Genomic DNA, 144,179 nt, shown 5'->3' on the forward strand with positions numbered 1-144,179 from the left:
CAAAGTATATTTGAACGCATCTGCTTGAACTTTTTTAATTTGATGATATCGGCGTAAGTCATGATATCATGAATCATAAAGCCAAAATAACAATATCTGTCTTGTATGTCTTATTAAAACGGTATACAATTGTGATTGTTAAATGTTCCTGTTTTCCAACTTTTACCTATGGTATAAAACTTATAAATCAGGCAAACTTGTTAACTATTAATTAAACTACCCACATTTGTTTGTAGTACCTAAGTGTAATATAAGTACCTACATATCTATTTCTATCTTTTCCGTGAACTTCGTTTTGTGCACATATTCTGTAAAACACAGTCAAAATTTGACCCCCCAATGTGTCAGAAACCATCCCCGTTAAGGGGTATATTGAACAAAAATTAGGCAATCTGAGATGTACGGAACCCTTGGAACGCGAGTCCGACTCGCACTTGGCCGTTTTTTTTATATTCAAATATTTTACAGTGTCTAAACAAACTAAAATAATTGTTGTCATCAGTTTCCTGCTACCCAAAGGTTATTTGGAAGAAATCATTTCTTATTTTTAATCTAGTTATTTAATTTCAACAGCCTCTTGACCGCGGTGGCAGGGGCTCATGACAGCCCGATATTAGGCCACTGGGCGAAGTCTCATGCGCCACATGCGCACTATGACAAATGAGAATGTGGAGAATAATAATAAATATTTGATGATTGAATTTATAATTTAATTTAATTTATAATTTTTATTTAATTTGTAAAATTTAATGTAAGTTTGGGATAATGTGCATGTTGATTTATTGTTTGTGTGTTTTGTAAATTTATTTGTGTTGTCTAGTTTTTGTAATATGGATACGCTGTCCGAAATAAACGCATTTTATTTATTTATTTATTTATTTAATTTCCTTTGTTGTGTTTTTTAATGTATGATTCTCGATAAATACCTACTTACTATACTATACTTATTATTTTCCAACAGTGTAATTTTTCACTCACATTTAATATTCCAAGATCACTTATCAGTGCTCTTAGAATTCATTGTCAATAAACCTTATCAAAGAAACTGTCCGAATACTCATGTTATTTAGAAAATTTCCAAGAATAGTATCTACATCTACATACTATAAACATAAGATAGATATGGATGGTAGTATGATAATGAAAAAGTGAACATGGAATAACTTATGTTTTTATTTAAGAATCATACTAACCACTACTAACACCATATATTATCCATACAATTGAAGGTACACTTTCTTTTATAACAACGGTCTGAAATGACATGATTTTTGACAGGAACATTCAAGTAACATATATCTATGCCAGGGGGTCACCAAATGGCGGAACCTATTATTATCGGACGTCAGAAGAAACTAATTGGTGAGCCCTGATCTATGCTGCTATGCTGATGCTATGCTGGTGCTGGTACTAATTTTCTGTGCAAAAAATTGTAATACAAGGAAATTAGAGTGAGCATAAATGCTACTTACTCACTGTTTTTCATGTACTACCTTCTGCTTCTACTTGAAATATCACCTGGAAACTTTACAATCAAGTGAGAGAGTTAACACTTTCAGTGCCAAGAGATTTTCAATACAAAATGAACCCACCTAGCAGGTTCTTGGCAGTGAATGAATGTGTTAAGACCTACAGCTCGACTCTCCTACCAATTTAAGCCTTAAGCTCCAGAGGTACAAGCTCCGAATAATCAAAGAATAAATAATAGTAATAAGTGGTGAACGGTGTTGGTCACACATACAGTAAACTAGAGATGCCACGAATATTCGGCAACTATTCGGTATTCGGCCTATTTGGCCACTTTGCCGAATATTCGGTATTCGGCCGAATGTTGCCTACTATTCGGCCGAATACGGAATATCTGTTGCACCTACCTAAAAAGAAGAATTACGCAATAAAAATAACGAAAAACTAGGTTACATTTAATATTTAAAATGTATTCTTGGAAAGCATTGATATAGTATAAAGAACTGGATACCCAATCAGCCGCCAAAAATGGCCCCACAAAAGTGATGTCAAAACAGATCATGCATTACTTTTTCGTTTAGTCTTGTTTGAAACGCTCAAATGTGAAGTTGTCAACAATTACGAAATGTGCCGTTAAAATATGTAAAAATAACAATGATAAAACAAGGAAAAAGGATGGAATGTATTTCTTTCGGTTAGTTCTTTGGATAGCATTACATAATTTATGTAATCTGGTGGTAATTTTATGGTTTTGAATAAATTAATTTGTTAGTACCAAAGAAGGGATGTCAAGGAACAAAATTCTATTGAGTCGATGTGAGGTCAATATTTTTTTATATTTTTATATGGAATTCATAAGAAATAATATTATGTTTAAATTGAAGATTTCCAAGAAAACCTATGCGACGTGCAAAGTGGACTGCTATTTAATTATAGCAAGAGATAGGGGTGATGCAGTTTTAAACAAGGCAAAACGGCACTTGTGTGTTTGGCCCATTTCCCTGTTTCCGACATATACACCACCAATAAGGGCTTATATCGACTAACTGTAAATGCTAAACCTGTCGGAACACAGTGACAACCACAGGATTTTTTTTTATAAAGTATAGGTAGACTTTATAAAAAAAATCCAATCAGTATCTAAATGTCCCCGTGCACCCGGGCTATGAGTAAATGTAGATCTTAAATACACAGTTATTTAATAAGTAGAATTTATTTCAAGGAAATTAGTATTTAAAGACGTATACTTACGAATTAAAAATTTAATTTGTTTGAATTTGAACCACGAATTAATTTTATTTGAGCTCCCGATTAAATTAAAGTTGTTTTATTTATTACTTCAATTTTAATATTTTCCTGTACAGTAATACATATTAAAGTGTACCAAAGTGACTCCATTCGTTCATTATTCTCGTTTGACGTTGTTTGACGTAAATACGTTACGTTTAGTGCCATCGGACTAAATTTTTTAACAGTGTTGGTACTTATGTTTGCAAATTTGACACTTAATGCTTACGACATTAAGCTCTTTTCTGTACGAAACATTTATCTTGACTCAAAATTTACGTAAGCGTTTTTATCATCAATGCAAATGGTGCGAAACGTCATTGGGATCCACATTTCTTGACGTTTTTGTTCTGCTTTGTGTGTCTATTTCTTTTATATTAAGTCAGTGTTGGAAAGTTGTTAAATACGAAGACCTTTTTTTGAGCATTAGTTGATTACAAAATATTTTATTTTATCATGGGTCTGATTTGATTGACTCTAATCTAACAATATTCATTAATTCTGTTCAACAAAAAATAAGTATATCTTAGCAAACGTTATGCTTGTTGCCGAACAGTTTTCATAATATGTAATTGTGACTCAAAATGTTCGCATGTCATGCCGAATATTCGGTATTCGGCCAAAACCACTATTCGGGGCATCTCTACTGTAAACAGTGTTAAAAATACTTTACATTTAAGCCTTTCTTGTAGTGGCTGTTTACCTAAATAAATTAAATAACGGGGTTCGAAATTATCTAGATAATTATAGTCTTTGATAATTATCGCGATAATTACCCCTAGTATGGATAGTGCTATATTTATTTTCTTTGAATTCTTTGATAGTAAAAAAAAATATTGGGGCGTTTTTGTATTTTAGGTTTTAAATTTTAGATTATCATCGAATCGATAATTATCAGGCATAATAATCACGATAATTATGGCGATAATTTATCCTTTCGAACCCTGTTAAATAATGTAAAAAATGCGTGCCCATTGCTTAAACAAAATTCCCAGTTTCCTGAAAGATAATTAGTAATTACGCAGATAACGCTTCCTATTGCTTTGAATTAATTGCGTGCAAATTCACGATACACATCAAAGAACATAAACGTCTTACTTATTCTATCCTAGTACAGTCTACGTCAAAATATGTTTACATTTTTCGCCTTATTTCAAAGCTGGAAGGTGCAAAACTGTTGACATATTTTTGACGTCGTACCTTAGCCGATTTTGTTGAAGCCAAACGTTTGAACTACGCGTTTGAAACGTCTTCAATGCCAATTATACTAATGCCTAGTCCATACTAATCCATACTATCCATACTAATATTATAAATGCGAAAGTGTGTCTGTCTGTCTGTCTGTTACCTCATCACGCTTAAACCGCTGAACCGATTTAGTTGAAATTTGGTATAGATATGTTAGTTTTTATCCCAGAAGTCATCCTTTAGGGGGGTGGAAGTTTGTACGGGGAATCGATAAAAAGCAGATTGGATAAAAAATAAGCTACCAAAATTACTAACCCCACGCAGACGAGGTCGCGGGCAAAAGCTAGTATATCGGAGCAGTCAAGGCGCTCACAAATATTTGAACACGCCTTTATTGTTAAGGCGTTAGAGTGCGTTTTCATATGCTTTTGAGCACTTCGGCCGCTCCGATATGTACATAGTAAAGGCCATTTTCTATAAGCCATATATTATGCTCCTGCTTGCTCAAAAGGTCCTAACCGCCCATGATTTCCTTGTACCATATGACGTTTCGAGGCAATTGCGCAATCTATCTGTACAACTTTGTAAGGTGCAGGAACCGATCTGTTTAGGTATATGTTAATTAAACAGTTCCGTGGGTTATTTATTTATGGAAAAAACGCATAGGGAACCACTACTAAGTACTACTAATAGGTAACTAGGTAATTTAATCTTCCTCTGACTTGCGAATCTTGCGATGCGCTTGAGTTTTCACCCGACTACGGCAAAGCAAAAGGAGGGTTATGTTTTTGACCGGTATGTATTTTTCTGATAGGCAAAAGAGGCTAACGAGCAAGCGAATCGCCTGATGGTAAGCAATTACCGTTGCCCATGGACACCTGCAACACAATTAGTTTAAATTCTTCCATTCTAAAAATTCACTTGCATTTTAGGGCTGATTTAGACGGCGCGCGAACTCGCATGCGATTTTAGTTAGGTACATTGGTTACGTCCAATTCAACCGACCCATCAAAACCCGCAATGTAATGAAACTCGCATGCTAAATGAGCTCTTAGTGTAAGGCCTGAGTGGACGCTCGAGTTGGGCGTGCAGCGGGGCGGGGCGTGCGGCGTGCATGTTAAACAAATGCAAGCGTATAGGGGCGGCCTTAGTGCACGCTGCTCAAATCACTTGTGAGCCCGACGCCACGCTGCACGCCCCGCCGAACGCTCCGCTTCGAGCGTCCACTCAGGCCAAGGCCTTTTACATTAACGTGACGTTAACTTAAAATTTTAAACAAATGAATACCTAGCTTGTTCATGTTCATTCACCATAGTAGGTAAGTTAGTAGGTATCTTACTTTATTTCAAAATTTCTTTAAATCTGCCACCAACTGTCCGGTCCCTTAATTACAGCTGCATATATGGCATTGTGGCAATCGCAACCTTGACTTCACGTAGGTACATAAAGTGCATTATTCGGTTAAACACTAAATTAAAACCTCAAATAAAATCACTGACAATTTGAGCCTTATTCAGTTGAGTTAAGGTAGAGTTTTTCTTAACACGCTGTGGGTTTACAGCGAGATGCAGTCTGTCTATAATTAAATTGATTTATTTCCATCCTGTCCCAAATTAACATGTGCGAAGGAGAAGACAGGACACGTGATAATTTGTTACGTGAAAATTACCATGAATGAAATTGGCTGAGCGAAGCGAAGGTCTCCGATTCAGCTTGAGCAAAAAGCTTTCGCATATTTGGCCGGCTGTCCTCCTCTTTACAGGTCGCACTTCTCAAGCGATTCTCGTGAAATTTTCTTAGCAAGAATTCGATTCAGTTATTGTTTTATTTTAAATATTAGTCATTTTCGTCTGTGACAATCTCACAATATCCAAGTTTCGTAATTCGAATCCGATTTTACTAATGCCGTCAAACTAAACATCAATTTGACCAGCATGAGAAATATTTTTTTCCCAGATTCCCATTTTTACCCAAATCTCCGTTGCACAACCGCCAAACGCGCGTGAAGTCACGTTCCAAATTTCGAAATTCAAAAATTCGTCCATGGAATTGTTCGTCTGGGAAAACGGTGTTTCCATTCACAAAGTTCACCGATCGCTAAGCATCGAACCGGTGTTACGTTTACTAGATACTTGTTAGGATTGAGAGGTCTGATTATACTGGGTGTGTTTTTAAAGATGAGTAGATAGTGGTTTGTGAATGACAGTGTTGTGGTCGATTGGTTTCGGCCAGTGACAACCACAGACAATGCTACTATCTCCAACGCTTTATTTAGTAAAGAACCACTGTATTGTGCCCTCGAAATACGTATAAAATGTATGAGTAAAGGGATCAAGGTTATACTGGATGCTTGGGTTCGGTATGCGGTCGGAGTGTCGTGGAGCGAAAAACGGGAACTGTTTGCGTAATAAATACCTATTGTTTTTGACATTTTTATTGACGACTGAAAATGTCATGTTTTGTTGAACTTTGTTTCTGGTACTTTCTCAATACTTTGCATATGTTTTATACAACGGCGTGAAATACGGCTTGTTCAACGGATGCGGAAAATCTTGGCCAGTGAAAACAGATGCTTTGGTCATGCCATGTCCAGGGTTCGAAATTATCCAGATAATTGTTTGATTGTGTTAGTCTTTGATACTTGTAAAAAAATGATTGTGGCTTTTTTATATTTTAGGTTATTATCAAATCGATAATTATCAGGCATGTAAATCACGATAATTATCAAGATAACTATCAGTGATAATTATCCTTTCGAACCGTGGTCATTTCCATCTTCACCACTTAGAATTTAGATGGTTGGCAGTCCTGTGCGTTTCTCAAGAAATTTCCTGTCTTGCTAGACTAAGCTGTGCTCAGCTTAACTGTAGAATAAACTATCACTCAAGGTATTTCCGGACCGATACGACCTTCAAACCTTTAAAAAAAAGTACTCCCATCTTCAACCCTGGCAACGCACTTGCAACCTGGTGGTGTTGCAGGTGTTTATGGGCGGCGGTAATTACTTACCATCAGGTGATTGATCTGCTCGTTTGCCTGCTACGTCATAAAAAAAGTGGCTGTGACATACGGACGGACAGACAGACATGACGAATCCATAAGGGTTCCGTTTTTTGCCATTTAGCTACGGAACCCTAAAAACGACGACTACGACACACAATCGACGCGCTCTTATTGTCTTAACAATAAAGTCAAGATCATTTTGAACACCTGGCCCGCTTAGCAACTTCTGCTGCTGACTGTACCATAACTAAACCACAAGACAATATTGTACTGTGACAACTAGTATTGTTATATTGCTGTTGTTATCAGTAATATCAGTTAGAAATATGAACTGTCACAGAAATACAAGTTAATTCATGTACTTATTGTAACTGTAATCGAGAAACATGAGAAAGCTATTGTCTACGTCCAATGTATAAGAGTAAAGTTTTCACTTTTATTACGATGGCGTAAAGGTGCAAAATAAAAGATAAGATAAGATAAAGATAAAAGATAGTTTATTCAAGTAGGCATAATTACAATGCGCTTATGAACGTCAAATAAAGCTAGGTAGACCGGCTTCAACCCTACACCTCTGCCCCGAGAAGATTTAAGTCCCCCCTCAATTGGAGGAGGGTATCCCAATATGGGACCGGCAACAAACTCGGCGGGAAACATCTTTAAAAAAAAAAACATCTTATAATTAACATGCATTACGAGAAAATAAGTAAAAAAAATACAATTTAAATTACTATAGAATTCATGCAATTATACACATAAGGTGTAATATAATTTGTATGGAATCATACAAATACGTAGCTCTTTCAGAAAACAAAAAAAAAATGACATCCTGCTGATGCACTCTCAAAAGTTTAGAAACCACCATCATCTCACTTCTACGTATTGCTTCGTTCCTGTCGTCAGTTACTAAATTCGGGGAGTGTGTAAAGCTCTTTACCCTTACACGTGTATTGCATAAAAATAACTACATATACACATCTGCAACATTCTAAATTCTTACAGGTCAATTCGAGTTTTACTTATTAGATCTGTTTCCAATATGATACTGATCTGTCTGTGTCAAAAGTGACGTTTTTGGAATCTATTGAAAGTAATTTTTTTTGCATTAGGAATCCGTTGAAGAATCTATAGTTTTTTTTGCTTTAGAAAAATGTAAACAATCTTGTCGTGTCTTTTTATTGAAAATCACGTTTTAAAAATAAGTCACGGCAAATATATAACAATATGCTACATGAACTGTTTATACGACAACGGTTTCACTCACTTGAATTTTGAGCACTCGAGCCTGAAGATGGACCCCCGAAGGGCCCGAAACATGTCGCCAATAGCGACTAAAAATTCAAGTGAGTGAAACCGTTGTCGTATAAACAGTTTAAAATATGTCTCACGGAAGTTTAATATCGATGAATATGCTACATGACTAATTTTCATTTATGGTATTAATCGATCGCGTTTGTTTTTAGGATCAAATGTCTATATGGGACACATTGCATTAAAGCAACACAAAAGTCAGAAATTATAGTCAAAGTCCGACAGTCGCACTTCACTCGCGAAACGCCCCTCACAAAAGGATCAGTGAACGTGACGTCAAGGCCACTGAGATCCCATCTTGTAGTATGGACAAAACAAGAACATTGCGTTTTTGTCGGTGAAATACTGCGTTTATGTATATAGTTGCTATAAAATATTTTTTTGGATAAAATGTAAGGAATCGAATAGTACCCTTACTTTTATCGTTTTAAGAAATTAAAAAAAAAATTTGAAACTTACAGGTCCTGTATTTTTGTAAAATTTCCGTATTTTATTTTATTATCCACATTATTGTGATAAATTGCTCATTTGCTATCTATTTTACTAGATTTTGTTATAAAATTCAACATCTGTCATCATCCCTATTATGAATCATATACCTACGATTATGTACATTCTTATGTTTTAATTAAGTAATAGTTACTGATTCTTAAAAAGCGTTTTTCAATTAAAAGACTCGTCAAGATCGCGTAGTGTTTTTCTAATGATAAAAAAACGAACAATAATATTTAAGGATTTCGTTGCGTGTTCCATTTTCGAAAATTTTGGCTTTGGCGGCGATTCCAGAGCCCGTACCATAAGTCACTGACAGTGTCAAAACTGACATTTACGCTATCGAGAACGTAATTTACTTTCTTTACTTTATGTCAGTGCCAAACTGATGGTAGCCGTACAGTATTCGTTGCGGATGGCACGCCTATCGTGCCATCCGTATCGAAACGGTTAACTAAATCTCGAATTGGCCTTTTAGTTTAGACGTAGGTATGCAAAGTTGTTTTTCCTCTTATTTTATTACCCTGGTCAGGACATTACAAAGTCAGTGTGGTCAGTATATTACATTTGTCGACGCATAACAACTAAGAACAAAGTGCATACTGCACTCAGTCTGACCGCACTACGTAATAAAATAACATCCGTTTTGTCTTTGAAGTTGTCTTTTTTTTTGTTAGCCTTGTTTAGTGTCCCACTGCTGGGCAAAGGCCTCCCCTCCTTTCCTCCACTCAACCCTGTCGTTTGTATTTTCCCGCCAATCCGGATAAAATGCGTCCAAGTCGTCCCGCCATCTCCTCTTTGGTCTGCCTGAACTCCGGCCTGCACCATCGATGGTGTCCCGTGGGTCCCACTAGGTAACCATTTTGGCCCACCTTTCAGGGTGCATGCGGCAGACATGTCCCGCCCAGTCTCACATAAGCTTAGCGGTCTTGACACCTACATCAAAAAATGAAGTTGTCGTCTTTTAAAATATTATAATTTGGCATTGCTGTGTATCTTCAGTATCAGTCTTCAGTATCAATAGTAGCGTATCCTGGTGAGGTGACACACAGTAGTGGTAGTATTAGTAATAGGGTCCCGTAAACCTTAGAGTAGGTACGGAACCCTAAAAACAGGGACTACCTAATCAGATATTAAGAACGTGCTGTATGTATTAATGCTTTTGTACAGTCACCTGCAATAATATGTTATAATGTTACACAACGAAGGTCGCAAAAATATCTGATACTATCTTATTTGTAGAGCCATATAAGATCGTGTCACATATTTTTGCGGCCTTCGAAGAGTAACATATTATTGCAGGTGACTGTACGCGGTCAATAAGTTTCGGCTCTTTCCACAGCCCACAACAGATTGTGGGCTAAAATACAAAGACCCACTGCAGCTGTCCGGTCTACATATGATATTCAATCTTAAATCTATAATAATACGGTTGGAAATTAAAGGATTGTAGTTCTAACATAACAACTTACTTTGAGAAGATCTTATGCAAGCTGGAGCTTTAGTATACGAAGTCATACATGGCGGATATGATATTCAACTCTATTGACAACTATTAAAGTTCAAATTTCAACAAATATTTTTTTATACATGCAGTAGAGAGTTTCGACGTTTTGTGCGCGATCTTAGGATAACTGAATGCGGTACAGTGATGTCATCGACCAAAATGCCTGTTTGAGCTAACTGTTACTCGGGAATGCGTCCTTGGCAAGGACGGCCGTTTTTGAAGCGAGGCAGCTCAAAAGAAAAAAATCAAAATCATTACTTGTCTACTTGACTTTCAATGCGGAGGTCGCGGGTTCAAATCCCCGCTCGTACCAATGAGTTTTTCGGAACTTGTGTACGAAATATCATTTTATACTTGTCGTAGTCAGATTTTATAATCCGCCGTATTACATTACGGCTAGCCGTTATCAAAAACAGGGGCGTTTTGAAATGCGGCGGTTCGACGGTTAGCCGGATTGTCATTGCGATACGTTCTTCAATAAGGCGGCCTACGTTTAGCCGCATCGTATCTACTATTTAGATTGTAGAGTGACCGTTCTTTCGGTCGCCTACGTAACCGGAGTTTGACAATGTTTGCAATTTAATTTATTTTTACCATGATCCCACCGCACTACGACGAACTCCAGATTTGATGGACACCCCAGCGTTTTCATAGTTTGTTGTTGTTATGTCAGGCAGCGCCACGAGTGTTAAAAATGGGAACTAAAAACTGTCAAAGCGGCGGCTAATTACTCGCTGTATTACATTACGGCTAGCCGTGTTGAAGAACGTATGGCGCCGAATACATTCCGGCGGATTTTCATTCAGCCGCATTCAATCCGGCTAATCGTCGAACCGCCGCATTTCAAAACGCCCCTGTTTTTGATAACGGCTAGCCGTAATGTAATACGGCGGATTATACGATCCGACTGCGACATATTTAAGTACCAGTTGCTTTTCGGTGAAGGAAAAATCTTGAGGAAACCGGACTAATCCCAATTAAAGGCCTAGTTTCCCCTCTGGGTTGGAAGGTCAGATGGAAGTCGCTTTTGTAAAAAAAAGTGCCTACGTCAATTCTTGGGGATTCGTTGTCAAGCGGACCCCAGGCTCCCATAAGCCGACGAATGACACGAAAAACGCTTTCTAATAAAGTACCCATATGTAGGTAACACACTATGTTTTACGTTCTTTTAATCCAAACATTACTACGATTATAAAACCCATTCTACCATCCCATCCTACAACGCAATCGACAGAGCTCCGTAAACTAGAATAAACGACCCTATTACAAAGCTAATAGGAATTAATTTACTTCGTTATTATCTATGTAACCCAATCTGAATTATGCAGATAGTGATTGTTGTATTAAATTGGTTGAATTTGTAATTTTATGTATATTGAACGCATACATCGGCTGCCGTTGCTACCATTTGAATTCTAACCTTACTACGAGGGGCGTTCAAAATATTCTCGGTATTGATATCTTACAACCTCTTCTAAAATTTCTTTCGTTACTGGCCGCTAAGGTTTATTCATTGACATTAAAAAAAAATATAATTCGAAGCGAGATGTTCTTTTGTTTTTCTGCAATTGCTGAACAAACATGAACATCATGTAAAAATCAAAAAACCATAAAAGAGGAAATGGATTGTGTTTACCGTGAGTCTGCTCCTTCTTTATCTACCATTCAAAAGTGGTCAAGCGAGTTTAAACGTGGAAGGGAGAGTGTTGAAGACGACCCTAGACCTGGCCGGCCTGTAGTAGCTACTTCACAAGAAAATATTGATAAAGTGGAAAAACTTATATTGGAAGATGGTCGAGTGAAGGTAAAATCTATAGCACAAGTAACCAATCTCTCTATTGGTACCGTACATGATATTATCCATGACCATCTTAATATGTCAAAAGTAAGTGCAAGATGGGTTCCGCGAATGCTGACTCGGCTTCAAAAAGACATGCGTGTAGCTTGTTGTTCTGATTTTATTGACCTGTGCGGTGAAAATCCTGATGAGGTGCTGCAAAGAATAGTTACTGGAGATGAAACCTGGGTTCATCATTATGACCCAGAGAGTAAACAAGAGTCCATGCAGTGGCACATTAAGGGTTCAGCTCATCCCAAGAAGTTCAAGGTCATCCCTTCAGCTGGCAAGGTCATGGCCACGATATTTTGGGATTGTGAAGGAGTATTACTGATCGATTATAAAGAAAAAGGTGTAAATATCACAGGACAGTACTACGCTAACATTCTACGTCAATTAAAGGATGCAATCAAAGAAAAGAGGCGAGGAAAGTTAACCAAAGGTGTTATGCTTCTGCATGACAACGCCCCCGTCCATACTGCTCATATTGCCAAGGCAGCTATTGTTGAATGTGGGTTTGAAACTGTTACTCACCCACCGTATAGTCCGGACTTAGCCCCCAGCGACTTCTTTTTGTTCCCCAATCTTAAAAAGGATCTGCGTGGAAATAAATTTTCCGATGATGAAGCATTGAAGGCGGCAGTGGAGGAGCATTTTTACACCAAAGATAAAAAATATTTTTATGCAGGATTAAAAAAAATAATTGATCGATCTTTTAAGTGTATGAACATAGGGGGGGAGTATATTGAAAAATAAAAATATCAAACTTTTCGTACTTGTTTGTTTTCATTCTCATACCGAGAATATTTTGAACACCCCTCGTATATTGATACAAAGTCTGTTTTTGCATATTTGCTTGATGAAATTTGATTTTTGATGGTAAAGAACTTTACTAGACAAACTAACATAAGTTTTCAACTGTTTTTAAACTGATTATGAGCCTTGTAGCTTGAAATAAATGATTTTTTTTATATGTGTAACTAGCGACCCGCCCCGGCTTCGCACGCCTTACACAAAACCTTGACAAATTATACATCTAAACCTTCCTCAAGAATCACTCTATCTATTGAGAGGTGAGAACCCAATGGAAATACCTTTAGTCGTTTTTGAGCTTATCGCGAACATACAGACAGACAGACGCGACGGGGGACTTTGTCTTATAAGGTTTACTTAGTGATATAAAATCGCTTTTAGACTACGCTATTTCTTGGGCCCTATTTCTCGTATACCCTACCCTGCGCCTCTGCCCTGTACTCTCTGTGCCCTGACTCTTTTCATACCGCCCTATGCAAGAAATAGCCCGATAACTAGCGTTTTCTGAAAACAATTGATTTTTGACAGGTAGACATTGACCTTAAATAAGCTAAGGCTATCCGTTAAACGGTAGGACTTCAAATATACATATATTTAACGGTCATTTCAAACTGTCAAAAATCTATTCTTACATTACTCCGACTATAATGAACAGGGGTCGGACAAAAAGTGCGGATGACGTCAAACCACTTATAGGATGATTTCAAACAGTATTTTTGATTTTCATAAACAATTATCACTTATCATTTATCAAACTCTTTATTAAACGATATCGCCACTTGAAATGAGTAAGTACGTTTTTGACTGACACATTGTCAATCAGATGAACAATAAATTGACTTCGTTATTGTTTAGCTATTGTATCTTCACGATTATATTTAGCTAAAATGTATATTTACTAATGTATAAGAAAACGCTCTAAAATGTCATCTGTACTCGAATATTGTGGCAATTTTCCGTTTTTGGAGGTACGTGACAATCACGTATACTGCTCTTGCTGTAATCAAGATATACCCACGAAGAAATTTATTTTATTCACTACATCACCCTACCACCTGTATTATTAATTCCATGGATTTATTTACGATTATTTTGTTACTTCATTAATACTACTTTGTTACTACATGTCACACGGAAGTTTAAATACAAACTCAAACATCATCCTGTGTGCAACATTACGTCATTTTTACGTCATCGGCACTTTTTGTCCGACCCCTGATAATGAAAGACCGCGTTTACACTAGCTGGCTTCGACTCACACTTGGAAAGCAATTTTATTGTACAGTCGCCATCACCCATCAGATATATCGGAGCGGCAGAGGCGCTCAAAAATATCTGAACACGCACTCTAAAGCCTGGACATTAGAGGCGTGTTTAGATATTCGTGAGCACCTTGGCCGCTCCGATATATCTGATGGCGACTGTAATATCACCCAATCACCCCTGTGAAGCCGCATTCTTTAGACGTAACAAGTATTGGTAAGACAGCGCCGATACATACATTAACATTAAGTATACTTGTATCGTATACGCATCTTGTAATTAATGGGCTCGTAATCCAAAAGGGCTAATGGGTGTATCATTAGTGGGGTAATGATAACGCAATGTTCGGAAGAAGTTACACCGTTTTTAGGGTTCCGTAGCCAAATGGCAAAAAACGGAACCCTTATAGATTCGTCATGTCTGTCTGTCTGTCCGTCTGTCCGTCTGTCCGTCCGTATGTCACAGCCACTTTTCTCCGAAACTATAAGAACTATACTGTTGAAACTTGGTAAGTAGATGTATTCTGTGAACCGCATTAAGATTTTCACACAAAAATAGAAAAAAAACAATAAATTTTTGGGGTTCCCCATACTTCGAACTGAAACTCAAAAATTTTTTTTTCATCAAACCCATACGTGTGGGGTATCTATGGATAGGTCTTCAAAAATGATATTGAGGTTTCTAATATCATTTTTTTCTAAACTGAATAGTTTGCGCGAGAGACACTTCCAAAGTGGTAAAATGTGTGTCCCCCCCCCTGTAACTTCTAAAATAAGAGAATGATAAAACTAAAAAAAATATATGATGTACATTACCATGTAAACTTCCACCGAAAATTGGTTTGAACGAGATCTAGTAAGTAGTTTTTTTTTATACGTCATAAATCGCCTAAATACGGAACCCTTCATGGGCGAGTCCGACTCGCACTTGGCCGCTTTTTTATTTTATTAGATTACTAATTAATGTAAAATAAATAGTGAACGAGTCTTATGATTTTAAAAAGCTAGGCTAGGGAATTCGTTTTTGTTTTTATGTTATTTTTGTGAATTTATTACCAATGGAAATAGCTTCGGAATTGAGTAATTTTCGTACCTTTTAGGTTCAGCAAAAACCTAATCATTTCGTTTATCTTTCCTCTTGTCATCCAGACATCCATAGGTTCATACTTCATAGTCCAAAATTGAAATCCCAGCGTTTATTTTCGTATCCAAGTTTCCTGTTTACCTGAATAAATACCATGTTACATAAACAACGAAAAGAAAATCATTTGATACATTTTAAACACAATATCCTAAATGTAAAAAAGTAGACCAGTTCGCAGGTTTATGAGCAGTATTTAGCAGTAAATCCGACAGTACGTCCCGTTTCTAAAATAAACAGCGTTTGATCGCTTCGGCGAATCGGCAACGGTGTCTCGAATCGATACGGGGAATCGAGATGACCGGGAATTCTGTTGATGTGGCATTTGGTGACAGCCTAATAGAGTTGGTATGAAGCCAAGTATTGATTGCAATTGAAATAAATTAAGTAACATAATGTGTTTTCATGTCAAATTTCGTGTTATTTCAGAATTTCGTTTTAAAATGATAGCGTTACATTACATCGGTATAATGGCGGCTAGAACTTGATTTAGTGTTCGACTATACATTTAAAAAGACATCAGACTTTTATAGCTCCGTCCTTTAGCAATTCAGTTTATATGTCCTAAACAGAATCGTAATAAGGAAATCATGGTAAGGCCCTAGGCCCTTTTATATTAAGTCATATACCTATCGTCTTTTTGTGTCGTTGGGAGTTCTGGTTGTTGTATAGATGGTTTTAAAACATCGCATCGATTTCTGATAGTTCTGTAGGGCTAAGATGGCCGGCTCTTTATCATTTGTCACTATGGCTCAGGCTGTCACGTTCTAACAAATATGTAAGTGCGAAAGTGACGCACAGGTGATAAAAATGCGACCATGATAGCTGGTCTGATCAGCTTCAATGTATGAAATGAAACGGCCAGTATTTTGTGCATTGATTTTTTTACGTGTGTTTTTAGTGTTGGTTCCAGAATATAAATTGTTGTTAAATTTTAGGTAATAATAGGCAGCTGTGCCTTAATGCTACATGTTGAAAAACATCTTGTATGTACACACATGTTTACAAATAGCCCGTACAAGGTAACTAGGTATTACCCGATATTTCATTAAAAATTCATAGAAATGCGCCGTATCAACAGTACATATATGTCCTAATAGTAAATTTATTGTTTCAAGTTACTCCGTCAAATGTGCCCTGTAGCATGTCCAAGAACACGGTAACGAGATTACTTTACCCCGACATTAAAACTATTGGAAGTATAGGAGGGGTCACATACTGACTGTCAATGGGGGCCCGTATCGGTGTATCGCCCCAGCGTAGAACAATACCAAATTGTCGAGTCACTGCTTACAATAGTCATGAATGCGTTGGTGCAAGTGACAGAGGACATGTTTACATTTTTATTTTTTTATGTTTGCTCTAAGCAAACTAAACGTAAAAGATTACAGTAAAACTGGAGACGTTTACCACAATCTTGTATAATATATTATACCTAAGTTTTTTGTTGGTAAATTATGGTTACATTATGAGCAATGGCATATTAAGGGCATAAAAAACGTCATATAAGAATTTAGCGTAAATGCTGTCATGAATCCAAGTAGCAATACTGACATACTTTAGATGTAATGCACAAATATCGTGGTATCTTCTTTTACTATTTAAAAGCATATACATAAAAAAAGCATATGAACATAATGTAAGTAAACCATACCTAACTAGTATACTTAAATACACTTTTGTTTAAGAAAATAGAACGCGTAGAAAATTTGTATGTAAAACTATAGTTCAAAACTAATTTATTTGTATTCCATTTTCTAGCAACGAAAACTAGTAGGTATCAGTCAGTAGTGGTAGTAGTAGAGTAGTAGTAGTAGATATGTTACTTGAATGTTCATGTCAACTCTTAAGAATTGTACTATCGATGCAGACATTGCATAGCCTCTCGTAACTCATAACTTAAATCACAATACTCGTTGCATTAGAAAGTGACTGACATTAACAATATAGGTAATTTGGACAATTTAAACATTGCTCTACGCATAAGCATAATACTTGGTCATCGTAATAAAATGGAGAGATCGTGCAATCGCCTACAATACGTCTTCTGCCATTGTATTAAAATGTTTCGTTAGAGAAATGCTGTTATTATCTGATGAGAATTAAATTTTACTTTTTACTCGACTATTGCATAAATAATTAAGGAATATAATGTGTTTTCATGTCAAATGCTTGCTACTCGGTTCGGTTATGCTCTTGGTTTACAGTTACAGCTTTGGCATTCAGCTGTTGTTGATATTAATATTTCTTAACTAACACTTTACTTAAAAATCGTTACGAAATGTAAAATAAAGCAGATTATACAAATTTGCCGTGGCTTGTTTGTCGTCGCTTATCTGATACCAGTAGACGCTCCGTCTCAGTGATCTCAAATTGTTTAGATTACAAATTTAGTCGGTTATTTATTATGGACAACTTTAAGGCGAGGTATAATCAAGCAGATCGGTAATCTTACAGTTAGGTATTTGGCGGGCAGTTAATCTTTGTTTTCAAAAATGCTGTATAAACATTATAACTATAGTCGGATTATTCCTATTTGCATTATTTGACACATGTCACTCGCAACAGCATCATCATTAACTTAAGAGTTATTCTCTTGTCGGTGGAGTATCTTCCAGCATGCCCTATCTTGCGCCAGCTCTTTAACTTTCTGATACGACACGACCCCCACTTTTTCTTTCACTTGGTCTAAAAAGCTGCGTCTGGGTTTTCCTTTACCCCGCTTGCGTCCTATCCGCCCCTCCAGGATAGTTTTAGAGAAGTGGTCGTGTCGTATTAAGTGTCCAATCATTTTTCCGCGTCTATTTGCAATGGTGTTCAGGATAGCTCTCCTTTCATTCACTCTTCTTAGCACCTCCTCATTCGTTATCCTGTCTCTCCAGCTAATGCCTTCCATACGCCTCCAGCACCACATTTCAAATGCTTCCATTCTCTTAGGGTCATTGTCCACGTTTCACTTCCATAAAGGGCTATACTCCAGATGTACACCTTAATAAGTAGCTTCTTGCTTCTACATGACAAACAGGATTTCAGTAGTTGTTTCTTCTGGTTGAAAGCTCTTTTTGCCATTGCAATTCTTGCAACGATGCCTGGTGTGCACCTGGAGTCCCTAGTAATTAAGCTGCCTAAATATTTAAAACTTTCAACCTGCTGAATTGGGGTGCTGTTGAGAACTATTGGAGGATGACTAGTTTTGCGTTTTGAAGTTGTAAGAGTTTTGGTTTTGTATATGTTTATCTTTAAGCCTAATTCGTTAAACACTGTGTCCATTGTTAACATTAGATGTTCTAGTTGAGTTGAAGTTTCTGCAAACGCTGCTATGTCGTCTGCAAATCGTATAAAATGTATTTTCTCCCCATTGAATTTTACCCTTCCCTTGTCGGTTTCAGCAATTTTTCGTATAGCGTATTCTATGTATACAGGGTGGCCCATTTAGATCGGTCAGTATGGGAAAATCTGAAACTATAAGACATACGACGATCTCTTCTTAGGAACCATGTCATCGATTTTAGTAACAAGAAAAACTGCATTCATACATTAAAAAAAAATGTGTACTCAGCTCGGGAATCGAACCCAGACGTTTTGAAAAAAAAATATCTAAAATTATTTCTATTTAGATATCGATTGTGTAGGTCTTAAGCAGTAAATGTTACTATGAAACATGTCTGAAATGAATAAAATGCATTGTATTCATATCCTTTAATTTATTTTAGTATGTTTTCGAAATGGCCACCATTTTTTTCAATACATTTTACATAAAAAAAATTTAAATGTATGAATGCAGTTTTTCTTGTTACTAAAATCGATGACATGGTTCCTAAGAAGAGATCGTCGTATGTCTTATAGTTTCAGATTTTCCCATACTGACCGATCTAAATGGGCCACCCTGTATATTAAATATTAAAGGTGATAGTGGACACCCCTGTCGCACTCCTTGTCTAATCCTTGCATTCCCAATTTCCTCTCCCGCTTGCATTAAACGCCTCCTGTTTCTTGTAAAGTTAGATTAGATACAACGTAACAACAGCAATACAACGTAAAATGTCTTGCACATCGAAATCACAAAGGAAGACAATTGCACTGCGAACGTTTACGTTCTACGTCTTTTTTTTAAATTTAGGGTTGGCCGGACATCACCGTTATGAATCGGTAGTCTTCTAAGTAAATCGATAAAAAAAATTCATTTTAGGTCGCAACAAAGCATTCTTAAATTTATTATATTTTCTTATTATTGTTTATTAACCATATAATTCTAGCTTTATTTAAATCTCAAATAAAAATTCATTAAACGTCACAATTCGATACCTCAGTCTAGGTGCCAACCAATCGTAATCGCTTGCTGTGAGTGCCTGTGACAGTCGATTTGGTTTAGTTACATCTCTATAAACGTCAGTCATAATGTTTCAAATAATGCAAATAGGAATAATCCGACTATAGTGGCTGTGGGTTTGGAGACCTCGCTAAAGTATATCATAAATTGAAGGATCAAAAGGAATGTGGCGTTTTAAGTTCTTCTAATAACAATCATAATCTAGTTCTTTCATGAATTTGCTACCTTTATACGTACATCTAAACATACTGTGCAATATTAACGATCTGACAATTAATTCTAAAAAAGGACCGATATAGTTGCCCGCTTGATTTACGTTTCAAAATCAATTCAAGGTTCAGACTGCAAAAACTGGAATTCTTTATAAGGTACGGTGTAGTGACCTGTTAGCACTTAGTCACAGGGATATATTTAAAGTGCCCTGTGTATGCATTTGCATATAATACTTTCCAGAATCACATTTGAAGTCGTTTGTATTCATAAATGAAATTATATTGGTTGCGGTCACAAAATCTTTAATTTTATAGCTGGTCAAACCAAAGTTGTCAGTAAATAAGAACAAAAAAAACTATACTCATTCTTTTCTTTTGGGTGCTAGTACTAGTGTAAGACAAAGATAGTATGATTCTGTCTGTCTATGTTTGAAATGAGACAGTCCTTTGACAAACTATAGCTTGCTGTCTGGGTTTTTGGCCACAGAGCCCTTTATTATGAGTGACAAACTGATAACTCCTTTCTTGCTTGATTTGTGTTTTGACATTTTCGTTGTGTTTCAACCTGATAACAACAGGGCTGACTGACCGAATCAAACCAAGATTCTTTGTCATTTTATAACTGTTATGTGGAACTTACACTCTTTTACACTTGCGCTGCCCGAGACTTGTGCCCTTTTTCACTATAGGGCCACAGAAATACAGGGAAAAATCTAAGAACTATCAATTAAAAAAAAATAAAAAAGTTAAATTTGTACGGAACCCTCAGTGGGCGAGTCTGACGCGCACTTGGTCGGTTCTTTTATGTGATAGCAAGCAAACGAGCAGACGAGCCGCCGGATGGGAAGCGGTCACCGTTGCCCATGGCCCTAGTAGCCCGGGTAGTCCCTATTATTTTAGTGCCCCGTATGAGAAATCCGTCTGTCTGTTGCAGGGGTTTTTTTCACTCAGTTACAGTACTTTTTTACCAAGAGAAACTTCCAAAAGTGAAATTTCTAATAGACAATGAGAGAATTTTAAATGAGCATGTCAAAAAAATCATAAAACAATAGTAAGAAACCTACGCATGTACAATTCGAGCTAGCGATTAGTTCCAAACAGCCTGACCTCGATCTACCTCTACCTACGTAGCGCCTAAACGTAGGTGACGTAACATTGACCGACTGAGCCGAATAAGCTCTTTTCCACAGACTTATAGGCGCATAGATATCACATGTAACACACATTTATTAGAATAGAAATAAGTATGTGTCCCGATATATTTGGTTACTCTAGCAGTCGTCGCATATCAGTCGGTATTGACACCGACTGATATGCACCGACTTGAACAGAACAAAGTGAGGAGTGCCATTATAAACATCGTATTTTCATTGAAATATGTCCTTAATGATGACATTTCCACACTTTGTAATTGAAAATGCCATGTAGAGTTAGCTTGTTCCAACTCTATTTGGTGCTGACTGTATAGGGAATTCTAGGAAAAAAACCGGCCAAGTGCGAGTCGGACTCGCGGTCCATGGGTTCCGTACATTAAGTCCGACTCACGCTTGACTGCACATATCTAATAGGGTTCCTATCATCTATATTCTATAGGTAGAGCACTATTTTTTGTGTAATTTTTAACATATCTGCAGATGGATTTGAAAAAGTTAACCGATTTTCAATAGTTACAAATGTGTTTTTAGGGTTCCGTAGCCAAATGGCAAAAAACGGAACCCTTATAGATTCGTCATGTCTGTCTGTCTGTCCGTCTGTCCGTCTGTCTGTCCGTCCGTATGTCACAGCCACTTTTCTCCGAAACTATAAGAACTATACTGTTGAAACTTGGTAAGTAGATGTATTCTGTGAACCGCATTAAGATTTTCACACAAAAATAGAAAAAAAACAATAAATTTTTGGGGTTCCCCATACTTCGAACTGAAACTCAAAAATTTTTTTTTTCATCAAACCCATACGTGTGGGGCATCTATGGATAGGTCTTCAAAAATGATATTGAGGTTTCTAATATCATTTTTTTCTAAACTGAATAGTTTGCGCGAGAGACACTTCCAAAGTGGTAAAATGTGTATCCCCCCCCCTGTAACTTCTAAAATAAGAGAATGATAAAACTAAAAAAAATATATGATGTACATTACCATGTAAACTTCCACCGAAAATTGGTTTGAACGAGATCTAGTAAGTAGTTTTTTTATACGTCATAAATCGCCTAAATACGGAACCCTTCATGGGCGAGTCCGACTCGCACTTGGCCGCTTTTTTTATACATAAGTAATTAGAATTTGTATTGATTTTAACATATCTATGAAAAAAGTGTGTTCTATTTTCCATGAAGCGGTTTTTTCATTGGCTCAAGCTTTGAATTCTATTCATTTAAACGTGTTAAAGACCGCATAGAAATCTAGGATTAAAAATAATTCTATGGAACCACAAATCGAATGCATCGAGTGAACTAATGTGTCCTGTAGAAAATAATTCATGGTCCTAAGCGCGATGTGCGTTTGAGTGATCTAGGTACCTACTAAAATATGTCTGTGGAATTTCCATGCTCCAAATAATTAAACTATAAGAACAATGATGTAATTAATGTTTTATTATTCGGCTATACGGTGACCTTTTAACTACGTGAGTTCACATTACAATTAAAGGAGATTTAAGAATGATCGAGACGATAGAAGATAGATGATCGATAACGATGGACAGTCTATAGTAATTAAGGTTAAGTACCATACTTTCGATACTGTTAGAATGGGAAATCTATACTTAAGAGAGGGACAGAAAACGCAATGTAATTTTGGAGTATATGCGATTATACAACTAATTGCTGGAGGTATATGGTACAGAACAGAATGCCGTGAATATTTACTTACAACATAGGTTTGTTTTAAGTGATATGCGAAATGCAACCTTGTGTGCATTACGGTCGTGGGGTAATTACTAATAGTTTTGTTGCGTTTAGAATAGAATAGAAATAATTTTATTCGTGAGCACAAACACAAAATAGAAACAGATATAACAGAGATATAACAGAGAATATTAAAAGGATAAAGTGCCACGAAATGGTCTCACCTCAGCATGTTGCTGGCGACTTCCAGCGCTGATCTTCCGATGAGACCATCCGGTAAAACAATCACGACAGGTAACATGAATACAAAACAAAATTAATGTATAACATACAAAAGACAAAGACAGCAAAAATATAAAAATACATTACAATAAATTATAAATTACTATGTACAATGTTGGGTCGAACTCGTCTTGGCCGTAGGTACATTGCGCCTGACAGCTAGCGCCATGCGGCAACTATGCAAACTAAGCTAAAAAAAATGACCAGATGAAGAAGACAGGTCGATTTCATGAGCAACATCAATCTTTTATCGATCTCACAGGTTTAAGTAAGTATTATAGGTATATTGCATTATTTTCAGTGGAAATGAATTATTGACCGGGCAAATGGTTTCGTATGTCCGGCTGTTCTCTGTAGGTCGCATTTATAAATTATGAATGATAATTATTTTGATTTTTTCTGTCGATTCAGTTATAAGAAATGTTTCAAAATGGCGGAGCGGGCGTTCAAAGAGCAGCTAGACCCTGCTAATATTATAAATAACTCTATCTGTCTGTTTGTCACCTCTTCACGTCTAACTAAACCCCTAAATCCGCTCCCGACCCGTGGTCCAACCGCTATGTCCAACTGGTTGTGCCACGGGTAAGTAAAATCGATATAGGCGAAATTTAGTATGGAGATAGTTTGACATCTTAGGTTGTTTGTTAGGATAGCTTTAATCAATCATCATCAACATCATCCCACGCTCCAAGTCGCGGGCAAGAGCTAGTATAGTAATGAACGCGCTCTCAAAACCTCAAGAATCCTCAACACAGCTCATTTTAGAACTCAACTCAACTAGAAGTTAGAAGATGCTGATGTCAACTTTAGCCAGTCTTCTCCGAGACCACGGGGACAACGCCGTCCTCGAAACGTCGGAGGTAAATCTTTAGATACGCGATTAAGTCCCGTTGTACAATTTAATAATGTGTAAAAGTCGTGAAAGTTTAAACTTAAATCAGTTATTTAAATCAGTGTGGTGTACAGCTCATTTGTTTGACAAAGCAGAACTGCCGTAGTTGGTGTCAGCTAAATGGTAAAACCGCTAAACTACCTCGAGATTGGCGTTCGGATCACGTAACAGATCCACGAGATAGGCGGACAGCGAGTACAAATAATTAAACTTCCCGTGTATACATATTTTTGAATTTCGTTTTATCAGCGTGCGGCTAGTTTAGCCATACTCAGATTTTCTGTCGTTGAGAGTTTTGAGAGTTATTACTCTAAGAACAAATTAAATTACTTATTTCTGTTTTGAGAGGTATTCCATTTACCTATTTACTCTATTTGGACTGTATTTACACTATTTACCTACTCTCTCTCTCTCTCTCTCTCTCTCTTGAACTTAAAAGCAGGGATCGGAACCGGTTTTTTGCAAAAACATAGAAACAACCATATTTTTCGAATTATTTTATACTCGAAATGTAGCACTCAGTTGTGTTTTTAGGTTACGACTTCGTATTATTAGATTGCCCAATTAGAAATGAAGTAATTAGCAAAGAACGAAAAAATACCGTTTCCGTTCCCATACAAAAAATACCGGTATCCGATCCCTGCTTAAAAGAATTTGCCATCTAGTGCTTCTGGTCTTGCCGCAGCAGTATTTGCCATCTTTACAGCCTAATATTCGCGTTCACGTATAAATTTAATAATGGACATTGCCGATTATTGCCGTGGTAACGAAATGATAAAGCACACGTCACTTGCTGATACCGTTCGATAGAAAGAGATGGAAAATTTCGTCGATAACAGCGTCCATCATACAACATGACATAGGCACCCCGTCACTTGCACCATCCCACTAACCCGGTGTTAACCGGTTAAACCGTTAACCCAATGTCAAATTGTAATGGTAACCGTGGTAACTCCAGGTTTAACCCCCTGGGTTAGTGAAAGGTTCAAGTGGCCCTAAGTGTGTCGACTGTCAGTATTAGAATTCGTAAAAGCGCTTGCTTACAAAATCGCTCTACGCTTTTGCCTTGCGCCGCAATTTTCTATCGCCAGACGAACGAACTGTCACGGGCGTCACAGGCGTCAATACAAAGCGAGGACGCAGTCTGTTTACATTTTAAAACGTATTTAAATTTCAGATAAGGCACCTATTGTATATTTATCGTGGTACTTTGTTTTTCCTTATTATCTGCTTTCGCGAACGTGAACATGACCGCTGTGGCATAGAATAGAATAGAATATAATTTATTCGTAAGCACAGACAATACATAATATGAAAGAAAACACAAAATAAGATTAAAGTGCCACGAAATGGCCTCATCTCAGCATGTTGCTGGTGGCTTCCAGCGCTGGTCTTCCGATGAGACCATCAAGTGAGAAGAATAACGGAGGGTAACGGACAAGAAGAAAAAGACACCAAATAACGTACAGTGAACAAATAGTTAAATAAAAGTTACACAGAAGGAAGATACAACATAACGACTATATTAAAATAAATTAAGACTATTTAAGCATAACTAAGACACCGAACGACACCTCATAAATCTTCTTCTTATTTAAGAGTTGTGCTCTTGTCGGTGGAGCAATCTCCAACTCATCCGGTCCTCTGCCAACTCGTTAACCTTCTGGTATGACACGACCTTAACCTTTTATTTGGTTGAAATCATTTTTCCTCGGTCTTCCTCTTCCCCTCTTTCCCTCTATTTTTCCTTCTATGATGTTCTTAAGGAACCGGTCGTGTCTTAGCAGATGTCAAATTAGTACTCCTCTTCTATTTTCTATTGTCTCTATTATATTTATTTTCTCTGTAATCCTATCGAGAACTTCATAAATAATTATCAATAGATCAATCCGCGCTGCGTGGCAGCAAAAATAAACTTGCATAGTAAAACATAACTCTTTTTTGTTACTCACAGGTAAAAAGATAGCGCACGCAAGTAAAGACGTTACAAACACTGGAATGTTTTGATAACGAACTATACTTAGCTCCCGGCCAAGCTATAAATAAAGAAAAAATGCATTACGTCTATAAATAATGTAACTCGCAATAGCGTATGTTGCCAAATTGATGGCACAGAGGCAAGAAACGAAGCAGAGTAACATCTTTAAAATAAGTAGAGTACCTTTGTAAAATGCTACTCTTGACTTTGCCTTTCTTGCCTTTGTGACGGTCGTCGCCCAGTTAGGAGCATCTATTTGTGCAAACAGATTTGCGTGGCGTGATTAATAATCACGAGTAAAACAACTTTAGTCCAAAATCTGTGATCCAAAAGAACTCGAATATCTTAATTTTTGGTAAAACTATTATTTGAGTTTGCCAATTCTAAGGCGAAATATTTTCACAAGTTAGAGATCCAACTTAGAAAAAATCGTAAACAGCATTGGTATGGACATGGACTATGGATATTTAATTATGTATTGAAAATGCCGAATGAGGACGCCGAAGACCGGGCAAAGTGCAGAACATTGAGTAGGAAAGCGGACCCTGGCGCTAGGTCAGGAAAACGCTAGGTTGAAGAAGAAAATTGATTATTTGGATCATAGTTGTAGTAATAGGCTAAAAGGACTATAGTTGGGTTACTTTTACGGTACGACAAGTGGCAGTAACTGCACTCAAGTGGCCCAAAATCGAAAACTACTCCGCAGCAGTATAGATTCTACAGTACGATTGTTTGAAGTTGTTACTCTGTTTGTTTTGTTTATTCCTGTGCTGTGGCCAATATATTTAGTTTACATTTGTTACATCAATCGTTATCTAAATTATAATGTCTTACTGCCAAGGTCGAGTGTTCATGTGCTTTCGCTATTTATGAACAATAAAAATAATAGTAGTTTATGGTTTAGTTGGCAGAGAAATCGTTTTATCGTAGTAATAAATATTATAACCGGCATACAACTATACATAAAGCACAGCTAACGAGATAAGTGACTACAAAACTTTATATTCGTTAGGTAAAGGATTAAATAATAAGGAAATGATGGATAAGTGTTGTCGTGAAAATCGTTGGGAATAGTGACAATACTTTTGTACAGTCGCCATCAGATATATCGGAGCAGCCAAGACCCTCACAAATATCTGAACACGCTTCTACTGTGTTAAATTGCCTGTTCAGATATTTTCGATCACCTCGGCAGCTCCGATATATCTAATGGCGACTGTACTTTGCCTCTTTTTAGTTTCCCCATCACGCATACATTGTTTAAATGAATTCTGAATCTTATATCTACAGGATATAAGTGTTATTTTCCTATGAATTCTCTGGAGTTCATCTAAAAAGAGCTAGGCGGTATGACAACAGCAACACTGATTAGCGTACAAATTGGGTCGGAGCCGGAGCGCACTAAATGATCTGAAATTAAATTAGCGTATCTGTACGTTGTGCAATACTAATTATTAGAGATGCCCCGAATAGTGGTTTTGGCCGAATACCGAATATTCGGCAAAGTGGCCGAATACCGAATATTTGCCGGATATTCGTGGCATATCCACTAAGGGGTCCCGTTTTTTCCCATAAAGTTTTAAGTCATAATGTATTGTTTGTCATATTATAATTAGTCATAAAACTGAAACCGTTAACATGGCGGACATTCCATAAGATTACCTGTGTTTGCGACGATCAGCGCCACTTCCCCCTCCACCGACTTCGCACCTTGCCAATAGACAGGTTAGGTTAGGTTAGCTTTGTTTTATGGCAACCCTGAAAAGTGACGCGTTTCTGAACCAAATGAATGATGACTAACGAAAATTCTGGCAAACAATACATTATGGCTTAAAACTATTGGGAAACAATAGAGACCCATCTACTAATTATAGTAGCTAGTGGAAAGTAGTCTGTAACAATTACCAGCGTGGGCGAACAGTTTTATCAATGTATCGTAACTTTAATTATCAGATACTGTATGCCGAAACTTGTTTCGCCAACGCCCGTGTAAACCGCAACACTCTTAAGTGTCCATCGGTGGACTTTGTGCCTTTTGTAATAAGACTTACGAACTGTCAGTTAACAGTGTAGGCGATCGGACCTTCGAGCTTTTAGCTTAACCTGGTTTTCGGCAGCTGATTGTAGGATTATATTCGATCCAGTTTCCAGTTCTATAGATACTCCTCTATTAGTTAATCAACTTTTTCTTGTCACACGTTGCTATGGTTACGGTCTCCTGAGTCACTCTTAAAATTCTAGGTTTTTCGTATTTAAATGAACCAAACTTGCATTTTATGGTAGTTATAAGACCTTTCCATAATGGGACATCTACTGAGCATGTTAGTAGAACATGGTACACCTGTTCTTCTAACAATTATGCTACTATTGTCTCCTCGCTGATGGGACAGAATAACAACAAGAAATAGTTGATTCCCTAGATAAAGCATGATCTTTTTTACCATTTGATAAACTTTTTGATTGATTGCTTTCTTACAGACCCAATCAGTAAATGTTAAAAGGATACTTCCAAAGAAAGTTGTCAATTTTCTTGGCTCTTTAGCGTATAAAACACTAAGGGTGTAATCACATCTGTCAGCATCGAGCCGCATTTTATATATGAGAAATTGCTCGTTAGTATGAAGATGCGTACGCATGCTTTCAGCTTTCCGATGCGTACGCATCTTCATACTAACGAGCGATTTCTCATACATAAAATGCGGCTTGATGCTGACAGATGTGATTTCACCCTAAACCTCAACCATCCTACGCTAACCATTAGCACGCTCACGTGAACCACATCCGCGACTTTAAATTCAAGCCATAAAGTCGTCGTATACGGACCCTTAGTGTAATATTCCAATCGCTAACCAAGCGCGATTCGGAAGCTCAAGGGAACCAGTATAAGTCCTCTCTACTTTACTTCCTAAAGTCGAAAATACACGGTGGCCACGGTGTGTGTGAACTGGCCGCGTAGCCAACGTGCCAATCGCTAACGCTCCGTAAAGCGAACGAAACGCAACTGTCACCGTCACACTTATAAGGAAGAGTGATAGAGAGACACAAAGCGATTCGATATGGCGAAGCGCAAGCGATTGTCACCTTGGCTAGGCCGCCAGATGTAACTTTTGCTACTTTGCCGACTATTCAGCTGCAACCAATTCAGTTTCATTCTTAATCGATCGCTAAAATTCTCATATTCTCAAATTACACCGTCACAATCTAGCCCTATTTTATTTGACTCTTCTGTTCTGCTTCCCATGAGGGGATTCCCTCGATAAAATGAGCAATGGGCTGCTAATGGTGAGAGTAGGGTTTGCAATCCGGATCCGGAATGTATGAAATTATCCGGGTCTGGATCCGGATCCGCGGATCTTCCCATACATGATAGGGGTGCTGCAACGCTGTTGCAGTTGCAATCTGTATGTAACCTAACCTTAAGGCTGGTTTTAGTGTCATGCGGACCGTCCGTGCGGATCGCTTCGCGCCGCCAAATTGTATCAGAAAGCTGTCCACGCGGACGGTCGTCCGCGCGGAGCCGTCAGCTTTACTCTAAAATGCTCCCTGAACGTACATAATATTGTTCCGGTGCGGAGCGATCAGCACGGACGGTCCGTGTTACACTAAAACCAGCCTTAGGGTGTTGAGGTCACTTTAGACTGGTTTACGGGAGCTCGACTCAACGTCGCTTGCGCATACAATATGAACACACTGCCAGGAAGCAAGGCTTAGCGGATAACTGTTGTGTAACGGTTGTGTAAGACATTATTGGCCAAGTTTGACCCACGTTAGTCTTTATTGTGTTCCGTGAAGACAGGAAGACAGCAGTAATTCTACAGTTATAGGCATGCGTTAAAAGGTAATCAGAGTTTAGCTTCTACTCGTACGTTGGTAACCTGGGCAGTTACATCAAATTTGTTGTTAAGAGGAAAGGGGACGATCGATGCCCCATACAAACGTAGTCCTCATTTTCCTCAGTGGATATTGACATTATGGAAAATATATTTTACAGAATTTTATGTATTTTAGTCATAGCAGCTATGTTTTTAAATGCTCCTAACTCTTAGCGGGCATAGCTAACACTAAAGTTTAAAGATACATCGAATTGAGTAAAAATATTTTCAATTATGTTAATATCCAGAGAGGAAAATGGGGACTACGTCGTCCTCTTTCGTTTTAAAACGTTGACGTCTACGCTACTCATTCGTGAATGTGAATGGATTTGTTACCATGTTTCCTGTAATACGTCAATTTTAGTATAATTTAAACAAAACAATGACTCACATTTTAATGATATCAACCGCAAATCCGCAAGGACACCTTTTGTGACAGTTTGTGACCCCCGTATTATAAATATTATAATACAATCACGAATATAATACAATATTACACATAACAAATTCACTGTTATCTGAAAATATTATTCTAGTACAGCTGCCACCACCACGGTGCCTTCTGAATTTTAAACGTAACTGTCTCTTTCAGAATGCTGCCCGTGACGCCACGCGCTCCGATTGGCTGTGGCGCGCCGTAGCATCCACTCCCCGTCCGTGATTGGTGGAAAATGTCGGGCCTGCAAGCGCGCGGCGAAGACGTCATCAATGGGGTCGATGTCAGAGAGCAGGGCAGTGCTTTAAGGTTGGTTTCTTTTATTGCTGTCGTGATTCCCATTGGTCAGTCATTCAAAGGGCTAATGGGAATAAGCTTTTCTCGGAAGATCCGTAAGACTTCTCTTCACTCTTCTCTCTCGTCGACTCTTCTTCTTCTTTCAGAATATGTAACGTCGTTGTTTTGGAGTAGGGGTCTCCAAAATGCTACGGTCAGGCCTCCGCTTTTGTTTCGCGGGCTGGACTGTATGGGATTAGCCTCCTTTCGGGGCCTGACTAGATCAGCTGTTATTTGGAGACTCCTGGCTTCATTGCCAGACTGAAGTGAGAGAGACGCGCTTGCCTAGTGCACCTTTACCATGTTGTTGTTCTCCTATGGCACCCCAGTGGTGCAAAGGGCCTTCACAAGCTCGCGCCACGCCTTCCCATCTTCAGCGTCCCTTCTGGCCTTGCTCCAGCTTAACCCGACCGCTCCTAGCTCATTTGCGACGGACCGCTGCCAAGACTGTACAGGGCGCCCGTGGCCACGGCTTCTTCTGTCGGGCGGTTTCCAACCGAAAGCGATACTTGCGTTATTCATTTCCCCTCTTCGAATCGTATGTCCTATCCGTGTCCATCCATTTCCGTGTCGCGACACCTTAACTATACAAAATATTAATCATACACTCGCAGCTGGATAAAACACAAAACTGGTCAAATCCATGCAAGTTTCGTGTGTGAGATATGCTCTCGTGAGTCCACGAATAACTGTAAACACAATTTGCGGTGTTCACAGAGCGTGACGCAACACGTCAACATATTATCTACATGTTTCCGCAGGGATTTAAACAAAAATTTAACTCGTTTAATTTTTTATTAGCATAGCTGCATGATCTTCACCTCACACTAGTTATGAATACTTGGCGTGGGAATACGTGCAATTCTTGCCACAGATATGATTATACTAACAATTAAGGTATGCCCAATCCATGCAGAGTGCTTTCATTAAGGGCTCATTTAGACGGTGCGAGAACTCGCAAGCGAGTTTCATTACATTGCGTCATTTGATCGGTCGGCTGAATTGATGTAACCTCAATGGTCCGCAATGTAAATAAAATCGTATACGAGTTCGCGCGCCGTCTAAATGAGCCCTAACTGTGTGACTTTCCTCCAACGCATTGCAACGCCATTAAACTAGGTATGTCACACTATGCCCTTTGCCTTTTTGACTTTTGAAATCGTTTAGCGTTAGCGTAATAACGCTCTGTTGCCCTTTCTGAATAAGTATAAAAAGGCGTGGAAAATGGACACACTCGTAGCTGTGATGTAGTAACGCATGAACTAAAGTTGCATACGACGCTATGGAAATCAATAGGTATGCCATGCGCTTTACGCAAGACAAATTGAAAGTTGGAAGGCGCTGCATGCAACTGTGTGTTGCATGGACATACCTTAAATACTTAACAAGCCCTTGATAATTGTTTGTCCTTGTTCGTCATTTTGACATTTGTGTTTGTTAGAAAGGGACAATTTTTTGCAGATTTTGCTAAGTCTGTAATGCATTCCTTACAAGATTCTTATTGTATCAAATGTGTAAAATTGATAGCTGAAGAAGATGGCGCTGTTTCGTGATAACTAAATTGTCAAACGTCAATTTTTACACCCAAAATGAGCACGCAATAGTATATATTTAGTAGTCAAATTCAAAGTACGAATTGTTCTAAGACTGCACATCAAACACAGTTAATGAACCTTCGCTTAGGCTGCCTTTCCACTGAGGTAGAAATGAGAGGAGACGTGCGGGAATCAACCAATATCATTGTTTGTAATTTGTAATCCCGCTTCGCTAGGCGGAGAAGAGATGTGGATTACAACGGAGAAGATATGTGGATTGATTGATTCCCGGATGTCTCTTCTGATCTCCTCCTCAGTGGAAAGGCAGCCTTACGAGTCAAATTGATGGAATAAAAAATAGATTACAAACGTAGGGTGTAATTTAAAAGTTATTACTTAAAGATATACTATTTAAACAACTAAGATAAAGATACAGTGTTTACCGTCTTTATGTCGGCACTTGCATATTATACGCAATTAGGGAGGCACTACGGAGTTGCGAAAGTGGGTTTATACTTTATAGTTTATACTTTATTTCAGTTGCGTGTTTATGGCTTAGACATAACCGTCATTTTATTTTAATCATTGTCTTAGTTGACTAACAATAGGCTATATACTATATAGTTTCTTAACCAGTTAGGTACAGATGTAGTGTAGGGTGTTTCATTTTTCCGAATTTTCGATTTTCATCTGACTTTGCTCGAATTCTGGTTCTTCCTGATTAAAAAACATTATATACCAAAAAAAAATTAAAATCGGTGAATATTTAGAGGTTGCACAACATCAACAAAGTTTTCTCAAACAACCAACGACTCTACATCGGAGAGTAGAAAATGGTTTAAGCGGCTACCATCAAAGCGGTGAGTAGTGTGATACTGAACCTAAATCAATTTTAAAATTAGTAGTTAACATGGATTTTGGTTACTTGGTAAATGTTCTAATTAAGATTTTTCAGTTTTTCCACCTGTTTCCAAAGGAAAAGTGGTTTTATCGTGTTTTAGACGCAAAATTCAGTTTTTTCATTAGATTTTAGTATCAGTTCATTATATTTTGTTATTAAGAAAATAGTTAATTTTCACGCAATGTATGGGGTTCTCCTTCCACATTTTCAATTTGTGCAACCTTTAAACGTTAATCGATTATTATGAAAATTGAAATAGATAGTTTTTAGAGTGGGGAGACTCGATTAGTGAGCAAAGTCAGGAAAAATATCACAACTTTTTTTTTCTATATACAAAAGTGAAACACCCTAATGTAGTGTACCTATAATTATTTTCCATCAAATTTTCGCGGAAACGTACCTACGACCGTGTCTTGCTATTTCAGTCAGTCTCGGTACAAAAAGTACTGAGGTTGGCTGAAGTAGCATGACAAATACGAACGATTCCGAGAAAATACGATGGAAAACAATTATGCACTACATCTGTACTAGATATGAGCGCCGCGCCGGCGCGCCGCCGCCGCCGACAAAATTTTCGCGCCGCCGCCGCCGACGCTGCGCTATCGGCGTGGCATCGGCGTGACCTTGGTAGTTACTACTGCTTTCAGAATCAGATAATATATTTTTAATCCAGTTTAGATCATTAACGGCGCCACTTCGAATAGTTTATAGGCATTCAAAGGGTATTTTAGGCCCATATAATTCAAAAATATCGAAGGCAAATGCAAACTTATCTGTCTAGTAACCGCGCTACTAGTCTTGGGGAAACGAAATTATTTAATATCAATTTTAACATCAATATGCTTGTAACCCCCAATTTAGACTCTCGCGCGAGCCACGAGACGAGCCGCGAGCCGCGCCACGAGACGCGAGTCCACCGCTTACACTCGCGTTCGGCTTGTCATTCGGTTATAAACCTTATGCCGTGCCGTTAGTGTTTAAATTATATTAGCTCGACGAGCTTGCGAGCCACGAGACGAGCCGCGAGCCCACCGCTTACACTCGCGTCTCGTGGCGCGCCTCGCGGCTCGTCTCGTGGCTCGCGCGAGAGTCTAATCCGCCTAGAATAAACATACTGATTTCCTTCCATTTTTATTGTGGAACGTTCCACATTACAATTTATAGATTGTATATATACACTAGACATGTCAATCACAATGAAAAAATTTACTGTGATCAACTCTAGCTAACGTGAGACTCGAACTCACATCTTTGGATTACCGATCCAATGCATAACTAATTTTGCCAGCTAACCATCCGTCATTTACCGCGAATTTAACCTTGCAAGCATGGTTAAACGTTTTTAAAAGGTATAAAATGGGGTTAATTTTGAGATATTAAGCGTTTCCACGTCCAAATGTCCGGCCGTTGGCTTCGCATGGAAGGGCGTCGGAATCGGGTCTCAATTAAACTTGGCCACTGTTGAAATTTCAAGCTTTGCTCTCTCGCAGCTCAATCTTTGGCCTTGCACCGCTCGCATGGAATTAAGCCGCTATCTGAACCTGCAAGTTTTTGGCCCTGTTTGGAGCTCAACTTTCGGCCTGTTTTAAAACGCTTGAGCATTGGTCCTTATCCGATCTTAGCTCCATTTCAGCTCGGCCTTTGGCGTCGCACGAATGCGCCCGCAGGAAAGCTCCAGATCTTTAACACTATGGCTTCAGTCTTTATCGGCTTGCACCCTCGCTCTGCTCTCTTGCAGCTCGGCCTCGCACAGAAGCGCGCCGCAATCGGCGCTCCAGGCGTTCAGCCGTCAGCCAAGCTTACACTTGGCGTTCGATTCTTAGCTGTATGCTTACCTGCAGCTCATCCTCTGGCCTCGCATTGGGAGGCGTCGAAATCAAGTCTTCGGTGTTACATGGAGCTCGGCGTTGGGCCTCACTTTTTGACATAAATCGGTTTTGTTGGGTCGATATTGGTTAATGACGGAGCTCGTTTTTTTTTTTGGACTGTCGACAAGACGTTTCCCTGATACAGTCAATCCGCAATTTTTACCTTAGCACAAAAGATAAGGGCCTCGCTAAGATCTTCCTGCCAAAGCCTCGCCATGATTAAGACCGCCTCTGATGCCGCGCGATACCGCTTATCCACAGTTTATACGATATCAATTTTTTTCGTACCATTATTCAATAAATTATCCTTGAAAATAAAAAATGCATTTATTTCATAACTTCCTTAGAGCAAAAACATGTTTTTTCGGTAAAATTTTGGTTTAAATTCTTTTTTCATTAATCGAAGGTGTTTCAAGGCCACGCCGCCGATTCGCCGCCGTCGCCGACCAATTTTGACCGGCGCGCCGCCGCCGGCTATATGCCTATCGGCGCTCATATCTAATCTGTACATATGTTTTTATCTCTTCAACGACGTAAAGATATATATGCTACCTACTATAATCTATGATACATATTTGATTTGGTTTGTAAAGGGACTATGAGAAACCACAAGTGATATAAAAAACCGGCCAAGTGCGAGTCGGACTCGCGCACGGAGGGTTCCGCACCATCAACAAAAAATAGAGCAAAACAAGCAAAAAAACGGTCACCCATCCAAGTACTGACCCCGCCCGACGTTGCTTAACTTCGGTCAAAAATCACGTTTGTTGTATGGGAGCCCCACTTAAATCTTTATTTTATTCTGTTTTTAGTATTTGTTGTTATAGCGGCAACAGAAATACATCATCTGTGAAAATTTCAACTGTCTAGCTATCACGGTTCGTGAGATACAGCCTGGTGACAGACGGTCGGACGGACGGACGGACGGACGGACAGCGGAGTCTTAGTAATAGGGTCCCGTTTTTACCCTTTGGGTACGGAACCCTAAAAACTATACACAAAGACTGAACCTAAATTAATTTAAGAACAAAACATATGTAAACTCTCTTTTCTCTCTCTCTCTTTGCATAAGTAAGGTAAAAAAAAACTATTTCATTTAGACGCCTTCAATGGCCTTCAATTAATTTATGATCATAATAATTGACAATATTAAATGAGCATGTATGGGGCATTTGTCAATAAAGCATGGGCCAATTGTCATATTTAACCTATTTTCAAGATGGCCCTAATTCTGGCAGTAAATCAAGTCAATCAATTTATACGCAATTACTTTAATTCGTAGGAGCATACATAAATATACATGATGAGCTTTGATTTGATTAACCTTTTGCTTCCTCTACCGAATTTATATCAGAGGGACTGTCCATAAATTACGTCATCTATTTTTGACGAGATTTGACCCCCCCTCCCCTAAAATCATCCAAAAATCATGCTTCGAATGACCCCGTTTCCTCCTACGTCTTGCTACCATCATCCAATGTCCAGACCCTCCCCCCCCCAATTTGAAATGACGTAATTTATGAATAGCCTCTACCGCGAAAACCGAAATTCGCAAATTGCGGAGATCTTTCTATTTTACTCCAATGAAGGCGTAATTAGAGTCAATTAGAGTGACAGAGAAAAATGCCCGCAATTTGCGACCTTCGATTTTCGCGGTTGCAGCCCAGCCCAGCAAAGACTCAAAATATGTATACTTCTGAGTTCTGGAAGATGATGTACGTTTGCTCCGTGGCCAGCGATACCATAGTCTCTATCTATCACATACTAGTGCGACAGTGGCAGTTGCGTTTCGTTCGCTACAGAGCGTAAACGATTGACATGTTGGCTACGCACCCTGATTATCAGATCGTGATTTCTAACTAAACCTAAAGTCGGAAAATGGTTTGCACAATTCGATTCTCAAGAAAAATATACAAATTAACTTATCCTACCAAATCTACCAATGCAATTTAAGCCTTATAATCGTTACCATAGAGTCGACATTTAGTTTAAAGCTAAGTTGCTCTTGCTCCCTTTTATATTTCGGGTCAATTTCCAAACAGTAGATTAGAATCTCGTCCAATTATTTGCTTCGTTGCCCCCTGAGTGCTGAAACTTGGAAAACAAAGGTGCGTGTTTATTTTATTAGGAAGACTGGTAAAAAGGTGCTTGAAAGCAATAGGCTAGGTCTATCCTATATCCTATGGCGTCATCATGTCATCAATAATGTTAGATGCAAATGATATAATTTATCAGATTACAGCTCGAATCCTGTGCAAAACTTAAAAAATATCAAATTAAGATTAAGCAGATCACACCTAAGGCCTGGCGTGGCTCACTCCGCGATTTTGTTGCGCCGCTATACAAGTACCTACAAATACATGCGACCCACACCAATTTTGGTGTCTAGCCATAGTAGTTGCCGTGCACCGCTACGGAACGGACGCCTGCTCGCGCTTGCGCCACCTAGCGGTCATATCTGTCGTAGATATGAGCGCCGATAGGCATATAGCAGGCGGCGGCGCGCCGGTCAAAATTGGTCGGCGGCGGCGGCGAATCGGCGGCGTGGCCTTGAAACACCTTCGATTAATGAAAAAAGAATTTTAACCAAAATTTTTCCGAAAAAACATGTTTTTGCTCTAAGGAAGTTATGAAATAAATGCATTTTTTATTTTCAAGGATAATTTATTGAATAATGGTACGAAAAAAATTGATATCGTATAAACTGTGGATAAGCGGTATCGCGCGGCATCAGAGGCGGTCTTAATCATGGCGAGGCTTTGGCAGGAAGATCTTAGCGAGGCCCTTATCTTTTGTGCTAAGGTAGGTATAAATTGCGGATTGACTTTATCAGGGAAAAGTCTTGTCGACAGTCCAAACGAGCTCCGTCATTAACCAATATCGACCCAACAAAACCGATTTATGTCAAAAAGTGAGGCCCAACGCCGAGCTCCATGTAACACCGAAGACTTGATTTCGACGCCTCCCAATGCGAGGCCAGAGGATGAGCTGCAGGTAAGCATACAGCTAAGAATCGAACGCCAAGTGTAAGCTTGGCTGACGGCTGAACGCCTGGAGCGCCGATTGCGGCGCGCTTCTGTGCGAGGCCGAGCTGCAAGAGAGCAGAGCGAGGGTGCAAGCCGATAAAGACTGAAGCCATAGTGTTAAAGATCTGGAGCTTTCCTGCGGGCGCATTCGTGCGACGCCAAAGGCCGAGCTGAAATGGAGCTAAGATCGGATAAGGACCAATGCTCAAGCGTTTTAAAACAGGCCGAAAGTTGAGCTCCAAACAGGGCCAAAAACTTGCAGGTTCAGATAGCGGCTTAATTCCATGCGAGCGGTGCAAGGCCAAAGATTGAGCTGCGAGAGAGCAAAGCTTGAAATTTCAACAGTGGCCAAGTTTAATTGAGACCCGATTCCGACGCCCTTCCATGCGAAGCCAACGGCCGGACATTTGGACGTGGAAACGCTTAATATCTCAATATTAACCCCATTTTATATCTTTTAAAAACGTTTAACCATGCTTGCAATGGTTAAATTCGCGGTAAATGACGGATGGTTAGCTGGCAAAATTAGTTATGCATTGGATCGGTAATCCAAAGATGTGGGTTCGAGTCTCACGTTAGCTAGAGTTGATCACAGTAAATTTTTTCATTGTGATTGACATGTCTAGTGTATATATACAATCTATAAATTGTAATGTGGAACGTTCCACAATAAAAATGGAAGGAAATCAGTATGTTTATTCTAGGCGGATTAGACTCTCGCGCGAGCCACGAGACGAGCCGCGAGCCGCGCCACGAGACGCGAGTGTAAGCGGTGGGCTCGCGGCTCGTCTCGTGGCTCGCAAGCTCGTCGAGCTAATATAATTTAAACACTAACGGCACGGCATAAGGTTTATAACCGAATGACAAGCCGAACGCGAGTGTAAGCGGTGGACTCGCGTCTCGTGGCGCGGCTCGCGGCTCGTCTCGTGGCTCGCGCGAGAGTCTAAATTGGGGGTTACAAGCATATTGATGTTAAAATTGATATTAAATAATTTCGTTTCCCCAAGACTAGTAGCGCGGTTACTAGACAGATAAGTTTGCATTTGCCTTCGATATTTTTGAATTATATGGGCCTAAAATACCCTTTGAATGCCTATAAACTATTCGAAGTGGCGCCGTTAATGATCTAAACTGGATTAAAAATATATTATCTGATTCTGAAAGCAGTAGTAACTACCAAGGTCACGCCGATGCCACGCCGATAGCGCAGCGTCGGCGGCGGCGGCGCGAAAATTTTGTCGGCGGCGGCGGCGCGCCGGCGCGGCGCTCATATCTAATCTGTCGTAAAAGACGCGTTTTGTTAGAGATGAATCTTCTGTACCTAATACTATTATTTATTCTGTGCTAAGGTCTTAGATTTGCCCTAAAATCAAAATTCAAGAAAACGTTTGCCGTGAGGAAATCAGAGTAAGAAATAATGAAATAATAATAAACCACACACTGACACAAACTTCCACTTAGCTAATCTTCAAAGGCCAGTTACTAATGATCGAGATGATTCCGCCATGAAAAGAGAGCCCACAATCTTGCCAACAAGGAAATGGAGCTCGCATTACGAAATGCAACATCATCGAGGCACAGTCACAAGAGGAGTTGCGAAACCAGTACGATAAGACCTAACAGTTCGCCTTTGTACATACACTTAAATCTTATACTCTGCTGTTTCTGTTTTGTGTAAACTTGTTTATGTGCAACAAAGTAACATACATACATACATACCATCACGCTCCGCGATTGTTACGCCTTTAGAGTTCTATATAAATTGGACATTCCATAGCGTAAGTATGGAACATCCAATTTAGCTAGGACCCTAAATGGCGTAACAATCCCGTGTGGTGACTGTACATACATAAGGTAAAAAAAAACGTTTGAAAAACAGGGCTATAACCGCGAAAATAGAAGTTTTCTCTGTCACTCTAATTACCTACGCCTTCATTGGATTGGATAAGAGAAAGATCTCCGTAATTTGCGAATTTAGGTTTTCGCGGTAGGCCCTCTGAGTAAGGTACCTACGGTACGGTATTACGGTCGAGTTTACAAACTTCTTTATAAGCCAACGTTCCAAAAATATATACACGACTTTATTGTGACTGTGTTAGAGGCGTGTAGATAAATATGTATATTTTTGGCTTGTAAAGATGTTTGAGAGCTCGACTGTTCCATATTGTTATTTTCTGTGATCACAGACTATTTGAACTAGTCGGCAATAAGGTCATGTACACATATTTTTGGCACATTTTTCGTGCCGACCATATCCGTAATCAGCCGATTTTTACTATGATTCTATCCCATCCAGAATCTATGTCGGGTTCGGGCGGTTATGAACATAGTTAAGATACCGTAAACAATAACTTTACCGTGTTACCATCAGCGGAGCACTAACTGTCATACGGGATAAAATGGGGCACGCTGGAGCCCTAATTTAGATTTACGGAGCCGTTACCCGAATGTTTATTAGATTGGACGGACGGACAGATGGGCAGTGTTAAGTGACGCATAGTCTTCCTGGTATAAATCATATTGTAAGGTGCTACGGTTTGTTAAGTTTCCATTTCCGTGGTAGAACCAACGGTTGGTTAGCTAACTTTACAATACAACATTAGGTAGTTTAGTTTAGTATCTCTCCGAGTAGTTCGACGACCGGTCTGGCCTAGTGGGTAGTGACCATGCCTGTGAAGCCGCGGTCCCGCGGTCCTGGGTTCGAATCCCAGTAAGGGCATTTATTTGTGTGATGAGCACAGATATTTGTTCCTGAGTCATGGTTGTTTTCTATGTATTTAAGTATTTTTATATTATATATGTATCGTTGTTTGAGTACCCACAACACAAGCTTTCTTGAGCTTACCGTGGGGCTTAGTCAATTTGTGTAATAATGTCCTATATATTTATTTATTATCTCTTAAGTGTAAGGCCTGAGTGGACGCTCGAAGCGGAGTGTTCGGAGGGGCGTGCAGCGTGGCGTCGAGCTCCCAAGGGATTTGAGCAGCGTGCACTAAGGCCGCTATTATACGTTTGCATTTGTTTGACATGCACGCCGCACGCCCCGCCCGCTGCACGCCCAACATGAGCGTCCACTCAGGCCTTACACTTAGGTTGTACCAATTTTGATTAGCAAAATACCACGGTAGGTATTTTTACGCTTACACATTGGACCACAATAACAATTAATTAACATGTACTTTTAATTATTATGTCATGGGAATATTTGAATACTGACATAATGGTTTATGAAGATTCAGCTTACTCCTGCCTATCATACGTGAAGTATTAGGTTAGTTAAAAATAGCATTCCACTGATGTCTCTGATCTTATAATATTTAGATTATTAAATACGATTAGGATAGCCAAGGCTTTCTTTCACGACTTCGACTAAATCCTGAAAGCAAAATTCTTTTGTCAGAACTGGAATCTGACATCAGAATCTGAATTCATCAGGAATGTGTCTTGCCTATAAGTATCTTTTGGCCGCCGCGCGTTGTCTAAATCAAATATGATAAGGCTATATGTAAAACTTCTTTTGACACGTTCACAAAGCATTTTTGCAGCGTGCCACAAGCCACAATGGTTGTTACTAGAACTGACTAAGCTCAATGTGGCTAATTCCGTCATAGGGACTATTCCATCCATTAGCGTTTTTCTCGAACAACGAACAAAATTGATAAATTCATCGACAAAGCAGCGATTGCTTTTAGTTTCAGCAATCAAGAGCAAATGTTTTTTTCCTACGATTGAAAATCAAAGAAATATAAGCTCGTGGACGGAATAGTCCCTATGACGGAATTAGCCACATTGACCTTACCTATATTTTTAAGAATTAAAAGAATTAAATCTATAGGTTTTGTAGTCAAAGTCCATCAGAATACCACAAAGGTCACAGGTATCTCCCACCATGTTTTTATTTACGCCGCACAAGCTATATTATGTAATCCGTCATACCATAGACAATACAAACACCGAGTCATGTCAATACTTGATGATTTCCGTTTTTGCCCGTGCCTCGAGCAAATGACTCGCGATTATGGCTAATTGTACAAGAACGACCTTGTAGGGAATGATTCTACCTATTATGAGATTTGTACCTACAATACCGTGCACATTCGAGAAAACCTTTGATTTTTGTTTTTTTAAGACTTGCACGTACCTAGAGTCAGACCAAGAAAAGTCTGCAGCGGATTTGACAGCCCTCGCAGTGCCAGTGTTATTTTAAACGTCAAACTTCTATGAAATGATGACGTGTAAATAACACTTGCACTGCGTGGGCTATCAAATCCGCTGCAGACTTTTCTTGGTCTGACTCTAGCCGCCGTCGAAGTTTAGGCTCTCATTTTAAAACAACATTCTGTAATAACATAAAATTTGAATGCTCATTCAAGTAACATAAATAAAACAGTCCCGTTGCTTACTTATTTATATTTTATTTTTCTTACCTGAATAAAATAATTGTTTTGATATTTGTCAGGAACTCTCTATTCTGAGGGAAATTTTATAAATTGTAGGTCTGTGAGTAAAATACTGACATTTATTCATGAATCGAACGGTCACGGCTCATTTTATAGTCGCTGGCTTCTGTCAGCTCCATACATGTCTCAATCACTTTAACGAGTTTTCGACAATAAGGTTGAGGTCGATCGTACCAGCCTTCACCTTATGTGACCATCTGTCGTGAAAATCGTTTTTTTTTATTTAACAACGACTTTATTACCTTGTAATGGAATATATTTTATGTCAGGGCGGTCAGAATCAGACGCTTAATTAGGCAAAGGAAAGGAGTTACTATTTAGGCCTATCACTTATCTCAGGCGGTCAAAAGATAGCTGAGTTTTGGGACTAACACTAAACTAAAATATATTATACATTTTGCTAATCAAGGTAATTTTGAACACCTCGCCCGCTTAGCAACTTGTGCTGCTGAATGTATTAAGTATCTTATACTTATAAACGAGCAATTCTTGTAATTATATTTCGGCGATCTCGGGTTTTCGGGGGCGAAAAATCGATCTAGCTAGGTCTTATCTCTGGGAAAACGCGCATTTTTGAGTTTTTATATGTTTTCCCAGATATTATACATATATTCTGTAACTAATTCCTTCTTTACATGTCTACTAATAATTCACCCATTGACCTTGTTGGCGCAAAACGTTCACTATGCTATATGTAAATCAATGAAAAACTAGTTTTTTCGTTATATAATAAACAAGATTACAGTATAATGTTAGACATTAACTTTATGTCTGACCTAACCGGAAATACTGCATATTAAAAACAAATTATAATGATAATAATATTCATAGTGTGCATTGATCATTCTCACACACTAAATTGTTTTTTTAAATGCATTGCTCAAGTCATAATTAATAGACATCTTATAGACGTGAATAGACCATTGATTTGAGAGTTAAATTATAATTAAATTATCAAGATTTGGAAGCTATATTTTAAAACACATGTATAAGTTATTGTTCGTTTCATGCTTATTGGTCAAGGTGGCTACGTGATTGGACAAACCACAACAGATGAAACTATTGACCGAGCGAAGTGAAGTCTTTGCAACTAATAGGGGTTGCATTTTACATGTTGGTATGTCCCATGATCCTTTTTAGGGTTCCGTACCCAAAGGGTAAAAACGGGACCCTATTACTAAGACCCCGCTGTCCGTCCGTCCGTCCGTCTGTCACCAGGCTGTATCTCACGAACCGTTATACTAGCTATCACAGTTGAAATTTTCACAGATGATGTATTTCTGTTGCCGCTATAACAACAAATACTAAAAACAGAATAAAATAAAGATTTAAGTGGGGCTCCCACACATCAAACGTGATTTTTGACCGAAGTTAAGCAACGTCGGGCGGGGTCAGTACTTGGATGGGTGACCGTTTTTTTGCTTGTTTTGCTCTATTTTTTGTTGATGGTGCGGAACCCTCCGTGCGCGAGTCCGACTCGCACTTGGCCGGTTTTAACTCATCATCATCAATGTCTACTGCATCCCTGACGGATGATTGTTGCAACTTGCAACGCTGTGTCAAGAACGGTTGCGCTTATGGTTATATAAGCCTATCGCTGCACGGCACTTCTTGCCGCACAAGTCGCATGTGTGAATATGTTGAGCCTCTGGATCCGGGACCAGGCTACCAGCCCGATGACGCCTGTCCCTTTTATGTCTCAAGTTTTCCAGCCTCCTTCGTCTTGCTTCTTCACTCCCACGCATAGGTGTCTAGGCCAATTATGAGAAAGCTTGGAGATTAATAAGGGCTCATTTAGACGGTGCGAGAACTCGGATGAGAGTTTAATTACATTGCGTCATTTGATCGGTCAGCTGAATTGATGTAACCTCAATGGTCCGCAATGTAACTAGAATCGTATACGTGTTCGCGCGCCGTCGAAATGAGCCCTAAGGAGTAAGAGTAGGTATGTATCGCGAAATCCGTGTGAGGTAGAACTAACAGTATGTATGTTTGATGTCACATAGGTACTCGAAGCTTGCGTTGTGTGATCAATACAACACAAATGTATCTAATTTTGCTTCATCAGACCAATTACAGGTTTTCTCTGGAATACGACGCATGTTCTTGTATAACAGAACAGCTGATCTCGTAAACATGTGACATGTGATATATTAATAATCCAATAAGTTAAACGGAAGGCCAACTATTGGAAACCCTACCGCTGTAGGGAAATCACGTACGCAGACGTTATGACGAAACAACTCGTTGTGTCTTCTCTTTTCTAAGCAGTCTGCGCACAGAGGAATTTTTGGGGAGCTCCGTTTGACCCCAGGCTATTTCGCGCGTTGCTAATTACATACAATCATACATACATACATCACTGGCTCAGTGACCCAAAGAGGATCTTGGCCTCTGACACAAGAGAGCGCCACTCTGCCCTATTCTGTGCCACTTCGCGCCAGTTGGGTATTCCGAGGGCGGACAGGTCTTTTTGGGTTTCGTTACTCCAGCGGTATCTGAATTAGCAGTACCTATAAATCAAATTGGGAAAATTTTAGTAAATCGCACACTAAAAAAATCTCGGCTAATAATATTGAGTAATTTGAGTAAGATTCTTAGACATTTCATACTATAAGATACGTCTCACTTCTATCAGAACACAACAAGATACAATTGTGTTATTTTTACCTTTTATGAAAAAGTATTATTTAGTTTACAATGCCAAGATTAAGTTTTACAAAAGTAATAGAGTCTGTTCGGAAAGAGAAGAGTCGTGGAATGTATTGGACCCCATACATTCCACGACTCTTCTCTTTCCCCACGAAATATTGTGAATGTTTGGTCTGTTTCTTCCTTTGATGGTATACCAATGTCAATAAAATAATCAATCAAACGGTTAGTAACCAATAAAGTCATAATAAACACAACAAAGTTATTTAAACTGGGCAAAACCACACTACTCCGAATTGCACTGCCTGCCACATGCATACGGTCATACGGTGTGCAATGTGCATTCACCACATCTGACAGAAACACTATACAGCCTCAGCCGACCATAACGAACGTAAACAGAGGAAGTGATTTTTAACCGGCTTCAGAGGGCGCTTATCTAAATAAACTTTTACAAATGGCCACAGCTTAGAATGCAGTGCGGTCACTTTGCTAACTTTGCTTTGAAACAGGTTGATGGTGTATTCCCATTTGTCCCCTACGTGACCGCGACCGCCTCCATACAAGTGGCGGGGACAGGTGGGAATGATTCCTATGAATGCACCCATTCCCATAAATGTCCCGGCTGGGACAAATGGGAATAATACTTCTTCTTGCTGCTTGATGTATCAAATGAGTAATATGAGTATTTTTTTTAAATATTATAAATGGGTTTACTCATGGCCACAGACTAGCCGAGGCGAAGACGTGGCCTACGATGGAGCGAGCCTGCCCAGAAGGTGCCTGTTCTGTGCCTGAATTCAAAATGTTTGTAAGAATATTTAACATGGTGCCCTTAAAGTTGATAGTATGTAGTTCGTTCCAAAATTGCAAGATTTCGGATAGTTACAGCTAGTTGAGCTAGTTTAATTTAGTTTGAATCTGACTTGTAATTTTACTATTTATACTTTGTCTATCTAACTCCACTGTATACATTAGGTACATTAGGTACCTAATGTTATGATTAAATACGAATCATGTATCAAAATCAATTCGATAGGGTTTTACCAATAATATATAATACAATAATCGAAATCTTAGAAAACGGCGGTACCAAGAAAGCGTACGCCATTGTAAATAATGCAATAATGAGGCAATGAGAAAGCGAAAATGCGTAGTCAATAAATAACGCAGGTGGCAAGCAAAAGCTAACTACTTACTTGTAAATACAAACACTTAATTGGCTCGAGATAGCTGATCTGGCATGCTAATGATAATGTAATGTCAAAGACAGCAGGTATTCCATGTTAATTTAGAAATATTCACATGAGAAACTTCATACTATCCCCTTGAGTTTTGTTACTGATGTAGGTACGAGTATTTGTCACTGTGTCTGTATTGATTGCGGAAATGTAACGGAATATTATCGACTGATACTTTTATAACAACCACGGGACTTAATCGCGTAAGACTTACGTTTATTTATGGCCTGACGTTTCGAACGTGACGTTACGTTCGTGGTCACAAGCAGACTGGCATAGATAGATACGTGGTAGTTATAAAAGTATGAGCAGGCGTGGCTCACTCCGCGATTACGTCGCTTTGCTACAGGTAGCTAAAAGTACATCCGTTCGGCCCCACTTTTGGGGAAAGCCATAAGTCGCGCGTGGCGCTGTCGCCACCTAGCGGCCATATCTGTGCTGATCGTAACAGACGCGTTTTGTTAGAGAGTGAGTCTTCTGTACTTAGTACTATTATTTATTCTGTGGTATGAGTGAGAATCGTGTTCGTTTAAATCAATATACATATTATCGACTGAATCAGATGTGATTCATTTTTAATATTAGTACTTTGTGCAAAAGGTCCAATAACTGACGAATTTCCGACGTTTAATGATAATTTACTCGTAACATAAAAAGTGACTGTGTGTACCTACTGTAACATAGTTGAATCTATTTCCTGACTGAAATAGTTCATTTCTAACGATTATCAGACTGATACGAACCCGCACACTGGATCGTCTTGCGGTTCCGCATCTACTGTAAAGACCGCCAGTGACGTCTGGATGTCAACTGCAGCTGACTGCAGTGACGTCCGCCGCCGCATTACTACCGCGAGTATGACGTTCATTCCGTCACTCATTTTATCAAAAAAATGAGAGATACAGTGGCGGTAGGGTTTGCAATCCGGATCCGAAATGTATGAAATTATCCGGATCCGCGGATATTCCCATACGTTTCGGATCCGTCGTGCAAACCCTAAGTGGCGGCAACAACGCGCCGCAACAGTAATGCAGCTACAGTTGCGATTCGAACATCACCTTTGAGGTTCCGTCACACAGGCGAGTTTTCCGGGCGGGGCGTGAGCGTTTTATATGTAAAAGCGGCGCGCCCCGCCCACGCTCCGCCCGGAAAACGCGCCTGTGACGGAACCTTTACTGCCTCAGCCGCAGTAAGCTACGGCGTGGCCAGTCGACGAAATAAACAGTTCCACCGAATGCAGTAACAATTAAGCCAAATGGATGCAACCGGGGTCGACGCTCGCCGTTTATTCCTGGCCGACAGAGAATAATCTTTACAGAAGAGGCATGCGATTGAACGGAGCTCGGAGTTAGTTGCCACTGGGTCTAGAATTTTCGCGTTTCGGTGGTTTCGGTATTAAGAGGGTGTAGTTTTTAAACGACTTCCAAATCTCAAAAGGAGGAGGTTATCAATTCGGTTGTATGTTTTTTTAATGTTTTTTACTCCATATCTCCGTCAATACTGGACCGATTTAAAAAAAATATTTTTTGTTTTGTTTTACACATTTTAATCACGGGCAAATGCCAAGAAAAAAATCACACGGAATCTAGACTATATGTGCAAGGGTACATTCCAACCGAAACCTTAGAAAGGCTAAAGTTGGCTCGATAGAAGAAAATCACGAAAACATGTCTAATTTTCATTTATAAGTCGTTTATCGTTACCCTGCATAGTTGCATACCATAGCAGAATAATCTTAATATTAAATAACTAGTGATATAGTCAAGGGACCTGATTAGCAAAATTTTAAACAGAAAATAAATTTTCAGAATAATTGATAAAAAAGGGAACACCGGCGGAATGGTCAGATCATATCTTCCGTTCGCGCGGCGCGCTATATCACCTATATTTTTTGTTCCCTTCTAATTTCCTAACTAATTTTATACTGATTTTCGAAACACCAATTTCCTGACTAATTTTATACTGATTTTCGAAAGACCAATTTCCTGACTAATTTTATACTGATTTTCGAAAGACCAATTTCCTCACTAGTTTTAAACTGATTTTCGAAAGACCAATTGACGATTTGTTTAATCTATGGCCGATCGCGTAGCGTGAAGAGATAGTCTGTGTGTGACGTTTTATTTTATTCCTCTTCCAGCTTTATAACCCGCTAGATGATTCATAGCGAAACTATTTCAGTATCGAGTGACGAATCTGCTGTATTTATAAGCTTTTATTTAATTTTGTGCTGCCATATTTATTCATTACTACGCGACTTCGCGATCGCGATCGCGACCCGCCGCGGCTTCGCACGGGTTAACAAATTATACATAAACCTTCCTCTTGAATCACTCTCATCATCTTCCTCGCGTTGTCCCGGCATTTTTGCCACGGCTCATGGGAGCCTGGGGTCCGCTCGGCAACTAATCCCAGTAATTGGCGTGGGCACTAGTTTTTACGAAAGCGACTACCATCTGACCTTGCAACCCAGAGGGTAAACTAGGCCCTAGTCCGGCTTCCTCACGATGTTTTCCTTCACCGAAAAGCGACTGGTAAATATCAAATGATATTTCGTACATAAGTTCCGAAAAACTCATTGGGACGAGCCAGGGTTTGAACCCGCGACCTCCGGATTGCAAGTCGCACGCTCTTACCGCTAGGCCACCAGTGCTTCCAGCGCTCAGCGCAGCGCTCTTGAATCACTCTATCTACTTATATATAAAAAAAACCGCATCATAGTCCGTTGCGTAGTTTTAAAGATCTAAGCATACATAGGGACAGACAGCGGAAAGCGACTTTGTTTTACTATGTGATCTAACCACGGAATATTGGCTCCTTGTATTTGGGCAATTATAGCCCTGTCAGTTTCTTTTGCGATATTATAGAAAGAGAAGCAACACGAATATTTTGACAAATATGGGCAAGTCAAGATTAACTAGTGCAAACATAAGGCCGTTTTTATGGACGTTGGTTGTGGACAGATGAAGTGGACATAATGAAATGGGCTTTCACCACCACGAGTTTGTCTAAAGGGGCCCACTGATTAACAGTCCGCCGGACGGTATCGGCCTGTCAGTTGTTCGGAACTGTCAAATTTTTGTTCTAACTGACAGGCCGATACCTTCCGGCGGACTGTTAATCAGTAGGCCCCTTAACAGTAACTCCCATACAAACTTAAGTGCGTATATTCAAACTTCCACATTTTAATATCTAATTTTTGTGTGTGTTTGTTTTCGGAATAAAAAGTACATAAATCTCACTGACCATCCAGCCTCTGGTCAGTGATAAATCTCTAATCTAACACATGGACCTAGAATATTACGGACAGAGTTTCGCTTACAACACAACTGTGATTCCAACATCCACCAGTTTCATAGTATTTACGCGTGACACACACACATTGACAGCCCACATCCACCAGTTTGCCGTCAGACGAATCGAAACGTCATTGAAGTAAACATGTCGAAGAAAAATATAAAATATGCCGGCATGCGTAGTTAAATCCTGCTAGAATTGTACCGATCGAAAGAAAAAAAGTCACGGAATAACTTTTCATACTTAAGTTTATCAATTAGTACGTAAAATCACGATAATTTGTTGTTTATAAATTATCAAACTGCAAAACAGGAGTGTGACCAGTAACATGAATAGGGTAATTTCCCGAAAGTAGGGTAATTGATACCCTTCTTATTAAATCATTATGTATTAAGAGATCATTTAGGTAAATGGTTAAATTATTGATTGTGCATTTCAAACTAGGTCGGTATGGTAATTTCCCGATACTAAGGTGATTAGACGCTTACATGCATGTTTGATAGTTAACGTTTGTTTGTTATGTATATTATAACTTTTTTGTTGAAAACCAGATATGTTTCAAGTTAAATGTATAAATTAAAAAAACATGACGAACTGATTTCATTACGATGCTAAGTATCATTAGGTATTAAAAATAATGTTTGCACAAAGTAATTGTGCAATATTGCGCATTTTCAAGACCTATAAACTCAGATACCTACATACACACCTTTTTTATTGTCTAACGTAAAACTGTCCTAATTTTTTTATTTGAAAACAAGGACGATATTAAAAATAATTGTTTCACCATTAGGGGAGAATTTGTGTTACATGGTAACACTCGTCTACACGCACACATTCAAACTGTCCGCCATTGCAGTGTCACAGTTTGTCTTAGGTGACAGTCCGTCCGTAATATTCTAGGTCCATGATCTAACAATTAAATCGATTCAGGGCGATAAAGGGCGACCCTTGCATATTTGCATAATAATAAGTATTATTTTACCGCTGTGATATCTTATAACGCGTAATCTGATGTTAAATATATCGGTCACTGACTCTAATTAAATAAATCCATAACGAGGTATTCTAGTCCTGGAAAAATCAGGACTGCCACATTCCAAAATTCTGTTGATACTTCCAAACGTTCTAATTTCTTATGGCACTCTCGAATGTGTTTATTTTCGGAATAAAAAGTAAGTACACAAATCTATAATCTAACAATTAAATCGATTCAGGGTTATAAAAGTCAGACATATAGCTGGTCAAGCAAATCTTGTCAGTAAAAAAAGGCGCGAAATTCAAATTTTCTATGGGACGATATCCCTTCGCGCCTACATTTTTCAAATTTGCCGCCTTTTTCTATTGACAAGATCAGCTTGACCAAGTATATCCAATTATTTTTTTATTTAATCAAAACTGTTCTTCAATCAAAATTATTCCTATAAGGTCTAATATGGTTAGTTAAGTCGAGTGTTGCTGTTAATGTTAGTATGTACGTATAAAGCGCCTTAAGAGGCATTTAAGTGTTAAGTAATGTGTGAATTATATTGATTCATGTGGTCTTAATGGACAATTAAATGTATAATCTTTTGTAGATCTGGGAATTAATGGTTTCGCCATATACATACTCGTATTATGTACATATATCGGTGATGTTCGATGTGGTGTTGAGATTCTGATAGGTATTGCGACGCTCTGTCTAAATTCGCTATTCCAAAATAAATAAGTGATTTCATCTGATCTGTAGTCGTATTAAGGACCTCTAGAGGTAATGTATTGTAATGTATCTTACATGGTGATTGGTTTTACAGGGTGTGAAATTTAAGAACTAGATTTGACCGCCATGTATGATAATCGCCAATTAATCGTTTCGGAGAAATTATCGATATTTAACTCCATACATTGATATATTCAAAACTATTTTTAATATCAGGTCAATATGTAGTCGATTTTAGCCCCCTAACCATTATTTTTAAAATATATTTGACTTACATTCATACTTTTTCAAATAATTAAATCACTCTCTGAAACCATTAATATTGAACATTGGGGATGAAATCGATAGCTCTTAAGATCCTCCATCATTAGCCTTCGTCAGATCCATACTGATCGCGACACTGTATATAACAGACCGAACTAGTAACTACCTAACCTAAAAGATACACTTTAATCCTTGTGAGTTTCTAATCCAAAGATGCACATGAGTCAATCCATTTGTCATCGCTTTCTCGCGGGGGCTGAGCCTAATTGACAATACGTTTTTGGAGTAGAGATTTATGGTGATTCACAAGTTCATAACACGCACGTTATACAAGTCATACTTTGTTTTATAGTCATCATATGATTTTTAAATGTTGACTTATATACTTATGTTAACGAAAATAGTAAACAATAAGTATTTTAAGTAACCGTCTGAGACCAGAAGCAATTGGTTTGTGTAATGTTTATTATAATTAATATTCAATTTTGAAATACCTACTATTATCTACTAGGTATATTTTATAGTATAGTATAGTATATTTTAGTTTCCTAATAGTTTGGCTAAATCGGGCCTGAGAGTGAGATACATTCGAATTCCAATCTAATTTGATACATTCCAAACGTTCTATTTTCGTATAGCAATGGCCGACCCTTGTATAATAAGTATTATTTTACCGCTGTGCTGTGATATATCATAATTCATAACGCATAATCTGATGTTAAATATATCGGTCACTGACTCTAATTAAATAAATCCATAATGAGGTATTCTAGTCCTGGTTCAGGCCTGACACATTTCAAAACTCATTTGATACATTCCAAACGTTCTAAAAAAATTCGTATGGCACTCGCCCCTTGTATAATGGCTCCTCTACACGATGGGCCAGCGCCGGCCACTCCAAGGGACGCAGCCATGCGGTAGAATGAGATAGCAATATCACTTGCTCCCTCTAACGCATAAATGCGTCCCTTGGAGTGGCCGGCGCTGGCCCATCGTGTAGAGGAGCCATAATAAATTATATTTGATGTTTTTGGGTCATCAAAAAAATAAAATTGTTTCAATAGAAACAATAACCTAGCTACTCAAACTACTTCTTTTACTTGCTGCTAGCTGTTCATATTAGCTTTTCAATTAAAATAATAATAAAAAAACCACTGAACTGTAAACAAAAAATGATATGCCGAATAATTACATAATTATTGTTATGTAATAAGTAATAACATTAATCAATTTAAAAAACCCACTGAACCAGAAACAAATATTGATATGCCGAGTCCCAAACTAAACAAATTCATTGCGCTCAAAGATAAATAAGATATACGACTCGATTTAGATCACACGAATGTATCACAGATCACACATGGTCCACTATAATGGTACAAATATTTACATTTGGCAAGGTCCTTACTAAGCTGTTTTGAACTTTGCGCTATTGGAATACGAGCTAGAATTAGAAGGGTGACAATCGGTGAATGTTTTAACTGATTTATGAGTCACATGTCACATGTGAGCATGTGACTAGGTTAGACGGAGTGTCTGAAGTGATATGGAGAACAGCAGTCTTTCAAAAGTTATTATACCTCTTCTATCTTCTTGGCTATATATACCCATATAATTTGGGGTCAGCCCAGGGATCCATATCTCACTAGGTAGGAACCTAGTGAGAACCTAGGTAGGAACCTAGTGAGATATGTACCTTATTTATGTTTTCATAAAATATAATCTGAAGTTAAATTCCAGCCAGACAGTCAAAGCGTCGTCTAGTCTAGACATGTCAAAATTGGTACTTTGATGTTGTACACATTTTTTTGATAAATTAGAGAGTAAAGTTGATATATTTGTATTCCCAATAGCCTACGTATGTCGTATAATTATGTCCCTATCTATACCCATTACTACTTATAGTTTCGAAGTGAAGAAAATCAGACGGGATGTGATGTGGCAGACGTGTTTTTGTAGGCTCAAATTTTCATACTACTAGACTTCTGTCGACTGTCAAATAACGAATGTTTCTCATAAAATGTTATCCCGTACACTTCCCATGCAGAAAATATTGTGTAAGTACGCGTCTCGCCCACATGGCGTTTACAATGTCGGCATTACTGCCCGGCGCAGGAAACGTCTATTTTGGGGACAAGGGACTTTTGTATTCCCTTTTACTTACTCCTGAGAACATTTACTGAGATTATTGTTGTGTTTCACCCCAATGAAGGCGTAATTAGAGTGACAGAGAAAGATGCCCGCAATTTGCGAACTTCGATTTTCGCGGTTATAGCTCTGATTATAGTCCAGTCCAGTCCACTAGGGCTTTTTCTAAAATAAATATCGAAAACCCGATTCTTTCAAATCTGGACATTCTTGGGCTCATTCTACTCAGAATCGACAGCACTTTCCATCCTACCATTAAAAAAAGATGTCCCAAAATGTCCATTCCATTACGTTACGTTTTTAGTATGAGAAAAATGTTCACTTGTATGTAACGTGACGTAGTGGAATGTACAATTTTCATACAAAATTTTGGGACAATTTTTTTTATCACCAGTATTGAATATGCTAGTGATTCTGAGTTGAAAGAAACCAAAAACACCAGGATCTGGGAGAATCGGGTTTTCAATATTTATTTTAGAAAACGCCCCTATGGCCTGAGTCCGCTTGATATTTGGTATACAAGAGCATAGAGAAAAAAATACATAGATTGCTCACTCCATATTAGGTATTAGGTACATGAGTTTTAGTACCAAAAAGACTATTAGCATCTAGCATCGGTCGGTGCTACATCTATTGTCAAGTAGCAGTACTGATAGTTCCGCTACTCGATGCTATATGTAGACACTGAAATTAATAGTCTAACTGATGTATGGAGTGAGCACTCTTGTCTTATTATATTTCTCTATGACAAGAGTCATGATTGTCATGAATGTCATGTTCGCTAATAGCTTTGTGATTGTAGCTCTCAAAATTAGTTTTTATGGGTACAGGCGCCCAATTCTGCCGTGCTAACAACATATGCAGTAATCGCAGTTGAAAAGTCATGCAATTGTTTATCTTGTTCTCTTTGAATAAGTTCTTTATTTAAACGATGATTTTCATGCAAGTACTGCACTTACTATTAGCAGGGCAGAATTGTATGTCACTAGTTATATGTATCATCATTCCGTCGTGGCTAAATCAATTAATAGCTATTGTGGTCAAAACAGCAGCAAACCAATCAAGCTATCCCACAAGCTAGTTAAAGGCATTACCACCCGTTTAGTGCTCTAGTGTTACATATCGTATGTCCTAGGCAGTCTCGGGTGTTGGCGTCGCATTGCAACCGGTTACAACCAGATACTATTGAGAACTCATAAGGATCGAGCAGTATTGGTGTTATGTTCAATGATGATATATACGAGTATGATGGCTGTGGAAATGTTTGGATATTAATTGCTACATAAATTTACACATAGGTACACACTGCAAAAGTAAAAGAAGCTGAACGGCCGAAGTGTTAAAAATAATATGATGGGTCCTCAACTGTGCGTTTCTCCAGAAACTTCCTGTCTCCCACAGCTAAACTATTATGAAAGAATAAACTCCTATCTATCTAGAATAACTTGTGGTGGGGCAAACCAAAAAGGTCTAAGTACTTTTTCGGGGACGTGACTAATAGGTACCTATACGTATTACGTAGCAGCTATATTAAATAACCTGCAGAAATCTATATTATAGATATATACTGTTGAATTTAAGGCTAAGTTTTATGCCAAATATCGACTTCTTAGTTTTCTCAGCAGTGTTAATAACCGGACAAATGCTAGTCGGACTCGCCCACCGAGGTTTCCGTACTTTTTAGTACTGTTAGAGCAACAGAAATACATCATCTGTGAAAATTGCAACTGTCTAGCTATCACGGTTCATAGTATGTACGGATGTACTTTTAGCTACCTGTTGCAAAGCGACGAAATCGCGGAGTGAGACACGCCTGCTAAAGATCGGTTTTCCTAGGATAGCGGTGCCGTCATATACTTAGCGGCCGTCTTCATACTGAATAATACGGCTAAATATGGATGTCGTAGTATTTGTATGGAGACGGCCGCTATATGACGGCACCGCTATCGGAGGAAACCAAAGAGTAAGACTCCAATGTCCGTCTGTCTGTCTGTCACCAGGCTATACTCATGAACCGTGATAGCTGGACAGTTGCAATTTTCACAGATGATGTATTTCTATAACCTTTTAAAATAACTTCACCCGACACTGTTCTGGGATGCCCCTTGTTTAGAAATGTTTAAATAACATTTAAACTAAAACTCATACGAGTCGGCAAAGAATTCAAAAGATATAGATACAAACACTGTCGATTACTAAGAAGGCGATAAGGCGTTATGCTAATAGAATGAAGTCATCGCTCTGTACTGTTATTACTTGTGATCCTTGTAATATATCGACAAACAATTATGGACTTTAAGGCAATGCAGGAAGGGATAGAGTAGTTTGTGTTAATATGTTAATGTTAGATTACAGAGGCGGTCAGTAGGATAGAATGTCAAACTGTTAAGTTGTACTAGTTCAGTACTAGTTACATTAAAGCACACTGACATGTTTGATTATACAATACAAGGAACAAAAAAATATTATAGGACATTCTTACACAGATTGACTAAGTCCCACAGTAATTCAAGAAGGCTTGTGTTGTGGGTAGGTACTCAGACAACGATATATATAATATACAAATACATAAATACATAGAACTACATAAATAAAATGCAACATACATTATCTTCGAGGGAGACATGTTGAATGCAGAGCGAAGTGATTTTTTTATAATATCCGAAGTGTAGCAAACTAGACACGATGTACACTTGACATTAACTAAAATTTGCGCTTGAAAACTCAATGTTTCTCTAAAATTCGTTGAGTCGCTTTGGGAAAAAAATAGTTCTCGAAAAATCGTAGGTATCGTTTTTGAGTCCTATCAAACGACACCCCAATCTAAGGAGTTACAGCGTAAAATACTTACATGCTTATTTTACATGTAGAGTTTTCAATTGTTAAAATGAATTAAATAAAATACGTCAAATTACTCTCGACAGTGACGTAATCCAATTGATACAGAACCTTAGAATATCTTTATAAACGACTGAACAATAAATAAATTCACACACGTTCAAGGCGTTAGCCCGTATTGCTAAAGACGCCGGTTCGGCGGCTTCGTCACTTTTTCTTTAATATATGGCATCTATTTCAGTTTATAATAAACAAATGGTTAAAATATGTATTATCTTTATTACAGAGTGGCTACGAACACTCCTCACCTCGTGAGCCTGGGCACAGGCAGGCTGAGCACCGCGGTTACACTCCATCCTATCAAACAGGGTAAGTTGCCTTACGTTTACGAGTAAGGTATGTTCAGGTAAATCTGAATACTCTAATCAGCGGTCGGCAACCTTTTAGCAACGCATGCGGCCCGCGGGCCGCAGGTTGCCGACCGCTTCTCTAAATTGTCGAGTAATTCCGAAAAGAACTCTAATTTGATTGAAGTAAGGATTATTTTCATGCTAGGCCGCCGTCGTGACCAGAACCACAGAATAAATAATAGGTAGTATGTACTAGGTACAGAAGATTCACTCTCTAACAAAACGCGTTTATTACGACAGATATGACCGCTAGGTGGCGCAAGCGCGAGCAGGCGTCCGTTCCGTAGCGGTGCGCGGCAACTATTATGGCTACACACCAGAATTGGTGTGGGTCGCATATACTTGTAGCCCTTGTAGGTACTTGCAGCGACGCGACGAAATCGCGGAGTGAGCCACGCCTGTCAGAACTAGGTACTGCATGGCATCCTTCAGATACTTATACTACATACAACAACTTACGTCAACTTCTAGAACAATTGTATTGTAAATATTTTTAATTTAAAGGAGTATGTACAGGTGGTGAACATCCATACAATTGAAATAAGACACACTGCGATGCTGCGATATACTAGAATTTACTAGATTATAGTAATTACAGATATTGTTTTACGGGAGCATATTGTGTTGACCGGGAGTTGTCCTCGCCCCCGAGGAACCCGAAGGATTTAAACCACACATGCACACATTCCTGAGCCCAATATTTATCAGCAAACAGCTCTTGTCTTTTAAAATCCTTGTTTAAGCATGTCTAAAGTCTCATCTCTCAATTCCAGGTCGAGTAACCATCGGCTCAGACCCGACCTGCGACATCTACGTTGTAGGCACCGGGGTGGCCAGCGTACATTGTCGCGTTGAGAACTCTCACGGTGTGGTCACCCTATATCCCACCAGTGGAAGCACGTTGCTCGACGGTCTGCCAGTGGACAAGCCAACGAGACTGTCACAAGGTAATGTACACCTTATTACATACATCATAACGTCCACTGTCGCGTAGACTATGTAGTAGTCACTGGAGTAGCCAGCGTGCACTGTCTCGTTGAAAACTCTCACGGTGTGGTCACCCTATATCCCACCAGTGGAAGCACGTTGCTCGACGGTCTGCCTGTGGACAAGCCAACGAGACTGTCGCAAGGTAATGTACACCTTATTTCATACATCATAACGTCTACTGTCGCGTAGACTACGTTGTAGGCACCGGGGTGTCCAGCGTACATTGTCGCGTTGAAAACTCCCACGGTGTGGTCACCCTATATCCCACCAGTGGAAGCACGTTGCTCGATGGTCTGCCTGTGGACAAGCCAACGAGACTGTCGCAAGGTAATGTACACCTTATTACATACATCATAACGTCTAGTGTCGAGTAGACTACGCAGTAGGCACCGGAGTAGCCAGCGTGCACTGTCGAGTTAAGAACTCCCATGGTGTGGTCACCCTATATCCTATATCCCACCAGTGGAAGTTTATTACTCGATAGTCTACTGGTCGACAAGCCTACGAGATCTTCGCAACTTAATTTGCACCTTATCACTTACATCATAACGTCCATTGTCGCGTAGAGAGCACGCTGATCATTTATCTGCCGGTCGAAAATTCTACGCGGCTCTAACTAGCTAATAGACACCCTATTACGTACAGCATAACGCATAATGTCGCTTAGAGACTATACGTGGCCAAAAATAACTTATATGTATCTTGTTTGTTTACAGGAAGCATGCTAACAATAGGCCGTTCCAACTACCTCCGCTTCAACCATCCTGAAGAAGCCAAACTCATGAAGTCAGTCCTCCCTTCAACCCGCGTATCCATGGCTCCCGTACAATACCAGCATAATGAACACTGCGCACAAGGTAAATGCAACCTTATAGCTGTAATGATAGAGTCTCTTTCATTTTGACACAAAAAAGCCAGCCGAACCAGTGCAAGGTATATATAACCTTATAGCTATGGCAGTAGAGTCTCATCTCGTATAAGAAGCCAAACTTATTAAGTCATGAAGTCAGTCCTCCCTTTGACCCGCGTATCCATGACTCCCGTATAATACCAGCCTAATGAACACTGCGCGCAAGGTAAATCTAACCTTATACTATGAGTATTGAGTCTCTATTTTATTAATAATTACGTCGGTGGCTATTTGCCACGCAAACAAGCATACGGCCCGCCTGGTGGTAAGCGGTTACCGTCGCCTATGGACGCCGAGAGAAATAAGTTGTTTCAATTATATTTTTTTAAACTAGTTGATAAGATTGTTAAATAAAGGCTAATTGAAATGAATTGAATGGACGCTTCAACTACAGGGGTTGTTACATTGCCCGTTGCCGACCCTTAAAAACCTGTACACTCCTTTTTTGAAGAACTACAATTCGATTATACGCTTGGTTTGCGTGTCAGCCAAAGAAACATGGGATGCCACATAGAAAACTCATCATTAAGTATGTCTTAGACACTTGCGTCTTTTTATTCACACCTAAAAATTTAATCTTTAGAGTAATGATGATGATGGATCTTGTACTACATGGTGAATTCCATCTTATGTCTTAAGTACTTATAAGTCGCTTTCTCCCTACCCTCTTAGAAAAAGTAACTAATATATACGTTTATTCCTTTTCAGGTTACCAAGACCAGAACCAATGTTACCAGAACGCAAATATCCAAAAAATCTTCAAAGACACCGATCTCCAACAACTCGACCAAGAACTAGACATGACCCTCAACGAAATAGCCAAGAAAAAACCTCCCGTAGCCCCAAGAAAATACGCTGAAGACGACCAACCAAAAATGTCCAGTATTATGGCTAAAGTATCCAAATTCGAGTATTACGCGAAACAGCAGAAAATAGGCAGAAGTCAATTTTACACGTCGAACGAAATAGAAATCTCACCCAAAGTATTTAGCTCTAATTCCTTAACAGTCAACACCCCAGCTAAAGATGTGTTAGGAGGAAGGAATGTACCTAATTATATGAAGAATACTGAACAGAAGATTATAGTACTTAATGAGAATAATACGGAGAAACGGCCGTATGCTAATGTAGCGTTAAGGAATAAGAATAAAATAGAGGATATAGTAAGGAATTTTGATGAGAATTCGCGCAACGATTTTAAGCTTAAAAAGGTAATTTATTTTATTTTATTATGTAGCAATTTTTTTTACATTTTTACGAATAAATTCACGATTATCATTGTAATTACATTTATTTCCAATATGCAATTATGCATATATTACTTTGATTAGGGATATAACTTTAACTAGGGAATATAATGGTATCATTCGATTTTAAATCGTACTAAGATTGTCTGGTGTGCTTGTGTTTTGTCGTATTAATCGATTATACCGAGAAAAAAAAACGATTTATTGAATATTTAGTACCTATAACAATTAGTTATATTCCACTCATGTAATAGATTTTTGCGTTTTTAGGTTAACAACGACCAGAAAGACAACATATATGGCAAAATCCACAACACAAAAGAAGAAAAAAGTAACCTATCAAGTAAAGAAGAGAAGAAACCTTGTCTCCCGTCACCGGCTTTCGACAGAAACCCGCAGTATTCCCCAGTATACACGAACAGCTATGACAGGAGTTATGAGGCTGAAAACAGGAGAATCAGGGTAGGTATCATATAAAATAAAGAAGAGAAGGTACCCCGCCTTCGACAGGAACCCGCAGTATTCCCCAGTATACACGAACAGCTATGACAGGAGTTATGAGGCTGAAAACAGGAGAATCAGGGTAGGTATCATATAAAATAAAGAAGAGAAGGTACCCCGCCTTCGACAGGAACCCGCAGTATTCCCCAGTATACACGAACAGCTATGACAGGAGTTATGAGGCTGAAAACAGGAGAATCAGGGTAGGTATCATATAAAATAAAGAAGAGAAGGTACCCCGCCTTCGACAGGAACCCGCAGTATTCCCCAGTATACACGAACAGCTATGACAGGAGTTATGAGGCTGAAAACAGGAGAATTAGGGTATGTATCATATAAAATAAAGAAGAGAAGGTACCCCGCCTTCGACAGGAACCCGCAGTATTCCCCAGTATACACGAACAGCTATGACAGGAGTTATGAGGCTGAAAACAGGAGAATCAGGGTAGGTATCATATAAAATAAAGAAGAGAAGGTACCCCGCCTTCGACAGGAACCCGCAGTATTCCCCAGTATACACGAACAGCTATGACAGGAGTTATGAGGCTGAAAACAGGAGAATCAGGGTAGGTATCATATAAAATAAAGAAGAGAAGGTACCCCGCCTTCGACAGGAACCCGCAGTATTCCCCAGTATACACTAACAGCTATGACAGGAGTTATGAGGCTGAAAACAGGAGAATCAGGGTAGGTATCATATAGAATAAAGAAGAGAAGGAACCTTGTCTCCCGTCACCAACCTTCGACAGGAACCCGCGGTATTCTGCAGTATACAGTAACAGACGTTAGTAATAATCTTCGTCCAGAAATGACAAAAAAATATTAGTTTAATGTTAGTATAGCTCACGACGGGTAATTCTAAAATATATGAAAAAAAAAAAACTTTTAGATAGTGATTTTATAACTCCCGATATTTATGAATCCTGTAAATGTTTTTACAGTCATGAAGTATTGCAGCTTTAAAGTCAAGTCTTGTAGTTATTGAAAACTAAAATAATAATATAATTTATTTTAAAAAAAATAATTATAAAGGGGCTCTATAAATCTATGTGATAAAATCATTGTTTATTATATGCACCAAGCTGTTAACTATTATCTATGAGAGAAATCAGGAGAGAAATACATATAACAATATGTCCAATAGATAAGTTTTATTTCTTCGTAACTTGTTATGCGCCTGAACAAATCTTCGTAGCAATATTCCTCAAAAGCCCATTATCATCTTATCTCTGCCCTACATTTCCAAACAATGTTAATCGCTTATAAACAAAACACTATCCCTATCAGATTATCTCCCATCCAAGCTCTATCTAATATCGATTCTATTTTACAACAGATTAGGTTGAATTTAGAAAAACACGATAGGTGAAGTGAATTCTTCAGTTTGCTAAGTATTTTTATGAAATACACGATTAAGGAGATTATAACTATTATAAGTCATTCGCTTCTCTTGTTTTCGGGAAAATAAACTCGTACATTTTGAAAAACTTTGAGAAAAATAAGTAATGTGACGTGATTCGACTTTGAACTTAGTGTAATCGTGATAAGATTTTCAATCGCATCCGTGAACGTTGAAGTGAGCTTATTATTTAGTGTTCTGTGTGATCTTATCCAGTTAGTGATTCTTTATTATTGTTTAAATAATTACAAATAGTATACGAAACAAGGTGAAAATTAGCAAAAGTAAGTACCGTAAATAAAACTCATGATACAGATTCATGCAATAAAAATATATTACTTTGCTAATCCGCGAAAAACAAAGTGCGTGATTGACTAATCAGTGGTAACCCGTTATACCTACTTGCGTATTTTTAAATGCAATTAATGTTCCCATCCACCCATCGCGAAAATAAATACGCAAATAAATATAACAAAAGCGTTAGAATAATTTGTAATATAGGCATGGGAGATAGCTGTAAGGAATGTTTTATAGAACTAGGAATTCTAACTCTGCCATCAATTTATATCTTAGAGGCGAGCATGTTTGTTAAAGGAAATATGCATTTATTTCCGCAACATTCGCGACCAGAAAACTTACGTCCACGAAATAAATTGGAAAGACCAACCTCAAAGTTACAAATGGTACATAACGGCCCGTTTGCAATGTGCGTCAAAGTTTATAATAATTTACCAGCTAACCTAAAAAAAGAAACTAGTCTACCCAAATTTAAAACCCAGTTAAAAACATATTTAATACAAAAGAACATTTATTCCACTGCAGAATTTTTCTCGGAAAACTGACAATTCGTTTTGTTTTACTTTCATACCTAGTTTAATGAACACTATAATCTAAATGTATAATTCTAATTAATTTGAATGTTTTTTATGAACTATATTAAATATTGTAAGTCAATATTTTGACGCATATTTCACAATTAGACTTTTATATTTATACATTTTTGTAATTACTTATTAAACTTTTAATCAAGTTAATATTATTTGCACCAAATTTTAATGTTATATGTTAACTTTTTTTTATTCAAGATTAGTAGTATCATGTAAATTATTAGATATAAGATATAGTTATAAGATTGCTATGCCCTAACAGGGTTCATGTTTGATCCAGAAATGAAATACCTTAACACCTTGTAAAAAACAACATGAAGATGCAATAAATATACTGAATACTGAATACTGAAACCACCACCAAAATATTGGCTGCATGCTTACCTGGAGCTTATTGGAGCATGCTTACCTAAAAGATGTCTATTCACTCTCGATTTAAAAAGATCCCAGTTATAGTGGATTGGAAATAGATTTGCAGGAAGTGAATTCCACTCCTTAGCCGCATAATTGATTTATGCAATTTGAACATTTTAATAATGTGTAATGGGAATTTGTAATTTGTAACTCATTTAATAGAAATAAGAGATTTTTCTATTTAAACATCTGTGAATGAGGCAATGGCTAAAAACTACGACCATTATCTCATGATTATATTACATTATAAATACGCTATTTAAATAACTGCTGATTACATTCATAATGTTATCAGCGATAATAGATTACCTTGTGATAAGTGATAACGCATTGCAGAAGGCAATGCGACAAACGTGTCAGAAGACATAAACTTGTGTACGAATTAAAAAAAAGTAAAAATCGGAAAAAAAAATCAAAATCAGTCTTGAAGTGCGTGTGCTCGAAGTTAGTGTAGTTAAAATCAATCGTAGTCATTGTTTGCGCCACGTATTAAATACTTAACCTATGAATTCTGACCTCCTTGTCGGGTTTTCAATATAGACGGCAAGGCGATAATAAAAAGAGAAAAAAATGTCACATGTCACATCAATACATGTAAAATAAAACTCGATATATTGTGTGTTGAAGAAAATGAAACCAAAGGGATCCCTATAATTAAGTATACATACAACAAAATAAAGTGCCGCCGAATCAGTGGAGACTGGAGACTCTATAAGGAGGAAAACGCAGAACCAGTGCATGTAAGTTTTTCCGCCTCCCCATTTTTTGGCCTTTGAACCGGTTTCCAAATTTACCTTTAAAAATATTACATAATAACCTTGTTGCTCACTGAATCGCGTAGGTACAAAATATAATTTCGGATTTCCTTTCGGTTTCTTAATTTTCAAAAAAATGTTCCCGTCATAATTCTATTTCAAAGTACGGTCAGTAAATTAATTTATTCTTATTGTCTGTTATTTTTATTTCATATTTCATTTACGCGTAGCGTGTGGGATTATTCATCACGCTACCTTATAAATGCGTTACAAATAAATTTCGTATTTTGTAACTGTCATATTGTGACATAATTTTCACGGAACATTTTTGCACACCATATTCGTTAAGTATATAATTTCAGTGTATTTTAAGTTACTAAATACACTCTACTAAACTGAAAGCTACGGGTAAATTATTCCTAAAAGCCTCAGTTTTTTCATAAACTGTAATTAACCTATTGCGAAGGTTACACTTGTATTAAGGTATTATACAAGCGTAACGTTCGTATTTACTTCATTTTCCTTCGACTTGCATTAAGGTATTATACAAGTTGAATATAATTTATAATTATTTGTGCATCTTAGCACAAATTGTTCATATTTTTTCGTGCTGTCATAGTAATAACTAGGTAACCATGGCAACGCGACTTAAGCTCGCGGAAGCAAAACGTGCTCAATGTTTCATGCGTTTACAAAATATTTATGACATGATTCCAAAGTTAAGCAGTGACAAGAAGGCTTTCTCGCAGTTCATCGCGCAAGCTCGATTGGTCGATCAACTGAGAAAAGAATTTATAGAGTTGATGGATGAAGTCAATCTTCTGAACTTGGAGTTGGACCCGGAGTACATCGTCAACTACAACGCAATGAATGCGTTTGAAGATCTCTACTGCGTAATCAAATGTCAAATTTCAAAAATTGATGCACCTGCTCCGAGCCCTTCGACATCCAGGGATTCGAGCCATTCATGTAAGGACGACTCCATTAAAATCCCTCGGATTGAACTTCCTTCTTTCGATGGAGATATTCAAAACTTCCCATTCTTCTATGAAACATTTAAGCGTGTCATACATGAGAATAAAAAACTTACGGATTCTGAGCGTGTTCATTATTTGTTTAGTCATTTGACAGGAAAGGCAAAGTCGATCTGTGCGGGAGTTATACCTGCCGCAGAAAATTACAACACAGTTTGGGAAGCATTGATCGCGAAATATGATGATAAACGCGCATTAGCTACGTCTTATTTAAACCAGCTGTTTTCGATGAAACCTGTCAACATCAACGGTCCTTCGGCATCTAATTTAGAAAAAATAATTGATTCGTTTGCTGCTACTATTTCAGCAATAAGACAACTCAAGCTCGAAAACTTAAGTGACTTTATTTTCATTCACCTGGGTCTTAAGTTATTAGATTCAGATACCACAAAGAATTTCGAGATGTCTATTCGGAATTCTTCTACAATGCCTACATATGACGAATTCATTTGTTTCGTTAGGGAACAAGTGAAGATTTTATATCGGACATCGCAACGAACGCCAACTAAGGCTGAAAGCGGCTCCGCTGCCAACACTAGCAGCGTGCGAGCTCCCCTCCCTCGCACGCCCCAAGCGTATGTTAGCACGCAAGGGCATGACAACGGAAGTTCATGTGCTATGTGCAAGAGTAATGATCACTCGCAACTTTATAATTGCAATAATTTCATGAAACTCACGCCTAACGAAAAATTTAATTTCGTTAAGGAAACTCACGCGTGCACTAATTGTCTGAACACGCATCATACTGCATCGAAATGTTCCTCGAAGAAAACTTGTCGTAAATGTAAAGGCAAACATCATACAACGTTACACTTCGAAAACTCAAAACCTGCAATGAATAACAACGAGTCCAAGTCTTCATCTAAGGATGATAGTGAAGCTAGCACAAGTTCATCCGTAAAGGACAACGGTGCCTCTGTATGTACTCATTCGGCATCGGGACAGACTACATCACCCTTGACGGAAATTCTCGCCACTGCTCAGGTACTCGCTAGTGGGCGTAACGGCAAGGACAAGGTTTTGAGATGTCTGCTGGATCCAGGATCACAGAAACATTACGTTACATTGAAGTGCTGCAAGAATTTAGGTCTTCCTGTACACAGCAGCCCAGTGACGTCAATAAATGGATTAGGTGGAACAACGATAACACAACCCATCCGAGGAAATGTCAACTTAACATTTAGGTCAAGATATGATCCTAAACATCAATATACTATCGAAGCGCTTGTTTTAGATGAGATTACGCCTGATTTACCGACCTGTCATATTGATCAATCTGCAACTGATCTGTTTGATAATTTACATCTAGCAGATGACTCTTGGGCGATTCCAGGTGAAATTGACGTACTTCTTGGTGTTAAGTTATTCACCAAATTGTTAATGTCAGATAAAATTGAAAACGAACCTGGTTTGCCTGACGCTTTAGAAACTACACTGGGGTACATCATACTAGGCGATGCTCCCGCAGTTAACGCTTCCTACTCAGCAGCTGGGTATTTTACTTCGGTTGATGTCGGAAATTTAATGCAAAAATTCTGGGAAATTGAAGATTTGGATGGAGGAGTGATTCATAGTCCAGACGAGAAAAAAGCTGAAGATATTTTCAAGAATACAATCAATCGTTTGGAAGACGGACGTTATGAAGTAGCACTTCCGTTTAAATTGGACCCAAGCAATTTAGGCGATTCTTACAAGACTGCTGAACGCAGATTTTTAGCGCTTGAAAGAAAATTCGTCAAGCAACCTGAATTAAAACCAGCTTATGATGAAGTTATCCGTGAACATATTGATAAAAAATATTTATCTGAGGTTCCAAATGATAAGTCAAATGATGCTTATCACATACCCCACCACGCAATTGTCAAAATTGACAGAATAACCACAAAGGTTAGAATTGTGCTGGACGCTAGTGCACAGACCACAAGCGGTTTATCGTTAAATGACATACTTCACGCAGGACCAAGTCTTCAAGCTGACTTGTTCTGCATTCTCCTAAACTTACGATTGTTTGGTATTGCTATCACGTCTGATGTACGTCAAATGTATCTGTGTATTGACGTACGGGGGGAGGATCGTCCTTATCAGCGTATACTTTATAGGTTTAATCCTGAAGAAACTATAAAGGTATTTCAGTATAATAGGGTAGCCTTCGGTCTACGTAGCAGTCCTTTTCTGGCACTGCGAACTGTTAAACAGTTAGTAGCTGATGAAGGTGATAAATACCCACTCGCAAAGGAAATTGCATCTCGTGATATTTATATGGATGATGTAGCCAGTTCCGTTATTGATGAAGACCAAGCTATGCAAGCGACTAAACAACTGCTGGATTTGTTCTTGAAAGGTGGATTCCAACTGGCAAAGTGGTCGTCAAATTCTGCAGCTGTTCTGAAAGAAATACCGAAAGGACTACATTTATCCCAAAGTGTCACCTTCGACGATGATACAACGTTGAAGATTTTAGGTCTGCGTTGGTATCCTGGTGAAGATGTATTCAAGTTCCAGGTTAGTCCCGACGATCGACCGTGTAGTAAAAGAAACATTCTTTCATCGGTAGCTCGACTATTCGATGTTCTGGGCCTAGTTGCCCCTGTAATTGTGTTCGCTAAGCTTCTAATAAAGGAGTTATGGCTTTTGAAAATTGATTGGGACGAATTGCCGCCTGATCATATTGTACGCCAATGGCAACAGTTCCAAGGTGAACTACCGCTACTATCTAACATTAGCATTCCCAGACATATTGGTGTCATTGAAAACTGTTCATTAACTATAGTCGGCTTTTCAGATGCTAGTGAAAGAGCTTATGGTGGAGTGGTTTATGCCTACGTCACTTTTCCTAATGATGACCGAGGTGTCATTAATTTAATTTGCGCTAAATCTAAGATAGCGCCCGTGAAGGTTGTCAGCCTAGCAAGACTGGAATTATGCGCAGCATTGCTATTGTCACAACTTATAAAAAGGGTGGTTGATACCTACTCAACCAGATACCCAATCGACTCTGTGTTGGCCTTCTCCGATTCAACAGTGACACTTTGTTGGATTCATTCGTCGCCTCATCGATGGCAAACTTTTGTGGCCAATCGAATTACCAAGATCCAAGATGTCAACGTTCCTGAAGAAAAAACGGTTTCTTTAGTGACTTGTGACAATTCGAACGACAACTTAATTTATGATTTGTCTAAACGGTTCTCGTCATGGGTTAAATATGTACGCACAGTTGCCTATATCTTAAAATTTATAAAACGATTACCTAAAGGCCCTATTAATGCTGATGACTTAACAGCAGCCGAATTAGAAATCGTACGAGCTCTACAAAGAGTTTATTTCAGTCAACATATTTTAGATATGACCCTGAAAAAAGGGTTTACAAAGGCTTTAGCAAGCCTGAAGCCATTTATTCAAGATGGAATCCTTCGCGTCGGAGGACGTCTCAGTAATTCTGATGAAGATTACGATTATAAACATCCTTTGTTATTGCCACGTCGTGATCACATCATTAACCTACTGGTCGATTATTATCATCGACACCATTTACATGCAGGACCTGAAACTCTTATATCTATTATACGACATCGATTCTGGATCATAGCAGCTCGATGTATTATTCGTCATCGCATTCATTTATGCAATTACTGCTTCCGGACCAAGCCAAAGGCTAACTCCCCAATGATGGCAGATTTACCAGCGTGCAGGGTAAATCAAGTTGAGAAAGCCTTTATACATACTGGCTGTGATTACGCTGGTCCGTTGTATTGTACACCTGTTCGACGAAGAGGCGTGAAGAGTCAAAAGGTTTATTTGTGCTTATTCACATGTCTCACAACGCGAGCAATTCATTTAGAACTTGCAACTGACTTAAGTACAGCAAGCTTTATGTCAGCATTTAAGCGGTTTTTATCCAGACGTGGTCCTGTAAAATATATGTACAGCGATAACGGAACCAACTTCCAGGGAGCCAATACATATTTGCAAGAACTTCATAATTTCCTTGCGAATGAGTATCGAGACGCTTGGGAAACTGAACTATCAGCCAATAAAATAATTTGGCGATTTATTCCCCCCAGTGCTCCACATTTTGGAGGATGTTGGGAAAGTAACGTTAAATGCGTCAAATCACATTTGTTTCGTACGATAGGTAAACAAATCTTGTCATTTCAGGAATTAATGACAATTCTATGTGAAATTGAGGCTTTATTAAATTCTAGACCGCTATCCGTGTTAAGCTCTGATCCAGCTGAACCTTCCGCATTGACGCCAGCTCATTTTCTTAATGTTACTCCATTGAAATATCTTCCAGCTGCGTCTGTTGCGGAGGTAACATCTGATCATCTTTTGCAAAGATATCAATTATTAGATCGCTTAACGCAATCATTTTGGAAGAGGTGGCGCGATGAGTATTTGCACACGTTGCAAACCAGACAAAAATGGAATACTCCTTCTCAGCCTATTAAGGAAGGAACTGTTGTAGTCATCCTTCAAGATAATGTTATGCCTCTACATTGGCCGTTAGGTCTTATAACTCAACTCTTTCCAGGCAAGGACGGTATTGCCAGAGTTGCTTTGGTTAAAACAAAATCAGGCACACTTAAAAGACCTTTGGTCAAATTATGTCCTTTGCCTTCTCAATAATATAATTTCATATTTCTATTAGTATTTAGTTATCTCTCTCAAGTTATGGAGGCTTCATATGTTTATGTCAATTTAGTTTTCTCTGAGCAATAAGGATGCTATTATGTAGTAAATGATTTATTTTAAATAACTTTTTGAAAGCTATTCCTTTCAAGGCCGGGGGAATGTTTGCGCCACGTATTAAATACTTAACCTATGAATTCTGACCTCCTTGTCGGGTTTTCAATATAGACGGCAAGGCGATAATAAAAAGAGAAAAAAATGTCACATGTCACATCAATACATGTAAAATAAAACTCGATTCAATATTGTGTGTTGAAGAAAATGAAACCAAAGGGATCCCTATAATTAAGTATACATACAACAAAATAAAGTGCCGCCGAATCAGTGGAGACTGGAGACTCTATAAGGAGGAAAACGCAGAACCAGTGCATGTAAGTTTTTCCGCGTCCACAGTCATAATATAAATAGCAAAACAAACAGACTTGTGTGCAAATAGTTAAAGGGGACATAGAAAAGTGAATAAAAAATTGAAAGATAATTATATTGAAGTGCGAGTTTAAAAACGTTGACAGCGTTAAAGTTGTAAAGTTGCAACACCACTCAGAACACAATATCTGAAGTAAAAACAACAAAAATTTGTGAAAGTAAAACAGTTCGGTTAGTGTTTGTAAATGTGTATACTTACATAGTAGCGACGAAATAGTGATAAGAACATGCAAAAGCATAAGTAATCATTAATTGTCTGAAGTAATCATTAAGAAAATCATATTTAAAACTAACCGTAAATAAACGCCTCATATAACTTGCCAAATTACTAATTGTTTGTCTTTTAAAACAATACAGTATACTAAAGAATAAAGAACAATCGTTAATTCTTGTCGGAAGTAACACATTCTCAAACGATTGTCATCTGATACACCAAAATCACGATTATGTCGCCTAATATTAAACCTTATCACGTTAGCGTAAAGTCTTAAATATTCCATTAATTGTGCATTCGATAGTACAAGATTAAAAACAAGAGTGTCCGAAATATAATACTGTGACTGTGACCAATAATGTCAGATCGATTTTGTCTCATTCGGATTCGGAACAGTTTTTGTTGAGAGTTCTTCTGAGTGGTATTGTGTTGCGATTTTTGTGAGATAAATTATGACGAGTGAAATATAAATACTATAAATAGCCGTTTAATATCTATTCTTATGATATATAACTTCCAATATATCATGCAGAAATGAAAGTGCGTGCGAACGTATCGTTTGTTTCAATAATTGAAATTAGATTAATTATTTTGGCCACTATGAAAAAAGTGCCTATATTTCAGTACTATAAAAATTAATTAAGCATATCAAGTTACTGAAATTTACAGGTTTAACACAGTAGTCGACCAACCGTCCTACCGTTGACATAAACAATTAAAAAGAAAATACTTAACGAATAATACAGTCGATACGAAGAACACATTACTTAGGATTCCAAAATGACCGCGTCTCAAAAAGGATTGTCACACAAGCAACTAGTGAAGCTATTCGTGAGAAATCTGAAGAAAAACACTCTAGCTTTAAAAGAACTAAAGCAGACAATCGATAAGAAATCTGAAATAGAGAAATACGATAAAATAATCGATATAACGAACGCGGTAAACGACAAACTCGAAATCGTAACCAAACTACGAAACGACATCAAAATATATAAAACGATTAATACGATTTTGACGAATCATTATATAAAAGAAACTAAAGACCACGAGACCTCGATGGACGGTAAAATAATCAAGCTTGAAACTCAAATTAAAGAATCTTACGATGAATTGAAAGGTATTATTTTAACTAAGATGGCAGAAATCAAAACTGGCAATGAGAATGTGTTTATAGTTGGGAATGATATGAAGTGTAACAGTTACAATCAGTTTTATATTAGAAATGAAATTTATAACAGCATTATTAAGAAGATCGATAAACTGTTTTGCGGTATGGTAAGTTACTAGCGAATAGTTAGAATTACTAGCATTCCGTAATTTTAATTAATTCTTAGCTAGCATACATTTTATTGTATGTAACTTGTGATTGATATAGAAGTTATAAATAGACGTTGGTTCATAAACGCGCTACAAGCCCCAATTAGCTATTAATCAAGGGTAAGAAAGAAGAAAATGTAACACTTTTTTTCTCCTATGGATGAAAAGGGCTCGCGATCCTGACTAGAAATAACACAAAAGTGGCAAAAAAGGTCACAATATATAAAAATGCCAAAACATAAAAAAATAAAACGCTCATTTAGCCGTATTTTGTATGGAGACGGCCGCTATATAACAACCAGGGACCGGAACCGGTTACCTTAACCGGGGTTTTTCATAGGGTTATTTTAGAAGTGGTTATAAAAACCCCTACCATAACGGTAACCGTCTGATAAGGTAACACTTTGATTCGGTAACCGTATCAGATCGAGTTAACCCCTGTTACCGGTAACCGAAATAAAAACCCCGTCTATGCTGTTACCTCATAATAAGGTTTTGAACCAGTTCAAACGATTGTAAACTTTACGCAGACTTAAATTCAACTTATTATTGAATAACCGTGGTTGGCATGGGCGGTCTATGAAGCCTCCAGCACAAACAAGTTTTTTTGCCGGTAACTTCGCTTATTGTCAATTCAAACAATATTGCACTTTGAGTCCTTAAGCTAAAATTGAAAACAAGTGAGCGATTACAGTATTATTTTTAGAGCGACAGCCGCGGCGCAGCGCGGCCATTCCTTTGTTTATCTTTATACCTGTGTGTTCCTATTGTTTTTGTCAATTCTAGTTTAGAAATTTTTAGAAAAGGGGTTGCAAGTAAACAACATCCTATCCTAGTAATATCTGCTATTATTTAGATATATTTTATGCTACTTAGATTATTATTTTTATTTTCGGGTTCACACTTGATATGTACCTACAGATTAAAGACTGATTTAAAGAAAAATTTTCACCTAACTAGTAATTTTACTGGTACCTAGTTAGGTATAATTTATCTTAAGTGATTTAAAAAAAAACACTTTGTGATAAAGATACATGCGCTAGCGGATTGTGGTAGATATTTTACCATTGTTAACAAATGACATATGTATTAGATTATTTTATAATAAGCAATTAAAGTCTATTTTTTTATTCGGTAGACTAAAATGACATTTCATAGTATGAAATGAAATGACACATGATGTTCATACTACGAAATGTCATTTTAGTCTACCGAATAAAAAATAGACTTTAGTTTAAAATGTTTTCAGATGCGGTGAGTTGTATGAGCTAAGTCGTAATTTACCTTGTACCGCTTAATGCAGCGATCAGAAAATATATATCTATAGCAGTTATAAACTTATTTTAATACTACAAATCTTTCATTAATACCAGGGGGCTCAGCACGGTTCCATTTTTATCGACTATCACTATGCCCGTCACTTTCGCACTTACCTACTTGTTAGAACGTGACAGGCATGGTGATAAACGATAAAAATGCGACCGTGCTACTAGGGCAGAATTCATTATACATATTCATTGGGTATCTATAACATTGGTAGGTGAAATAGTTTTGATTAAATTAAATAGATACATACATTACATACATACTTAGTAAGCAGTGTTGGGCATTCAAGAATAAAATCATTATTTAAATAAGAATTCCTAAGAATAAAATCATGTTGATTTTATTCCCGTCAAAATTATTCAAATAATTTTGATCGGAAATAATTCGTATGTGAAAAAATTGAATAAGAATAATCTCATTCTTAATCAAATAAATATAATCATGATTTTATATTCTAAATAATATTCCTGGATTAAACATGTAGTGTGGGTGCCGTATAGGCGTTACGTATAGATAGAAGTAAATTAGACAAGAAACTATTATGTTTCTTGACTAATTTATACCTGATTTTATGCAATAAAATCTTACAAATTTAATTTACTGCCGCATAGTCTTGGTATTCGACGATACCCGTATTTATTTTAATGTGATAACTAAATCATCAGGTACAATTCAGCTGCTCTGAACGGATGGTGGATAGCGAAACTCTTCAATGGCTCACTGTGCCTAAATTAATGTAAAAAATAAAAAACCGGCCAAGTGCGAGTCTGACTCGCGCAGGAAGGGTTCCGCACCATTACGCAAAAACCAGCAAATAAATCACGTTTGTTGTATGGGAGCCCCACTTAGATATTTATTATATGCTGTTTTTAGTATTTGTTGTAATAGCAGCAACAGAAATTAATTATTTGTGAAAATTTCAACTGCCTAGCTATCACGGTTCATGAGATACAGCCTGGTGACAGACAGACGGATAGAGGAGTCTTAGTAATAGGGTCCCGTTTATACCCTTTGGGTACGGAACCCTAAAAAATATGTTTTTAAAGGTAGGATAAGGAATGGCTTGATATGGTGTATTCCTATTTCTCCCCGCCGGGCACAGATGGGAATAGGCGCTTCAGTTAAATCATTCCCATATGTCCCCGCCTCATGTATCGCGGCGATCACGTTGGGCAGGAACAAATGGGGAAAATACTCATGATTTTTTTCTGTTTTCGAATTATGTTTATAATTCGTTTTTTTTAGCATTAGAAAGAACTTGAAAGAAGGTAAGCGATTTTGACATGTCTTTTAATTGAAAAACACTTTTTAAAAACCATAACTATTACTTATGAAAGCAGAAGACTATAAAAGATCGTATTAGATTCATAATTGTTACATATTTACCGTAACTTATTTTTAAAATGTGCTTTTCAATTAAAAGAGACATCAAGATTGTTTACCTTATTTCTAATGCTAAAAAAAACGAACTATAGTATGTGGTTTCAGTATCCGAGTTACTACCAAGACTTATGGTGTTTTTAAAAGCTCTTCTGATATTTAAAATTTGCATTTATTATTTAGACGGAAATTAACAGGTATATCGTTTGACACAACGCTTGCCGCACGTGTTTAGCAAATGCTGACAAAGAATTCACCACGCCACGACTTAATCCTATTGTTATTGCCAATGAGTAATGAATGACGGTCTCAAGTGCAAACACGCCTGCAACTTTCTGCAAATCTATTTAATTATAGTGATAAGCGTAGGACTCTTTTCTTACCTGCAGTAATTTACTATCTCATTCACTTTCCGTAGGTGTGAAAGAGATAGCATACGTAAGACCTCAAGGCTGGTAGGAATAATAAACAAAATACATACTTAATACGCAAAGAAATATACATTGAACCATCATAATTATAATTTCGCAGTTTACTTTCTATGTAGCTTCATTATAAAATTATCATCACCGTTTCGAAGGCTTCAAAAAATTCAAATCAATCCGACCATTGAAAAGAGGGGTGAAATTCATTTTACTATCTATATACATTGTACTACATATAATATGACGTATAATATGACCAAATAAATGCCATTTAACCTTGTTACCACTAACTCATGTATCTACAATTACATCAATTAGTCATGACACGGCAGAGTACTGATAACAATACTGTAGTGTAGTACAATAATAAGGCTTTATTGTTGTCACTATGACTCTCACCGCATTCTGCTTAATCCTAAATATCCTAATACAATAGAAAATACCACGACCTTTAAACATTCGGTGCACTTGCGTTGTAGCGCGTGCCAGCGGAGCGCAGCGTTTCGATTTAAATACGCATGTTGCTTCGCCTGTGTAGGTATATTTATTATCTTCATGTTATTAGGTACTAGGAAGTGCAAATAATTGACTTCATACATGAAAGATATTTTGCAGATTTTGTTCAATAGTCACCTTCAACAACACGAGAGTAATCTAGAGCAGAGTTGGGCAAAAAATAACTTGAATAAGAATAAGAATAAAAACAGAAATTTCATTCTTATTCCAATCGATTTGAATAAGAATAATTCTTGCACTCGTTATTTTAGAATAAATAGAAAGTGAATAAATCATGACACTTTTATTTTAAATGAAAAAGACAAAACGGAATATTTATTCCAGATGTAGGATTATACTAAATAACGTTTTATTCAATTAGAATGTTATTCTGAATTAATTTAACTTTTGTAGTTACATACTACTACTTTTAATTTTGTAAGTTTCTGAAATAAATAAAACAAATAAAATAGATAAAATAAATGAAATAAATAAAACAAATAAAATAAATTATATTATTTACATCTACAGTGAAACCTGGATAACTGAGATCTCAAGGGACCTGCGAATTAGTCTCACTTAAACAGGTTTCCCACTTACACAGTTTTCTCAGATATCGAGGTTGATAAAAATATTTGTCTCACTTAAAGAGGGTTTCAGTAATAGAGGTCAGAATACAGGATAGTTCAGTTACAGAGGTGAGATTACTAAATAAAACAACCTTGTTTGTAAACATTAAACATACAGTTGTAATCTTTAGATACATATATAGGTAATAATCAAGTTCGTATTTTGTACACACAAATGAATCACTCAAAAAAATTCTTTTTTTAAACCCGTCCAACCAACCATTACTGCCACAAAAATTATTAATGCCGATCCTTTGCGAAAAATCTTGTGCCTTCTCTTTAATCATTGGCCCACTTATCGGAATATTTTTGTCACGAAGTTGCTTAATCCATGTTAACAGGCACTTTTCATGTTCCGGATATTCTGATATACGAATACGTTTTAGTTTTCCTTGTCCGTCCGAAAATTGAGACTGAATTTTATCTTTATTTTTAATTATTCGATATACAGTCGATTTTGGCACATTAAATTCCACACAGACTTCATCGCGTGTCTTAACTATAACTTTTGTTTTTCACGTATTGATAAAGACTTAAGCCTTCGTTTCGGCATATTTCAAATATGTTAACACCCGTATGATAGCTCAACTAAACTAACTCGAGACTCATCTCATTATGCACAATAAGCCGAAGTCCGAAATTTGCGGGTAGACTAAGAACAAAACGGAAATTTATTTGCGTCCTACATAGGTCTTAGTTAAAGAGGTTCGAAGTTGACAGCATCTCAGTAACAGAGGTTAATACAATATAAAATTCAAGAAAAACAAGTTAGCAAAAAGTCTTTAAAACATAGTCTCAGTAAAAGAGGTCAAAAACACTCACTGTCTCAGTTATAGAGGTAATTTTGACGAAAAAATCGACAGGACTAATCTCAGATACAGAGGTCTCTGTTTTCTCACTAACAGAGGTAATTCAGTGATAAAGTGTCGGGACCGCAGCATGTCTCTCAGTTATAGAGTTTTCTCACTTATCCGGGTCCCACTTAACCAAGTTTCACTGTATTTTATTAGTATTGCATTTTAGTTTTTATATAATATTATAAGTATTAGTTTAATTTTTAAGTAGGTTTATTTTAATTTTAGTTTAGGTTTTAAATTTTTAATTCATAGATTTCATAGTTAGTTGTAATGTTTTTTTATTATTACCTTTTAAGTTAAATAAATGAACTTTATCCTAATAAAATAAATAAGATAAATAAAATAAACAAAATAAATAAAATAAACAAAATAAATAAAATAAATAAAATAAATAAAATAAATAAAATAAATAAAGTAAATAAAGTAAATAAAGTAAATAAAGTAAATAAAGTAAATAAAGTTAATAAAGTTAATAAAGTTAATAAAGCAAATAAAGCAAATAAAGCAAATAAAGCAAATAAAGCAAATAAAGCAAATAAAGCAAATAAAGCAAATAAAGCAAATAAAGCAAATAAAGCAAATAAAGCAAATAAAGCAAATAAAGTAAATAAAGTAAATAAAGTAAATAAAGTAAATAAAGTAAATAAATTAATAAAGTAAACAAAGTAAATAAAGTAAATAAAGTAAATAAAGTAAATAAAGTAAATAAAATAAATAAAGTAAATAAAGTAAATAAAGTAAATAATGTAAATAAATAAAATAAAGTAAATAAAGTAAATAAAGTAAATAAAGTAAATAAAGTAATTAAAGTAAATAAAGTAACTAAACTAAATAAAGTAAATAAAGTAACTAAAGTAACTAAAGTAAATAAAGTAAATAAAGTAAATAAAGTAAATAAAGTAAATAAAGTAAATAAAGTAAATAAAGTAAATAAAGTAAATAAAGTAAATAAAGTAAATAAAGTAAATAAAGTAAATAAAGTAAATAAAGTAAATAAAGTAAATAAAGTAAATAAAGTAAATAAAGTAAATAAAGTAAATAAAGTAAATAAAGTAAATAAAGTAAATAAAGTAAACAATGTAAACAAAGTAAACAAAATAAATAAAGTAAATAAAGTAAATAAAGTAAATAAATAAAATAAATAAAATAAAGTAAATAAAGTAAATAAAGTAAATAAAGTAAATAAAGTAAATAAAGTAAATAAAGTAAATAAAGTAAATAAAGTAAATAAAGTAAATAAAGTAAATAAAGTAAATAAAGTAAATAAAGTAAATAAAGTAAATAAAGTAAATAAAGTAAATAAAGTAAATAAAGTAAATAAAGTAAATAAAGTAAATAAAGTAAATAAAGTAAATAAAGTAAATAAAGTAAATAAAGTAAATAAAGTAAATAAAGTAAATAAAGTAAATAAAGTAAATAAAGTAAATAAAGTAAATAAAGTAAATAAAGTAAATAAAGTAAATAAAGTAAATAAAGTAAATAAAGTAAATAAAGTAAATAAAGTAACTAAACTAAATAAAGTAAATAAAGTAAATAAAGTAACTAAACTAAATAAACTAAATAAAGTAACTAAAGTAACTAAAGTAACTAAAGTAACTAAAGTAAATAAAGTAAATAAAGTAAATAAAGTAAATAAAGTAAATAAAGTAAATAAAGTAAATAAAGTAAATAAAGTAAATCAAATACATAAAATAAAAAATAAAAAAAATAAACAAAATAAATAAAATAATCAAAATAAATTATATAAATAAAATTAATGACAAATAAAATAAATGAAATAAGTAAAATAAACAAAATAAAAAATAGACAAAATAAGTAAAATAAACAAAAACATTAAAATAAGCAAAATTAAAAAAAAAATACAAAAATAACAAAATAAACTATTAGTTCTATTAATAAATTAACTTTTTCTTTTAGTAGGTATTTGACTGACGGCACATCACTAAATACGAATGTAGCAAACCAATAAGCAACCGATAATAAAGGTTACCATAACTGAATAAAAACCGGTTAAAAACCCCTAACAAAAACCCTAACGCGATGGGGTTTTGAGATTAACTCGGTTAAAGGTTAAGGTTACCGTTTCAATAAGCTTACCGTTACAATCAGGTAACAGTATGATAGGGTTACCGAATGATACGGTAACCGAATTGATTGGGTTACCGAATGGATAGGATTAAGCGTAAAGAGGGGTTTTCCGGTCCTTGATAACAACAGAGATTTAGCCGCGGAAGATGTAACTTATTGCGTAGGCAATTTATTTCTTCAATTTTATTTCTGAGCAAAATCTATTGTTTCCAGGCTTACCAGGATAGGATAAAAGAAGAGGAGCAGAAGGAGGCAGAAACGGCACGTTTGGAAGAAATTCTCAACATGTGCGCAGAGTACGAGAGGCAGATCGCCTCAGGTATTTTACTCTGTTTATTGGTCACTAGCGACCCGCCCCGGCTTCGCACGGGTTAACAAATTATACATAAACCTTCCTCTTGAATCACTCTATTTAAAAAACCACATCTAAATCCGTTGCGCAGTTTTAAAGATCTAAGCATAAATAGGGACAGACAGCGGGAAGCGACTTTGTTTTATAAAATGTTGTGAAGTTAAATATGAGGATTTGACTCTTGCTTAAGTTAATTACGATTGAGGTTTTCATAAAAAATAACAACAGAGGTTTCAAAATGGGGTTGGCAACTGTCAAAGGTTTGGATTGATGGCGCCATCATAGCTTGCCCCATTTTCTACGTTGGCACAGTTTCTACGTAGCTGTAGAAGACTCGACACTATAAGACATACCCACATGTACAAACAGACTGCTAGAATCAGTCTTTTTAGGTTTAAAATTGTATTTAAAATATAAATCATTTTTTTTTCGTTCTAGGTATACCCATAACGCCTACAGAAAAGCGACCTCACAACAAAATCATCACAAATGGATCTTTACCGAGAAGCGTCGCGATGAACAACCCTAACTTCGTACAGACCAGCGAGGGTTATTACAAGTAAGTAAATATTTACTATTTATCACTAGCCTATTGTGACCCACTGTTGGGCAAAGACCTGTTGTGTTATTTCTTCACCGAAGAACTTATACTAAGCCTGGGCACATAAAGGGTTAAAAAAACAACGGGTTGCACTCAGGGAGTGCCGGGAATGCACTATGTATAAATGAGGTTAACGCCATCTAGTGTTAGCGTTAATTACTTGAAACCCCTGAGCACATCACTGTTAGTACTCGAGTTATATTAATACCAGTTAGAGCGAAACTCACTAGATGGCATTTAAATCAATAAAGAAAAACTCAATGACATTACATGTAACAGTTTTCCATGTAATGTCATTGAGTTTTTCTTTATTGATTTAAATGCCATCTAAATCTTACGGTCACGTGATCGTCTTACGCTGTCTTGAGTTTAACATTTTTTCTCCACCTCAAAAAGTGCACAGCGCCGCTAAAGAAGTTTTCACTTCAAAAATCATGTTGAATATTTATGAATGGTTGCCAAAGACACTGCTAGCTAAGCTAAGCAGTGCTTTTAAAGCTACTAACGACATATAGGCACCCTAATTGGCTAGTGAACGTATTTATTATTTGACATCTGTCAAACATCAAAGATCATTAAAATTTGAGCCAACAAATTTACACATTTTAACACATGCAGTCGTGCAATCATTGTTTTTAGTTCCCTTACCGTGCATTTTGCTAGTAGTCGCGGTTTAACCAACTTTTAGACCCACTTTAACATTTCTTATGAATGTGTTGTATGTATAGTTTGTCGATTGGGAACTGGCCCCGAACGGCTTATCCTTTGTCTACTCGTATTGTTAAGTGAAACCGCACGTGCTTCTACCTGCCTAAAAAATAGTTGGGCCGTTTTTACCGGTTATTGAATTACCACTCTATGGAGATTGCAATAAGGTTCAAAATGAACGAATGGAATGATATTTATCTAGGCTGTGTGTGGTCCATTTGACTCGCCGGCACTCAGTACTACGGTTACTGAGTGCCGGCGAGTTTAACGCTACAAAACCAGTCTAAAATGTGTCATCGAGATGCGTAACAAAGGCGCGTTATCAGAGAGCTCCCTACACTGGGTTTTTGAGCGTTGGACTAGCCCGCGATGAGTAAATCGACAAACTATACTAGTAATAGATATTGTGTAGAATAAAGTGCTCATACCTAGTTAAATAATAAATTATTATTTGTTTCAGATTCGAAACTAGTCACAACAAGAACATGTCCCAATCTCTACCTGTCCAAAGAAACGTGTCCAGTTACGAAAACATAGAACCACTGACACCCGAAGTGACCATAGAGCACAGAGGCCGCATGGACGAAATCGGTATACCGGTATTTGAGGATGAACTGTCAAGCCCTGTGCTTATTAGGAAACTGGATAAAGTCAATTCACCTATAGGTAAGGGTAAAAACTACTACATACCTATCATTAGTACAGACATAGATTTCCAACCGCGAGTCACTGTCTCGCATTTTATTGCACTCTAAATTAAACGGTAATTCGCCTATAGTTAAGTCTAAAATCGACAATACAACACTTCAAAGGGGAACTTCATAAGATAGGTATAGGCGCAAGTGACAGCCGTCAATCCCACTCTAATTTGAACCGTAATAGTATGTGTAAAAGGCTCAAGTTAAAGTAACATAGAACCATTAACACCCGAAGTGACCATAGAGCACAGAGGCCGCATGGACGAGATCGGTATACCGGTGTTTGAGGACGAACTGTCAAGCCCTGTGCTTATTAGGAAACTGGATAAAGTCAATTCACCTATAGGTAAGGGTAAAAACTACTACATACCTATCATTAGTACAGACATAGATTTCCAACCGCGAGTCACTGTCTCGCATTTTATTGCACTCTAAATTAAACGGTAATTCGCCTATAGTTAAGTCTAAAATCGACAATACAACACTTCAAAGGGGAACTTCATAAGATAGGTATAGGCGCAAGTGACAGCCGTCAATCCCACTCTAATTTGAACCGTAATAGTATGTGTAAAAGGCTCAAGTTAAAGTAACATAGAACCATTAACACCCGAAGTGACCATAGAGCACAGAGGCCGCATGGACGAGATCGGTATACCGGTGTTTGAGGACGAACTGTCAAGCCCTGTGCTTATTAGGAAACTGGGTAAAGTCAATTCACCTATAGGTAAGGGTAAAAACTACTACATAACTGTACTAATTATTTCCAACCGCGAGTCACTGTCTCGCATTTTATTGCACTCTAAATTGAACATTAATTTGCCTATAGGTAAGTCTAAAATCGAACCGTTTGCCTATACGTTTATGGTTCAATTTAGTGTGCGGTGCCGCTTGCTGCTTCAGCATTCTTGCAATTCGCTTTTGCGAAGATGTATTTTATGTTTACCTTTTGCCTTGTTGCAACTACATAAAGGTAAGCACATCTTTAACGTCAACTGTAGAATTACGGTAATAATGATAAAATATAAAGCGAGAAGGAGACGACAAAGAACTTATCATGTAAATGATGTAAAGCCTTGTGTCGACTGACATACGCAATTAAAACTCAATACGATATTATGTAAGCAGTATTTCTACACTATACAGTATATCTGACGAATTCACATATTTGTTGCAACTGAAACGTTATTACATTTTCAGGTAGCCCATACGAAAACGTGTACTACAACCGAGGTAACTTCAAGCCAAAATCACCCAATTCTCAAAGCCCTCGAACGAGAATAAAGACTACTTTCGCTCACAAAAATCCCATCCCATCGCCTCAATACTTCATCTTCCCTACGCCACCACCTGTCGATAACTCGAAGAAACCTAATTTTAATATCCCCAATAATACTCTTAATGAAGTTAATGAAAATACAGAAAAAGCAAATGAAAAATTCGCTGGTATTGAAAAACAGTTAAGTTTAGAAGAAGATATACCTATGATAGACGATGCAGATGTAACTAATGATATCGAACAACGACATTCAACTATATTAGTTACAGAAAAAGACGATGTACAAAGGCAAAACTCAAACAATTCTGAATCTGACGAAGTGTTCGTGAATGAAAACACTTTAACAAAGAATCAAAGTTTTGACGACGTTAAAAAAGAGCTAATGGCGGATATACCAGAGCTAGAAGAGTTTGAGAAAGATCTAGAGCAGAGTAAAAGAGAGAAGATGATTAGACAAATACAGGATGGTTTGAAACAGATAGATGTAGAAGCTGATTCTATTGACAGTAATTTGGACGTGAATATGACGGACTTGAAAAGTAAAAGTGACAGTCTTAAAGAAGAAAGAAAGAAGTTAGTGGCTAAGATACATGAACTGAAGTGTAAGATGTCTGAAATAAGGTCACAGGAAGATGATATTTTGAGAGAGGTAAGACACAAAACTTATGGGATTATATATTATTATAAGCCTGTGAAATTACTTTGTGAACACTAGATTTTTACGATGACAAAGACAATAATCAGTTTACGAAAAAGCTTATTATACTGTGCAATATATATAGTCATTGCTTAATAAATAATATTTTACGTAGACAAAGATTTCATGCTCTTATTAAAAATATTAAACTCAAAATTTAAGTGAGTGATTAATAAATTCCTCAATGTCTTTACTTAACACTTTTGATTAATTGTTAATAGTAGTAGGTACATCATTAATATGTCAATCAGGAACATATTTCTATTAATCAGTAATGATATTAACCCTTGCCAATTAACTAATGCCTTTTGCCCAATTTAGACAAATAATCATCACCACAGGAATCGATAATATAAAGCTAATTAATCAATCAATTTAAAACCTAATTAATAAATTGTAGCTCGAAATGGAGAAAGCCCTAATAAAAGGTGAATACGACTCTGAAATCGCCATATTGAACATAGAGCAGAAGAAGAAGATGGAGCTAGCGGAGAATGCGAAGAAGATAGAGGAAGAAATAAAACAATTGAAGGAGAAGCAGGAGGCGAGACAGAAAGAGTTGAAAGAGAGAGTCGATATAGCTACTATGAAGGTTGAGTGGTAAGTGTTATTATTATTAATCATCACTACGTCAATCGACTTAATTAAGCAAGAGTCAAATCCTCATATTTAACTTCTTAATTTAAATCACTACAAAGTATGTATAAAACAAAGTCGCTTCCCGATGTCTGTCCCTATGTATCCTTAGATCTTTAAAACTACGCAACGGATTTTGATGCGTTTTTTTTAATAGATAGAGTGATTCAAGAGGAAGGTTTATGTATAATTTGTTAAACTGTGCGAAGTTGGGCCGCGAACATCGAAAATAGAAATGTTGTTGTCTCTTAAGTTAAAAAAAAAAACAAGCAACAACGGTTGCACTCCGGGAGTGCCGATAGAAGTGAAAACTCACCTCACTATGTTACCGATGCCCGGTAACACGATACATACTTTTAGCGGAGGTATTCGATTTATTATATATTATTATGAACACACGACGTCGTGATAAATTATTCCATATTCCTTTTACTAAAAAGAAATACAAATCAAACTCCTTTCTGATAAGAGCTTGTAGATTCAACAATGATATTTTTTCAAAAATTGATATATTTAATGACTCCTTGACTAAATTTAAACATCAAGTACTTTTGGTTTTAAATGAACAAACGAATTAAAGACACTGTAACTTTACACTTTAATTGCGTATTTAATGTATAAAAATAGTTATATCTCATTAATTTAAGCCCTTGTCCTAATTTGACTGTTGTTGTTAATTTTTAAAATCTAGTTATCCCGAATTTTGTTTTTCTTGAATGAGCTAGTAAGTGGTGGCAACTGTATTGGTTTATGAATTATGTATAGACATTAGTTATAAGAAACATGTACCGTTTGTGCCCAAATAAACATTAAAACATTAAAACATCATTCTTAAATAAGATCACACTTTTTTCATTGACATGTTTATTTACATACTGCCATGACAACGTCAAATTATTTGAACATAGGTAAAGAGTCTTGAAAAGGAGTCCGCAACATAAATGTCAAATAACCATTTAAATTATGAGTAGCCACCTTACGGGGCTTACGGTCACGTGATCGCCTTACGCTGTCTCGAGTTTATCATTTTTTTCCCCACCTCAAAAAGTGCCCAGCGCCGCTAAAAAAGTTTTCACTTCAAAAATATTTTCTTAAAGGATAAAGAAGGACCTGGACAACGGGGCGACGGTTGAAGAGCTTCAGAACGCGCAGGATATTCTAGATAACGAGACCAAAATATTCGAAGACCTGGAGTTCCAGCATTTGGAGGAGGAGTCGGAATTGTAAGTTAATTTACAACAATACGACAATTTTAATATTTCCAACCGTTATAAATATAGTTAGTAGTATTTTACTATCCGGTGGCGAATGCACTAGTCCCAAAACGCACTATTAGTCAATACACTCTAATTTCGAAAGCCCCTCTTCTCATAAGAAACTAGGCCCAAAATACCATATTTCCAAAAAGGCTCATTCTCGATTTACACAAGAACCATTGAGAACTAGTCCCAAAATACACCTTTCCCAAAATACCCCAAATTGTGTTCACCTGTGCGTGGCGTAATACTTTATTCTCATAATGCGTAGGTCTCAAAACACTCTAGTTCCAAAATACCCTATTTTTTTGGAATGTCTCTTTGTGACTGCTTTCAGCCGTAATCATTACCCGTTTGATGCCTAAAATATTTTTTTCAAAAATAGGATTTATTTAATTATTATTTTGAGCTATACAGGGTGTAATCGTTAAGTGTTGCTCGGCGATAGTTCCGTAAATATAGCAGATATCAGAAAATTTCAAATTGATATCGAAAGTGCATATAGTGAAAGTGAAGGGCAATATACACACGAGTGTTTTAATGCCTGTGTTGATAAAGCAGTGTATGGAACTATCATAATTAGGTGGGCGAGAAACTACCCTCATTTATGGCATTATTGGCAACACTTAACGATTACACCCTGTATAGCTCAAAATAATAATTAAATAAATCCTATTTTTGAAAAAAATATTTTAGGCATCAAACGGGTAATGATTACGGCTGAAAGCAGTCACAAAGAGACATTCCAAAAAAATAGGGTATTTTGGAACTAGAGTGTTTTGAGACCTACGCATTATGAGAATAAAGTATTACGCCACGCACAGGTGAACACAATTTGGGGTATTTTGGGAAAGGTGTATTTTGGGACTAGTTCTCAATGGTTCTCGTGTAAATCGAGAATGAGCCTTTTTGGAAATATGGTATTTTGGGCCTAGTTTCTTATGAGAAGAGGGGCTTTCGAAATTAGAGTGTATTGACTAATAGTGCGTTTTGGGACTAGTGCATTCGCCACCGGATAGGTATTTTAGTAGTTAAGGCCAATATTTTGCACTAAGTTTTACGCCTTCGTATTGATTTTTCTGTGATCTGAAAATAAGTCTAATCTCATTAAACACGTTTACTCTTAACTGCGGCATTTGGTGAAACAGACTATTCTTTCTAAACATCTCATTATCTCAATTTAACCTCTCAGTTCCCAGTGGCTCCAATATGAGTCGGAATTGTATGGATTTGAGAGGTCCTGGGAAATGAGGGGTTAATTACCTTAATACACAATTACATTTTGTTACAGACTCGCGAACCGAGAAGACTTACAAAACGAAATAATCCAACTAACAAAGAAAATAGAAGCGCAGAAAACAAGAATACTAACACTCAAATCCGAAGCCAATAGCAACCTAACTTCAGCTTTAGACGAAACTAAAATACTACAAGCAGAGTATGTAAGACTACTTAATGAAGTCGAAGAGCTAACTGGTAAGGTACAAAGTGTTGAAAAAGAGTTAAAGCCTATTGTGGGGAAACTAAATGAACTAGAAAGAACACAATCACCAGATAGCGCTTTCTATACAGATCAAACTAGAGCTAAATCAGGAGAGTTCGGTTATTCTCCACAAAGCAGTGACAGCGACGATCTAGACGTAAAAGTCACACAATTCGAAGAACACACCAACCAACTAAAGGACAAATTTAACTCTATCGATCAAATGTCACAATCCATGATTGTAGACATCGAACGACGAGTTTGCGATGCAGATGGCGATAACGAAAGTCCGTCTAAGTCTTCAACTTCTAAAGAGAAGAAAGGATTTTGGGAACGGAATTTCGATTCATTAAAAAGGAAGAGTAAAGACAAAAAGAAAGAGAAGGTCGACATTATGTCGCAGAGTTTGAATGAGAACATGTTTTACAATAATGATACTATTGAAAATGATGTTTCTTTAGATAGGTTTAACAGCTTGAGACATTCCAAAGGCAAAAACAAAAACGGCCCGGTCAAAAGCGCGTCGTCATCGAAAATCCCGACGTTCGCGGCTTTGGGTAAAATTATTAAAAAAGACTCGTTCGGAAAGAAAACTAAAGACGTAAAAGTCGAAATAAAGGACGAAGAACCGAAAAACAGATACGTCAAAAACGGGAAACCTAGTTGCGATAATAAATACGTTAAAGCAAAATCATTATCACCTGATAAATTAATGAAAGAAGATGGTATAAAAGAGGAAGATGAAGAAAATCAAAAACCATTTGAAGATAGAAATAAAGTTTTTCATAGAAAGAGTTGTGGCGATGAGCCTAATGTTAGAGAGTTTAATAGAATATCAGATTCAGGAAAGATACCTTCCCAAGATGATATAGATAGGATATCGAAGGTGACAATGGATGCTCCTATATTGTCGAGTGATACGGATATGAATTCTTTGGGGAAAAGAACTTTAGATAGTTTGATGGAGATTGAGAGGAAAAGGATGGTGATGTTGGAGGAACAAGGTATGTAGCGATTGCTTTTTAGGGTTCCGTACCCAAAGTATGTAATGTATGTAAAAGTTGAAAAAGTATACCTAATATACGAAATTAATGTAAAGTTTGTGTATGTACAAGATAGCTCATTGCATGGAATGCTCCAAAAGCAATACTACATACCTAGGGAGGTGAATTCGTGAATGCTCCTGATCGCAGGTGTTTGTGGCCCGAACCGAAGGTGAGAGCCATAAATATGCGATCTGGGGCTTTACGAATTACCGCCCGTGGTTTGTCTAAAGTTTTACGTCTTGCCTTGGCCAGGAAGTGAGGCACGCTATGCGAGGAGAAAATCCCACTTGCGGGCCTAGGTGACGTAAAATAAAATAAATACATTACATTGACTTGTCGATGTGACAATAATTTTATAGCACGATTATTATAGTTTACAAACTGTGGTTTGGTTCACCAAGCTGCAAAGTTGCATAGCCACTATGCAGCTAGGTGAACCATGCCACGTGAGTTGTGTCCATGAAATTTTGCAGCTTGTGTACGTCATAATATTATGAACATCGATTTATTAAATAAATTGTATGCTTATTTTATACGTAAGTGAACATAAATTATTTACCACAGGTTGTCAAGTAATAGAAAACGAACGAGAGAAGATATCGGAACTGAAACGGCGAGTCCAAGATGAGACGAAGAAGCTGTGGGACCAGCGCACGCGCAACGAGCAGTCAAAGTCTTTTGACAGCGACTGTCACAGCATCGAGGTCGACAATACTTACCTTGACAGTTTTGCGGATGACAGTATGAATATGAGCAACGTGTATGATGAGAGGTAAGATTTGGATTATGTAATAGTATTATTAAACTTCTTAAAAAACCGGCCAAGTGCGAGTCGGACTCGCGTTCCAAGTCCATTAAGTCCGACTCACGCTTGAATACACATTTCTAATAGGAACTCCTGTCATATGTTTTTTTTTTCAAAATTTTAGACCCAGTAGTTTCGGAGATAAAGGGAGGGGGGGGGAATGGTCGGACAGACTGACAGACGCACGATTGATCCTATAAGGCAGTAGTTCCTAACCTTTTCAGTCCGGTCACCCTGACTAACTAGGGAACCTGATTTTACCCCTCCTTCCAATGGTGATAAAAAATAAAACGTGTACGTTTGTTGTATTATATTAGGTTAGCTTATTAGCCCCGTAAAATGCCAGTTTTACCCCCACGGGGGTAATTACCCCCAGGTTAGGAACCACTGCTATAAGGGCATTTTTAGCATTTGTGCAAAAATTCTTACGAATTAAATTCTTACAAATTACTACTCCATTCAGTTGTTAAGTTTAAGCTGTTTTTTCTATCAACGTATGTCATCTTGGACGTCCACAAGACGGTTGAATAATATACCTAAGTGCTTGAAAGCGTAATTTTTGAAGTGACAACTTCTTTAGCGGCGCTGTGCACTTTTTGTGATGGGGAAAAAATGTTAAACTCGCGAAGGTAAGATTCGTAAGACGTAAGATGGACACGTGACCTGATCGAAAAACTGTTACAATGTCATTGAGTTTTTCTTTATTGATTTAAATGCCATCTAGTGAGTTTCCCTCTAACTGGTAGTAATATAACTCGAGTACTAACAGTGATGTGCTTAGGGGTTTCAAGTAATGCGACTAAATAACGCTAGATGGCGTTAACCTCAATTATACATAGTGCTGCAGACATTTTGCACTAGTCATTGAGTTTTCACTTTTGCCGGCACTCCCGGAGTGCAACCCGTTGTTTTTTTTTTTTTTTAAGAAAATATATCATCGTATCTAGAACTCCTTTGTCTCATTAAAACATTTCTGATACTCGTACCTATTATTCCGATTACTAGCGTATATCGATACAACACACCTAACCCGGTCACGAAGCATATCGCCCTGATAAGATAACGGTTAGTCGCTTCGCGTATAGCACTCGTGACAAACGTGTATACACCGTGACAAGTCTATATACTCTATCACCTTTGTGAAAGAGTTCAAAGTTAAATAACGAGAGTTTGAAAGGAATAGTGCATTCGATATAAGTGACAATTGTGTGTTATAAGTACTTCTATTGGTTTAAAGACAGTGAATTAGTCTTAGAAACGTGCTTTCGTTTTACAAATATATACTCGTAGTACAATACAAAAAAAAAAGTCCCGTGTAAGTCCCGTTGTACAATTCAATAATGTGTAAAAATCGTGAAAGTTTAAATCAGTGTTATACTCGTAGTAGTGATCTATAGAGATGTAATGTGCATAGGTATTTGTTTTGAGTCATTTTACCTGTACGTGGAAGTACTGAAACTTCATAGCCATTAGTCATTACTTCAAAACTTGTATCTTATACTGTCAACTAAATAATTCTAGTTTTTTAAAGTACAGTTAGCTGCAGTATAAACTGGAGGGTCGACTATCTCTGCAGCTGACTACATATTCTTTCTCTTAATATTGTACACACACTAAATCTGAAACTATGTGGAAACTACTTATTTATTTAAGAGCTCATTAATTATAACGGGTTAGGTTAGGTTACTGGTGGACCATGAAAGTGGTCTACCAGTTTTGACAAAAGTTTCTGCGAGATCTAACGATCGCTAAGGTTGACTTTTCTAACGGAGTTTAGGGGAAATCGACCTTCTTGTCTCATGACGTTCAAACGAACCTCAACCGTAGGGTGGTAGACCACATTTTTGGCCGACTGTTATATACTGCATTTGATTATTCTGTATTACTTGAAACTAAACGCTTTTAATTGCATTTTTCTTGCCTTATGATATATTATGGTTGATTGATAGATAATGATTCGAGGCATTAAGTCCGCCTTTTGTACCTTTTGTTTTGTGCAATACTATTTAAAGTTAATTAATAAACATGTGCTCAAATGGGTGTGAACAAAAATGTAAACAAAGTAACGTTCTATTTGATACATTCAAGTACATAGTAGAAGTGTAGGTAATAAAATTATTTAATAAAATAATAAGTAATTAATAATTATACTTATCGAAGTGATGTTATAAAACTTATAAAATTCATAAGCAATCTCTTTAGGCATTGACTTTCTTATTACAAGCTTTTATTCAACTTGCAATGTACACTATGTAAATATGTATGTTTGTTCGGGTCAAATCTTGCAAGCTAAATTTGACCCACTTTCCGACTTCCAATGAAGGTGAATATTTGCATACATATGTAAGTCGGGTGACAATGCAATATTATGGTACCACCGAGCTGATCTGATGATGGAGATAGGAGGTGGCCGTACGAACTCTTGAAACAACGCAACCTAATTGTGTTTGGGGTTTTTAGAATTGTCTCGATGAGTATTAGTTGTCTGTCGTAAGAAAAGTACAGTCAGCGATAAAAGCTTGTACCAAAAATGACATTTTTGCCAAAAACTTATTTTAAGATCATTGTTACAACGTTTAAAGTCTACAAAACGTCTATGGTTTACACTCGCTGCAGGCGAATACGTAGTGTGCTCTCTGTCACACCTACCCGCCGTTGGTAAGTGTGACAGAGAGAACACTACGTATTCGCCTGCAGCGATTTTACTATAGTCTAGTTGACATCACGATAGGAATCCCGAACGACCCACAATTGGGCATATTATGTCCAATTAAAGTGATTGTGCACGCTGGCTTACTAATAACTATGCTATTTTCTACCGTATTATCATGTAGATAGAGTTGAAAAACGTGTAACGTGTTTGTCCCTCCATCTCTAGGCATTAACTGAATGGAATGATAGCGCATATTTAAAAAAGTTGTGAACTATGGCCTTTCATAATCTATTAATTTTCACTTGGCAAACGATATTGCAGAATAAAGCCTGTATGTAGGTACCTACCTACTCATTTTAGTCTCATTTTATAAAAGAGAATTTGAAATAAATAAAGGCGAATCTTGAACTCTAATGCCCTGATCATAGAGACGGCATATAATAGATATATTTAAGTTATTTAAGTTTACTATTGACTTTTGAAAATTGGAATTTAACGAAGAAGATTCACGCCATTGTTACTGATATCCCGGACTGCATAATCATTAATCGCATATGATATCACTACACCTTATAAAACAAAGTCCCCCGCCGCGTCTGTCTTGTGTGTATGTTTGTTCGCCATAAACTCAAAAACTACTGAACGGATTTTCATGCGGTTTTCACCTATCGATAGAGTGATTCTTTAGGAAGGTTTAAGTGTATAATTTGTTAACCCGTGCGAAGCGGGTCGCTAGACTCGCTAGTGATTGATAATCAGGAAATGCGTTGCGTCCATATGTGGCGATAGAATGAGTAATATGATGAATACGGCACGGCTCGGAACTGTGACGTATTAATACGGTCACGGAACGGATTTGGGTCGGCCTTACTTGATGAACTGTACATGATGTTGCTACGATTAAGCAAACAATTAAGGTCAACCGGGATAAACGCGTCCATTGTGGTAAAAGCGTCTATTGAAGACATGTAACTATCTTGAAACGCAAAATATTTTATTTTTATTACATACATGGAAAACCAACAGCTACAAACATATCTAAGAGTTTCAATCGATTTACAAAGCCAATTACAGGTTCTCACTTATAAATACATATTGTAACTATTATAGCCGTCTACATTAAAAGTTCAGTGATCATACTTCGAACATGGAGGGTTGCAATCGCTCTTAAATGTTCCGTTTAGAAGATCTTTAAAAGACGCATTTAGCTCATTGACGTATTTATCCCGGTCGACCTTAACAGTATTTTTTGTTTAAGTATTTTTTTTGTATGTTGTTATTTGATACTGCTTGGTGTTTAAATTAAGACAACGTTACTATACAAAGTTTTTCAAATTAATTACATTTTTATTAAATTCTCTAATTAAAGGACAAGACAAGAAAGGCAAACCCCAGCAGTATTAAATGTAACTTACAACTTGTATTAGTGTAGTACTTTATTGTACACAACACAGATTTACATAAAAACACACTTATTTACTTGACATTTACTTGTCATCTACTCGTCGAAAATTCGGAATACATTTTGTTTCGTAGTGAATTTATACGGAAAACATACAAAAACTGGAAAATGCGCGTTTTCCCAGAGATAAGACCTAGCTAGATCGATTTTTCGCCCCCGAAAACCCCCATATAGCAAATTTCATCGAAATCGTTAGAGCCGTTTCCGAGATCCCCGAAATATATATATAAATAAATAAACAAGAATTGCTCGTTTAAAGGTATTAGATTAGATTAGATAGATAGATATTTTTTTTGTTTTGCACCTGACTGCGACTTGTTTGCCGACCAAAGTCATAAACTTTTTAATGATTTTTTACGTTTTTGCGAATCAAACATGCATTAGGTAGCTTATTAATCGCTTTGTTATTACTTACTTAATTTTACAGTGCATTGGTGTTAGCTGTAATGCTGTAAAATTTGATTTCAATAAATATCAATAGCAATATCAATAATCGGCCTATCGTTTAGTAAGAGAGACATTTGAGTTGTAAGTATGGCTAAAATTAAAAACGGCATGAATTGTCGATCATCCTGTATATAGTGTCACTGCATTCATAAACATCCTCGATACCAATTGAGAACACAGATGTTTTCACACTCTGTATACATGGTGTAGTCATAATAGCTGACACTATATCTATGTCTTCTTATAGTCCTTGTGGAAGTGATTGTGTGTGTGATACTAACGTAATACTAGTAGTGTTTTTCAAAAATACCTAGTGGATAGTTTTTAACACGCTTTTATTAGGTCGACTTGTATGTAACTAAGTATGTAATGGAATCTTGCAAGTTAAATTTGATCCACTTCCCGGTTTCCGATTGAGCTGAAATTTTGCATACACATGTAAGTCGGGTCATCGAGCTGATCTGATGATGGAGACAGGAGGTGGCCATAGGAACTCTGTGATGAAACAACGCAACCTAATTGTGTTAGGGGTTTTTAGAATTGTCTCGATGAGTAATACTCATCAACAACTAATGTTGTCTGTCGTAAGAAAAGTACAGTCAGCGATAAAAGCTTGTACCAAAAATGATATTTTTGCCAAAAAATTATTTATCCTTATTTGTACTAATTAATTTTAAAATTACTAGAATGTTTTTAACAACATACTGTTTAGAATACCTATCTTGAGATAGAGCCGTCTGACAGACAGACTGATAGCGTAATAAGCTTAATAATAGCGTTACGATTGTCATCATTTTGGCATATGGAACTCTAATATATATTATTTTATAATAGGCCATCACATAATTATAGCGGTAATCGATTATAAATGCCTATGACCTCATGCATGTATGTACCTATCTGTCGCTAAGGTACCATTTTTTCTTAATTATATGATAACTATTATAGTTTATACTGTTATTAAGTTCGTCTTAGCTTGATATCGTCAGGTGACAACCAAAACTCTATTACCCCCTTAAAGTTTATAGCCATAGTGAGCCGCATGGTAATAACACAAGGTAGATTTTTTGCCATTAGTGAGTTTTGGTTTGTCAGGTGACGATACACAATAAAGAATTTCCTTTTTAAAGTCACTTAAGAAATCACGCGCAATATTAAACACACAGCCGTATTCATTATATTGCCGTATACCTTCGTTAACACTGTTAATTTACCGTTCGTGAACCTCATTGCCGAGGCATAAGGTCCAGCTTTGGCCAGTTAAATGCTATTAGTACACTGTACGAGTATTATATGTATTATACAATCGACGACCGAAAGTGTAATGGGACGTGAAATCGAGTCGGCAAACATCTTGAGTATGAGTACATAGTTTAATATTCATTACTTTCGTAACTCATAACTGGCGGAACACTTAAGTAAGTGCACAGAACGAATAAGGATAAAATTCGGACTTATAAAGCTAAGAATATGACCAAACAGAATAATAGTACAAATATAGGTATCGTTATGGTAGATATAGGTACTTAATAAATAGTTTCCACTATGTTTTACAATTCGATGGGTCATTTATTCAGATTAATTGATCATGAAATAAAACTATTTACTAGTTTTATTTCATGAGTAACTATCGCGGTAACCGAAGACAATATTAATTGACCATGACCACATTAATCTTAACGTATGCCGTTTTTTATTTATAAGGCGTTTAATTTAAGTTTATTTATAGATAGTTTATATTATTATTTTATTTAATGTTTCATGTGTATTTGTGTATTTGCTTAGGTTGGGCATATTTTATAAATCAATTAAACTTCATTGACCATAATAGGATGACACAATGACCTATATCGATCGGGATATGGACAGTGACCTTTTGTATTGTTTTCGAGCTCCCGATATTTCGACGCAGTTACTCACAGGTAATCACTGTACATATTCCGGTCGATATAAGTCAGTTACAGATAATCACGGTCCATATATCCCGGTCGATATAAGTCTAGTGAAACTAACCGTGAAACATTCGAAACTGTTATCATAATAAGATAATAATTTTGATATTTACGTAAATTGTAACATGTTTAATTCACAATTATGTTTTTTGTTTCTATTATTTTATGTAAGGTTTAATGACAAGAGCCACATGCCATTTATTCCGAGACACATGTAAACACCATTGCTATCGTATTTCTTAAATGTTTTTCCTTTAATGTGACTGAAGTGAAATAAATAAAACTTAGGATTACATTAAAAACCGACCATGTCAAAAACGAAGCACAAATCGACCAAGTTTATATGTTGGTAAGTGTCATCAACTCATCACTTCTTCTTCCTGGCGTTATCCCGACATTTTGCCACGGCTCATGGGAGCCTGGGGTCCGCTTGACAACTAATCCCAAGAATTGAAGTAGGCTCTAGTTTTTACGAAAGCGACTGCCATCTGACCTTCCAACCCAGAGGGGAAACTAGGCCTTATTGGGATTAGTCCGGTTTCCTCACGATGTTTTCCTTCACCGAAAAGCAACTGGTAAATATCAAATGATATTTCGTACATAAGTTCCGAAAAACTCATTGGTACGAGCCGGGGTTTGAACTCCCGACCTCCGGATTGAAAGTCGCACGCTCTTACCGCTAGGCCACCAGCGCTTCATCCACACATCCACACATTCTATATAGTGAAATTCAGAAATAGGACTTACCGAAAACAATTAGGATCCGGATTGCGAATTGTAAGCCGAGTATGTGGAACGTCTTCTGCCACAGAATAAGTAATAGTATTGACGAGAGTCACCCCTAAGCGACCTACTCACACAACGCGTGTACAGACGTGCCGTTCACACATATAAACGCAAACGATTTTTGATGTATGGCGTGTCCGCCCTGCGCTTCTGCCCTTTGCTTAAGCCCCTTAGCCACTCCTAAATTCACTTCTATAGTTAATTGTTGACTTGAGTACTAACTTTTTTTTGTTACAGTTCCGGATTTATGTCATCGTCTATTGAAGAGGTAAGTTATGATTTTATTACGAATCATTTGATTGTAATTAATACAGTTGATTAATTGATAATTAATTACTCAACGATTAAACTCAGCGTAAAATTTCACGCAAGATGATTCATTGAGTACGAAAGTAAATAAGTAGTTTGTTTAAAAAACTATTTTACGTTGTATTTTACGGGCCACATTTTACAATGGACGTCGGTTTGATACATTTTGAATTTAGTATTTGTTTCTGTCACTGTTATTTTATACGTACAACTATACTCGTAAATTATCTCTTAACGCATAACACACATAATTTTCCGCCAACAAATGTTTATCAAAACAATTTTCCCGCCAGATATATATAGACAACAAAGCGTAGTTATTTTCTGCGTCACACGGCGAAATAGTCTCGCCACTCATTCGCTATTAAAAATTACATAAATACGCATCTTAGCAAATCGGAGTCGCCTACACGGTCAAGTTGGTTTAAAAATAGGATACATGGGTTTAAAATTAGTATTTTGACCCTGGCCTCTGAGTAAAAAATCGAAACAGGTCGTATGCCACTAAAAACGATTCTGTAGTACCTATAGGTAAGGTACTACGGTCAAGAGATTTGATTTCTATACTATTTCGTGCGAAACGCAGTACAGTTATAGTTCGTTTTTTTTAGCATTAGAAATAAGGTAAACAATCTTGTCGTGTATTTTTATTGAAAAACTCGTTTTAAAAATAAATAATGGCAAATAATTATGTAACAATTATGAATCTAATACGATCATTTATATTCCTCTGCTTTCATAAGTAATAGTTACTGATTTTTAAAAAGCGTTTTTCAATTAAAAGACATGTCAAGATCGCTTACCTTCTTTCTAATGCTAAAAAAACGAACTATAGTACCAGTACGAGTATGGACGTAAACTTTAAGAAATAATAGATTCTAAGTACCACTTCATAAAATGTTCTCATACCAAACAGGAAAATGAAGATTTATACATTTCCTATTGGAATCCTGTTTTTATTTTCGTCAGTGCGACATGTTGAATGCATTTGTATCCGGCGCACACGGGACGCGTTCGTTTTATTACACGATTTGTCTATTCTCGTACTTACTTAAAAACGACGGCACAGGAAGTTATATAGGGTGCTTCCTGTAACAGGAGCAATAAATTAAACTAAAGGCTGTACTCCTCAAACTGACCAACATTTGTTCAGCAACTTTTGAAAATTATGAATCCTTTAGACTTCCTATTTTTCATACAAAATAAATATTGCCTTCAATGTACGCTGACATCAGTGTGTTTGACGTTGTTTGTCACGGTTTAAACATAACAAGATTTGCAATACATTGCGTCTTAGAATAAATTTAAAAGTGTAATAAAAATCAAAATATGAGTTATTTTCAAAAGTTGCTGAACAAATGTTGGTTAGTTTGAGGAGTACAGCCTACAGTTTAATTTATTGCTCCTCTTACAAGAAGCACTCTGTATAGTGTAGTGCTACAGGTAGGAGGTAGGGAGCTTACTTTTGAATCAAGTAGAAATTTTGATTAAGATTATCCAATGTGCTTACTTACAACTTATGAATCCGGGAAAATTAGCAGTGGTGCAAAGAAAATTTTCCCGGATTCATAAGTTCAAAAAAGTGGCCACCCTACTTGCCTGATCTAAATCCAATGGATTATAGTTTGTGGTCAATCTTAGAGACAAGGGCCTGTCCTACTAAACACAAAAGTGTAAACGCTCTAAAAGCAACACTTACCAGAGAATGGGAAAAAATATCCTTGGAGGAGCTGCGGCATTTCGTTGAAAATTTTAATAAACGTTTGCGTTTGTGTGTCAAAGCGAAGCGAAGAATTTTGAAGACAATTAATTTGTGTTGCATAAAAAGAGTGTAGTTTTATTTTTTAACTTATTTTGTGCTAGTTACGCAAGTACTTAATAAAATAATTAGAAAAAACCTTGTCAGCGTATTTTTCAATCAATCAATCAATCCATCAATTTTATTTAATTCAGACCATGTCCATAATGTTAGTATACATTCCCTTAATATTATGTTAATTAATTAAACCTATAACAAATTATACAAAATTATAACAACTTATATACTAAGCCTCTGGAAACCATATGCACCTCGTCCCAGTGTTTCCAGAAGGCGCAAGCAGGTGACTCTAACACTAGGCGCAAGAGGCTGTTAGTACTTTTTGGGCCATCCTGTATGTACAAACTTTGCTTTTCTATTATACCATTTATACCAGCAAACATTAGTGAACGTTATCTATTGATTGTAATAAAGGGTTTAACTATCTTATCAGTTATCACTATCAGCTTCCGGGAAATAAACATACATATGTAGGTATGTACCTAAACAATGTTATTAAAACATTAAGGTCTGGTGGGGCAAGACAAACATACCGTATGAGGAAAGTCTGCCTACGTAACTATGATTAAGTTCATTTTATTAAATAGGCATTCGTTTTATTTTAGTATTATCGTTTAACTAGCGACCCGCCCCGGCTTCGCACGGGTTAACAAATTATACACAAACCTCAAGAATCATTCTATCGATAGGTGAAGCCCGCATGAAAATTCGTTTAGTATAGTTCTTGAGTTTATCGCGAACATACAAACACACAAATAGACGCGGCGGGGGACTTTTATAAGGTGTAGTGATATATTAGTTTTTAATACATTTAAGTACTTATCTTTGTTTTCCCTACAAGTGTCTCTTGCCCCATAGTTACTCAGTAGGGCTAAGATGGCCGGCTCTTTATCATTTGTCACCATAGCTGTCACGTTCTTACAAATATGTAAGTGCGAAAGTGACGCATAGCATGACAGGTGATAAAAATGCGACCATGATAACTGGTCTGGTTACTCTTATCCCTCCTAACCTTAACCTCAGGTTAAAGCAGAATTTAATCCTGAAAACAGAATCAGTGGATATCCGTTACAGATGCATGCCAAATGATTCATTAATGAAACACAGCTCACATGACGCTATCGTCAAAAACACGTGAACGTAGATATTTTCACCAATTAATCATTAGGTATTACTACTAATTTCAAATTCGTAAATCGTAAACACGACCATTCAGTCGCGCCCACCGTTTAGTTTGGAACAAAAATAAACGATTTTATAAACGAAACCATCTGACACACGAAATCCCTTGTTCTGTTGGTGCAAGGTTTATTTTTGTTTGAAGTGCGAGTTCGTAATGTTGTTTTAAACGTACATTTTACGAAACTCAGTGCGTGCTCGGCCGAGGGACGTATCAGTCAAGGGCGGGCGGCGTATCAAAGAAGTTGGGCGCGAAGTGATTTTGAAATTAGAGTGAAATAAAAGAAAGTGTTGTGAATTGAGATTTAATAAAAAAAAAACAGTTAATATTTAATAGGTATTTAAGTCTGTTTAGTGGTTTATACCCCTTGAAGTGGCAGGAACTGGCTCACGGACGATTTAAATCATTAAAGTTTGAAATTTGATTAATTATTTAAAATAAAATCGAAATTCGAACAACTCAAAAATGACGTATGCCACTTGAAAGGATAAATACATTAAATAGGTATATATATATTAAGTGTTGCGTATTTTATTTTTAAAATCTGGAGAAAATTAATTCTACCGTGTTTTAAAATACGGTTATATTGCTTAATATGTTGTTAGAAAAACGATTTGCTTAAGAACTGGCAATAAGGTTATTAAATAATTTATTATCTAGTATCGTGTCTTATAAAAGTTATAAAGTTTAGGGTTGGCACATACATGTTAACGCGCGATATAAGCTCACAGCAGTCACAGCCCTCGCAGGTCTCTTTTTATACGGAGCGACACATCGTATATGCTCAAATTTTAATCATTTTACCACCGTGGAAAAGGATCATAGTGACAGAATTAAAACTAATTCAATTAACCGGAAAGGTATCATTTATCGCGTGACAGTCTTGTGGGGGACGAAACATAAATCCATACTAATATTATAAATGCGCAAGTGTGTCTGTCTCTCTGTCTGTCTGTTACCTCTTCACGCTTAAACCGCTGAACGGATTTAGTTTAAATTTGGCATAGGTTTGAGTCCCGGGGAAGTTACATAGGATAGTTTTAAACTTTTATGTAGAAATGAGAAAATTCGTGAATTGCCTGTTAATTGGTGTAAGCAATTAAGCATATTGTGCTCAAAATTATTGTCATTAGATTTTATCCAGGCGCTATACCTACTCCAACGTAACTAATTCCACGCAGACGAAGTCGCGGGCAAAAACTAGTAGAATATATTTTAGGGACTTCATTTTGTACATAAATAAACTCGATAGTTGTATTCCTTGGTTCAGTTTGCGTTAGTTTGGAATAACCAATAATACCATTTTCGCTTTAGTCTATGCCAAATATCAAAGAAAACTCTACAAAATAACCCTAAACGTAACTGTCATTTATATCACCGGGAGTGCCGCCAAAAAAACTATAATTTACGGTTCGTTATACCTCTTACACTCGTAAAAACGTCCGGCTGTCCAATATAATACTTTATATTTTAATGAAAATATTGAGAGACTGCAGGTCTGCTCTTTACATGACTCCTATTTATTTTGATTGTAAAAGATGACGCCTACGCGCATACCGATCTGAGCTTTATGAGTACAAGTTATGTTTTTAAACATGGACGCTCATTTCTTGTGAAAAATGTGTATTCGTCGGGCAATCCTTGATTTACCTACCAGTCTTTTTATAGAAAAAGACTAAGCGATCTTGACGTGTCATTTAATAATTGAAAAACGCTTTTTAAAAATAAGTAACTATTACTTAACTTATGAAAGCAAAAGAATGTAAATAATCGTAGGTATATGATTCATAGTTGTTACATATTTGCCGTGACTTATTTTTTACAAAAATGTATTTTAATAAAAACACACTTCAAGATTGTTTACCTTTTTTTAATGCTGAAAAACGAACTATAGTAAAAGTACTGTTGCGTAGAGTGCGTAGAACTATTTAGAACTATTCGGAATATTAAAAAATGTGTAAGAATCGTTATAGTTCGTACCATCGTAATATTAAATCAGATTTGGGCGGAACTTAAGATTCCAAACACTTTTTCTCTCATCAGAGAAACGAAGGGTTAAAATCAGGGAAATCAAAGCGAAAACGCTATTTTTTCGTTATTTGCTAATTATTTCATTTCTAATTGAGCAATTTAATAATACGAAGTCGTTACCTAAACGCACAACTGTGAGTCATACATTTCGAGTATAAAATAATTCTAAAAATATGGTTATTTGCAAAAAACCGGTTCCGATCCCTGGTTAAAACTATTACTATCCTTTAAATATATGTGAATTCTTATATAAATACTCGTAAAGGATAAAATAAATGTTAAACCGTAAACAATAAGAACATTATGTCTATGTGGCTTACGTTCGTGAAGACATCGCATTTGGGCACTTTCTACTCTCCTAAACCTCTACTTGTAAGTATCTCAGAAACAATTACTAAATTCAAAATGTAAGGTAAACGTACTGGTGCTCGACGCGGTCGCAGTCGCAGTACATGTCATCTTGAAACTTAAGTCATTGTCAATAGAGGTGACAGCAGGGTGTCATCTATTAGGCATTAGCATGTCGAGCACTAGTACGTTTACCTTATAAGGTGTGACTAATGCACTTTCGCCATGCGTAACCGAATCGAAACAACATACTCAAGTGATATTAGTAAAAAAACCTAAGTATGTACCTTTTGCATACATTGAAAACTAGCTGTATTCCCGTAAAAGCATGACACTTATTATTATTCCCAGCGGCGGCTGTAGCTATATATTATGGGTGTTCACTCACAATAAAAAACAAAAACTAAACCTACACATTCAATTAACCGTCGCAAAGTAGGTACTTAGATGTCGGTTTCCGTCCACCCGGTCATTGAACTCTCTCATAGATTTTCGGTATTACGAATATCTTGACGACCGATAGACGCCAACTGCAGTTCATTTTACAAATGGATGTAATGTTTTTATTTAAATTTTATGGAAAGATGTACTAAATTGTTAACACACCTACTTACTTATTTCGCTCCAAACAAACTCACCGCACGTCGCCCCCGCCCGAGCCAAACACAAAACATATACTTTAAGACCTTTAAGTAACACGAAAAACATAATAAGCTAGTTACTTTTATCACATTCACACAACACAACCACGGTGTTTTTGCATATTGATCTGAATAGTAAATATATAAGTTTTTGTTTTTGACTAACATTGTTACGAAAGTTCAAGGTCGTCCATAATTGAACTCGAGTCGATTTTGTAAACTTTCACATTCTCACGTTAAATTCATTAATTTTTAAACACCTCACAACAAACAAATTATGTGCTTTCGCTGTTTAAACTCTTGTTTCATTATTTATAATGAAAAAAAAAAGCCAAAATTGCATTCCCGCCTTTAAAATTGACTAAGGTCTGTTTAGAAACAAGTGACAACAACAACATCAACATGGCGCGCGGGATGCGCGCGCAAGGTCAACCGGGCTCGGAGCGCCGCACCGATTTTGTCTGTTCCCTCATAGAAAATGTTCTGTTTCACGCGCGGACCAGTGTCGAAACTTCTCTTTCGCTCTTATTGAATCTCCTATTGATCGAATGTACTAAATCTTTTTCCATAGGAGCGCAATCCAAAGCGCTCCGCTTCGCGCGTTACCTTTGATTTCTATGAAATTACGCCGAGTAGGTAGTGGTGAGCTGTCTACAAACATATAATGAATAAAGGTTATTATTTAATTGGTTTTGAGTTTTTTACGATAGATCTTAAATAGTAATATATGAAATAGGTGGTATAATTACATTTTGATTATTTATGGGAGTGCACCGCACAAGCGCTCCTTAAGGCCAGCCGCGCCTGATTATTCCAATCTCGTTTAAGTGAAAATGAATAAAATGATCCTAACAGTTGTAATTACGTACTAATCGCTAGGAATGCTATGTGATTTTTTATGAAATCAGTTTGAAAAATCCAGTTAGAAAACGATGATAGTACATTTTATGAAATTAAGAGATCATTTACTCTGTAGTGTACCACACTAGCACATTACTTTTGAATTTAAGAAATTGTGAACTGTAAAAATTACCAAAAAGAAATTATAAAAATTGAGTTATAATGTTTTTCCACTCAACTTCTTTACCTTTTCACTGCAAGGTTCCGAGATATAACCATTCGTACTGTTTTTCTCATGGAAAATTGTATTTGCAGCTCCAAGTAAGAAACTCTCGTACCGAGTCTACAGAAGACGAGAAACGGAGCGATGACAGTCGACCGCTCAGCCTCGCCTCCGACTTTAGCCGAGACAACATTTGTAAGTACCTAAAGATTTAGGGCCACCACACACTGGCGTACTCAGCGCTATTGCTACTCGACGCAACGTTGACGCAACGCCATTTTCTATAGCGCTGACTAGACGTTTTATTAAAAAGTTTCACTTGCGCTTTTCTCTTCTTATTTTAAAAATTTTTGGAGGCTCCTATACGGCTACCACCAGTTTGACACTGACATATAGGTACGCTAGCGTATGCGTAACTTACTTTCTATACATTTCGCTCGCACTGTAGTATGAGCGAGATGCATAGTTTAGTTTAGTTTATTTATCTCAATATACAATTTTCATACAGGTAAAATATACATACATTTCGGCTTGTACTACTTGTCGTATGATGATCGTTTTTTTAGAATAATAATAAGAATAGAATTGAACATCAAAATATAAAGTAAAATAAAATTAGTACATAACAAATCAAAACAAAGCAAATAGAATTAAATTAAAAACGTCAAAATGTCACAATAGTAGAAAATTTAAAAAATAAAACAATGTCAATATAAAAATTAAATCAGTTTCAGTACTAGAAAGTACAAATTATACAACATAATGTCAATAAAAATTATTAAAATAAATACTAAGTCTAAAACAATAACATAATAACAATTATTAAATATATCTAGTACTGTATAGTACGCATCACAGTCAACTAAGTAATATATAACTAATTATGTTCAATATTTATTTAATTATTTGTATATATTCTTTTACGGAGTAAAGTTCCTTTTCCAACAAAAGGCTCTTCAGTCTGCGTCTAAACGTTTCCTCATTAGTCTCCTTTTTCAGGTCGACAGGTAGGTGTTCATAGTATGTCGGCCCTATGACTCGTGCGTTTTTTGCTTGCAGTACTGTGTAGATATAGACATAGAAAGTAAGTTACGCAGACGTTAGTAAAGCCGTGACAGAGCCGTAAGGCATCCCTGGTAAGGCTAGTGGTCTAACTCATTAGTTTTCATTCTCCACTATTCATTTGACTCTTACTGTCTGAATTGTAAAGACACAATAATGAACCTACCGCATTTTCTGATCCCAGTGCCACTCCAAAGCGGTCCGCGGCGTAATCGGCGCTGCGTGGCGCCGTACAGCGCTTCTCAGCGCCCTCTCACCCGCTACCTGCCCGTCGACCGAGATGACTTCGACCTCAGGCGCCATGTTGAATCCGCGGGTAAGTTACAACTATAACCACCAAATATAGCCTGTGGCGCCATAAAGCGCTTCACAGCGCCCTCTCACCCGCTACCTGCCCGTCGACCGCGATGACTTCGACCTCAGGCGCCATGTTGAATCCGCGGGTAAGTTACAACTATAACCACCAAATATAGCCTGTGGCGCCATACAGCGCTTCACAGCGCCCTCTCACCCGCTACCTGCCCGTCGACCGAGATGACTTCGACCTCAGGCGCCATGTTGAATCCGCGGGTAAGTTACAACTATAACCACCAAATATAGCCTGTGGCGCCATACAGCGCTTCACAGCGCCCTCTCACCCGCTACCTGCCCGTCGACCGCGATGACTTCGACCTCAGGCGCCATGTTGAATCCGCGGGTAAGTTACAACTATAACCACCAAATATAGCCTGTGGCGCCATACAGCGCTTCACAGCGCCCTCTCACCCGCTACCTGCCCGTCGACCGAGATGACTTCGACCTCAGGCGCCATGTTGAATCCGCGGGTAAGTTACAACTATAACCACCAAATATAGCCTGTGGCGCCATACAGCGCTTCACAGCGCCCTCTCACCCGCTACCTGCCCGTCGACCGCGATGACTTCGACCTCAGGCGCCATGTTGAATCCGCGGGTAAGTTACAACTATAACCACCAAATATAGCCTGTGGCGCCATACAGCGCTTCACAGCGCCCTCTCACCCGCTACCTGCCCGTCGACCGAGATGACTTCGACCTCAGGCGCCATGTTGAATCCGCGGGTAAGTTACAACTATAACCACCAAATATAGCCTGTGGCGCCGTACAGCGCTTCACAGCGCCCTCTCACCCGCTACCTGCCCGTCGACCGCGATGACTTCGACCTCAGGCGCCATGTTGAATCCGCGGGTAAGTTACAACTATAACCACCAAATATAGCCTGTGGCGCCATACAGCGCTTCACAGCGCCCTCTCACCCGCTACCTGCCCGTCGACCGAGATGACTTCGACCTCAGGCGCCATGTTGAATCCGCGGGTAAGTTACAACTATAACCACCAAATATAGCCTGTGGCGCCATACAGCGCTTCACAGCGCCCTCTCACCCGCTACCTGCCCGTCGACCGCGATGACTTCGACCTCAGGCGCCATGTTGAATCCGCGGGTAAGTTACAACTATAACCACCAAATATAGCCTGTGGCGCCATACAGCGCTTCACAGCGCCCTCTCACCCGCTACCTGCCCGTCGACCGAGATGACTTCGACCTCAGGCGCCATGTTGAATCCGCGGGTAAGTTACAACTATAACCACCAAATATAGCCTGTGGCGCCGTACAGCGCTTCACAGCGCCCTCTCACCCGCTACCTGCCCGTCGACCGCGATGACTTCGACCTCAGGCGCCATGTTGAATCCGCGGGTAAGATACAACTAAGGCAAGAATAGAAAGGCAGAAAAAAAAACAATGTTTTTATCACACTATGGGAAGGGAACTAATACCTATATGTACGTGTTTCTTTCAATTTGTTTTTATGGCTACATTTTTAAGCTACTTTGAAAGAAAAAGAGGTATTTTTAACTAAGAAACACGCTTAGTATTTTTTTTTAATTTTTAACAAGCAGAAACGTCTGCGAACGATGCTATTAAACTGTTATTTCCTTTATTTCTCTTCAAACTTAAGTTAGGTTATTTTATAATAGGGATATAAAAATAAAATACAGAACACGTACAAAAACAATACAATATACTTATAAACATATTACTTATAAAAAACCGGAACCGTGAGTTCAAGTCTCACACAAGACAGTAATTTTTCCATTTTTAAATTTAATATCTGGGAGACCGAGCTTTGCTCGGAAAACATATAAACTCAAAAATGCGCGTTTTCCCAGAGATAAGACCTAGCTAGATCGATTTATCGCCCCGAAAACCCCCATATAGCAAAATTCATCGAAATCGTTAGAATCGTTAGATCGGTTGAGTGCACGAGTGGCAGTCGCCGCGAGCACTCGAGCCTGAGGAAGGACCCCCGAAGGGCCCGAAACATAAATATACAAGTGAGTAAAACCGTTGTCGTATAAACAGTTTAAAATATGTCTCACGAAAGTTTAATATCGATCGTTAGAACCGTTTCCGAGATCCCCGAAACATATATATATAAATAAATATACATATAAATAAATAAACAAGAATTGCTCGTTTAAAGGTATACAATTCTAGGCTTAGTAAAAGCTAACAACCATTTTGCTCATCATTATTTTTATGTTGTTATTATCAGGTCACCAGATCGAGCTGTGCCCCCACGTGACAGTAACCGCCAGCGCTTGCCGCGGCTATCTGCATAAACTTGGTGCCAAGTTCCACACGTGGTCGAAGAGGTACGTAAATGGGTACAACCAAAGAGAATAGATAGTATAGAGGGGTCCTGTCATAGTAAATTTTGTAGTCACAGTAAATTTACTGCCATCTATCGAGATCGAGACACGATTAAAACTCAATATGAAAATGGATAAATGATTTTATTATTTTTTTCTACTCCCGTACTTTTATTTGTCATTTAAAGGGTCGTGCACACACCTTTAAACCCCTACCTTATAGTTGTCAATACAAGTCTTTAGTCTATTCCCCAAAAAATAATTTGTGCATACACGCAGTATCTTTTTGGCGATTTTACAATACTTCGTGTAACGACCACTTAAAAAATATTGAATGAAATACAGTGTTGCCAACCTTATTTTAAATGTCATCTCTGACAAATAAGTGAACCATAGACATGTTTTTTTTTAATTTCATTCATTCATTCATTCTTTTCCCGCCCGTACCCTCCATTTTTGCTACTTCTTGAATTAAAAATATTTGTTAGTGTACAATTTTATTTCAAAGTAAGTGCTTGGTCGTAGAAAAAGTATTGTATGCAACGTTGTTTAACCGAGTCAAAAAATACTCGTGGCGTCTATATTAACAATTTAGGCTTCGCCTCAAATTGTTACTCACGCCACTCGCCTTTTTTGACCCCTTTTAAACAACGGTTGCATAAAATACTATTATCATTTCGACCCATGTTCTTTCACTGATACTTATTATGTGTTAAAATTGTTAAATATGAAACGGTGTCGTCAACGCCATCTATCTGAGCATAGGCCAAAGGTGCGTGCGCCATAGAAGAAAAAGTCATTCTCTGATAGATCAGAGAATGACTTTTTCTTGATTTCCGAGGCACGTTTTTTCCCTATACTTAATTCATGTTATACGGAGTATGTAATGTCTTTGCTACAACCTAAAAGGTCTACTAATTATCTCAGGCTACACAGTCGCCATCAGATATATCGGAGCGGCCAAGGTGCTCACAAATATCTGAACTGGCTTCTGTTGTCTAGGCAGATATTTTTGAACACCTCGGCCGCTCCGATATATCTGATGGCGATTGTACCTACATAAGTAGATTGTATACAGCCTATAAGATCTACCACTTATCTCAGGCGGTTGGCAAAAATTTGTACGGTAATTTTCTAATTAGGGAGAGTTATTTAGTTTTCTTTAATGAACTTTTTTTAATACTTTATCTAAAATCTTTTTAATTTTGTTCAGATTCGACTTAAGAGCCCATCAACTTGCACACTAGCGCCACTGCTAATTAATCGTGATTATTTAAATTTAACGAAATATATTTATAAAAGGAGGCCGCTACGTACTGTATCTTATATTAAATTAGGTACCTTTTGAATACATCAAACTAGTTTTTATGTTGCTGGATTCGTCGATCTGTGAATTCAAAACAAAAACGGCCGTTCTATCTTTGGACGCATAGATTGACGAATCCAGCAACATAAAAGCTAAGTTGATGTATTCAAAAGGTATTATAATACAAGATACAGTACGTAGCGGCCTCCTTTTTTAAATATATTTCGTTAAATTTAAATAATCACGATTATATAGAAGCGGCGCTAGTGTGCACGTTGATGGGCTCTTAAGCCTTTCGTATAAAATGTGCGTTGTTATTTTCCAGATGGTTTGTCTTCGATCGGGAATCGAAGACTTTCGTATACTACTGGGATAAGAGCGAGAGGAAACCGCGGGGCGGCGCTTACTTTCAGGTACATATATGTGACGTTATCTATGAAAAGGGACCTTGCTGTCGATGGCGCTTACGCCATTATTAACGATGCTCCGATATAAATACAATGCCGCGCGACGCTGTGCGGCGTAAGCACCATCGACAATAAGGTCCCTTTTCATAGATAATGCCCCATATTATGTTGATTTACTAATGTTTTACTGTGGGGCTTAGTCAATCTAAGAATGTCCTATAATATTTGTTTATTTATTTGTTACTTCTATGACTCCTATCGAAGCTCCATTGATTGTATAAAATGTGTAGTCTATGATCAATTTTTGCCTCGAATTTGACAGAAGATGTAAATGGCGCTATCTGGTACGGCTGTCAAACTAGTTTTTTTTGCATAGAATAATAAAATAAAAAATTATGGCTCCGCCATTTCGTAAAAAAACAAAAATAACCGTCGAATCTGCTCACAAAATTTCGCGAGAATCGGTTGAGAAATGCGACCTGTGCCCTGTTTATCAAAAGCTTGTAACTTGTAATAGTTGTAATACAAGTGGAAGTCCCTTTTTGACAGCTTTTGTTAGAAAGGGACTTCCACTTGTATTACAAGTTACAAGCTTTTGATAAACAGGGCACTGGGGCCCGTTTCTTATAATTAGATGCTTCGCGCTCGCTCGGTCAACAATGAATCATTGCTGACATTAACCTTTTCGACGCCAATGACCGATATATCCGCACCGTAGGTTCAACGCCAAAGACCGATTAATAGGTCACATATCGCAGACCAACATAGACCTACGTGCATATGCATAAAGTTCAATTTCAGTTTTGACACTTCGGTGACGTGGCGTCAGCGTGACAGCTTTTGTGTTTGACACGGCGTCGAAAAGTAAAGTTTAAACATATGTTTGTACATTTGCAGGTAATCGAAGAAGTATACCTCGACCACGGTAACACTTCGAAATCTCCCAACCCACAGACCACGTTCATAGTGAAGACGCGACAGCGTCGGTACTACCTCATGGCGCCCTCTGGCGAAGCGGCGCGCATATGGATCGACGTCGTTTTCACCGGCGCACAGGGATACACGGACTATCTCGACTGAATTAGTATTTTATACTTGCTGAGTTGCCTAAGTAAGGTACGAGATTGAAAAGCTTGATTATATCACTATTGTATACAATACTGTGTCTACGAGTCAACAAAAAATACTTAAAACTAGTAGAAGAATCATATATGCAGGTAAAAAAACCAAAAGTATACAGCTAAGATGCGCGAGCAGCCGCGTTACCTTCATACTGGTCAACGACACCTTCTCGTAACTCATGAGGCCCTGGTACTTGCTCCGCGCTTTCGATTGGTCAATTTCATTATAGTTGACTAAACTGTATCGAAATGAATATTATAGTTGACTAAACCATGCCCTCCCATTCCGAAGGCCGTATAATTCTTTTTAAATCGATATCATAGATGGCGCTATATGTCACAATCGGCGATAACGAAATTTTTATCTTACAGATTAAGATGTATTAAGAGACATTTAAAGTGTCATAAATTAAAAACACTATAAATGAAATACAAACATTAATAACAACACGAATTCAATGCATTCATTTTCAAAATTTGAAATCACAATTATATCGCGACTGACTACGTTATGAACAACAGCGCAGGACAGTTATGTGGAGCTGTCGAAGTAATATTGAATATTGTCACTAGATGGAGCCACCACGGTTCTAATATGTGGAGTTTGATTTAGAATAATTACATTTGAGTTATGGATTACGAAATTTAGTACATAATGTAAAAAAAATAGATCGGTCAATAAACATGCCTACTCTAAATGAGTACCTATTTTTTTTTAAGTAGGCCTGACGTTAAAATATAAATTAAAAAAACTCGTAAACCGATGTTTTTCAAAAGAAATGAATGCTTTGTTTTTAAACACAATGCAAGTTTTTATTTCGCTTGATGTCCAAGTCAAACGCACATTTTACTCCTTTATTGACCGACGCGTTTGCGAAGGTCTCCGTTTTAACTCGGGCCAAATTTCGTTTGAGGAGAACGTTCTCCTCGGTTTAATTCTCAACCGATTCTCATCAAATTTTGTGACCAGATTCTAGGATAAAATAGTTTTTTTTTTTTCAATGTGATTATTTCAAAATTGCGGAAACAAATATGTAGTCGGATCAATATTATAAGAGCATTTCTATTCTTCTTGAGATATATTTACAGTGCTTGGCAAAAATGTAGAAATGTTGTAATGGTATAGGCGGTATTTAGATATGTATGTAGGTTATTACTCGAAAATAAGTAGCCAAATTTCGTCAAATTGGCTAAGTGCTATCATGGCGCAGTTAGCAAACAGTTGCTTTGATGCATGGAGGTTCCAAGTTCGAACCCCAGTAAAGTGCGCTGCTAACTTTTTGTAAATTTTTACACTTATATTATTGTATTATGTATTATTATTTGTGCAAAGCACGGGTTAAACGTATTCGTTTCATTTTTCCAATCTTTTATTAAACTTTTTGTTAATTTAGTTTTTCTAAATAATTCTAAACGGCGTACCCATATATTTTTTATTCAGTTTTAAGCTATGCTCGCGAGGTCTACAGTTTATTAATTTCCTTGTTGTAAACGATGATCGGCTTAAACCGCGAAAATCGAAGTTTGTAAACTTCATGAGGTAGAACAAACTAAATTGACAGCGATTTTGATAACACAGACTATGCAAGTGTTCTTTTAATTACATAATCTAATAGAAGTTTGATGTTTAAAATAACACTAATAAAATATGCTTGGTATGACTCATGCAACTATCTCTGTCACTCGAATTACAACTTAATGTGAGTAAAAGAGCCCAAAATTTGCAATATTCGGTGTTCGCGGGTCGCGGGGCCTGCCTAGTCGAATTTTTGTTGACGGACAAACTCCGACAATGACTGCACTCATGACTACGACGGGAAGTATGGGGGTGGTCATGATTTGGTCATGGACTGGCCACGGTGTGACATGCGAGTTATCCTTGAAAAAAAAACCTAGGTGTTCGTATTTCCAATGCAAGGTCATGACCGCCATGACTGGTCAAAAGTCGATGTTTCGCTTCTAAACTGAATACAGTGCGCGTTTGCAAACTTGAATTGACAATACGGTGTGTTATATCTATAGGTTTGTATTTATTTTTAATTTAATACGAGTACTTATGTCCTCAATCGCTCCAGCGTCTCAAGGCCGCACAGCGACGTGCACACGCACACTCGGATTAAGTACTAATTGTAAGGTGCGTCTGTGTGCTTACGAAAACTACCATACAACTAGGTACATAGGCGTGAACGCTGAACGCCACAGTCATTCGTGCCGTCCTCTTCTTTCTAATAGTAGCGACAGGGACAGCATGCACGGTTTGAAACTTCTAACAGTTCTAACCATGTTAATAAAAGAGGGACGGGCAATATATCTCGCCGCGAGATACTGTCGTGCCTATCATGGCTAGCCCGGCTGTAAATATTTGTTTTTAGTGCAAATGTTTCCTTTTTGTATTTTAAAATACTACAAAATAAATCGTGTTACTGCCGTTTGTACGAGAATGTAAATTTTTAGCATGAAATAAATGTTTAATAAATAAATAAATATTATAGGGACATTCTTACACAAATTGACTAACGATACAAATGTGTAATATACAATTAATACTTAAATACATAGAAAATATCCATAACTCAAGAACAAATATCTGTCTCATTATATAAATAAATTACACTTTATTTTCAATATAAAAAAATCGATCGAGTAGGTAATTCAAGGTCACTTTTTTTGTAACGTTGTGGACCTGCGAGGCGTTCATAATTACCTTGACGCGTTCTTATTCACTTAACAATAAAGTCGCGTCAAGATTATTTTGAACACCTCGCCCGCTTAGCAACTATTGCTGCTGACTGTACATGATAGGACAAGTACGGCTACCATTAATTGACATTTGACTTTTACGCCACCGACTGCGTGAACTCGATCGCACCAATACATCAATGCGAGTGCGAGCGAGATAGACTGCGATCGACTTCATGCAGTCGCTAGCGTACCTAAACGTCAAATGTCAACTCATGATAGCCGTAGCGAATAAGCTACAAAACTTTTAGTAGCTAAATAAAAAAATGAATAAATCGGAAATACAATTAGTTTATTTATTAATTTAAAAGCATGGCAAAAAAACGTTACACACATTTTTTATTGCAATATTACGAAATAGAATGTAAAACACGCAAAGCAACGTACATATATGGGGCATTTTCTATGAAAAGGGACCTTATTGTCGATGGCGCTTACGCCGCACAGCGTCGCGCGGCATTGTATTTATATCAGAGCATCGTTAATAACGGCGTAAGCGCCATAGACAATAAGGTCCCTTTTCATAGATAACGTCACATATGCTACTTAGGACGGTGCACTTTTTTAGTATGGGATTGGCGGATTGGGTATCTGCATGTACTATGTAATTATGTATGTACTAGTATTTTATGGGGCATTATCTATGAAAAGGGACCTTATTGTCGATGGCGCTTACGACGCACGGCGTGGCGCGGCATTGTATTTATACCGGAGCATCGTTGATAACGATGTAGGCGCCATCGACAATAAGATCCCTTTTCATGGATAACGTCACATATGATCTGTGATCCTTACAAAATACCTACTCCTTCCTTTCCTATATACATGGTCTTTTTAGGGTTCCGTACCCAAAGGGTAAAAACGGGACCCTATTACTAAGACTCCGCTGTCCGTCCGTCCGTCCGTCCGTCCGTCTGTCACCGTGTCACCAGGCTGTATCTCACGAACCGTGATAGCTAGACAGTTGAAATTTTCACAGATGATGTATTTCTGTTGCCGCTATAACAACAAATACTAAAAATAGAATAAAATAAAGATTTAAGTGGGGCTCCTATACAACAAACGTGATTTTTGACCGAAGTTAAGCAACGTCGGGCGGGGTCAGTACTTGGATGGGTGACCGTTTTTTTTGCTTGTTTTGGCTCGACTCGATATTTGTTTATGGTGCGGAACCCTCCGTGCGCGAGTCCGACTCGCACTTGGCCGGTTTTTTATTTCATAATAAATCTAAGAAAATACCGCGTAGTATTATATCTATATCTCTAGGTACTAATATGGGGCATTATCTATGAAAAGGGACCTTATTGTCGATGGCGCTTACGCAGCACGGCGTCGCGTGGCCTTTTATTTATATCTGAACATCGTCAATAATGGCGTAAGCGCCATCGACAATAAGATCCATTTTCATAGATAACGTCACATATAAATTTAGATTTTAATATGCGCATTTTTTTCAAGTTATTACTTTCGATTTTATTTAACGGACGTTAAAAATAGATTGTTTCGTCGGCGCGACCTTGGGCTTTGGGCCTCTCAAGGCCATGTGGACGGCACGCGGCAATGCAATGCTTAGCTCCAAGAATTATTTTATTAAAACAGATCATACCGCAATGCCGTGTTCTTTCTGCCCTAATGTGAAGCATAGGTACCTACTACTCCTACTAGATACCTTCAAACCAGCATAAGAGTCCTCTTTGATTATGCATTATTATTGTGTATCTCAAAGTCACAGTTATGCTGGTTTACCCGAACGCTTGTCGTGCCGATTTGCCGAAGCAAGGTAAGCGATAAGAATACGACCTGTGATTTGTAACGAAACTTTGACGCCTTCGCCTATACTAAAGTAGGTACCCATTCAAACTTCTATTTACAATACAAAAAAATTAACAAAAAAACTAAAAAGTCAAATTGATTTCTTAATCGTAAATTATGATATGTAAATAAATTTAAATTTTGTCGCCGATGGCTGAAACGCCATCTAGTAATGATTGACCTTAAAAATGAATGTGATGTGTAGGTTTAGTGCGTGAAAGCTACAACAGATGTCGCGCGAGAGGTGTTTTGACGCCATTTCAACGCATGTTTGTCGTAAGAGTTTTATTAGCTCCGTGGGGCTCCGTGCGCCATCTAGTTTGTTACTGTGAACTAAAAAATTGCCTACAAGTATTTGCTACTTAGGACGGTGCGCGTTTTTAGTATGGGATTGGGTATCTGTACTAGTATTATATGATCTGTGACTAAACTGTATCGAAATGAATATTATAGTTGAGTTGGGGTCCCATAGTGGAAAAAGTATGCGATTTCACTTTGGTATACGAAGTCTTAATTCAAGCATTGAAGTCGACGAGTAGAAAAACTTATTTATGGCATCACTACATAGTATAAAACAGAGTCGCTTCCCTGTCTGTATGCTTAGATCTTTAAAACTACGCAACGGATATAGATGCGGTTTTTTTAAATAGATAGAGTGATTCAAGAGGAAGGTTTATGTATAATTTGTTAACCCGTGCCAAGCCGGGGCGGGTCGCTAGTTAGTAATAAACGTCTGCTAAGTTAATCACATTTTAGGTTGTGGATATTTTGGTCGGAACAGACGTTAGTACATTATTTAGGCACACATATTCGTGTATTACAGTCGCCATCAGATATATCGGAGCGACTGAGGCGCTCACAAATATCTGAACACGCCCCTATTGTCAGGGCGTCATAGTGCGTGTTCAGATATTGTGAACACCTTGGCCGCTCCGATATTAATTGCCTATACTTTTAACGCCTCTAAAGAATCACTGGGTTTGTTTAGAATCCTGTGTTATTTAAAAAGAAAAGGTTTGGAAACTAAGTATGGCGTAAATATTTAAATGTTTTTTGGGTTTTGTTAGTTTTAATAAAACTAAGCGGAAGAGATGAGTTCTAAAACAATTTACCGTAATATTTATACATATATTAATAACAAATAGGTAAAGTGTAAGATCACACTAAAATCAAGCCTAATATGTATTTTTAAAATATGTTTGCTTTTATTTAACTACCTGTGTATAAAAACACCCAAAAATTTGGATCAGTAGATATATTTATATAGATATGTATTTCGATTTCGCAATTGTGTGTTTTTATATCGAATATTTTTAATTCGCGAATAGAAAATCACAGTATTTTTAGTATAAAAATATACATAATCTGATATGAATTAATATTATCACTATACCTTCGACAATAAAAAACCCTGTGCCAAGCTTTGTATGATATAAATATTTACATGGCAGCTTTATATCAAGGTAGTTTTGGGCTAGACTCCCCTTTGACCTACAGCCCAATATCAACCTTCGTGCATTCCGATAAGGTTCACAATAGCGCACCGCGCACTATAGGCGTGGCGTTCAAAGAATTAAAATAGTACCGTCACACATGAAAATGTAACATAAGATACACTACACCTTATAAAAAAGTACCCCGTTGCGTCTGTCTGTTTGTATGTTCGCGATAAACTCAAAAAGTACTGAACGGATTTTCATGCGGTTTTCACCTATCAATAGAGTGATTATTGAGGAAGGTTTATGTGTATAGTAATTGTACGCCCAACCCTACACATCTGCCTCGAGAAGATTTAAATCCCCCCTCAATTGGAGGGGGGTATCCCAATATGGGACCGGCCACAAACTCGGCGGGACACATCTTTTCAAAACATTACATCTTAAAATTAACATGCATTACGGGTAAATAAGAAAAACACCAAGCCGGCCATGTGCGAGTAGGACTCGCGTTCCAAGGGTTCCGTACATTAAGTCCGACTCACGCTTGACTACACATATCTAATAGGTTTTCCTGTCATCTATCTATAGGTAAAGAACTATTTTGTGTATTTTTTCAAAATTTTATACCTAGTAGTTTCGGAGATAAAGGGGGGGGGGGGATGGTTGGACAGACAGACGCACAAATGATCCTATAAGGGTTCCGTTTTTTACTTTTGAGATGCGGATCCCTAAAAATACAATTTAAATTAATTTTTTATATTTTTAGTTTGTATTTATATTTAAGTTTTTGCAATAAATGTTTACCCCATTTAAATTACTATAGAATTATATAAATGCATTGTGTTACATTTTCTCTCGTGTGACGTTACATATATGAGTCTCGCTCGTTAATCTAGTGCCTTGCAAGAGACTGAACAACAATTCTGTGTTAATGTACAATTGTACTAAAGTGTACCTTAATTATTACAGTCAATTTGTAATGAAATGCCAATTTTCTAAGTGCTCAGATTATTTTAGTATAAGGAGTGTTGAGAATGTGTTTGAAATTGAACCTAACGCATTAATGCTTAAGGCCTAATTTAGAAGTACACTTATATAAGTACCTAAAGAATACCATTGGGTTGTCATGATTTTCAGTAAAAAGTAAAAACTAATTTGGACTCCACACCAGTAGCCTTACCACAAGTTTGATACTGACATATTCGCTAGAGTGTGCGTAAGTTACCTTCTACATCTCGCTCGTACTGCCCTATTAGTGCGACAGAGATGTGTAGAACGTAAGTTACGCAGACGTTAGCGAATATGTCGGTGTCAAACTCGCGGTAAGGCTACTGATGCTTTATAAGTCTGAAATTTAGAGGTGTTTAAGAGAGTCCCTTATATATGAAACTCTTGCAATGTGAAATACACCTAAATACATTACAATAAAGTTCACATTCGCTATATATTCGCGGTCGAAGAACTAACTTATTTTTTATAAGCACGCTTATATACCTAATGTTAAAGAATAATAATGTTACCATTATTAGCTATACCTATATATTATGTATTAGTGGCAACTTTACATTGCCGAAACGCATGTTTGTATTAACTTTGTATCATTGTCGAAAACACAGTAAATTGTAATAATTTAACTCTTTCAACGATATTTGCCATATATAAAAATGTCACTCACACGCCAACATCGATTCAGATGAGATATCTTCAGATAACTAATAGCTTAAAACGCATACATATGGGGCATTATCTATGAAAAGGGACCGTATTGTCGATGGCGCTTACGCCGCACAGCGTCGCGCGGCATTGTATTTATATCGGAGCATTGTTAATAGTGTAACGTAAGCGCCGTCGACAATAAGGTCCCTTTTCATAGATAACGTCACCAATGTTTTCCTAAAACTGAATTGGAGACGTTCACTTTGCTCGGCCAGTTATAAGATGTAATATATCTAAAAACATAATATTGATAAAATATGAAAGAGTAGGTATAGAGTAGTTTTTGGTGTAGGACGCCATTATCCTCGTAAGGCCCAATGTGCATTACAATGTACACTCTGTTTCAATCTAATTCGAACCTTCCAAAAACTACATAAGGTAGCTTTTTCTTTGTTTTATTGTTTTCTGAAACAAACGAAAGTCGCCCTAATCTATTATACAACAAGGTTCAAATTAAAAATAGGGTAACTTTGTATGGTGCGCCTTACGAGGTTAGGCGTTTTTGGCGTTGAAAGGGTTAAAATATGCTTTACAGTACATATGGTGCTACTTTCCCGAGCTAGTGCGGGAAAAAGCACTTTCCGTGCGTATTTCGAAAGTTTAAAGTGACATATGTACTGTAAAACGTTGTACGATACACGTGCGAATAGGTAATTCGCAACTCGTGTCGATTTAAAACACTCCCTTCGGTCGTGTTTTAATTTGTCGCCACCCGTTTCGAATTTCCTCTTTTCCGCACTTGCATCGTAAAATAACTATTGTAAAACACACAAGCATTATTGAGCAAGTGTGTAAAATATCGATAGTGTAATACATAAATGGAATGTATTGTATTTGTGTGATTCGTTTGTACAATGAAATGGCTGAAACCAATTATTCTAGGTCATAAGGTCACATTATTATTAACCAAGCAAGTAAATAAAGCATTTACATAATTTATTGTTTCCTTTCCTCCTAAATATCATCTGAGAGCACGGCAGTGCCCCCGCCAAGTCGAGCGCGGAGCAAACACTGCCGTACCATCCTTTACTGGAACCATTTCGCCGCATTTTCAGGCCCCTATTTGAGAACCTCTGGATAAGACCAGAACGCAGAAATTTTCGTCATCCAGTAAGCTATAATCACATACTTAAAATCCAAAATTTCAAGTCTGTAGGTCATTTAGTTCCGAAGTTAAGCGAAAGCAAAGTTTCGCATTTATGACACTCACTCACTCACTCACTCATGATCATCAGAGTAGAACTAGTACTTCCCATAAACTCAGAGAGCTGAAATTTGGTACAGAGTTAGGGTTTAATGGCCACATAAAGGGAAAACCTAAAAATATTGCAATATCAGTCACGTTTTAAAGATCTAAGAACTGCATAAGTAAGTTTGTAATCCCATATAAATATATGATATTGCAAAGTTAAGTTAGTTTAATTTGTAATACGTATGGCCAAGTCATTATACGTATTACAAATTAAAGGTATCTTATTGATACGGTTTTAACACCCCCTGGCACTGATTAAAATAACCGACTTGGTTTCACATTACATCTCAAAACTTTTTTGTAGTAAAAGCGTTGCGAGACTTGCACCTTTTTACATGTAATGTTTTTGATGGGATAAAACTATACTCATCCTTTTCTTTTGGGTGCTAGTACTAGTGTAAGACAAAGATGTATGATTCTCTCTGTCTATGTTTGACATGAGACTTTGAATGAGACAGTCCTTTGACAAAGTTACTCTTTGGTATAGTCACATGATAGTCACATATAGTTTATGGTTGAGGCACGCTCTGTACTTTGTCATAGAGAAAAAATACATAGAGTGCTCACTCCATACATCAGTTTTAGTACCAAAAAGACTATTAGCATCGAGTAGCGGAACTATCAGTACTGCTACTTGACAATAGATGTAGCAGTACTGATAGTTCCGCTACTCGATGCTAGATGTAGACACTGAAATTAATAGTCTGAACTGATGTATGGAGTGAGCACTCTTGTCTTACTTATTTCTCTATGACTTTGTTAATGTGGCTGTTTTAGTTTTGTCGAGGGTTTTTAAATTTTTTAATTAAATACCTAAGGATAATCTGATCACGTGTCTTAGAATAATTGAATATTTAGTCACGATGGGAGATACCAGAACCATGCATTGAAATAACTCATAAAATTAATGCAAATTAGTCACATACGTTCGTAGATATTACTGAATCGCGATTAGAAAGGGATTGAGATAGCTGTCAATCCATATTGATTTTGACGTAAGTGTATGGAAATCTGTTATTTCTAATCCCTTTCTGATCGCGGCATGATAATACTTATGCTAATAATATAATAGGTACCTATGTATATGCAAAGGAAATGTAGGTATAGAGGGGTCCTGTCATAGTAAATGTTGGAGTCGCAGTAAAATTACTGCCAATATCGACACAGGATTAACCCTTTACCTTACCTACGGGTGTCAACCAGAGTTGCCAGTAAGGCAACACCGCTGCAGTACGGGTGTCAACTATAGTTGATCGAAGTAATGGTCGTGTTAAACATTTTTTTAAATCAAAACGAGACCTTGTGGCTTGGTAATAGCGGTCACTGGGATTAGTATAGATACAAAGAAAAAAATATCATAATATTTCGGTAGATGGCTCTGATATAAATATAATTTTAAAATTACCGCTTTTTTGCTGGCAACTGTGGTTGACACCCGTACTGCAGAGGTGCTAATAATTGAACTCAATATGGCGGACAATAGGGTTGTTTTAAATTTCATCGACTTGTTGTCGATATGAGAATACGGCGTGGGAGTGTTTGGACTGATATTTTTAGTGTTTTTTTACCGTTGTTGGTTCAAATATTGGAATTTAACATATTATAAAATCATTATTATACCTAATAATAATTTCACCAAAATCACAACTTGTAAAATTTCAGTTTTACATTTACTAGGTTATCGATATATCGACAAATGTGTCGATAGACGCACATCACTATTTTCCATAAGTGGCAATTTTTTTTTATGCAACGTTTTAAGTGATTGATATATGAATTATTTTCATAATTATCGTTATTTAAGTGTTTATTTGTGTTAAGTATACTATAAACTAATGCTATTAAACTAAAACTTGTGAAATCCGCGAGTAGTAACTTAAAAATCTTCAATTTCTTAGTGACTGATATATTGATTGATAGCAGAAAAAATAGTGAATATTATTACTCCAAGTGATTATTTATTGATTAAACACATTATACTTATTGTGTGTGAGAAGTTTCAAGTGTGTAGCTGTAATACTTCAAAAGTTACAAGTAAGTGAAATTATGCCTAACCGCTGACTCTCGCCAAAACATGCCCGTATTGGGCGGTTACGGAGTGATTCAAGGGCCCGTAGGTAAAGGGTTAAAACTCAATATGAAAATGTATAAAACTATCAATAAAATGTATATATGTGGATAAATGATATTATTAGTTTTATATCATTTTGACCCAAGTTCTTTGACTGATACCTATGTGTTAAAATTGTTAAATATCAAACGGTGTCGTCAACTAGCGTTGCCGAGCCGAGCATAGGCCAAAGGTGTGTGCGCCATCTATCCGAAAATGACTTTGTCTTGATTTCCGAGGCACGTTTTTTCCTTAAACTTTATTCATCTTATACGGAGTTACACATAAATAATTTCGGATTTTTTTAGATTTGGGCGATTATAACCCCAAAGGACTAGTTTTTGATAGTACAGACGTTTTTAAAGTACCTACCTAGACTAAATTTGCTACAATTCGAGACTAGAATTGTATCCGTAGACCTAATAGTTTCCGAGATAAAGCCTTTCAAAATGTTTAATTAAACAAGTGAGCATGCACTTTTGTCTCATCAGACGATGCCGCTTGGCACGATTGGTCCTAAGGTCAAACAAAGCTTCGACATTTGTATGGCACTATGTCGACATTTGTATGCCACAATCGACATCTGTACGGTCAAAATAGCCGTACAAATGTCGCCAATAATATTTTTTGGCGAAATTTATTACACTGTATAATCGATTCACTTATTTATTTTACTGTATATTTTAACACTATATTTGAAACTATTATTATAAAAGTAGTGCTGCAGTGAAACCTCATCGCGGCGCAGATCCTGACGAGGTGCGGCGCCGGAGAAGCCGTATTCATCCCGCGCATTCCCCTAATTCCGATCAACTTCCCGTTCCGTTTCAAGCGCCTACAGTTCCCCGTGAGCGTCTGCTTCGCCATGACGTGGCCATGACCATTAACAAGTCGCAGGGGCAGACACTGCGCGCCGTCGGCGTGGAGCTGCGCACGAGCTGCTTCTCGCAGGGCAGCTCTACGCGGCGTGCTCGCGCGTCACAAGCTGCACGGATTACGCGCTCGCTTTTACGAAAAGCGAAAGTTTTTACGAAAGCGACTGCCGTCTGACCTTCCAACCCAGAGGGTAAATTAGGCCCGTATTGGGATTAGTCCGGTTTCCTCACGATATTTTCCTTCACCGAAAAGTGAGACTGGTAAATATCAAATGATATTTCTTACATACGTTCCGAAAAACTCATTGGTACGAGCCGGGGTTCGAACCCGCGACCTCCGGATTGCAAGTCGCACGTTCTTACCGCTAGGCCACCAGCGCTTTTAGGAATAAATAAATAAATTAACCTCCTCCAGTTTTGCTGTCGGTTAAAAATTATGGGGTTACTTTTTATTTTTACCTATCGCCTAGTCAACTACCTTTATAGTTTCGCCATGTCCGTCTGTCTGTCTGCGGCTTTGCTCCGTGACAGGCTAGAGTTAGGAAGCTGAAATTTGGCATGTGTAGGTATATAAATCAGTTACGCCAAGAAATTCGTAACATAAAAAATATAACTTAGGTACCTAAGCTTTCTGCATTGGTTAAGTATTTAGCGGACTAGTTCTTATGCAAAACAGGTAAATTTGTTGATTCAGTCGTTAGATATCGAATTACAGACCGGGCCTTTCTTAATCTGCTGGTGTAAATTAAGTAAATTTAGGTATATTCCCACTTATTTAATAAATATCTTTAGATACAATGTAGCCCCAGATTGTATTAAAGACGTAGGCATCATTCTGCTAAATATATATTTGTCTAATATATATGCGTCTAGGCCTAGGGTAGGAATGTAGAGATAATTAAAATATTTAATTATAATCCGATTCAAACCAATCAAACCCAATTCGTAAATGTTAATTATCGGCGGATGCGCGACGAATATCCTAATTATCTGATAAGTGATAACCCACGCTGGCATAAATACCTCCTCCACTCACGGCAGTATAGCAGCAGTCACCATGCGTGTCTTACTTCTGTTATGTTTGCTAACCGCTCTCGGAGTATCATGCCGACGTCTAAGTCGTAGAGACGAGGTAAGTTAAAAAGCGCTGCATTTAACCCTTTAACCAATGTTTTTATAGCAATAATGGCGCTAGGCGACCAACGGCCGACAATTATCATGGGCGACTTTAAGTCACAGTACTACGTGGGGACACCGAGACTCAAACCCAGGCGGTGAAAAAGTGGAGGCGTGGGCAGAAGCGAACGGGCTGACACTCCTGCACAACCCCAAACTACCTTCCTCCTTCAACAGCGGGCGCTGGAAACGGGGCTACAACCCTGATTTAATTTTCACGAGTGAAGGGATAAGCTCACAGTGCATTAAGACAGTCTGTAAACCGATTCCGAAAACGCAACACAGACCTCTAATGTGCCGAATCCAAGCGGTTGTGCAACCCGTTATAGTCCCATTCCGCCGTCGCTTTAACTTCCTAAAGGCAGACTGGAATGAGTTCTCTAGCTGCTTGGATAAGAACCTGGATGGTCTGCCACCAGTGGCGTCGGAATACGACAATTTCATCAAGATCGTCAGGAACATGTCATGCCGGTTTATACCAAGAGGATGTCGCACCCGTCACATTCCAGGACTCGACCCGACCTCCGTCGAACTCCTCAAGACATACGAATCCCTGTACTGCAACGACCCATTCTCGGAGGACACTGTATTGGCTGGGGAGCACCTGATGCGGGAAATAGCGACAGGCCGAAGGGCAAGATGGTGCGAAGCAATGATCAACACAGACATGACTCATAACATAACAACAAGAAAGCGTGGTCAAACTTGCGAAATCTTACAGGTGAACCACCGCCACCAACGAACCCTGGCCAAGTCACAGCTAATCAAGTAGCAACCCAACTCCTGCTCAACGGCAAATCTACTGATCGGATGCCAAAACTGACTCCAATAGCCGCAGAGCAACAGAATCGCACCGATCTTAGCAAGCCTTTTACCCACTACGAGCTTGAGACCGCAATTAATAGCTTGAAGAATGGGAAACCTGCAGGCGTCGACGACCTGACAGTAGAACAGATTAAACACCTTGGGCCGAAAGCCACGAACTGGCTCCTGGACTTATATAACAACTGCCTGTCGACGGTCAAGATACCAAAAGCATGGCGCAAGTCCAAAGTCATCGCTCTTCTCAAGCCTGGAAAGGATCCATCAGATGCAAAAAGTTACCGTCCCATTTCCCTACTGTGTCACACCTATAAGTTGTTCGAACGCCTGCTGCTAAATCGTTTTGCTCCCGTCATTGACCCGCTCCTAATTCCAGAGCAAGCTGGTTTCCAGCCGGGAAAGTCCTGTACCAGCCAAACTCTGAAACTCACACAGCACATAGAGGATGGTTTCGAGATGGGATTGGTGACGGGCGTAGTCTTTGTGGACCTAACGGCTGCCTATGACATGGTGAACATACAACGACTGCTTTCTAAGGTTGGCGGTATGACTGGGGACATGGACTTCATAAACATTCTTCGCGAACTGCTCACAATCGTAGATTCCAAGTCCACCTGCAATCGGAAAAAAGCCGCTGGCGCCCACAAAAAAACGGACTCCCTCAGGGAAGTGTGCTGGACCCGATCCTATTCAATATATACACTAACGATCAGCCAGTCACGCCCAGAACTCGGCGGTTCGCGTACGCGGATGATCTGGCAATAGCGGTTCAAAGCAACAACTTCGAGGATACTGAGATAACACTGTCAACGGCCTTGGACGGCCTGTCCAGGTACTACAAAGCCAACTGCCTAAAACAGAACCCTACAAAAACACAGTCGTGCGCATTCCACCTGCAAAATCGGGACGCAAATAGACCACTCAACATAATCTGGGACGGCGTTGACATTGAGCATTGCCCGAATGTCTTTTAAGAGCCACTGCCAAAAAACACGTCTAAAGGTCACAACACGAAATAACCTGCTGAGGAAACTTACTTCAACGCACTGGGGCGCCTCTGCAAACACACTCCGCACAACCGGCCTGGCACTCTGCTATTCGGCGGGTGAATACTCATGCCCGGTGTGGCACCGCTCCCCCCATGCAGGACAAGTTTCTTCAGTACTCAACGACACCTGTCTCATAATCACCGGTTGTCTGAAACCAACTCCAATCTGTAAGCTCTACCCCTTGGCAGGTATAGCGCCCCCGGAGACCCGCAGGGAGGTAGCCTGCGCTGTTGAAAAACTGAAGCAAGAGCAAGACCCAAGACACCCTCTCCACGGCCACAAGCTACCACCGCCGCGACTAAAGAGCCGAAAGAGCTTTATGCGGTGCAATACCGCTATCAGTGTTCCGTCAACCGAAAACCGCCTGGCACAATGGCAAGTCGCGCACCTCCCGATGACTACGTCCGTCCTGCCGAAACGCTCCCGGCTGGGCATAAACAACCATGGCCGATCTAGAAAGCCTTAAATAGACTGCGTTCCCAAGTTGGCCACAGCAAAAAGAACTTGGTAAGGTGGGGCAGCTTGAATGGCTCGGATACTCTATGCGTATGTGGCACGGCTCCCCAAACGATGATACACATGCTGTCCTGCCCAGCGAACCCGCACACATGTTCCGTGCAAGATCTACGGGACGCAACAGACAGGGCGTTAAGCGTCGCTGCCTTCTGGTCCCGCTTAATATGAAATACGAAACCATCGACACGAGAAGAAGATAACAATAATTTAAAAGTTGGCAAGCATGTACGATCTAGGTTATTTTTTTGACGCGAAATGAAACGTAAAGTCAACGTCTTTAAAAACCCGTAGAGGGGCTCGGATCAAAAACCGATGTAACGAAAAAATGTTATGGTGCGGCGGCTTATATCTTCGCAACTTTGATACCTATACACAAAGTTTTGATATAAATGTATAGAGGAAAGTAGCCATAACTCGGAACTGCATGTGCCGCTGACATAGATGGCGCTGATTCTGCGCTAGAAACGACGCATTCGGAGCTAAAATAACTCCTATTTGCAGTGTTCATTTAGTAATTACTCATCAGCTCATTAACCGATGTCGGTAAAATTGGCGTCATTTGATAGATCTTGTTCCATTTTAATGAAAATTTATAAAAATAAAATACGCGGACTTATAATAAGCAGCAAATAGTATTTTATGCAACCGTTGTTGAAGAGGGGTCAAAAAAGGCGAGTGGCGTGAGTAACAATTTGAGGCGAAGCCGAAAATTGTTAATAAAGACGCCACGAGTATTTTTTGACTCAGTTAAACAACGTTGCATACAATACTTTTTCTACGACCAAGCAATTACTTTGAAAAAAATTGTAAATCTAACAAATATTTTTCATTCAACAAAAATAATACTTTTAACAAGTGGAATCATATAGGACTAGGGCTTGCAATCCGGATATCCGGATATCCGTTTTACCCGGATATCCGTCCGATTTACTATCCGGATTTAGATGAAGTTGATATCCGGATAAAACGAATAATTCGAATACTAAAATTTTAAAGAAAACTATTTTAAAAACGTTGAAAGTTATAATAGTAATCACGTTGTCGGTTGATTTTATTTATTTGAATACATTTTTACGTTATAAAAACTGTTTATTTCAATATTATTGCCGACTACTCCCTTATTTTTTTTTTATATTTGAGATATTCTTATGCAGATCGACCTAGCTCCGTAAAAGTAACTTTGAGTGTACTTGTACCGTGTTCTTGTTAAACGTGATGCGCTGTCATTATTGTTAGGCATTATTAACAAAGTGCGAACAGAACCAAAATGAGTCCAACGGAGGAGGACTTCGGTTTATAGGTATTGAACTGCCGAACGAAATGCAGTAGGGTTTAGCAAGGTTTTAGCATTTACTATTTGAATAAATCTGTAATGAAAACCTTGATTTACTTTAAATTCAATGTAAAATCTCAACAAGAAGAGACTGTTCTAACAGTTAGAAGATATTCGATTCTCTAAATATTATCCCATCAAAACATTACATGTAAAAAGGTGCAAGTCTCGCAACGCTTTTACTACAAAAAAGTTTTGAGATGTAATGTGAAACCAAGTCGGTTATTTTAATCAGTGCCAGGGGGTGTTAAAACCGTATCAATAAGATATCTTTAATTTGTAATACGTAAAATGACTTGGCCATCGCACGGCTGCATAATGACAAAAGGATCATCGTCACCTATTAAAAATAATTCTAATTGAACATAACGCTAGCGCTAATTGCAGTTTGAGCATTACACATATTTACGAGTACGGTACGAGTAAAGCATTATGTGCGATTGCCAAGTCATTATATGTATTACAAATTAAAGATATCTTATTGATATGGTTTTAACACCCCCTGGCACTGATTAAAATAACCGACTTGGTTTCACATTACATCTCAAAACTTTTTTGTAGTAAAAGCGTTGCGAGACTTGCACCTTTTTACATGTAATGTTTTTGATGGGATCTCATCTCTTTTTGTAGGCAGTCCTTCTTTTCGGGTACTCATACCCATACTATGTATACACATATCATAACTAAACATATCTTCATTCATACTCACATCGTACATAGTAGTGTACCTTTACTTTATCTACTATTTGTAGGAACTGCAACAGTAACTTTGTAATATATATATTTATATGGAATTACAAACTTACTTATGCAGTTCTTAGATCTTTAAAACGTGACTGATATTGCAATATTTTTAGGTTTACCCTTTATGTGGCCATTAAACCCTAACTCTATACCAAATTTCAGCTCTCTGAGTTTATGGGAAGTACTAATTCTATTCTGATGATCATGAGTGAATGAATGAGTGTCATAAATGCGAAACTTTGCTTTCGCTTAACTTCGGAACTAAATGACCTACAGACTTGAAATTTTGGATTTTAAGTATGTGATTATAGCTTACTGGACGACGAAAATTTCTGCGTTCTGGTCTTATCCAGAGGTTCTCAAATAGGGGCCTGAAAATGCGGCGAAATGGTTCCAGTAAAGGATGGTACAGCAGTGTTTGCTTCGCGCTCGACTTGGCGGGGGCACTGCCGTGCCCCCAGATCAAAACCTAGTGGTTTTGATAAAAACCTTGGCAGTCCAAGAAATGAATTTCACAGCGCAGACTGCCAATATTAAATGGAGGGTTGAAGTATCGGCATACCCTAGTAAATTATTACAAATATAGTTTGTGTCACCTGTTCGAAAAACCATATCTAATCTAATCAAGTAATTAAACTTAAAGGTTGTATGTATAAGAAATCTTTGCCGAAACTATAATTTTTAGTTTTTGGTGAGTATAATTTCATTTTGCCATTATCACGTCACGTGGCAACTCAACACAGTCATGCGTAGGTATTAACTGAACTAACCTAACCTCACGGTTACACCAGCTATATATTTGCACTTGCACATCAACTTAACCTTTTGGACGCCAATGACCGATATATCCGCATCGTAGGTAGGTTCAACGCCAAAGACCGATTAATCGGTCACAGACCACAGAGCAACATAGACCTACGTGCATATGCATCAATTTCAGTTTTGACATTTCGGTGACGTGGCGTCAGCGTGACAGCTTTTGTATTTGACACGGCGACGAAAAGGTTAAAAAACATCGATAAAATGGTAGAACGCCAAAAAATTGCTTAATACTTGCTGCTACGCAGCCTTGTGTACGTAAAATTGTATTATATTACACTTTTTATTAAGTTCGTATGAGTTTTATTAAATAAAAAGTAAGTATTCGAATTATCCGTTTTATCCGGATATCCGGATAGTAAAATAATAAATATTCGAAATATCCGTATACGAAAAATGGGCGGATATTGCAAGCCCTATATAGGACATAATGTAGATAAACAAACCAAACCCGGCCACCGCGCCCCGCGCCCCACGGCCGGTTGGTCAGCAACACCTTCTTGTAACTCATGAGGCCCTGGTACTTGCTCTTAGTTAAATTACAATTTTGGATAGTTTTTTTCTCGATTTTGGCCAACCGCGCCCCGCGCCCCACGTCCGATTGGTCAGCGACACCTTCTTGCAACTCATGAGGCCCTGGTACTTGCTCTTAGTTAAATTACAATTTTTGATAGTTTTTTCTCGATTTTGGCCACAGTAGCCTATGGAGACTAACAAGCAACACTAAGGGGTGTTCGTAGTCTAGGGATCTTGCTATATTACGGGTGTCACATGCGCGTTTATGACTTCTGAAGCAATTTTATTGTTTCTACTATAGAACCTAATGAATATTTCGTAAATTGGCAGCAATGCACTTAGTACTCATCTGTCAGATATGACAATTAAAATTAGGTTGGCAGCATTGTATTTCATACAATATTTTTTAAGTGGTGATTACACGAAGTATCGTAAAAGTACCAAAAAGATACTGCGTGTATGCACAAATACTTTTTTGGGGAATAGACTAAAGACTTGTCTTGACAACTATAACATAGGGGTTTAAAGGTGTGTGTACGACCTTTTAAATGGCAAATAAAAGTACGGGAGTAGAATTTTTTTTTTAAAGTGAGCATGTTCGCTCTCTGTTTTTACGATTTTTTTCATATTTTTTGGACCCATGATGGTTCAAAAGTTAGAGGGGGGAGTTTATTTTTTTCAGAACGATTATATTCGAAAATATTTACTTAATCAAAAAAAATTGTTGTTGAAGATTCGTTTTGAAAGACCTATCCAAAGATACCTTACAATGCAGTTGCCAAGCGGACCCCAGGCTCCCATGAGCCGTGGCAAAATGCCGGGACAACGCGAGGAAGAGGAAGATGATGTAGGGTTGAAGCGAAAAAACCGGCCAAGTGCGAGTCGGACTCGCGTTCTAAGGGTTCCGTCCATTAAGTCCGACTCCCGCTTGACTGCTCATTTGCACGGACCTATGTGCATTTTTTGTCAGACATATCCTAACTAACATATGTTAATTTTATCACAATTATAATAACTCTACTGGCGAAAGTGTTCCCAACATCTTTATTTATATGAATTTAAAAGTGGAAAAATTACTCTCTTGGGTGAGACTTGAACTCACGGCGTCTGGAGTTCAAGTGTCACCCAATACAGTATTTTTTCCAATTTTTAATTTATTCTGAGCATAATAGCATCGGTCGCAGACATTTCTGCTTCTTAAAAAAATAATTAAATTGTATGTGTATATGAGGGTGCCATTTGAGTCGTGATCAGTAATATGTTTTTCTAACTCCATAAACAACGAGCAATATAATGCCCCTACTCTTACTAAAATCAGACAAGGTTTTTTTTTGTTTATTTTTTGTCATTTATTTTACTTTTACAAGTGGCAATGTGGTATTTAAACAGCTTTGTAAGATATTTCAAATGAAAAATTAAGTATAAATTTTATTTCTAACTGGGACAAATGACTAAATTGATGTCAATGACAGTTCCGCTTCAAAGAGGCGATTCAATTTACTAATTTAAATATCTTAATAAGCCGTTGTAATATCCTAAATCCAGTAAAATAAATGACAAAAAAAACTTGTCTGATTTTATACTTCGTTTTTTTTAGGATTAGAAATTTGGTAAACAATCTTGATGTGTCTTTTAATTGAAAAACACATTTTAAAAATAAGTCACGGTACATATGTAACAATTATGAATCTAATACGATCTTTTATAGTCTTCTGCTTTCATAAGTAGGTAATAGTTATTGATTTTTAAAAAGTGTTTTTCAATTAAAAGACACATTAAGATTGTTTACCAAATTTCTAATCCTAAAAAAAACGAAGTATAGTAAGAGTAGGGGCATTAAATTGCTCGTTGTTTATGGAGTTAGAAAAACATATTACTGATCACGACTCAAATGGCACCCTGTATATCAAGTCCAGAAGTAATTTATTAATGTTATCTACAACCAGAGCCCGTACCATGAGTCACTGACAGTGTCAAAACTGACATATACGCTATCGAGAACGTAATTTACTTTCTATAATACATCTCGTTCGCACTAATATGCGAGTACGAGCGAGATGCATAGAAAGTAAATTACGTTCTCGATGGCGTTTGTGTCAGTGCCAAACTGATGGTAGCCGTACAGAAGCATAACAACTTATCAGAAATCATCTAAACATACTTAAAAATCCTAAAAGCTGCTTACCGCTCTTACTCGTACAATGCAGGTACGCCGTGCGATACAAAACATTTTTTTAACAGGGTTATAAAAGAAAAATGTTTGATAAGTATAAATATACTGAATTAAACTTGTAATATCATCTTTTATAGATTTATTTAGGTAAAAACATAATATTAAAGGGGAACATATTTTGCTTGACAAATACAGGAAAAACAAGAAGAACGATATTTGAATTCGAAAACCAAAGACAAGAATAAACGCAAATAGGATTGTTGTCAATGTAAATGTACATTATATTATTAACACGCCTCCTTACATTTACACGTATGGCAACAAAACGACTAGGAACATAACTATTTAACTTATACCACAATACAAATATTATAATTGATAAGTTGTATAAAGTAACCTATCCTAACCTTATACATGTCTTTGTCTATAACTTTATATTTAAAATATCTCTAAATTTAATAAATTTCACATTTCCAAGAGCCTTAGTTAATATGTCTGAAACATTATTCTCAGACTCAATCTTAACAACTTAAATTTTTCCTTCTTTGCAGTTTTCATGAACATAATGAAAGTGAACCTCTATATGTTTAGAATTCTTTGTAAAATTTCCATATTTGGCAATGGCTACAGCGCCAGAGTTATCCTCGTATATTTTGACAGGTTGACTCATTTTTATAAACACTTCATTAATTAAACTCGTTAGAAAATTTATTTCTGTTACTGCATCAGACAGAGGCCGAAGCGCTGGTGGCCTAGCGGTAAGAGCGTGCGACTTGCAATCCGGAGGTCGCGGGTTCGAACCCCGGCTCGTACCAATGAGTTTTTCGGAACTTATGTACGAAATATCATTTGATATTTACCAGTCGCTTTTCGGTGAAGGAAAACATCGTGAGGAAACCGGACTAATCCCAATACGGGCCTAGTTTACCCTCTGGGTTGGAAGGTCAGATGGCAGTCGCTTTCGTAAAAACTAGTGCCCACGCCAATTACTGGGATTAGTTGCCAAGCGGACCCCAGGCTCCTATGAGCCGTGGCAAAATGCCGGGACAACGCGAGGAAGATGATGATGACTGCATCAGACAGAGCTATATATTCGGCAAAACTAGATGACTTTGTAACAGAGTTCTGTTTCTTTGATTTCCACAGGATTATATTTCCAAACAATCTAATAACGTATCCAGTAGTAGATTTCCTATCAATTGTATCGCCTGCCCAATCTGAGTCAATAAAGCAATCTAAGATGTCAGCACTGTACAGCCACACGCTAAGGCCGAGTACCTGGATTACTCAATGGACTGAACCGTTATGGAATTAACTGGTACTCAGGCGTTGCATGTGCCTGCACAGACTGCATAAAATAAGGTGGGAGGCGATAGCAAGGGATCCTATTGGACTAAGTCCCTACTTCCCTAGCCCTAACTTATTCTATGACAAGGATGTCTGTACCGGGAGACCTATCGGTAACAGACGGATTCCCTACGGGGGGGATCAAGGTGGTTTGGATGGATACTTGCTGCCGATCGCCCAGGCTCAAGCGACCGATTAAGGCTGAAGGAGTCTTATGCCACAGCAAGGGTTCCTGTAAAAAGGTGGTGGATGGGAGCCTCTACTCTCAGAGTGTCGCCCTGAGCAAGCAGAGGTTTTTCGGGTATAGAGGTAGTGAAACACCAACGGACAATTGGTATCTGATTTATTCACAATTTGAATTTCTTTATATACACAACTTTACCTATAGCACACATATGTAAATCTTATTTGTATTACATCCGTGTAAAGTGCAACTAAGACAATATGTTTCTGCTGGTTTATGCCCTAGATTGATCTGCGTGGATCAGCGCGATGCGCTGACGCAATCTGTTGCTTAAACATCCTGGCGACTCCCGATGGCAGCGGGGATGATGGGAAGCTGCTCTATAGCGGCTGTAACGGACGTAACTCTATTTCTTCGGACTGGCTGATGTTCGCCGTTGGGTTTGTTCTGTAGCGTTTGGGTTTCGGTGAAGCCGATCTGGCGGGGGCGGCGGACAGCGGAGCAGACCGCTGGCTGGTTGTGCAGGAACGAATGTGCAACAGAACCTGTGGCCCATAACAAAGTGTTAGTTTCATTAGACGAAAGACTGCTAACGACGAACCGAGACTAATTGCTACTGAGTTACTTTGTATCTGTTTCCAAATTGTATTGTCTAATTGTTTTTGGAGTAAATTCTCGTTACTAGTGAGATGTTTAAATATGTCTCTGGTGCTGTCATGAACTTCCTTATCTCTGGTTATATAATATCTTCTATTTGATTGGTTGTTTCGTTTGTGTTTAATGAAAAGTTGGCTTGTCTTGAGAACGTTGCTAACACCGATATTGTGTTAGCTCTTCTTGCTGCTAGAATGTTTCTTCTTGTTTTGATAATACAGTTTTCTGCAATGTGGATGACAGCTGTATTCTGGATCATAATTTCTTTTATCTCTAGTTCGAAGTAGTTTTCATTATTGTAATCAATGATGTACGGTACTTCTAAACTGTATACTTTTCCTTTTTTATTTTGCTTTGGTACTGGTGTCACGTGAATCAAAGTGTATTTAGTTATATCTTGTAATGCGAAATAACCATATCCTTTTATGTATGTTGAGTTTTCTGTGACCTTCGTATCTATTAGTTAATTTTGCACTATTCTTAGCTTCGTTGGTTGGTTGGTTGGTTTGTTGGTTAGTTGGTTTGTTGGTAGATTGATTGGTTGGTGGGTAGGTTGATTGGTTGTTTGGTAGGTTGGGTTGGTTGGTTGGTAGATTGATTGGTTGGTTGGTAGGTTGATTGGTTGTTTGGTTGGTTGGGTTGGTTGGTTGGTTGGTAGCTTAGCTTGGTTGGTAGGTTGGGTTGGTTGGTTGGTATGAATCATTGAGTTTGTTGGGGGGTTGGGTTGGGTAGTTTGATGGGGTTTGTTGCAAAAATGACACAACACTGTACTGTTACATTCCTCTGCCGAGTCATGATTTATGCAATTGTAACATTTTTTTCGGTCTTGAACCACCTTAAGGCGCTCGGGAATACTTAGCAACTTAAACTTTGCGCAAGAATAAATCTTGTGGTCCTCATTCTGACAGTACCAGCATTTTTGGCCGTGTGCTTTGTCTGACTGTACAATCTGCAAAGTAGTAATTCCATTCCCTTTCGGTGTCTGTGTGGAAGTGATCTGGGTTGCAATTTCCAAACATTTAAATCTTTTTTCCATGAATCCCATCAATTCGGTTAAACTCTGATTTTTGTTTGGTGTTTCCAAGGCTAGTTCATAGATGTTATTGGTCTCAGCGTCCCATTTTCAACTGATGATACGAGTTAAAATCGGATCCCAGTGCGACGTATTCACTCCTTGGTTCGTTAGTGCGGCCAAGCTCTCCTTTATTGTATCAAACATGTTTTTTATTTTAACAGCGTTAGGACGTTCTATTGTAGGTAAGTCAAGCAACTTGTCAATAAACTTCGAACTGATTAGTCGTTCATTCTCATACCGCTGCGTCAACAATTCCCACGCGGTGTCGTAATTGTTTTCGCTAATATTCAATTGTTGAATCATTTTTGTAGGCTCTCCTTTTAAATGTGTTTTTAATTATTGCATTTTCTCTGTATTTGATAACGTAGCGTCGTTGTGGATAAGATTTATAAATAAATCGTGGAATGAGTACCAGGCTTCGTATTCCCGCGTGAATATCGGGATGGTGATTTTTGGCAAGTTGACCCGTTTTTTGGTTTCGGTGGAACTACGTGAAATGGCGGGCTCGGCTGACTCGTTAATTCTAGCTTGTAGTTGGTACGACGTGTCTTCAACATCTTTTTGGCATACTTCAAAACCTTCTTTCGTGAAATATTCGTCACTAAATGAACCTCCTTCTACGCATAGTCCCAAATGCTCCTCTTCTACAGTTTCCCACTGTTTCTGGATGGCTTGGAGAGTTGTTTGCAGGAACCAGATTGGCTTGTTTTCAGTAATGGCTTGCCTGGCTGCGGCTAACTTCTTGACGAGCTGGGATATGCGCCACTTCTGCATCCCTAGCTTTGGCGAAACTTCCTGGCTGTCTACAAACTTGAACCCCGTAGACCCGCCTTGGCTAACTTCCATTAACGCTTCTTCACACTTGTCTAGGTAGGCTGTGGCTTCTTCATAGATGCTCTGGAGGCTACCGTAGTAGCTGGTCATGTAGGTGTGGGTGGCTAACCGGTCTTCCGGCTTAAGTCGGGCGTGGTTTTCCTCGGTTTGTGTTTTAATTCCGTTAAGCATCGCCCTCTTGTCCATGATGTACTTATGTGTCTTCCTGCTTGCCGAATCCTTTTTCATATTCGTCAACAAGGTCTTAAGCCCTCCTCCTAATTCTTCTTGGCTCTTCAGAAGTTCGTTGAGTTTAAAAGCGTCCATGTTGTAAGTTTGTCAGTCAAACCCTGCCAAATTATTTTATACCTAACCGTGGGAGGACAATGTTAACAAGGTCGCGGTGTATAACGTACCTAGTGGTGGAGGGTGAATTTAATAGTCGATACTACTGACTGGTTGGTTGTCAATATCACCGACTCAACAGACACCCCTTAAGTTACCATGTACTCATAGCAATGTTATCCTTAAGGGATATCCGGTTCGAAGGACCATATGTACAGCCACACGCTAAGGCCGAGTACCTGGATTACTCAATGGACTGAACCGTTATGGAATTAACTGGTACTCAGGCGTTGCATGTGCCTGCACAGACTGCATAAAATAAGGTGGGAGGCGATAGCAAGGGATCCTATTGGCCTAAGTCCCTACTTCCCTAGCCCTAACTTATTCTATGACAAGGATGTCTGTACCGGGAGACCTATCGGTAACAGACGGATTCCCTACGGGGGGGATCAAGGTGGTTTGGATGGATACTTGCTGCCGATCGCCCAGGCTCAAGCGACCGATTAAGGCTGAAGGAGTCTTATGCCACAGCAAGGGTTCCTGTAAAAAGGTGGTGGATGGGAGCCTCTACTCTCAGAGTGTCGCCCTGAGCAAGCAGAGGTTTTTTGGGTATAGAGGTGGTGAAACACCAACGGACAATTGGTATCTGATTTATTCACAATTTGCATTTCTTTATATACACAACTTTACCTATAGCACACATATGTAAATCTTATTTGTATTACATCCGTGTAAAGTGCAACTAAGACAATATGTTTCTGCTGGTTTATGCCCTAGATTGATCTGCGTGGATCAGCGCGATGCGCTGACGCAATCTGTTGCTTAAACAAGCACTATCATTTTTTATAATATTTTAGCTTAAGGCTTTTCGTTAAATATAAATACTTTAATACTCTCAACGCATATCTAAAATGTGTCTCATCACAGCAATTCTGAAAACGACTCAAGTAATTAACACTAAAAGAAATGTCTGGTCTAGTGCCAGAGCTGATATATACAACAGTGCACCTAAAAAAGGTATACAGGGAAATGCTTGGAACACAATTTTTGACTTCGTGACTTTGTTTGAACTAGTTAGGAGGTGAACATATCAAAAGTCCCCGGCCGTAGCCCTTGAGTTTTCAGTTTTTCGCTTATATCTCGGAAACTATGCGTTCTAACGACTGATCATTGTACAAAATGAATGCTGATTAAATTTGCTACAAGTTTTATTTAGTACAGTTTTTAAGGGCCCTCCACAGTTGTGCGCGAATCGCGGCGTGAAGCCGCGAACGCGAGTGTGGCGTCGATTTCACAGATTGTTCACGCCTTCGCGCCTTGTTCCCCGTTTTTTGTCTGTTTTTCGGCCAGCGTCAAAGGAGGTGCGAAGCGCGAACTTGCAAGACTCCACAATACACACTATTTTGGCTCATCAGTTGCAAGATAAATATTAAAAATTATATTATAATATTTTACGGTTTTACAACAAAACAAAATGGAAAAATAGCTACAGCAAGTATGATGCCTTAGATAAATGACAGTTAAACTCGATCAGCTGATGCTTTTCAGCCATCTTGGCCCGAACTAAACTGCGAAATCACCGAGAAGTTTGCGAGTGTGGAGTCATACGTCAACGTCGCGATATGTTCGCTCGGCGAAGTCGCGCCGCGATTCACGCACAATAGTCTGGAGGGGGGCTTGTATAGGGCCCTCCACAATCGTGCGCGAATCGCAGCGCGAAGCCGCGAACGCGAGTGTGGAGTCGATTTCGCAGATCTGCTACACTGTTAAAATCTTTCGGATTCCTTTCCTCGTGAGCACCGTGATTATTATTGATGGAAATTTAATGCAAAATTATAGACATTCAAGAGCGGCTATCTCAAAAACTAAACAAGATACCTATCGAAAAACTCGACTGTAGCAAATTTAATCAACTTTCATTTTGTATAATGATCATGTCACAACGACGCATAGTTTCTAAGATATTATAAGCGAAAAACCGAAAAATGGAACCTTCAAATCAAACACCCCTACCCCTGCTCAAGGGCTACGGCCGGGGACTTTTGATTTTGATATTTTCACCTTCTAACGAGTCCAAACAAAGTTACTAAGTTAAAAGTGTGTCCCAAGCATTTCCCTTTACACCTTTTCATTGCCTGACCTCATTGATATAGAATAAAGAACTGGATACCCAATCAGCCGCAAAAAATGGCCCCACAAAAGTGATGTTAAAACAGATCACGCATTACTTTTTCGTTTAGTCTTGTTTGAAACGCTCAAATGTGAAGTTGTCAACAATTACGAAATGTGCCGTCGAAATATGTAAAAATAACAATGATAAAACAAGGAAAAAGGATGGAATGTATTTCATTCGGTTAGTTCTTGGGATAGCATTACATAATTTATGTAATCTGGTGGTAATTTTATGGTTTTGAATAAATTAATTTGTTACTACCAAAGAAGGGATGTCAAGGAACAAAAATCTAATGAGTCGATGTGAGGTCAATATTTTTTTATATTTTTATATGGCATTCGTAACGAATAACATTATATTCAAATTCAAGATTTCCAAGAAAACCTATGACACGTGCAAAGTGTACTGCTATTTAATTATACCAAGAGATAGGGGTGATGCAGTTTTATACAAGGCAAAACGACACTTGTGTGTTCGGCCCATTTCCCTGTTTCCTACATTGGTATACACCACCAATAAGGGCTTATATCGACTAACTGTAAATGCTAAACCTGTCTGAACTAGATATGAGCGCCGATAGGCATTAAGCCGGCGGCGGCGCGCCGGTCAAAATTGGTCGGCGGCGGCGGCGAATCGGCGGCGTGGCCTTGAAACACCTTCGATTAATGAAAAAAACGATTCAAACGAAAATGTTACCGAAAAACATGTTTTTGCTGTAAGAAAGTTATAAAATAAATGCTTTTTTCTTTTTTCAAGGATAATTTATTGAATAATGGTACGAAAAAAGTTTTATATCGTATAAACTGTGGATAGGCGGTCTTAATCTTGGCGAGGTTCTGGCCGGAAGATCTTAGCGAGGCAAGGCCGAGCTCCATGTAACACCGAAGACTTGATTTCGACGCCTTCCAATGCGAGGCCAGAGGATGAGCTGCAGGTAAGCATACAGCTAAGAATCGAACGCCAAGTGTGAGCTTGGCTGTCGGCCAAACGCCTGGAGCGCTGATTGCGGCGCGCTTCTGTGCGAGGTCGAGCTACAAGAGAGCAGAGCGAGGGCGAAGGCCGATAAAGACCGAAGCCATAGTGTTAAAGATCTGGAGCTTTCCTGCGGGCGCATTCGTGCGACGCCAAAGGCCGAGCTGCAATGGAGCTAAGATCAGACAAGGACCAATGTTCAAGCGTTTTAAAAGAGGCCGAAAGTTGAGCTCCAAACAGGGCAAAAAACTTACAGGTTCATATAGCGGCTTACTTCCATGCAAGCGATGCAAGGCCAAAGACTGAGCTGCGAGAGAGCAAAGCTTGAAATTTGACAGTGGCCAAGTTTAAATAAGACCCGATTCCGACGCCCTTCCGTGCGAAGCCAACGGCCGGACATTTGGACGTGGAAACCATTAATATCTCAAAATTAGCCCCTTTTTAAACCTTTTAAAGACGTTTAATCATGCTTGCAATGGTTAAATTCGCGGTAAATTACGGATGGTTAATAGCTGGCAAAATTAGTTATGCATTGGGTCGATAATCCAAAGATGTGGGTTCGAGTCTCACGTTAGCCAGAGTTGATCACAGGTAATTTTTTCATTGTGATTGACATGTCTAGTGTATATACAATCTATAAATTGTAATGTAGAACGTTCCACAATAAAAATGGAAGAAAATCAGTATGTTTATTACGAGTATAGTAATGTTTAAATTGATATTAAATAATTTCGTTTCCCCAAGACTAGTAGCGCGGTTACTAGACAGATAAATTTGCATAACCTTCGATATTTTTGAATTATATGGGCCTAAAATACCTTTTGAATGCCTATAAACTATTCGAAGTGGCGCCGTTAAACATCTAAACTCGATTGAATATAATATTATCTGGTTCTGAAACCTCTGAAAGTAGATAGTAACTACCAAGGTCACGCCGATGCCACGCCGATAGGGCAGCGTCGGCGGCGGCGGCGCGAAAATTTCGTCGGCGGCGGCGGCGCGCCGGCGCGGCGCTCATATCTAGTCTGAACACAGTGACAACCACAGGATTTTTTTATAAAGTATGGACTTTATAAAAACAAGCAACAACGGTTGCACTCCAGGAGTGCCGATAGAAGTGAAAACTCACCTCACTATGTTACCGACGCCCGGTAACACGATACATACGTTTAGCGGAGGTATTCTATTTATTTATTATATATTATTATCATTCTCAAATAAGATCACACTTTTTCATTGACATGATTATTTACATACTGCCATGACAACGTCAAATTATTTGAACATAGGTAAAGAGTCTTTAAAAGGAGTCCGCAACATAAATGTCAAATAACATTGAGTTTTTCTTTATTGATTTAAATGCCATCTAAATTATGAGTGGCCACCTTACGGGGCTTACGGTCACGTGATCGCCTTACGCTGTCTCGAGTTTATCATTTTTTCCCCACCTCAAAAAGTGCCCAGCGCCGCTAAAGAAGTTTTCACTTCAAAAATTACCCACTTCTCAAAAATCCAATCAGTACCAATAAATGTCCCCGTGCACCCGAGCGATGAGTAAATGTAGATCTAAAATACAGTTATTTTATTTAATAAATTGTTTTTATATTTAATAAGTTATCTGATTAGGTTTTTACAGCACATTTATAACTCCCGTAACTATGCCAACCTTACTCTGCGTGGTACAATTACTGTCGGTGGCGACACGAGCACGCTCGATCAAAAATTGCTGGCGGTTAAAAGGTTAAAGAAGTATACTTACTTATTAAAAATTAAATTTGTTTGAATTTGAACCACGATTTAATTTTATTTGAGCTCCCGATTAAATTAAATTTGCTTTATTTATTACTTCAATTGGTTTTTCTGTACAGTAATACCTAATAAAGTGTACCAAAATGACTCCATTCGTTCATTATTCTCGTTTGACGTAAATACGTTACGTTAGTGCCATCGGACTAAATTTTTTAACAGTGTTGGTACCTCTGTTTGCAAATTTGACACTTAATGCTTACGACATTAAGCTCTTTTATGTACGAAACATTTATCTTGACTCAAAATTTACGTAAGCGTTTTTATCATCAATGCAAATGGTGCGAAACGTCATTGGGATCCACATTTGTTGACGTTTTTGTTCTGCTTTGTGTGTCTATTTCTTTTATATTAAGTCAGTGCCTGACCTAAATATAGTCAATATGATGAGTGCTGATGCTGAAAGGGCGGCTACAGAGTCTGAGCCTAGGGCGGCAAAGACTGCAAATCCGCCACTGGCTATTGGCTAGTGATGGGTAGGACATCAATTTAAAATGAGTTTGTATGAGTACCTCATTTTCTAAAATGAGGTGTTACAATGTCTTACTTCAAATGAGGTGAGGTACTAGCATATTTTCAGCGTCAACTATTCCATTAATTCCAACAGCGACAATTTTTTTAAGATGTATGAAAGCTTGCTGCGCTTACGCTTGTTGTCTTTCGTGTTTAATTGTTAACGTATTTTCGGTTGGGACGCGAAGCGATATTGAAGTATGTCGCGTGTCGGTCTCACTCCCTCTTTGGGTATATCTAATTCATTGTTTCATTTTGAAAGGATTTTTGAGGGGTTCATGTCACAGAGAGGCGGTGAGTGGTACAAACTCAACGCATTTCTCGGTGGACCTTTTGTCGTTGCAATAAGGTTTGTAGTTCGGCAGTTGAGAGTGTGGATCATTGCTCGTTTCTTCATTTTTGAGTATCGGCGAGCAGGCGAGCACCTAGCGCCTCGCGCGATCCAGGGACTCTATTGCGAGTTGTGAGGAGTGTATGAGTTTTGACGGTCGCGAGACTCGCGAGTGAATTTGAACGTATAAGAGTTTTTTTGAAATTTGAAGTGTGTGAATGATTTGTGTGGCAAGAGGTGTTTGTGATGCGCGCGAGTAAATGAGTAAAATGAATAGAGGAGTGAAGTAAGACATTTTTGCGGTACGAAGTACTGCGACAAATTAACAAAATGAGTGGTACAAATGAGGTGCCTCACGAGTGAGCGACTCAACACTACTATTGGCGACATGTTTCGGGCCTTTTTTTTCGGAAGTTATGTATGGTGAAGAGAAACGTGAGGAAACCGAACTATTTCCAATAAGGCTTACATCCGCGCACCGCCCCGCCCCGACTCGCATTACCTCGCCCCGCGACTGGCCGCAACATGAATCTGGCGGACTTCTGGCGTCCTCTCAGTAAAGCGACTTACCCACACATGCACATTGACGCGTGTACAGACGTGCCGCGCACACATATAAACGCAAATCATTTTTAATGTATGGCGTGTCCGCCCTGTGGCTAAGGATTAACAGTTTTTATTATATACTAGCTTACAGTTATATTCGTAGTTGGTGGCTTGATTACTTTCAATACGAGCATTTTTTTATTAAAAAGTAAGTAGGTACCTAGCCTAATCTTCGCCAGAATATATAGTATACATATGTATAAAAACTGAGTAGTTTACGTGTACTTACACTAATTATTAATAAGCGTTTATCGATATCACACCGAATCATTCACATCCCTATCGCATGTGTCAACGTCATAGTCGAATATTTTATCCTATCGCATTCACTCTTGGAAAAGCCATGCAAGTGTAAAAAAGATAGAGCATAAATTATTATTTACAATAAATAAAAATCGTAGTGCATTTTCGACATAATTTTCTTTACTGTAAGGTTCAAATTATTGTGATGGGTGAGGGCTCATAATCCCTTTCGAAATAAGAAAATATGGCCAATTTTTGTGACAGCGTGTTGGCGACATAGGTTCCCATACTAATCCAGGCACATGCCGTTTCCCCTTAGAGCGCGCTTTCTTCCGTGCTTGTACATATTAGTACTAATTATTAACCTAATCTTCATCTCGTCTCTTTCTACTTAGGTATTGGTCTTTAATTGTGGCGGTAGCTCTCAAGCTTGTATTCCAAAGCAAATCTAGCTGAAATAATACCTTTTGTCCACAACATTTTTGAAGTCCTTTTATTTAATGCTATGCTCAAAGATGTAGGGTATAATGATATTTTGGCTGCGCAAGGACGTTAGGAGAAAACTAGTAGCAATGCGCATTCGTCTGCTATATTTAGGGTTTGCAAGATCCGTCAATTTTTCGGATCCGGATATTTCGGATATTAAAATTTGACGGATCCGGATATCCGGATAATTCGGATAATACGGATCTGTATCAAGAAAGGCGACGAAATTTACAACTTACATACAAGGAACAGCTAGTAAAATGTAAAATGTTCATATTTTAGTTAATTACAATTATTAATAATTATTATTATTATCTCAAAACGATATAAATAAGTATAATAAGATATTCAGTGTAGTCTTAATTAGGTATTCCTATTAATAATATTATGGTTTTTTTTTTTAGGAGGCCGTAGTCGATTTGTAACCGAAAACGCCAAAAATAAAGTAATTAAAGCAAATTTATTTATATATATCTGCTCAGAAGAATTAATTCTAAAGGTGCCTAAAAACACCGCTTTAACTTCGGCGTTTTTTCTTAAATTTGCCATTATAAGCTCACAAAATAGAAAATGGAGAAAAAGTTACATTTATGTACTTTTATTATTTTATACCGGTGTGGTGTGATATAATTTATACTATTAAAAAACGTACTTCCTTTACCTTGGTAAAATAGCTATACCTTCAGTCGTTCGACTGAGAAAAATGGCTTAGAAAAAGTATCTAACTCATTTATTCAGTCCCCATTACAACAATCTTCCATTATAGGTATATATAAATCCAGTTAATTACTGCAAAATAATGTAAAATTACTACAAAAGTTTCGGGAAATTAAGAAATTTGGGCTACAGCTTCTTAATAACGAGAAAAAAAATATCAATATTAGTTACTCAGTTAGCAGCACATCAAGCACATGTTATTTATGTTAACAGAAGACTGGGAACCGACACGATAATACAAAAAAGTCACTGATAACAACACGCACAAGCACTAATGATGTTCCAGATAGACGACCCAAAGGCGACTGAGCGAAAACCTGATAACAATTACTTTAAAACATACAAATATTTACCCTTATTCCAGTCAGGAGGCATGCAGGTAGCTCGTTTTAAGACTGTTACTGTTACTACTGTTTAGTTTAAGCAATATTTGTATTTATTTTATGACGTTATCGCGTACCAATAACGCGACCAATGCAATATTTAACGGATCCGTGAGATCCGAAATATCCGGATCCTATCAGACGTTGGATCCGGATCTTAGATTTGACGGATATCCGGATATTTCGGATATCCGGATATCCGGATCTCAAACCCTAGCTATATTGTATTTTCGAGCTGTTAGGGAACCAATGGCCGATTATCTCCAGCCAACTCAAGTGGGTTTTGGTACCGTTCAGGATTGTGAAGTAGCAATCCATGCCACTAGGGAACCAATGGCCGATTATCTCCAGCCAACTCAAGTGGGTTTTGGTACCGTTCAGGATTCTAAAGCAGCAATCCATGCCATTCGAGCATTTGAACTAGCAAACAGGGTGCCGTTATTTTGAAGATTGACATGAAAATGCATTTAATAGTGTTGAGATGGACATTATTTATTATTTTTGATGAAGTAATGGACAAAGTATCTCTATCCTCGATTTACCAGTTCCCTTTTCAATACTACTATTCTGACAGTCATTTTTTGTACTACAGCACCTTGATATCCTCGCGTGTTGGGGCGTTTAGGTCAGTTAATATTTTGCTAAGCCATGCAAAAGGTTATCACATCTTTGGACTCACCCCTGCCCGTGTGGTGTTTGGATGGCGGGACGATTGGAGGTGACCCACAGAGTGTGGACGACGTTAACAAGCTTTTCCTAGCCTTAAAAAGAATCGGCTTGGACTTAAACCCGGGCAAATGAGAGTTGGGGCTGTCA

The 144,179-nt window shown here is 37.7% G+C and overlaps 1 protein-coding gene across 1 annotated transcript; it reads left to right on the plus strand.

Moving 5' to 3' along the window:
• The first annotated feature begins 30,309 nt into the window (after positions 1 to 30,309).
• Positions 30,310 to 109,583, plus strand: LOC134658856 (repetitive organellar protein). The gene is made up of 20 exons (XM_063514527.1): positions 30,310 to 30,461; positions 56,704 to 56,786; positions 57,601 to 57,774; positions 58,534 to 58,674; positions 59,436 to 59,938; positions 60,245 to 60,436; positions 79,024 to 79,129; positions 79,601 to 79,721; positions 80,932 to 81,137; positions 82,367 to 83,094; positions 83,543 to 83,742; positions 84,876 to 85,001; positions 86,326 to 87,521; positions 88,128 to 88,335; positions 95,906 to 95,936; positions 103,152 to 103,254; positions 104,306 to 104,437; positions 106,694 to 106,793; positions 108,422 to 108,509; positions 109,401 to 109,583. The coding sequence occupies exons 1-20, from the start codon at positions 30,388 to 30,390 to the stop codon at positions 109,581 to 109,583; spliced, it is 4,695 nt and encodes a 1,564-aa protein (XP_063370597.1). The 5' UTR covers positions 30,310 to 30,387.
• The last annotated feature ends 34,596 nt before the right edge of the window (positions 109,584 to 144,179 follow it).

Source organism: Cydia amplana, chromosome 23 (genome assembly GCF_948474715.1).
Source record: "Cydia amplana chromosome 23, ilCydAmpl1.1, whole genome shotgun sequence".
Lineage (NCBI taxonomy): Eukaryota > Metazoa > Arthropoda > Insecta > Lepidoptera > Tortricidae > Cydia > Cydia amplana.

Coding starts and splice junctions, on each gene's coding strand:
- LOC134658856 (XM_063514527.1), top strand. CDS start 30,388: ATGTCGGGCCTGCAAGCGCGCGGCGAAGACGTCATCAATGGGGTCGAT. Junction 56,787..57,600: donor ACTCCATCCTATCAAACAGG/GTAAGTTGCCTT, acceptor TCTCAATTCCAG/GTCGAGTAACCATCGGCTCA. Junction 58,675..59,435: donor TAATGAACACTGCGCACAAG/GTAAATGCAACC, acceptor ATTCCTTTTCAG/GTTACCAAGACCAGAACCAA.